This window comes from Staurois parvus, unplaced genomic scaffold (assembly GCF_062004578.1).
Source record: "Staurois parvus isolate SC_StPar_1 unplaced genomic scaffold, SC_StPar_1.0 ptg000154l, whole genome shotgun sequence".
In the NCBI taxonomy this organism is placed as follows: Eukaryota; Metazoa; Chordata; class Amphibia; order Anura; family Ranidae; genus Staurois; species Staurois parvus.
In genome coordinates, this window is record NW_028317950.1 from 10839897 (window position 1) to 10967500 (window position 127604).

Consider the following 127604-nt stretch of genomic DNA (forward strand, 5'->3'; position numbering starts at 1 on the left):
CCACGCAGGCACAAGGAGAACATGCAGACTCCAGGTAGGTGGTGCCGTGGTTGGGATTCAAACCTATGACCCCTAGTACTGCCAGGCAGAAGAGCTATCCATTTAGCCAAATTTCATTTGGTTGCTGTGTTGCATGACAGCGCAATTCTCAGCTAAAATAACGCAGCGCCGTATCGCAAAAAATGGCCTGGTCAGGAAGGGGGATAAATCTTCTGGAGGGCAAGTGGTTAAAGCACAACTCAGGGAAACAATAACATTGCAGTGCGGCTGTGCCCACCACTTGCAAGGGTTATTTGCTAATTTACATCTGGGAACACAGAAAAGCAGATTTACTTACTGTATGCTCTGCTCCTGCATGCTGCTAGGCCAGTCCCCGCACATCTTCTCCTCTATGCTCCACCAGTCTAAGGCTGGCCATACATTATGCAATTTTCTTGAGATTTTTGGTTTAGATTTACCAAAAACCATATAATACGGGGTCAAACCTAACACTTTCAATTGTATCCAATCAGGCGGGCCCTTGCGCTACATAGTTGAAGGTAAATTGAAAGGAAATTGGGCAGAAAACTGTAAGAAAATTGTATAATGTATGGCCAGCCTAAGTTCCTGACATCATCAAGACCAGCGCAGGGTCAATAGTCAAACATAACGTTTGGTTTACCCCAGATGAGTAGAAGTGGTTGAAAAACTGAAATTCTGTTAACGAGCAAAAAAAAAAAAACAAACAAAACCCACAAACAAGGGTTATCTAGATATTGAGATATTGAATATTTTCTTTTACAACAGCAACTATATACTCTGCTCAGGGTTGGATGTACTGCCTGTGCAGCCAGTGTTACTTGAAAGGGGCCCAAAAGAGCAGAGTCCATCAAGGTGGACGCAGCATGATTGGTCATGGGCCTGTCTTTTATCTTTTGCATTATTTCTTCAATGTATACAATTACCAATTGACATGTGTAATGCTACTTAGTTATGTAACGCTGACCATTCATAGGAAGCACAAACAATTGCCTGTATGCCACAGTGGGCACTGTATATACAATGTAAACAAGGATGCACACCTGATTGTGGATACTTTCCAATTCCCTCCCACTCATGATAACTCACTGGCATTTTGCTGGTGGTGGGGAAGGGGGACCAAATATGTTTACAAGCTCCTGATTCTTAATACATATTTTGAATACTTATAGGAACACTGGCAACTCCCATCCGCTGAGGTTTTTACGTTACACTCAGATCTGTCACCATATCCACAACTCTCAGATCCAACACCGTATCCACAACTCTCAGATCTGTCACCATATCCACAACTCTCAGATCCAACACCGTATCCACAACTCTCAGATCCAACACCGTATCCACAACTCTCAGATCCATCACCGTATCCACAACTCTCAGATCCATCACCGTATCCACAACTCTCAGATCCATCACCGTATCCACAACTCTCAGATCCATCACCGTATCCACAACTCTCAGATCCATCACCGTATCCACAACTCTCAGATCCATCACCGTATCCACAACTCTCAGATCCATCACCGTATCCACAACTCTCAGATCCATCACCGTATCCACAACACTCAGATCCATCACCGTATCCACAACACTCAGATCCATCACCGTATCCACAACACTCAGATCCATCACCGTATCCACAACACTCAGATCCATCACCGTATCCACAACACTCAGATCCATCACCGTATCCACAACACTCAGATCCATCACCGTATCCACAACACTCAGATCCATCACCGTATCCACAACACTCAGATCCATCACCGTATCCACAACACTCAGATCCATCACCGTATCCACAACACTCAGATCCATCACCGTATCCACAACTCGCAGATCCATCACCGTATCCACAACTCGCAGATCCATCACCGTATCCACAACACTCAGATCCATCACCGTATCCACAACACTCAGATCCATCACCGTATCCACAACTCGCAGATCCATCACCGTATCCACAACTCGCAGATCCATCACCGTATCCACAACACTCAGATCCATCACCGTATCCACAACACTCAGATCCATCACCGTATCCACAACACTCAGATCCATCACCGTATCCACAACACTCAGATCCATCACCGTATCCACAACACTCAGATCCATCACCGTATCCACAACACTCAGATCCATCACCGTATCCACAACACTCAGATCCATCACCGTATCCACAACACTCAGATCCATCACCGTATCCACAACACTCAGATCCATCACCGTATCCACAACACTCAGATCCATCACCGTATCCACAACACTCAGATCCATCACCGTATCCACAACACTCAGATCCATCACCGTATCCACAACACTCAGATCCATCACCGTATCCACAACACTCAGATCCATCACCGTATCCACAACACTCAGATCCATCACCGTATCCACAACACTCAGATCCATCACCGTATCCACAACACTCAGATCCATCACCGTATCCACAACACTCAGATCCATCACCGTATCCACAACACTCAGATCCATCACCGTATCCACAACACTCAGATCCATCACCGTATCCACAACACTCAGATCCATCACCGTATCCACAACTCGCAGATCCATCACCGTATCCACAACACTCAGATCCATCACCGTATCCACAACACTCAGATCCATCACCATATCCACAACTCGCAGATTCATCACCATATCCACAACTCTCAGATCCATCACCATATCCACAACTCTCAGATCCATCACCATATCCACAACCTCCTTTAATAACTCTTAAGATAATGCTGCTAAATATGTACCACATCCCACATTAAACATCTAACAGAACTGAAAAAAAAAATGAAGAGGTCTTTACTGGTACCAGCGATGACACAAATGTTAAAATTACAATATTTTATTTACAACAGCGCTTAATTACAATAAACAAAAATAAATAATTTATTAAAAATTCCATCTATGCACAAATTGTTCATATAAAATAAACTTACTATAGTTAATTTCATTTTAAAACATTTTAATTTACCAATATATAAATAAGCGACAAGACATTCTCTCTTGACAATATGATTTTATTTAATACATTAGAGCCCATTTGATACAATTTGTTTTATATATTGCTACTTTTTTGTATCAACTGTGTTTTGTTTGATATTCATTAGAGCTGCTATCAGATTAGTCTATCTAGCAGATTTACTCACAAACGTTTTATTCACATTAATATACTGTTTTTTTTAGATATATTGTTTTAATGTCCTAATCGCAAAGATGGACATGTATATACAGTATATATATATATATATATATATATTTATTTTCTATTTTTTTTCTATTACTTTGTGGTGAATTTATCACATATTCTTTTAAAAACAGAAATATTTTTTAATAAATTGATTGAGAATTTATTGCGCTCTAGCTATTGTCTTTTTGCATGTGCCATGGACACCCCAGATCTGAACCTACCAAAAGCTGTGGATCCTATGCTCATGTTCTGTGTCTCTCTGTTTGGTCTCATCAGTGATTTGGCCTCAAGTTCTTGCCTGTGTTATGAGCTGGTTACTGCGGATCTCCTGCCACGCCTTTACTGCTATTTCACTTTAAAGCTATGGACATTTGAACTTTATAATCAGCAGTTTATTGTCAGTGCTTGGATAGTAATTTATTTTGCCACATGATATTCTTTTGTGTCTAACCCTTTCAGGGGTAACTTCTCCATGTATTATCTATGTCTAGGTTTATAAGAAAAATTACAGGCATATTAGCTGACTCAGAATGCAAGGGCCACAAAAATGGGGAGGATTATATCCTATCCATGTTTGAGAAGTTGGTACAGGAGGAATTTCAGTCTGAAGACATAACTCCAAACCTGTTGATACCATAGTGGTTCTTATTGAAGCAGTCTTCCTAGACTTGGATCTTCCTGCTGCAGCTACATCTAAAAGTTACCAGCTTGGGTTCCCTTAACCTCCCTGGCGGTATGATTATTTCAGATTTTTGGTGCTGAAAGCGGTTCCATTATTTTGCATGGCCTGTCATTTTTAGGAATAACTCACTGAAATCTGTCCGAACAAGAGTCTAGTAAACATTCCGGATATGATAAAACTTGAAACACGAAATCATAAATTATAATTTAATAAATAATCATAAAAATAGTAATATAATATTAATACATTCAATTCAATAATATAATTAAACAAAAAACACTGAAATTTGAAATATAGTGCCAAGTTCGCACATTGCTGAGCAAAGTTGCAGAATCGTTTTCAGTGTCTGATGATGAATTTCCCCACGAATCATTATCACTCAATTCTGCAAGTAGTTCTAATTTACTATTGCTGTTCTCTAGCTGGTCTAAAAACGCTTTTGACCTAAAGGGACGCTTTTTGGACGCCATGGACTTTTCTCAGTTTCCAGGCAGAAAGAACAGTCAAAATGCAGACAGGGCACAGGACAAAGCAGTAGGGACAAAATGTATGTAAAATGCTTTGAAACTGCAATGTTTTTCTATGTAATAATCATTTTAGAAAAAATGACATTTTTTAAAACTTTCAAATTTGCCGCCGGTTCCGGTGCCCGTACGTCCCGATGTCACAGAGACCGGAACACGGAAGCCGGTGCTGGCATCGGCCGGAGGAGATGGCCGGGGACGCTGCAGGGGACACATCATGAGAGCGAAGGACAAGGTAAGCACTGCAGGGAATCCCTGAGCAACATCGCATGGTAAGCCCGAGTGTAGCTCGGGGTTACCGCTTGTGGTACTGAAACTTTACCCCGAGCTACACTCAGGAATACCGCCAGGGAGGTTAAAGGTCCGTAGCCTGTTAGGGCTTTTCCAGTACATTCACTTTTGCAACCTGTTTTGGATAGTGATTACTCTAATTCCTATTGAGGAGGAGTTCTTAAAAAGTGAGGCATCCATGTAGTGGACTGTAATGCCTATGAAATATGTTGGCCATGGACCCTTTGTTTCTTGGGTAATTTTTACAATAAAGCATTGTTGCCCAAATGCCAGGAGCATGAGAGGTGACTGATGTGTCATTTCTCTAAGCCAAAGGAACAGAGTCACAAGATATTCTGCTGAGAGCAAGATAAAAACTTGTTTATAGAACAAAACATGTTTTTGACATCTAGTAACCTCACATTAGGAGATAAAAACTTGTTTGAAGACATCTACTTGCTTGAGAAGTTAGATGAGAAGAAATTTGGGGTAGATGAGAAGAATTTTAGGGTAGATAAGAAGCAAAAATGTGACTTTTCAGATAACGATGTGGGATCAATATGGTGGCTAAGCGTGACTCTGTTATCCCCGTGGGACCTTTCTGCTACCTCCTCCTGTGGTGGGTGTGGCACCCGCCAACTATTGGGCAGCTTCCAGAAAAATGGTTTAAAAGCCGGAGGTCTAAACTAGATCAATCGATGGAAGCCATTCCATGCATGAGGGGACACTGGGATTTTTGCAAAGGCTATATGGGCTCATCGATTGGTCACGCTTACGGCTTCCCCATGACCCCCTGGGCAGTATGGTTCCGATGGGATTTGTTCCTCCCAACTTCTAACATAGTTTTGGTAATGTATTAATTCTATGCAGTGATGCTGTCAAATGATGTGTCTAATTTGTGCTGTACTGCTCACACTCTTACTAGTGTGTGTTATTATGCAGATTGTGATAACTATAAGATATATCCTCCTGTGTGTCGTGTGATAATAAAAGTGGAGGTTTTGACAGTGCAAGAATATTGCAGTTGGATTCTGTTGTTTCTTGGAGTGCCAGGTGAATGCTATGATGTGCTAAGGCAGGTGTTCATTTTGTAGATGGTCTTTTACATGCGTAGAATATGTAATCATTTAAATGCTGATTAAAAGGTACCTGCATGACTATATGTTGATTGTGCGCGTGTATATGACTTGCTTTTGGTTATTGCACCCAGCATTTGCCGTTACATGGAGCCACCAATATTCTGTCATAGCAAGTCTCTGATTGTCCCTATACAGAACATCACAGTGTTTAAAGATCATGTGGATAAATTGCTGGAAGTCTATCCTACATCTTGCCATGTTCATCTGCCAGACTTAAGCTGTCTGAACTAATGATATGTCTAGGGATCCTGGATCTATCCTAATGGATCCTTTTGTCTTTCAACATATGAAGCACATGCCTGTTACTCTATTCTACTATAATGATGAGCTGGTGGAGTGGGGAAACATCTGCTGGCCAGTTGGTCCAAGGATATTTCAGATGTTTTGGGTCAAAATGTTATATCCAGATGCTACTTGAATTTCCATCACAGTATCAGGATGACAGAACTCACAGATGATGTTAGCAGGCATGTAGCAGAGCTATGGACAGAAGCAGGCAGCTGCATCAGCAAGGTGTGGCAAGTAGGCATTCGACCATGGCATGGAGTAGAATCGAATGCAGAGGCAAAGTTACAGATCAAGCCTAGATCAGCGAGTACCAGGCAATGAAGTACCAAATCAGGAGCTGAATCAAGGTCAGGAATGGGTAGAACAGAAGTACAGAGAACCAGATATCGTATGTACTCTCCAGCGCCTCAGGATATGCACAGCCAAAAGGGAAGCCAAGGGAACCAGGACAGCGACAACCAAAGGAAATGCATCTGCATCAGAGGCTGGTCAGTAGCTCTGAGGAAAGGGATTCATCCCCGAAATGCGTCAGATATTTGACCGCACTGACAGTTAAAACACCGTGCTTGCCATTGTGGCCATCGTCATTATGCAAATGCTTTTTAGATACATGCTTCATCTGTGAGTATGTTTTTACTTTTCATACCTTTCAATAAACCTTGGATAATGCACTAGGTGTGTGCGCCACCTGTTTTTTCTCTAACTAGAAGTACAGAGAAGGATTCAAATCATGTCAGGAAGAAGCCAGGTTGGTAACAGGATTCACATGCAGAACACAAGTCAGAGAGCAAGGACCAAGCTGGACACCAGTGAGCTCTGACACTAAGTAGAACATCCCTTAAATAGGCTGTCTGATGCCAATGCTGACTCTAGGCGTGTATGCATGTCTGCGCACACGCTGTGGTCCACGTGGACAACCACATGCATTTTTGCACATGCACGCCAGCTTGGCTGGCTAATAACAATTTAATGATAGCTTCCCTTCATCTGTGGAACGTTTTGGCCTCTGTGGACATTATGGTTGCCTCTTTTTATGTACCTATCTTTCCCGTGCATCAACACTAGCTGCATTCTGCTATGGGAGCACAACGTTACTGGTTTGTTGCCTTTGGTCTGTCCACTGCACCTCAGGTCTTTACCAGGCTAGCTCAGTCCTTGCTCTGCTTTGCTCTTGGGGAAACATCATAGTGACATCTCTGGACAAGCTTCTTCTGAGGGATCATTCAGCACAGAATCTATCATCTAATGTCCAATTGACTGGCTGGACCCTACAGAGGTTCAGGTGGATCCTAAATCTGCAGAAGTCAATGCTGGAACTGTCTCATCGCTTAGGGTATATGGACCTGGTCTTGTATGTGGCCCTTTTCAAGGACTCATGCTGGACTCTACAGCCCAGGAGTCAACCCACTCTTCTTTGCATGGTGGTTCTGGGCGTAAAGGGTTAGTTTGCCTTTACCAAAAACCTGCCTGTGCAGGTAAGGGGTGCCTGTATATAAGCACAAACCGGTCAGCCTTGACCAAAGTTGAATAATGCCCTTGCTCTAGTTGTATGCAATTTCCGTACTTCCAAAAAAGTCAGAAAGGTCTGACTGAAAAACTCCCAGAGGTGCGGTCCCCCTGCCCTACCTGTTGCTAGGAAGTTGCTAAGACACTCCCAGCCAATTCAAACCTCTTTGCATGTGCTCCCCCCTGTTCTGATAGCTCTGCACTCAGTGATGCAGCAACAGAAGAGATTGTGGCCAACACATGTGCAGGGGTTTGAGAGCTCGCTCCTGTGATGGTGGGGGAAAGCAGTAACAACTTAGCAACATGTCTTAGCAACGTCCCAACAAGGCAGGACAGGGGGTGCCATCTCTGGGAGTTTTTGACCAGGTTTCAGGAGGTATGTAAAAGGCCTACACCTATAGCAGGGACATAATTTTAGTTTGGTCAAACCTGCACAGTTTGTTCTCATCTATAGGCACCAATTACCACCATAGGCAGTTTTTTTTTGGCAAAGATGAACTAAGAGGGGTTCACACTGGTGCGATTTCCTGCAATTTTAGGTGCACTCCCATTGGCTTCCATTAGATTGTGTGTTTTTATGAAAGTGCACCAAAGTCCTGCATGCTGCATCTTTAATGCACTTTCAGAAAATGCACAGTCTAATAGAAGTCTATAGGAGTGCACCTAAAACGGGGTAAACCACACATACAGTCGAGCTATGGCCAAACCGCAGCACATCGTTTAAAGTGGAACTAAAGAGATGGTATCCTTACCTTTCTTCCAAGGGTCTCCGTCCCCCACCTGTGCCAGCATCTTCTTCTGTTTGCCAGTTTTCAGCCATCTTCATTGGCGGTCACGGGATGACGTCACTCCTGTGCATGTGCAGAGCAAATCATCAAACACAGGGATTCAAATAAAAAATCGTAAAGCGAGCGCTTACTCAAATATGTATAGTGTAAAGCCGCTAGCATAAAGGAAAACCTCTAAAATCCTTCAACATAAATCATAATCAAAAATGCAGCGCTAAAATATTAAATATTCAAGTGAAATGATAGTGACATATGCGCAAAGGTATGCACTAATAAATGATAAAATAGTGATGTCTTGATGAAGACGATAGATATTCATAAAGTGACAACAGCATCAAATCAACATATTTTATCCTATGTAATGATTTATAATAACATGAAAGTCCATAGATTATTTCAAAGGTGCGTCAATTTTCCCAAATAAGGAAGATATCGAACATTCACTTTAAACCTCCATTGCATAATCATAAGGTGCACGTGACTTCCGTGAGGAGAAAAAAGGGGTGTGCTTGCACTCACCAGACGTAAAATGATTTTACGCATGTAGTATAAGGGACACTAGTGGTCATCTGGAACCTGCTATGGAAGTGGCACTCCGATGGCGCTTGGTATACCCAGGGGAAGTATCCAGACCTGTCAGTGGACCCTCTTCGATGGTAGGGACTGTTCGCAGGCTATACTTACAACCGGCAACAGGTGAGTTCAGCAGTAATGGAAAATCCACCTTAAGTAGCTCAAAATAAGCCACCAGGACAAGAAGCAATCCGCATCTTCCTCTCAGCTCCGCCCAGAGCCGACTGACCGCTGTCCTGTCTGCACTGCTTTACACTTGCCACAGCTGGTGTGTGGGCGTGGCTTATGTGTTGACTCCTCCCACTCACCAGTCTGCGTCCTCCTTTCAGCTCCGCCCAGAGCCGACTCATTAAATTACGTATCATCATTACATACAATAAAATATGTTGATTTGATGCTGTTGTCAATTTATGAATATCTATTGTCTTCTTCATCAAGACATCACTATTTTATCACTTATTTGCGCATTTGTCACTATCATTTCACTTGAATCTGTAATATTTTAGCGCTGTATTTTTTATTATGAGACACAGGGATTGTCCTGGCACTGGAAGCTGAGCTGCTCAGTTTACATGCTGGAGATCGTTTGAGGAGGCAGGTAGGTGCACATTATTGCAGAAAGGACACCGCATGTCTCTCCGGCAATAATAGCCCACCTGCTCATAGTCTGTCTTTAACCACTAGCCTACAGGGCACTTATACCCCCTTCCTGTCCAGGCCAATTTCCAGCTCTCAGCACTGTCACACTTTGAATGACAATTGCGCGGTCATGCAACACTGTACCCATATGAAATTTTTATCATTTTTTTGAGACAGATAGAGCTTTCTTTTGGTGGTATTTAATCACCTCTGGGATTTTTATTTTTTCTTAAACAAACCAAAAACCACTGAAAATTTTGAAAAAAAAATTTTTTCTTAGTTTTTGTTATACAGTTTTGTAAATAAGTGATTTTTCTCCTTCACTGATGTGCGCTAATGAGGCTGCACTGATGGACACTGATAGGTGGCACTGATGGGCACTGATGAGGAGGCACTGGTTGGTTGCACTGATGGGCATTGACAGGCATCACTGATGGGCACTGAAAGGCAGCACTGATACATGACACTGATAGGCGGTACTGATAGGCAGCACTTATAGGCGGCACTGACTGGCACTGATAGGCGACACTGACTGGCACTGATAGGCGACACTGACTGGCAGCACTGACTGGCACTGATGTGCACTGATAGGCGACACTGACTGGCAATGATAGGTGGACCTGATTGGCAGCACTGATAGGTGGCACTGATTGGCATTGATAGGTGGCACTGACTGGCACTGATGGGTGACATTGAAAGGCAGCTCAGATGGGCACTGATATGTGGCATTGATGTGCACTGGTATGCACTGATATGTGGCATTGATGTGGCACTGATGAGCACTGACAGGTGGCACATCTGGGGCCACACTGATCATCAGTGCCCTGATAATCAGTGTACATGTCCCCTCTGCGGAAAGCCGATTACCGGCTCTCCTCTCGAGCTGTCAGTGTGACAGCTCGAGAGGAGAGAAATGCCGGTTTACATGTGATCAGCTGTGATTGGACACAGCTGATCACTTGACCGAGCTGACATCTTCGGCTCTTTCCATGATCCGCTGGGTCCGAGGGACACAGCACACCGGCGATCGCCACGCTGCGCGCTCCCTGAGCCGTGCATGCGCAGTGAGAATAGTAGGACATCATATGACATCCTATCAGAACGAGAGAACCACCTTGCGCCCGTCATTGTACTATAGGGCGGGTGGATGGTGGTTAACCGCTTAACCTCCAGAGGATTTATACCCTTTCCTGACCAAGCCATTTTTTGCATTACGACGCTGCACGGTTATGCAACGCTGCACCCAAATGAAGTTTACGTCCTTTTTTTCTCACAAATAGAGCTTTCTTTCAGTGGTATTTGATCACCTGTGCAGTTTTTATTTTTTGCACTATTAAAAAAGACCAACAATTTTGAGTAAAAAACATTTTTGACTTGTTGCTATTAAACATGTTCAGTAAAAAAATATAATTTTGTCATAAATTTAAGCCAAAATGTATTCTGCGACATGTCTTTGATGAAAAAAAATCTCAATACGTGTAAATTAATTGGTTTACGTGAAAGTTATAGTTTACAAATGGCAGTGTATATACTGGGATTTTTTTTCTTTTCCTAGTAATGGTGGCGATCAGCGAACTTGGTTAAACTGACTTCCCCAGTGACACCAATTACAGTTTTCCACTGTAAGCACATTGCTTTGTATGGCTCTGCATAGCAGAGCCATACAAAGCAGTGTGCAGCAGCCGACAGGAGAGATCTGTATTGTTTACATACTGTTTTCTCCCCCCCCCCCTAAGTAATGCTCGGCAGTCACCAGGTGCCGGTGAGTAATCACCGTCTGGGACCCGGTGATTGACAGCCAAGGCCGCGAATAATGGCGCGGGTAGGACGCACCCCTGCCGCCCTGTAGCAGTTTATCTGCTATAGGGTGGTGGGAAAGCGATTAAGAAGACTTCAGTTCCATTTTAATGGTGGCCTCTTTTGAAGCAGTCCCATGTGCCCAATTTTAGACCATTGTAAACCAAAATTCTGTAGCGTGAGACAAGCAGTACATATCTGACTTGTGAAAAAACAGGCTTACCCTGGCCTGGTGGATCAGGAGAGTCTATTGCTGGAAACAGGGATAAACGTTCCCCCATTGGTCTGGAAGTTTTTCATAATGGATGGTGGTGCACCGAGCTGAGGAGAAGTCTGACACTTCCTGGTGTGTCGAATGGTGTCTCCCCTCTTTGCAGAGAAGGTGCACCTGTTCCTGGCAGTGTAGGATACAGAGTGACGGGAAGCAGCAAAGTTGAGGCATTACAAGGCCTTGGCCCTTTGGCAGGAAGTATCCATCACATGGTCTTTGTCAGCGTCGGATTAGTTTTGAAGTGCACAGTCTATGATTTCACAGCATGGAGATCAAGCCCCAAACATGAGCCCACTCAGTGGGGGTTCATTACACCCCGGCCGGCCCATTGGGAGCTAGGACATACTGAGGTTGGAAACACAACGCATCCTCACCTCCGGGGCACCTGAACATGCAGGATTCTACCCAGGAGGCACGAACCTCGCGGCACAACTGCGCAGGTGCACTGCACACATCTGGCTTCGCTTTCTTTGGAGCACTGACCTAGTGGGCTTCTGTAGGAGCTGCAGTGACTCCGCCCCGCCGATGCTCCGGAGAGGAGGAAGAAAGATGGCGGAGCGGTGGTTTGGGCTGGCGGAGGAAAGCACAGAGTAAGAGAGGCGCTCGGGAGAGAAGGATGAGGGGGTGGCGGGTTGAGGTGGAATGGACACTTTGTCCGGGTGTAAGATGGAGACAGTGAGAGGGGGGAGAACTGAGAGGACAACCATCACTGCCAGCATCACCAGCTGTACCACGTGACCACCCAGCTGTCACATTCCACAATATAGGTGCCCCCCTCCCCCCCCCCCATGTACATCTCACCCTACATACCTACCAGACCTGATCCCCTGTGTGTATGTCCTCCCTCATCCCCTGTATATAACCCCCCCCCCCTTTCTCCCCTCCATTCCTGATCCCCTGTATATAACCCCCTTCTCCATTCCTGATCCCCTGTATGTAACCCCCTTCTCCCCTCCATTCCTGATCCCCTGTATGTAACCCCCTTCTCCCCTCCATTCCTGATCCCCTGTATGTAACCCCCTTCTCCCCTCCATTCCTGATCCCCTGTATATAACCCCCTTCTCCATTCCTGATCCCCTGTATGTAACCCCCTTCTCCCCTCCATTCCTGATCCCCTGTATGTAACCCCCTTCTCCCCTCCATTCCTGATCCCCTGTATGTAACCCCCTTCTCCCCTCCATTCCTGATCCCCTGTATATAACCCCCTTCTCCATTCTTGATCCCCTGTATGTAACCCCCTCCCCTCCATTCCTCATTCCCTGTATATAACCCCCCTTCTCCCCTCCATTCCTCATTCCCTGTATATAACCCCCCTTCTCCCCTCCATTTCTGATCCCCTGTACATAACCCCCTCCATTCCTAATCCCCTGTATATAACCCCCCTTCTCCCCTCCATTCCTCATCCCCTGTATATAACCTCCTCCCCTCCATTCCTAATCCCTTCTATATAATCCCCCCCCTTTCCCCCCATTCCTGACCCCCTGTATATACCCCCCCTTTTCTCCCCCATTCCTGATCCCCTGTATATAACCTCCTCCATTCCTGATCCCCTGTATATAACCTCCTCCTCCATTCCTGATCCCCTGTATATAACCTCCTCCATTCCTGATCCCCTGTATATAACCTCCTCCCCCATTCCTGATCCCCTGTATATAACCTCCTCCTCCTCCTCCATTCCTGATCCCCTGTATATAACCTCCTCCTCCTCCATTCCTGATCCCCTGTATATAACCTCCCCCCCTCCATATAACCCCCCTTCTCCGCTCCATTCCTCATCCCCTGTATATAACCCCCTCCCCTCCATTCCTAATCCCCTGTATATACCCCCCTTTTTCTCCCCCATTCCTGATCCCCTGTATATAACGCCCCTTCTCCCCTCCATTCCTGATCCCCTGTATATAACTTCCTCCTCCATTCCTGATCCCCTGTATATAACTTCCTCCTCCATTCCTGATCCCCTGTATATAACCTCCTCCTCCATTCCGGATCCCCTGTATATAACCTCCTCCTCCATTCCGGATCCCCTGTATATAACCTCCTCCATTCCGGATCCCCTGTATATAGCCTCCTCCTCCCCTCCTCCATTCCTGATCTCCTGTATATAACCTCCTCCATTCCTGATCCCCTGTATATAACCTCCTCCTCCATTCCTGATCCCCTGTATATAACCTCCTCCTCCCCCCCTCCATTCCTCATCCCCTGTATATAACCTCCTCCTCCCCCCCTCCATTCCTCATCCCCTGTATATAACCTCCTCCCCCCCCCTCCATTCCTCATCCCCTGTATATAACCTCCCCCCCCCCCTCCATTCCTCATCCCCTGTATATAACCTCCTCCTCCCCCCCTCCATTCCTCATCCCCTATATATAACCTCCTCCTCCCCCCCTCCATTCATGATCCCCTGTATATAACCCCCTCCCCTCCATTCATGATCCCCTGTATATAACCCCCTCCTCCCCTCCATTCCTGATCCCCTGTATATAACCTCTCCCCTCCATTCCTGATCCCCTGTATATAACCCCCTCCTCCCCTCCATTCCTGATCCCCTGTATATAACCCCCTCCTCCCCTCCATTCCTGATCCCCTGTATATAACCCCCTCCTCCCTCCATTCCTGATCCCCTGTATATAACCTCCTCCTCCCCTCCATTCCTGATCCCCTGTATATAACCTCCTCCTCCCCTCCATTCCTGATCCCCTGTATATAACCTCCTCCTCCCCTCCATTCCTGATCCCCTGTATATAACCTCCTCCTCCCCTCCATTCCTGATCCCCTGTATATAACCTCCTCCTCCCCTCCATTCCTGATCCCCTGTATATAACCCCCCCTCCATTCTTGATCCCCTGTATATAACCCCTCCTCCCCTCCATTCCTGATCCCCTGTATATAACCCCCCCCCTCCATTCCTGATCCCCTGTATATAACCCCCCCTCCATTCTTGATCCCCTGTATATAACCCCTCCTCCCCTCCATTCCTGATCCCCTATATATAACCCCCTCCATTCCTCATCACTTGTATATAACCCCCCCCTTCTCCCCTCCATTCTTGATTCCCTGTATATAACCCCCCCCCCTCAATTCCTCATCCCCTGTATATAACGCCTCCGCTCTACTCCATTCCTCATCCCCTATATATAACCCCCTCCTCCCCTGCATTCCTGATTCCCTGTTTATAACCCTCCCCTCCATTCCTGATCCCCTGTATATAACCTCCACCTCCCCTCCATACCTGATCCCCTGTATACAGTTGTGTTCAAAAGTTTACATACCCTGGCAGAAATTGTGAAATTTTGGCATTGATATTGAAAATATGACTGATCATGCCAGAAAAATGCACTTTTATTGAAGGATGATGATCATATGAAGCCATTTATTATTAAATAGTTGTTTGGCTCCTTTTTAAATCATAATAACAGAAATCACCCAAATGGCCCGGATCAAAAGTTTACATACTCTGGAATGTTTGGCCTTGGTACAGATACACAAGGTGACACACACGGGTTAAAATGCCAATTAGAGGTTATTGTCCCACATCTGTGGATTTTTAAATTACAATTAGTGTCAGTGTATAAATAGTCAATGAGTTTGTTAGCTCTTACGTGGAAGCACTGACTAGGCTAGATACTGAGCCATGGGGATCAGAAAAGAACTGTCAAAAGTCCTGCGTAACAAGGCAATGGAACTTTATAAAGATGAAAAAGGACATAAATAGATGTCCAAAGTCTTGAATATTTCAATCAGTACTGTTAAATCACCTATTAAGAAGTGGAAAGTTCGGGGATCTCTTCATACCAAACCAAGGTCAGGTAGACCAAGAAAGATTGCAGCCATAACTGACAGAAGAATTGTCTAGGACTCAAAGAAAAACCCACAGGCAACCTCAAAAGAAAAACAGGCTGCTCTGGAAAAAGATGGTGTGGTTGTTTTTAAGGAGTACAATACGGTGATACTTGAACAAAAATTAGCTGTTTGGTCGAGGTGGCAGAAAGAAGCTTTTACTGCACCAATGCCACAAAAAAGCCCGGCTACAATATTCCTGACAACACCTTGACATGCCTAACCGGGCCTTTTTGGGTCATTGCTTCCCAGTGAATTACCCCCTTCACCCATGTCTGATCTCTTGTGTGTCACCTCCACTCATACCATATCTTCTGTGTGTCCCTCACTCCTCTCCCATGCCTAATCCCCCGTGTTTACCCTTTCCCATACCTGGTCATCTGTGTTTCACATCCCCCTCCCATCTCTGGTCCTCATCACATAATGGAGCCTTGTACACACGCACTACTACACACAGTGTAAGAATCGTGAATAAAACCTTAAAGTGTATGTAAAGCCAACACATTTTGCTTCTAGTCTTGGATACAGTGTTGAAGGGTTAGAACATGTCAGGCTTTACATTTCTGTGTGTGTCTCCTCTAGGTTTAGTAAAAACAGCCATCTAAAAGAGGACATGCAGCCGCTCAGGGCTGTACAAATTGTCCTTACAAGTCAGTGAGGTCGGACTGCAGCAACAAACCAAACACTCGGCTCACAGCTATGGCATGGTATTTATATAAAATTCCCATTTAGCTGTAAAAAAAAAAAAAGGCATTCAGGAGGCAGCAGTATTGCCTTCTGAATGCATGGCAGCTGCATTCCCGCCTCCACCATGGATCGCTTTTCAGAGGGACAGCAAGAGCTACCGCCTGTGTGAATGAGCCCTAATGGTCACTTCTCGCTCCTCCTTATCATCTGTAACATTCACTAATTTTTACTTTCTATTCAAATTTTTAGGAGCTGTGGGTCAAGTTTGAGCGATGACCTGGGAATCCTCCTACCATCATCTCCTTCCTGCTGACTGTTACACATTTCAACTGCTTGGAAATTTGAACATATTTAAGCCGTGAGCAAAGGAAAAATATAAAGCATGGCTACCGACATCTTGTAATATCTGGTATCTGCTGTTAGGTTTACGTCTGCTATCCCCTTCCAGCAGATATTTTAGTATTTGACATTTGGAGTGAGATCTCTTCAGACGTTTCGCAGTAATCCAACAAAAGTTTGTGTTGATTTAGCGGGCTTGCCCCATCGACAAAGGAGAAGATGTTTTCGGCTTTAAAGAAACTGGTTGGGTCAGATGTATCGACCATTAAAGATAAGAATATCCCTGCTGGACTTCAGTCCATGAACCAGGTGCTACAGAGGCGCTTCGCCAAAGGAGTACAGTATAATAGTAAGAGGCATATACTATTTGCTGAACCACATTTCTTTTGTTTTTAAAGTTGAACTCCAAGCAGATAGTGAAAATATCATATTCAACTAGTGCAAGTGCCTGATGTGTCTCAGTATCAGCCTCATATAGCTCCCATTCACATTTATGAATTGGGACATTTAGCTATTACATGATGGAGATCAGGCTGGGGTTCCAGTTGATCAGCTGCGGGTGAAAGCTCCACCGAAAGCAGTGGAAGGCTGATAGCTCCCACAGCTAATGGTGGCCACTCGATTGGCCCTGGACACAAACTTCATGTTCAGGGCTGATCAGTCACAGGTAATATCTTCTTGAGCTGTCAGACTCCCACTGCTTTCAGCCGGGCTTCCACCCACCAATAATAGCCAGGAACCCTTGTTGCGTCTCCAGCATGTAATCACTTAAGACCCCATTTGTAAGTGAATGGAGCCATAATCTCTTGCACAGCAGAACTCAGACTGAGAAAGGAAGGGGCAGCACTTGGAGCTCTGCTATAGTGCACATGCTGAGAGTGAACACATTGACAAAAGTAGTGAGCAGAGGGTGACCACCTTGGTTTAATTCTGCTTTTTCAGTGCCCAATTAGAAGGCAGGGTGTCTGATTTTGATAAATCTGCATTGCAGTGATTCAGCTGCATTTTCTCCAGGGGTGCCTGGATCACTGATTCATCTAAATCAGGGGTCTCCAAATTGCGGCCCGAGGTCCAGATGTGGCCCTTTGCTACCCTTTATCCAACCCTTGGGGCACTATTCCTCCCACTGAGACCAACAGTGGGGCAGTACTTCTTCCCATGAAACCAATGATGGTGTACTATTCTTCCCACTAATACCAATGGTGGTACACTACTCTTCCTACTGACTAACAACCCTGAGGCCGCGTTTATTCTCACTAATGCTGGGCCCAGGACATTTTCTATCCTCACTGGCCCTAATCCAGCCCTCCTAAAGTCTGAAGGACAGTATACTGGTCCTTTGTTTGAAAGGTTTGGAGACCCCTGATCTAAATCATTGGTTTTCCAAATAAAGGGATAAGTTAACTGTCCTTTTGTGTTTGGGGGGGCTGGCATGTGGCCAGTGGGAGTAGAAAATGTTTTAGCATCAACATCCCAGCTTTGGTGTCAGTGAGGGGAATAGTGCCCTATCGTCGGTGTTAGTTGGAGGAATAGTGCCCCATTGTTGATGTCAGTGGGAGGCATAGTGCCCCATCGTTGGAGTCATTGAGAGGAATATTGCCTCATCATTGGAGTCAGTGGTAGCAAGTGCTCCATTGTTGGTGTCAGTGGGAGGAACAGTGCCCCATCATTGGTATCAATGGGAGTAATAGTGCCCCAGTGTTGGTGCCTGTGGGAGGAATAGTGCCCCATCGTTGGAGTCAGTGGGAGAAATAGTATCTGTTCGTTGGTGTCAGTGGGAGGAATAGTGACCCTTTGTTGGTGTCAGTGGGAGGAATAGTGCCCCCTCGGTGTCAGTGGAAGGAATAGTGCCCCCTCGTTGCTGTCAGTGGAAGGAATAGTGCCCCCTCGTTGGTGTCAGTGGGAGGAATAGTGCCCCCTCGTTGGTGTCAGTGGGAGGAATAGTGCCCCCTCGGTGTCAGTGGGAGGAATAGTGCCCCCTCGTTGGTGTCAGTGGGAGGAATAGTGCCCCTTCGTTGGTGTCAGTGGGAGGAATAGTGCCCCTTCGTTGGTGTCAGTGGGAGGAATAGTGCCCCTTCATTGGTGTCAGTGGGAGGAACAGTGCTCAAGGACCAGATAAAGGCAAGGAAATGGCCACAGTTTGGAGACTACTGATATAAATGATAGCTTTTTTGGAAGGTAGTTGCTTTCCTGGAGTTCAATCTTATTTATTTATTATTTATTTCAGGTACTTATATAGCGCCCGCAATTTACATATATATTATACATTCACATCAGTCCCTAACCCTCAAGGGGTGTACAATCTAAGGTCCGTAACTTACATTCATACATACACACACTACGGCCAATTTAGACAGGATTCAGTTAACCTACCAGCATGTCTTTGGAGTGTGGGAGGAAACTGGAGTACCCGGAGGAAACCCACGCAGGCACAGGGAGAACATGCAAACTCCAGGCAGGTGGTGCCGTGGCTGGGATTCGAACCAACGACCCTAGTACTGCCAGGCGGAAGTGCTAGCCATTTAGCCACTGGTTTATCTTAGTTTTTAGTCTTAGTTTTATCTTTACCAGTTACCCCCTCTATTCAGTTTAATCCATTCACAAATGCTAATTTCCTGGTTGCTGTGTTGAACCTTTGGTTTCAATGCTTTGTGTCACTGACCCAGAATAATTATACAGAGAGGTACGTTGGCCTTTCATGATATGCATGCTTGTTCTGAATTATTGACTCTGAAAGTCATACCAGAAGGTGTCTGTGATAGGTATAATAACAAATGGAGTGTTATGGTGATTTAATGAGCTTAGGACAAAAAATACCATAACTATTTCTGAAAGGAAGCATTAGCTATGGATGTCTTATGAGTTGCATGTGACCTTGCAGCAATGGAATTCTTTTAACAACGCACAAAGTCTATCCTGATTACGAATCTTCCCTGCAGCCATTATAACAGGCTTAAACAGCGGGCAATATAGGGGTGTTGTCAATAAGCAGAAAGATATGTCGTTTTTTTTCCTGCACTTGAAAAGTGATAATGGCATGAACACAGGTTCTATAGTTCATTTTTGCTGACCTTTCAAATTGCAAATACAAGTCCCTGCCTTTCATACTGATGCCTTCCTGAGAATATGAGTCACTGGTCCAGTAAAAGTGTGTAGATCAGGATTCTGACTTTTCCTCATCTGCTTGCTTGTTCCAGCCCAGTACTGAAGCCGTTGGACAAACATGACAGTGAAGCAACTGGTGTTTTTAAGAGTCAGCAATTGTTATCTCTGTATTGCAGGATTCCTTTAAAGCACAGTAAAACTTGTTTTCTGCCAGGGCTCTTATATTTTCCTATTCAGTTTAGCCAGCTAAAGTCTCAAGTTCGTGCTTTGTATGCAGCTAATCACAAAGTGTCACCCCCCCCATATTAAAGTGGAACATAACTCAAAAAATGAAGAACTGATATGTTACAGGGAACATCTGGAAATATAAATTGTCCCTAAGCAGTAATCTAAAAGATTTACCTTTTTTTGTCTTGAATTCCTCCTGCAAAATAGCAAACGTCTGTGCCTACAGTCTTTTAGTTGTGTATCTGCAGTGTGAGATAATCTAAAGCACTGCTGCCTCTAACTGCTAGTCTTGTCAGGTTTGGAGTGGGATTTGGTGATGTTACTACTGTATTGCTCATTGTTCTCCTTCTGGAGAGTAAACTGTACCCGAGGAGCTACAGTGCAAGGATCTCCCTGTTTTTTTTTTTCCTTCATTTATATTTTACCCTATCAGTCATTGGATAGCAGCTCTGACATGAAAAAGTAAAGCCCTACCTCTACCAAGATGGTAGCCGCCATAGAGAGAGACAGTGCAGAACAAGGAATGCATACATGAGAGACACTAAGATCTCCTTTTGTTGATGTCCAATATCGTGCATGAATTAATTGAGCTGAATCACTCAATTAGTGTGACATTATTACTTCTATCTACAGTGCCGAATAGAGCATGGTAAGCCAGTGAGGGGGGTAACCGCATATTGAGGACTAGTCCTTTTGCTAAACTTTTTTTTTCCTTTGATAAAGTGGGGAAGGATTAGCATCTGTCAGATTTATATTGCTGTTTATATCTCTATTGGTGAGGTGTCCCCTCTTTCTTGACAGGGCAGGAATTGATGTGAATAATCAGCAAACAAAAAATGCAACCCTCTGTTATATTAACCACTAGCCTACAGGGCACTTATACCCCCTTCCTGCTCAGGCCAATTTTCAGCTTTCAGCGCTGTTGCACTTTGAATGACAATTGCGCGGTCATGCAACACTGTACCCATATGACATTTTTATCATTTTTTTGTGACAGAGCTTTCTTTTGGTGGTATTTAATCACCTCTGGGTTTTTCATTTTTTCTTAAACCAAAAACCACTGAAGATTTTGAAAAAAAAAAAAAAGTTTTTTCTTAGTTTTTGTTATAAAATTTTGTAAATAAGTGATTTTTCTCCTTCACTGATGTGCGCTAATGAGGCTGCAGTGATGGGCACTGATAGGCTGCACTGATGGACACTGATAGGTGGCACTGATGGGCACTGATGAGGAGGCACTGGTAGGTGGCACTGATGGGCATTGACAGGCATCACTGATGGGCACTGAAAGGCAAAACTCATATATGGCACTGTTAGGTGGCACTGACTGGCACTGTTAGGCGACACTGACTGGCACTGTTAGGCGGCACTGATGCGCACTAATAGGCAGCACTGATGCATACTGATAGGCGGCATTGACTGGCACTGATAGGTGGCACTGATAGGTGGCACTGACTGGCATTGATAAGTGGCACTGACTGGCACTGATGGGTGACACTGAAAGGCAGCTCAGATGGGCACTGATATGTGGCATTGATGTGGCACTGATGGGCACTGAAATGTGACACTGATGTGGCACTGATGGGCACTGGCAGGTGGCATGGATGAGCACTGAGAGCTGGCACTGATGGACACTGACAGGTGGCGCTGCTGGGGCTACACAGATCATCAGGGCACACTGATCATCAGAGTACTGATGATCTGTGTACATGTCCCCTCCGAGGAATGCCGATTACCGGCTCTCCTCTGTCAGCGTGACAGCTCATGAGGCGAGAAATGCCGATAACTGGCATTTCCCTATTTACATGCGATCAGCTGTGATTGGACACAGCTGATCACATGACCGAGCCGACCTCTTCAGCTCTTTCTGTGGATCGGTGATCCGCTGTGTCCGTGCTCCGGGAGCCACGCATGCGCGGTTAGAATGGGAGGACGTCATATGACATCCTCCCAGAACGAGAGAACCGCCTTGTGTCCGCCATATTACTATATGGCGGGCGGGAGGTGGTTAAAGCTATTTCCTCTTGCTCTGAGGCCAACCATTCCTCCCATTTCTTGTATAGGTCAGGATGTGAAGGAAAATTTCTCCATTTGGGTCAAACACCAAATAAAAATCTATCAGGAGTTTTCACTCATTCCCATTCTGCAAAAGAGAATAGCTGGAGTTAGGCTCTGGCTTTAATGCTTTGAGTCAGTGATCCAAGATAAGCATTCAGGTTTGAAGCCCAGACTGAAGTAATAACTCCCCTATCTGCATACCTATTGGTCAGTATGTCAGAACTCAAGCTGTTGCATCAGCATGATGGCCAGGCCTCTAGCATTTTCAGAAGGAGAAATTAGCCACACTTTCTTGCTACATGTTTTTTTAAACTGATTTTAGAGTCAGAGAAAGCTCTTCGCCCTTGGAAGTAAATAAAGATAGCATGAGATTAGAGATGGAAAACCCTGACCTGTCTGTGTAAGGATGAAATGAACCACGTCTGGTTCCAGATACTCCACCTTAAAGAACAAACACCTACATTGTGTCTTAAAGAGAACTTGTGTTAAGAGAAATATGGAGCATTCCATTGCTGACCTGTTTCCTAAAATTCTAGTTGCCTGCCCAGTTTTGACCTTGTTATAGGCCACTAAGGGCTTGTGTTGATTGCTTCTTGCTTTCGGTGAATTCTTTATTTGATACCACTTTGAGATTCCTCTCAGATCATTGTCCGGTCCATTGGATTTGCAGTTGACCCCCTTCTCAGCTGCATCTTTCAGCTTCAAACTGTTTTGCATTCCCATTGACTTGTATTGGGAGAGAAGCAGTTCTGATAAGATTCTGTTAGTACAGGCTGTTAGCCAGAATGTAAGACAGGGATGTGAGATTTTCAGTAGGGCGTCAATGGTAGTTTATGTGCTTCTCTTTAAATGTGTAGTCATTGCTGAAAGCCTGTAAGAACTATTTGTAAACTGTGCCCTAGCACGCTGAATAACCTGTGTGAGCGATGATGGGTGCTTCTGAAGTTGAAAAACTTTCTTCGTCCATCTCTAAAGAAACCCTGCATGGTTGTGGAATTGGGTATCCCAGTATGGTTGTGGAATCAGGTAGTGTACGACCTTTTGTTTGATACCTTACGGTAACGCTCATGTAAGTGGACTGTTGCCCCTTCATTGCTAAATCACAGTCTTGGATGAATCTAAGACCAGGATGTATTGGCAGTCTACAGTGAGGTCCACAACCTAACGTTTTTTTTTTCTGGTAAAGGAATACCTTGAGTGTGAGACTTGCCGAATGGAATTACAAAATTTTTGTCAGGTAAAACCTTTCTTATATGTCTGTTTGGCTGGAGATTAACTTTAACATCAAGTCCGTAGAGAAAGAATAAAGGGTTGCTAAATTTGTAAACATATTAACCATTGCTGCCCCCCACTCCCCATTCTAATAATGGCCTCCACTAGGAAAAGTATAAAGTGAGCATGTTGGATAGTGGAATACCACTTTAAAAGGTAAAAAAAGATAAAATTGCACTTATGTTGAATCATTCAAGGGAACGCTAGGCCATTCCTACAGATGTGGAACTCTCTGGGTAACTGGCAATAGTAGAGGATATTAGCCAAGATGGATTCTCTGTGGTGAACACTGGAAGGAAGGAAAGTACAAAGACATCCCAAGCTAGTGCTGAGAGGAGACCAACGTATGCTTGGTCGTAATAATAATACCACCACTAAAGACTGACTTGTTTTGCCATGATGTTCTTCTTCAGAGTCTTTCATGCCCCTTTTAAGAACTCTTTTAAGCTTTCTAGCGGTAAAGGCTTGTAAACACGGGCTGAAAATCGGGTGGCATCAGCCGGTTCCATAGAAACAGCTGACATTCAATCTATGTGTAGGGCAGCTGGTCTGACAAAAGCGGGCCGGTCTGCCAATTGGCTCCCGATCAACTCTTTCAGCCAATGGCTGAGAGCGCTGACTGGAGTGTTCTGGTGGTAGGGCTGCCACAATAGCACAGTGGGGAAGAATGCTGTACTAACATTGGATGGTTAATACAGCGGCTCCTCTTGAGCTGTCAGGTTTTTTTTCGTTCTGAATTGAACAAAAAAAAAAATCTAGACGTGTATACAAGGCTTTAGACTTATCCTGCCCATGATGTTAGTCTTCCAGACACTAGCTGATTGGGCTAAGGTATTTAGAAGACACCTGATTACTGTGACAGTGGAATGTCTGGAGCTCAAACCCACAGCTTTGAATTGGTGTGTAGGGTTCAAGTTTCCAGTCTCATCTCCAGGATGGGCTTCCTCTCAGTGAACATGAGGACAAATCTCTGGCAGATGTGTTGGGCTGCAAGACCCTTCCAAACAAAGCATCTGTTTTGCATGTTCTTCTGGGCACAATGTCTCTTCGGAGCCACCCTGTATACCCCCATCAAGGATGTCACTGTGGGTAAGAGTACCTGTCTTCTTTAAAAAAAAAAAAAGCATAGGGCTTAGCTTGAGAATACGCACTCCTTACCAGAGACCAAGAGGAGTCCCTTACTTATAGGCCTCAGTCTTCTAAGACAAATCAAAGTCTGGCTCTCAATCTGCCAGCGAACAGTCGACTTCAAGTCCCCCAAACCCTTAGGTAAGGCTTCCTCGGCATGAGGGGGTGACTCTTCTTTCCAAAATGGAAGGAAGTTTGTTTGCTTTTGTGGACATTTAGGAAGCCAGCCACTCAGATGCTTGGGTGTTGGAGTTGGTTTTCAGGGGCTAAAAGCTAGAATTTCTCCCTCAGCTCCTTCCCCTACACATTACTTCTAACCTACCTGTGTCAATACAGATTAGCAAATCTCTAGGCAGTCCTTGCAATTCTGGAGTAACTGTTGCCCTATTTTCTGTGGCGGAATGATTCCAGGGGTTTTTACTCCAACCTGTCCTCAAACCAAAAGAGTGTATTTACTCCATCTTGAATATTTAGGCCATAAATGTTTTGTTTTTTTTAGGCCTAGGAATTCTGCATGGAACCACTAGGCCTGTCACAACTCACTTCATTAAGGAGCTTTTCTGGCTCTGTAGATATTAAGAATGTATAATTTCATGTCCTTATTTTTCCTGCACCTCCGTGCTTCCATTCCTTTGCTGTGGGTTATCTTTACCTCCAATTTATGGTCCTGACATTTGGCCTCTGTTCTGCAAGTTGGATGTTTACGAAGATGCTGGCCTCTGTGTTATGCTTAGTTTCTCGGGTAGTAGTCATTCTTGGAGACCAGTAGCCATAGCAGTAGCAGGAGAAGTATGCCAGTAGGTTCCCCGGCATGTGATGTAGGCTCACCTAAGGTGCAGAATCTAAGCACCAACTTGTCTTCACCATAGCTTCTGATGATGAAGATGGGTTTTGCAGCATGGTATTACCAGGTCACAGTCCTTAGGATCCCCACACCATGAGGTGAGCAAGCCAGAGTCTTGTAACAGATGTTGCAGGTTGGGATCAAGCAGAAGCTTAGACAAAGAACAAGCCAAAGACTGGTAACAAGTGGTTTCAGGATGGGGTCAAGTGGAAATGTAGTTGATGAACAAGCCAAAGGTCAGTAACAAGTGGTAGTGAACAATACGGATGGTAGCAAGAGCACAAGGAGCAAGATATTTTCTGCAACAGAGCACAATAATCTGACAAGCAATAGGTGCAGAGACATGGCTTAAATAGGATGTTCATGGGAGGAGCAAGGAATTCATGGTTCACTAGAAACAAAATAAAGTTTTCCAAGGGATCAGGCATGGAGCTGTCCACCATTTCAAGTGGCAGAGTAAGAAGAACTACACAGCTTTAATCTGAAGTAATTTGAAGGGACAAGCACAAAACATTTTCTCGTACGATACCAGATTGTACAATTTTCATTTAATCAGTACAGCTTTCGTCCAAAAATACAATACAGTACATTTACATCACTTCTGAATTTTTATTCTGTCATACAAGAATTTTCACAATTTTAGAAACATCTTCATTTTTCATATGAGACTGGTATGTAAAAGAAAGGACGATCATTCATCCAAAATTCTTATACGGGGCTTTAGACTGAAGATGAAAATCGGAGGATACAGTATCTCACAGAAGTGAGTACACCCCTCACATTTTTGTAAATATTTTATTATATCTTTTCATGTGACAACACTGAAGAAATGACACTTTGCTACAATGTAAAGTAGTGAGTGTACAGCTTGTATAACAGTGTAAATTTGCTGTCCCCTCAAAATAACTCAACACACAGCCATTAATGTCTAAATCACTGGCAACAAAAGTGAGTACACCCTTAAGTGAAAATGTCTAAATTGGGCCCAAAGTGTCAATATTTTGTGTGGCCACCATTATTTTCCAGCACTGCCTTAACCCTCTTGGGCATGGAGTTCACCAGAGCTTCACAGGTTGCCACTGGAGTCCTCTTCCACTCCTCCATGACGACATCACAGAGCTGGTGGATGTTTGAGACCTTGCGCTCCTCCACCTTCCGTATGAGAATGTCCCACAGATGCTCAATAGGTTTAGGTCTGGAGACATGCTTGGCTAGTTCATCACTTTTACCCTCAGCTTCTTTATCAACGCAGTAGTCGTCTTGGAGGTGTGTTTTGGATCATTATCATGTTGGAATACTACCCTGCTTCTCAGTCTCTGAAGGGAGGGGATCATGCTCTGTTTCAGTATGTCACAGTACATATTGGCTTTCATGGTTCCCTCAATGTACTGTAGCTCCCCAATGCCGGCAGCACTCATGCAGCCTCAGACCATGGCACTCCCACCACCATGCTTGACTGTAGGCAAGACACACTTGTCTTTGTACTCCTCACCTGGTTGCCGCCACACATTCATGACACCATCTGAACCAAATAAGTTTATCTTGGTCTCATCAAACCACAGGATATGGTTTCAGTAATTCATGTCCTTAGTCTGCTTGTCTTCAGCAAACTGTTTGTGGGCTTTCTTGTGTATCATCTTTAGAAGAGACTTCCTTCTGGGACGACAGCCATGCAGACTAATTTGATGCAGTGTGTGGTGTATGGTCTGAGCACTGACAAGCTGACCCCCCACTGGACTTTTTGCAAATACACCTGGACCAGCAGTTTGACCCTTAGCACCATCAAGGGTCAGGTCACAGTGTTTGAGATCTTGTTCCACAGACCTGGCTTTTCTTGATTAACACCTTTGTACCGGGTGTTTCCCATGTTGGCTCCCCCCTATTCACTCCCCTGCGACTCAATGGGATTTGAATCTGGTTCTCTTGGCACTTCAAAAACTGTCTTTGAACCTGTTTCTCTCTCACTCCACTGGTTATGTTTCTTGTTGCCATCATCTTTCCAAAGCAGGTGTCTGAGCTGGTGGCCTTCTAGTAAAGAACCCTTTCTGGGCTTACACAAGGGCCTGGTGGTGTTGAGGCCCAGAACATCCTTCTTACCTAAAGAAGTTTGTGCCTTTCACCTCAACCAGCACATCGTTCTTCTTTTTGTCCAGCCCCAGTTTAGATGCAGATCTCCCTTAACTGCCTGGTTGTAGTTTGTACTTTGTGAGGTTACCTCACAGCTACCATTGACATTCCTGATGGTCTCCGCAAGGTGGACTCTCGTTCCATTATTTCTTGGTGGCTCGTTCAAGCTTTGGGGTCTGTTTACTAAAGCTGGAGTGTGTGAAATCGGGCTCACTGTTCACTTCTGTTCACATAGAAACCATCATTCACGAAAATCAGCCTCCAGGTTTTATTGCCAAAGCTCAATTGAACAAGCTGAGGTTAGAAGCTGATTGGTTTCTATGCAGAAGTGAGCCTAATTTTGCACTCTGCAGTGTTTAGTCTTAAAGAGAAGACTGTGGAACCTAAGGGGTTACTCCTCTGCATTGTGTAAAAAGGATGTATTTTAATGATTTTTATTAACTTTTTATTAAACTATTTAACAAAGGAAAACTAGAGCAAAAGACACGCCCGTGCAGGGGCTATCAATGGCACATAAAAAATAAAGAGAACAGTACATTAACACCAACAATGTAAAAGGCGTGCCCACATAGGTGCCATTAAAGGTACCTAAAATACAAAACAGTGATATAACACCAACAAGATACCAGTCAAAGGCAAATATCTACCGCCTCACAGATTCAAACAGAAAAGAAAGAGAAAAAAGGAGTAAATAAGGAAAAAGAAAACAAGACCTGAAGTAGGAATCCGGGAACGCCAATACCGTACAGCATCATGAACCCAGACTAGTCAGGGGGGAGCATGGGAAAAGTATATGCCAACCACGGCTCCCATCTTTTCAAGAATTTCCGTTGGGAGTAATTATTGATACTCGACAACTGTTCATTAAGCATTAGAGTGGTCATACGGTCCCGCACCCCCTGAAGAGGGACAGACGGGCTTTTCCAAGCCTAAGCATTTGTTCTAGTGGCCAACAAAAACAAATAGGAAACCAACTTCTGCTGATGGGCCCACAAGTCCGGTATGGGACAATGAAGCAAATCATACCAAGCCTCTTGGTGTATGGAGAGATGGAACAATGTGTAAAGAAGGCCAAATACACAAGACCAAAAACCAATCAGTCTTGGGCATGACTACCATATATGCAACACATCTCAACGATGGTCACAACCCCGAAAGCAGTGATCACTATAAGCAGGGTTCGCCTGGGCTATTCGGGCCAAGACCCAATACCAACAAAACAGTACTTTGCCGCCTCCAGCGTGGCTGTATTGAACGAACATTTAGTTATAAACAACCAGGCCCTGTTCCAGTCCTCCAAGTCACGCTCCCACTGGGCAATATGATAGGGAGGTACGTATTCAGTGCCTATTCAGGGATGCATAAAGTAGGGAAACAAGGGCCGGAGTTCCCCGACGCTGTTGGCAAAGGCAGATTTCTGATACGGGAAAGTGAAATTGCCCTGCAGTGAGGTCAGCCACTGCCCCAATTGAAGATAAAATAAAAAAATATTCCACCTGAGGAACTTCCTGTGACTCCCAAAGAGAGCTCCAAGTGGGGAAGGTCCGAGAAGGTAAAAGTGTCGCACTTGGTAAAAAGGATGTTTGATCCTGTCTGCTCTGATTCTCCCCTTCTACTACTGTCCCCAATCCATCTGCTGATAGAACAGAGCCTTGGGGGCAAGCGGCATATACTCAGTTTGGTGTATATTGCTAGAGAGTTTTCTTTCTTGGGAGAGTGCATGTGATCAGCACAGGGCCAATCAGCACTGTCCAGACAAAGAGTCAGGGGTTATGCAGCCTCATAGGACAATCATGGGAGGATGAAAACTCCTCCTACAAGCTTTAACCAGTGCTCTGCTGGGAAGTCACAAGACTGCTCTAACTGCTGATGAGAGAAGGTATTTAGCAGGTTATATTTATTAAAATAATTGCATTTCCTTCTGTATACTGTGTTAGACCAGATATAGTGAATACAGGGTCCTGGGTTTAGTAACACTTTAAAGTGATATTAAAGGCTTAGTTTTTCCTTTTTTAAAAAAAAAAATAACACATCATACTTACCTGCTGTGTGCAGTGGTTTTGCACAGAACATCCCAGATCCTCCTCTTTTTAGGTCCCCTGCCGGCACCCCTGGCCCTTCCCTCCTGTCAGGTGCCCCCACAGCAAGCAGCTTGCTAATGGGGCACCTGTTGCTCGGTGTGTCCATGCGACCTAACCTGTGTCCCCCACTGTGCTTTGGAAAAATGGCGCCCGTGCACTGCGCATGCGCAGATGCCCTGATCCTATAAATAGACTGTGTTAAGATGTCCAACGATAGGCACACCCCTTTTGATAACGTGCTATTGCACGAAACACGTTGAGGAGCCCTAACGTCGTGATGCCACGCTGCCGGAGCCAAACAGAGGTCCTTTGGCCATTTTGGAAAGTGGCTTGTACAGCCACCTGGAGGAATTTCTATGTTATGATTATTTATTGATGTGCACTTTATTTCCTCAATGTTTAAGGATATTTTGGAGGACTTTTAATTGTTTTTTAAAGAAGTTTTATCCACAATAAATTTAATTACTTTTAAATACTACACTATAAGCCTTTTTTATATATGGCTTGCCTCTGAGCCAATTTGCTTGTGGAGACCCCAAAGGAAGAGTGGCTACACAAGAGGCTGGTGTCCGGATGTAGGATCCTTTACTCCTGGCTGGCTGACTGATTCATTTAAAGGGGGAACCCGCACAGATTTCATGTTTAATGCACAAATTCCATGTGCATCTGGAGAGTGCGCATTTTATAACATTGGTGCACGGAGTCACAGAACGAGGACTTATTGATGAAGTTGGATTTCACTATCTGCTTATGCCGACCCTTTCGAGTCAAGAATTCACGCTTTTGCACGCACAATTAGACTGTATTTCTATATCTTCAATTGGTGTAACATCACCGTATACTTATTTATGTGGAGTAACTTTGTTTTATCTGATTGATTTTTAGTGCTGCACCTGTTTATCTATATTTGCTTACACTGGGTTTTTAGGATATCCTATGTCGGTGCACATTGCTGCTGGATACTGATTTATTTATTTATAATCGTATTTATAATTTTTTAATCTTATCTATGTAAATATTTGGAGCACTCCGTATGCATACGTTTAATTTTTAGGTTTTATACCTTCATGCATAAAATGCATGAAGGTAAAAAACCTTGAGCCTTTACAACCACTTTAATGGATCAGGTGCAACCCTATCCTGTCAAGACTTCACTAGATTTATCAGAGCCTCTCTACTGTTTCTCAGATTGGCATGGCTACCACCTATTCAACTGTTCATATGTTCTCCAAGTTCTACAGGTCAGTGTTTAGGCTTCATCTGATGCCAGCTTCGGCTACTGTGTCATTCAAGCGGCTCATTGAGCTGCAGGCAGTCCCCAGTCCTGTTATATGTGTGTGTGTTTTGATTTTGTTTTTTTCCTGGTCCTGTTGACATTTTCTTTACTTTTGTCCACCCCTTAATTAGACTGCTATTGGACATGCTGACAATAAATTACTTCCTTTGTCCCAAAATAAATTGAAAAAAAAAAGGAAGATTTTATGACGAGTACAATAATGCCATTTTTTTCTAAGGACACAGTTCATGGAATGCTGGAAGTAGTGGGATTTATCTTGGACCAGAATTTTTTGTTTGCCATTGTCCATTCCTCCTGTAGGCAGAGACTTCCTGTGTCACTAAATCGACTTCATGAAAAATGATTTTACAGTGAGGGTTAGGGTTAGCTACTTGCTTTGCTTAACGTGGGGCATTTTAAATATGTGACGGGTTCCATTTACCTTTTTAAAAAGATTATATTTTATTATGTAACACAATAAATATAGAAGTGTGTGTGATTACACCTAAATGTCCCACAACCTAACCTCCTAGTAAACACCAGTGACTGGTTTGAGAATGCATATGTTTGTGTATATGTATGTATCTGAAATAGAAATAATAATAATAATAAACAACAATAAAAAATAAATGATATAGATATATATATTTATATCTATATATATATATATATCTATATATATATATCTATATATATATATATATATATACATACACACACACACACACAATAAATATATATATATATATATATATATGTGTGTGTGTGTCTGTGAACTGAACTCTGCTTTCCTTGGAATGTTGGGTGTGCAATCATTGTTTCTCTTGTTTTGTAGTGAAAATAGTTATTCGGGGGGACAGGAACACCGGAAAGACCACTCTATGGCATCGGCTGCAGGGAAAGAAGTTTGTAGAGGAATATATTCCCACTCAGGAGATCCAGGTCACCAGCATACATTGGAATTATAAGAGTAAGTGCTGTGTCCTGCCTGTCTTGTGATGTCTCGTGATGTGACTTGTCATGTGTTCCTTTAGTGGACTCTAGTATGAGTTACATTAATTTGGTAACTGTTTCATCACCTCTCTTCATCTGTCTGGCTCAATTAATTTGGATCTTTTTCCAGTTTTAGTTTTTCTTTTGCCTCTCTCTCGCCTTGTATTTCTACCGCCCTCCAGCGCACACACTTCTTTTTCACACACTTTGTTCTTTTATTTTTTTTCTCTCTCTTTTTCTTTTATGCCACTCTTTTTTTTGTTTTTCACTGTCTTGCCTCTTTTCTTTTTCCTTTTCCTTTGATTTTTGCCATCTTTTGTCCTCCCACAGTTTTTTTTTGTCTCTAGTTTATCTCCCCTGGCCACAGGCAAGGACTTGTCTTTCCCGTTCTGTGTCCTCATTGTCTTCATATAATTTACAGTTGGATTACATACCCTGGTATTGTTTTACGCCCCCTCCCTCTATGCATTTTTCCTGTGTCCTGTCTGCAATCACCATTACACTGAGCCCCTATGGCTCATCCTCCCACGCACTGACTGAATGATGTGACAGGGCTTATTCAAGCATGTCTGATCACAGAGCTACAGATCCACATAGTCTGCAGTGACTAGAGATGGCACAGGGTGGTCATTTGTTCTATAATGAATGTATTTGTTAAGCTACCATGTCCATGGATAATTATCAGTTTTATAAAGAGCACTGTTACAGTATAAGCATTCATAATCGCCACTGACTTCATGTAAAACCATTGTTTCTACTGTGTTTTTTTTTTTTTCTTTTTTTTGCTGTTAATGTCTGAAACAGATGAAGCCAACAAGCAACTTTAATTTTTGCATGGATTGATGCATCCCTTTTTAAGGAGATGAAAACTCATATCTGAATGATATTCAGTTTGCTGAAACACTCTGTATCATAAAATTACTATTTTTTTTTCTCTCCACAAAATTTTTTCCTTATTTTTATCATCCTTTCTTGCATTTTGGTGCTCCCAATCTCTTGCAACCATGTCCGGTCTACATGCACTCAGTTCATTGATGGCTCTATGGCAACTCTCAGGCCTGGTTTCCTGATAGTGACATTAGTTGACCGTGCTTGCACAGCCTGCATCAACACAGCTGCTTGTAGTCTTCACCAGAACCACAATTGGGAGACAGGAACAGAATGCTTTCACCCTATAACAGAAAGTGCCTGAATAAGGACCTTCTTTACAGAATCACCAGATATTATTTTATTGGAAGCTGCACATAGATTGTATTGACTGCACCTTTGAAAACTACATTTTACATGTTAAAACTTGTAAAAGGTTTTAGCCCTGGTTCACATATGAGCGGGTGGTGCCACTGCGGATCTGCACAAAAAATCCGTGCAGCCACCCACACAGAAGAATGCAGATCCGCGGGCAGGTGCCATTAATTCTAATGGCACGCCACCCGCACTGGAAATTGCAACCACACTGGGAACCGAGGTTCCCGTGCAGGCTGCGGTTTCCAAAGAAGTGCAGGGACTTCCTTTCTGCGTGTCCCCGGGCACGGGAGTCAATTCAAATGAATGGGCTCTTGTTCCCGCACAAAACGCGGCCCGCAGGAACGTGGATATGTGAACCAGGGGTAAGTGATTTGGTTTACTTAGTTTGTTTTCTTATACTCTCTGCCTTTATTTTTTCAGCCACTGATGACATAGTGAAAGTAGAGGTTTGGGATGTGGTCGATAAAGGTGAGTTCATCTGTCACCAGGTAACATGCTTATTTTTGGGTAATAAGGTTTATCTAAAGTGCCCATACTAGGGAAAGTAACAGGTTGACTTTATAGCAGAACAGGCAGATTAAAGGGTAAGTTCACCTTTGGGCACATGTTACATGTTCAGCTCGTTTTCATGGTGGAACGTGTAACATGCTCCCATTGCTGCAGCCTCTCCCTGTTCTGCCACCTTTAGTGACAGCGAGCCAGGGATCTTCTCCCCGAACTTGCTGTCATAATTTAAAAAAAACACGTCTTGGCTCTTCCTGGCCTTGTCATTCATTCACAGAGGTCTGTGAATGTGAAAACTACAACTACCATCAGCCTTCACGGCTGACAGTTTGTAGTTTCCAGTGGACTACCAGAGCGCTGGTGAGCACTCTAGGTAGTTCATTTATGGTTCCTATCATTGTGTAACTGCCTGCCCGTACGAGGTATGAGCAGACAGCTTGCACTGTCAGTCTGCAGGAGTCTTGGATTGCACTCATGATCTGCTGATCGTGGGTGCAATGCTTTACAGACTCTTAATAATAATAACAATAACAAAAAAAAATAATCATGATGAATAGCAATAGATATAACATGAGCGGTCTACACTTTTAAGGCTCCATGTACACTGCAGCTGATAAACTCACGTTTAGGAGCTTTTCTGCATTTTTTTTCAGCAGCCCCTGACCTCTCCCTAATGTTTTCCTATGTGTCCATGTACACTATGTCATTTACAGTCATTTTTTGAACGCACCAAACTGGCATTCAAGAGTAGATTTTATCAGCGTTTCAAACGCCAAATGCTTGTAAACGTGGCTAACCGTGTTTATAAGTGTGTGCATTTAGATTTTTTTTTTAACTCTTCCATTTCCAGATGCTGTCCAGAGCCTTTTTTCATCATGAAAAATGCATGCAAAGTATTTTCCCGGTACTCAAATGGACCTGGTACACCATACTTTGATATATGTAATATGTAATGCAGGCCATAGACGGGTTGAAAACCGGCTGTTTAAAAAGAAAAAAAAAACGAAAAATCGGTCGTTCAATAGGCCGACGTTACCACCAACGGTAGAAAAAATTGGCCGATTTTCAACCCGTCTACGGCCAGCATTTAATTACTTCTGTGCCCTGCAGAGAGCTCCGCTATTATATTTGACATGAAAAAGTATTGCGGTTGCAACATTGTATCTATTTGTATCCATTTCAGATTCAGATGTTTTTATTGGGATACAAATAGATACATTGTTGCAACCGCAATATTTTTTCATGTCAAATATAATAGCGGACTGGAATTCTTCTTTTTCTTCTTCTTTTCTTCTTTTCTTTCTTCTTCTTGCAGGTCACTGCTCATGCATAGATTTTTTTATCGGTAAAACGATCGGCCGATTTGCCCATCATTGCCGGGAAAATCGGCCGTTTTTTTCCCAACTTTACTGATAAAAAAAAAATGTGCCAAAACCCCGAAAAACGGCCGACCAATTAACCCACTAACGGTGTGAAGATCGGCCAATTTTTTATTTTTCTCGGCCCGAAAAATTGGCCAATTTTCGACTCGTCTATGGCCTGCATTAGACACTGCTGCAATAATCTCTACACAGAAATGAGCTGGAACACATCCAAACACCACAAAAAAAAAGCTAATCTCAACAAATACTGCTCTCTCTGCTTCTGCTCTCTCTATTTCTCTCAAAATGTCTGAAATAGTTAATTTTTTACTGTTTTTCAGTGCATTCTGGGCATTTTGGAAGGTCTCCTGAGGTTATCTTTAAAAAATTCTTCTAAACGCAAACGCGCATAAACGCGGCAAAACAAACGTTTTTTAACCTACGTTTCCAGCAGTCAGTTCAGAAGTGTCCAGTGTACTTGGAGCCTAAAAGTTCGTAGTTTTCCACCAACTGGTGATGAAAAGTGCAACAAATCCTAAACAGTCAGTGAGATGTTTTCCTCTGGGTCAAATAGCTCACAGCTTCACTCCTCCACCTTTAATCAGAGTAGCAGATCAATCAGCCTTTGTGCTCCGTGAAGAACATCTGCTCAGGATACAACACTCACTGCAAGCAAATGCCTGTCATATTACTAATAGGCAAATAGCACTTTTATTCGACCATCCATTTAGGTGGATCCATCCAATGTCTTCCTTCTCCACAGCGGAACCTTAAAACCCTAAAAGTTCAAGATAAGGGAACAAGCAACACAGATAGCGTAATCCCATTTAACAAATTTATTGCTTTTTCTTTCCCATTAAAAACTCACAAACATAAAAAGAATGATCGCTTATCACAATCCCATTTCGTGAGACGTCAGACCTCCGCCATCACAGTAATGCATGCAGTATCTCACCACCATGTCAATCCACGCACTGATGTTACTTCCTTCACGCCATATAGCCACGTCCCTAACGTTTCGTCCTTACGACTTCTGCTGAACGGTGGTGGTCCATTATTTAGAATTGACCTCCTTTTGGTATTTAACACTTTATACTCCCATGCCCTTTTTTTTTATACCTGAAAAAAAAGATGTGCATTTATTTCGTTTTTTAAAAAAAAGGTGAATTCCTTGCTCATGTTCTTTTGATGACACAGTCTGGCACTGCAGCCAAGCAAAAGCCTAATATTTTTGTTTATGGGGAAATACAAGCCATTACAACAGTAATCAATGACGACAGTGGAGGGGGGTCAAGCATAGCCTTTGGGCTCTGCCAGGGTATGCTTGAAGGAGACTTATTCTGCCTGCTGTAATGGGAACCTAATATGCTGCCTACTATGAAAAGATATTTTTAGAGTAAGGTGACAGTAATTTCTGTCTTAAAATAAAAAAAAATGTCATCTTACCTGCTCTATGCAATGATATTGCACAGAGCTGTCCCTTGCCTCCTTTTTGGTAGTCTCCCACTGGTACTGTCACTCCTCCTTACTCTTGGTGCCTCCTTAGCAAGCCGGGTGCTAAAGGGGCACCTGTGCACGGGTGCTTATAAGCCAGACTGTGTACGTCCATAGACAAAGCACTGGTAGGCCAAGCCCTGCTTCCTCCTCACAGGAGTTTGACTGACAGCTGCAGGAGCCTATGGCTCCCACTGCTCTTAGTGTCTCCTGTGAGATCAGGAAGTGAGGTTAGCGGTGCTGCAGACAGGACAACACTGGAGCAGTGGGAGGAGTCAGGTAAGGAGGTAGGGGGGATGTAGAACATGTAGCGAGGCTTTTCTTACCTTTATGCAGAGAATGCATTAAGGTAGAAAACGTTTTAAGCTTAGAACCACTTATTAAATTTCTACAGGGAGCTCTCGGTGACTTTTGTTCTGTCAGAATCCTCACTTCCAGGTTCGCGCATGCATGCCACCATCTCTATTCAATCTTTTGAAAGTACAAGACTGGCGAGGGAACAGTAAAACAAGGAATCCATTTTTCAAAACATATTTCTCATTATTAACCGCTTCCAGTCCCCCCATAGGAGAAATACTGCTACAGGGCGTCACGGGTGTGCAAAATCATATATATATATATATATATATATATATATATATATATATATATATATATATTTGATTTAGCATTCCCGGGTAGGGGGCGCTAGCCCTACCCGCACCGCCATTCACGGCCATCAGTCACTGGGTCCCGGCCGGTAACTACTCACCGGCGCCTGGTGATTTTCAAAGATCTCCGATGGGGAGGAAGACTGTTTTGTTTATGAACAGTCCTCCTCCCTGTCAGCTCTGCAACACTGCTCTGGATGGCTGTTAACCCTTTGATTGCTCATGTTAACCCCTTCCTGCCCAGTGCTATTAGTACAGTGCTGATCGCTGCCATTACTAGTAAAAAAAAAAAAAAATTCCAGTATATATACCACCATTTGTAAACGCTATAACTTTCACATAAACCAATTAATTTACATGTATTGGGATTTTTTTAGCAAAGACATGTAGCAGAATACATTTTGGTGTAAATTTATGACGAAATTTGATTATTTTTAAATTTTTTTACTGGACATGTTTAAAGCGAAGCTCCACCCAAAAGGGGAAGTTCCACTTTAAGAACTGCTCTCCCGCTCCCCATTAAGGATTGGCACCTTTCGAGGGCGGGGGGGGAGCGGGTACCCAAATTTGACAGGTGCCCGCTCCCACTTCCGGTCCGATTGCCTAGGCAATTGGAAGCAGAAGGTGCCCTCCCTGTGGTCTTTTTGGGACACGTGACAGGTCCCAAAAGACTACAGGACCATTCATGAAGCGCAGCACTTCTCGTGCATGCTAAGTGGGTACCCGACTCTGAAGCCACAAGCTGTCACAGCCGGATGCCCACCCTTAAGATGCCGGCCTCCTACAATACAGGACGGCTGGTGAAACGGGCTGTGGGGGACACAGGGGACCGAGGGACAGGTAAGTATTTTTTAAAAGTCAGCAGCTACAGTTTTTGTAGCTGCTGACTTTTATTTTTTGACAGGGTGAGTGGAACTCCACTTTAATAGCAAAAAGTCAAAAATACTGTTTTTTTTTTTTTTTTTTTTCAATTTTTTTTTTATAGCGCAAAAAATAAAAAAACGCACAGGCAATCAAATACCACCGAAAGAAAGCTCAATTTGTGGGAAAAAAGAGGACGTAAATTCCATTTGGGAGCAGCGTTGCATGACCGCGCAATTGTCAGTTAAAGTAACGCAGCACTGTAATGCAAAAAATGGCCTGGTTAGGAAGGGGGGTAAATCCTCAGGAGGGCAAGTGGTTAATAAGGTGGAGCTGTATAGAAAATTAGTATGATATAGATGTCTTCTGTAATTGTCAAAGGGTTTATTTATTTTGTTTTTATTGTCCAGGAAAAGGCAAGAAGCGAGGAGAAGGTGGACTGAAGTTGGAAAATGAGCCTCAAGAGGTGAGTTCAAGGTATCAGTTTTCAGTTTATATCCACTGGAGACAAAAAAAATAAATACTTTGCAAAAGAGCAGCTGATAATTTTTACAGATCTGACCATCAAGGTACCTGCCTGTGCAGAGCATGTGATATCCAGGGCTTGTGTAACTGTGTCTTGCAGCCTGCTGTCCTGCAGCTATTATCAGTTTCTGATATATGAAAGGGAACAGGACCTTTAACAATGATTGGTAGAATAAAAGTAACTTGACTTGGACTACTGTCACGTATCCTACAGTTGAAAAAGGCAAGTGTATGTAAAGGTCAATGGTTTGTTCTTTTCTCTATCTAGGGGGACGGTGACCTGGCACTGGATGCAGAGTTTTTGGATGTTTACAAGAACTGCAATGGGGTGATCATGATGTTTGACATTACCAAGCAGTGGTATGTATATCAATAAGTAATTCTCTGTCTTTATCCTTCACCCCTCTCTCTTTTGCAAATACTTTACTAAAGGCGAATATACTGTGCAGTTGCTCTGATCTGCTGACTTCCATCATCCAATCATGTGCAAGCTAAAATGCTTTTTTTTTTTTAAGTTTCCCTGCATACGAGTGGGTATTTTTTGCAAAGTGAAGCCTAAGCTTATTTACTAAGCTCTGGGACAACTGCACTTGCAAAGTGCACAGTCTATTTGTCTTTAGTAAATCCACTCCACTGGGTCATTATAGTTTGTTACTTTCTACATTTATTAGATGTCAACTTATTGCGTAGCACTGTACAGAGAATGTGGATCTGATAATGCTTGTCCGCTCTAGAAAAGCGTACTGTTCAACACAGCCATCAAGTTACACACTTAAATGCTAAGAACCTTTCAGTTTGTTTTTAGATCATAGGACTATCTGGAGGACATTCACAAATATAGGGAGAATGTACAAGCCCCATGCACGTCACATCCTGATAAGTTGCAAGGCAACCATGCTGACTCCTGCAATTGCCATGCTGTCTTTCATTGGGGGACCCAGCTGACCAAATCCATGAGAAAGCAAGATCACTAATTTAGACTCCATTGTATTCTAAAGTGGATCTACATTCAGATGCTAACCTATGGCTTAAACCATTTTTAACAATGCGGGTAAGCATGTGAAGAGTTTTAAGTCTTATGGAGTTTTTCATGCTGTCTGACCACTTCACCTGTCTAGTCACCAAGACAGGAGGTGAGGAAAAGTGTCTCCATCTGGAACACAAACAGCAATAAAAGTACTTTAAATACACTCTACAAGCATTGTGCTGCAGGCCCAGTCCACTTCTGGTATGGTGACCATAAACCTAGGCTAAATGATTAGCACTTCTGCCTGTCAGTACTTGGGTTGTTGATTTGAATCCCAACCACGACACCACCTTCCTGGAGTTTACATGTTCTCCCTGTGCATGTATGGGTGTCTTCCGGGTACTCCGGTTTCCTCCCACACTCTAAAGACATTCTGGTAGGTTAACTGGATCCTGTCTAAATTGACCCTGGCATATATGAATGTAAGTTAGGGATCTTAGATTGTACACTCCTTGAGGGATAGGGACTGATATGAATGTATAATATATATGTGAAGTGCTGTGAAAATTGACGGCGCCATATAAGTACCTGAAATAAATAAATAGGCCTTAGACATACCATCTCTGCTCCGGGGGAAGATCAGCTTCTCTGCTTTAACAGACATCACATAACTAAGTGCCTGGTAAGTGACCAGCAGTGGCAGGAGCTTGAAGCAGCCTTTCACCAGAAATTACTGTCAGAGGATTTACCCCCACCCCACCGACCAGGCCATTTTTTGCATTATGGCGCTGCGTTCCTTTAACTGACAATTGTGTGGTCATGCAGGCCTGCACCCAAATGAAATATACATCCTTTTTTTTTTCCCCACGAATAGAGCTTTCTTTTGGTGGTATTTGATCACCTCTGCATTTTTTATTTTTTGTGCTATATAAAAAAAAAAAAGACCAACAATTTTGAGAAAAAAAACAATATTTTTTTACTTTTTGCTATTAAACATGTCCAGTAAAAAAAATTAATTAAAATTTCATTAATAAATTTAGGCTAAAATGTATTCTGCTACATGTCTTTGCTAAAAAAAAAATCCCAATACGTGTAAATTAATTGGTTTACATGAAAGTTATAGCATTTACAAATGGTGGTGTATATATATACTGGATTTTTTTTTTTTTTACTAGTATCAGCGACTTATAGCGGGACTGCGGCGGCATTCTGACACTAGAGAGAACTGACTTAGTGTCACTGACATCCCCAGTGACACCAATACAGTTATCAGTGCTAATAAAAAGCACTGACACTGTACTAATGGCAGTGGGCATGAAGGGGTTAACATCTAGGGCAGAGCCATACAAAGCAGTGTGCAGGAGCTGACAGGGGAGAGATCTGTATTGTTTACATACAGGTCTCTCTCCCGTCAGAGATACTCGGCGATCCGGGACCCGGTGATTGGCAGCCGAGGCCGCTAATGGCGACGCGGGTAGGGCGCGTGTGCGCCCCCTACCTGGAACTGCAAAATCACGTGTACATATACGTGATTGTGCGCACTTATGCTGCCCTGTAGCAGTATTTCTGCTATTGGGTGGGGCGGAACTGGTTAAAGTGTTAGTAAAATCAGTCTGCATATGCAGTAAAGCATGCTTGTTATACTCACTGTGGAACCTAAGGGGTTAATCCTCTGCATTGTGTAAACAGGCTGTTTGATCTTCCCCTTCTTTTACTGTCCCCGATCCATCTGCTATAGTACAGGGCATCAGTGGCAAGTCTGCACATGTTCAGTTCGATGTGTATAGTACCGGAGAGGTTTTTTTTTCTTTTTTTCCTGGGGGGGGGGGGGGTTGTATGAGATCTGCCCAGCGCTGTCCAGACAGAGGGCCAGGGGTCATGCAGCCTCATAGGACAGTCAGAGAGGAGTGCAAACTCCTACAAGATTAATCAGTGCTCGTACGGAATCTAATAGAAGTCACAAGACTGCTATATATTGCTGATGAGTAAAGGTATTTAGCAGTTTATATTTACTAAAATATTTGCATTTCCATGTTTTTTGTACTGTGGAAGACCAGATATAGTGAATGCAGGGCCATTCACTTTAAATTCATAGGTTTAGTTCTTCAGCTGAAAATAACCGTCACTAAGTATAGATACTGATCCTGATGTGTTCTGTTTGAAAATTGAGCTTGTAGTCTCATGCAGTGTGCTAAATTATCATCAGACTTGGAATGTAGGCACCAGGGACGGACTGACCATTTGAGCACTCGGGCACTGCCCGGGGTCAGTAGGGGGCCCCATGAGATGCCCCGGTACCTTTTTCATAGGCTTTTTTGAGTTTGGGCAAGGACACGGGCCCCATGATACCCTATTGCCCGGGGGCCCCATGAATTGTCAGTCCGCCCCTGGTAGGCACATAGGGGTACCTCAATGCAGCAAGATGCTTAAAGGGTTATCTCACCTTTACCAAAAAACCGCCTATGCAGATAAGGAATGTCTGTAGATAAAAACAAACTGCAGCTTTGACTAAAATTGACTATTGCCCATTCTATAGATGTAGGCCCATCACATACCTTGTGAAGCCTGACCTGAAAAGTTCCTGGATGTTACTAAGCGAGGCCCAGCTATTAATGTTCATCTTCACCATCACAGACTCTGATCTCGAAGCTACTGCATCAGGGGATAGAAAACATGTGAAGGGGTCTGAATCAGCAAAAGAGTTCGCTCTTCCTGTGAAGGTGAAGATGAACAGTGATCACTAGTCCTCGCTTAGCAATGTCCTGGGAGTTTTCAGGTCAGACTTCATGGGGTACTTAAATGGCCAGCACCTATAGCAAGGGAATTATTCAATTTTGGTCAAAGCTGCACAGCCTGTGTTCATCTTCAGACATCCTTTGTTTGCATAGGCACTTTTTGGTAAACTTATGTCTTTAATATAGCTTTATATTAACCTTTTGAGTATAGATTGTGTAAGATAATACTGCTTTTCAAGGACCCAGCACCTGTAATAGTCCCATATGGTCCAAACTATGTGAGTGAAAATGATGCTAAGGCTAGTTTAACCCCTGAAAGTCTAAGGGTAGCACAAATCTTAATGCCTAAGCACAATTTTGTAACGTTGACGTGTTAGTAAAACCGTACATATAATCTCAACTACTTTGTACATCCAGGTGGATTATACCTGGTTTTTTTTCACGACAAATTGGGCTTTCATTTGGTGGTAAATGGTAATGGATATCTCCTGATCTTTTTTTATTATCAAAGTAAAACTGTCCCAAAATAGTAAAAAAAAAAAAAAATTTTTAATATAGCTGTGTGTTTCTTGTTACTACCATAACCTACCACCCAAAAACAACCCAAAATAAATTTTTCAGCTCTTCACGATTGCAGCGATACTATATATGTGTATGTTATTTGTTGTTTGTACCCGTAGTACAGCCCAGAAACAATACTGCACATTTTGTTTACCTAAAACACACTGACACACGAAAATTGGACCTAAGAATAATCGGCCGAGTTTCGCTTTGTTAGTAGGTCAATGGCACTGGCCGATTTTCGTGGTTTCCTCCCCTTTTTGGTGATCAAGCATGTTGGAAAATTTGTGAAAAACTTCCGATTTTCGACTCAATGATGGTCAAATCGTACAATCGCTTTTCCGAAAAGAATATGCGCATGAGTCGTGACCTGGAAGAAACAGAAGTTTTGCATGTTATATGGGGTGAACTTTATGAATTGGTCGGCTGATTTTCGAAATCAGTGATGGCACCATTGGATTACCGAGCAAACGATGTTTCCGATTTTCAGACGAAAAATCGTTCGGAATTCGAACCATGTATGGCCTGCATAACTGACACTAATACCAATTTATTTTTTTACCATTGCCTTTTGACCTTCACCTTTGACCCTGGCCTTGACACAAATACTTACCCTAGCAATGAACTAGATCAAACCTTGATCTAGGTATTTTTTTCTTTATTTTTTTTTTTTTTTTTAATATTTTTCTTTTTTTTGTTTTTAACAAACATTTTTTTTTCCTCTCTATGCCAGGAGTTAGAGAGATACAATGGATCTCTCTCCTCTGTTCATAGAGAGAAAAAAAAACAAGGGGGCCGGGGCTGTACAGTGACTGATCACTGTGATAGCCAATCGGAGGCTGTCACAGCGATCATGTGACCCAGAATCGGGAGTCCTGGGTCCCGATCATTAGAACATTAGTGACACCCTGGTCTTTGTGCTGGGAGCGCGGTGTGCAGCACGCTCCCAGCACAAACACAGGTTCGCAAATAGGCGGCCCCACGGTAAAAAGCCCAGTTCTGTGAGGCCGCATATTTGTGTGACGTCGGCAACAAGGGGTTGATACAGCAATAATCCAGAAGAAGAGAAAGCACAAGACACAGCTTAATTATTCAGCTTCCATTTGCCCAGTTGACTTTATTATTCGTGGGGTCCCCACTGACCTGTGATTAGAATCCCATCTGTGGTTGGTTGCTGTATATATGCTCCATGTCATTGGGTTTCTACTTTCGAAGAACATTGTGGATAACACTTATTCTTTCTCAGACCTGATTATCTGCACTGCTCGGTTTTCAGGACATTTAACTACATTATGAGAGAGCTCCCCAAGGTACCAAGCCATGTGCCAGTGTGTGTTCTTGGCAACTATCGTGACATGGGGGAACACCGCGTCATTTTGCCCGATGATGTGCGAGATTGTATCGAGGGCCTTAACAGGTGAGAGGAGTCGTGTGATGTTGCAATTTTTTTTGTCGTTTTTAAGAATGTTATTTTTACTCCTAGACGTTTTCTTTGTGTTTTCACTTGAAATGTTTTAGGTAAATGTATAACTAGCATTTATCCACATTTTTTTTCTTTTTAGGTGCTGCTTTGTTTTTGTTACTGCATTAAATACAGATTTTTGTTGATTAACTACTAGAAGCAACTTTGTTGCTTGGTGCATGTACTCTGTCTCTCTATTTATTGGAGTGGGGAAGCATTGAGGATGACATTGTTAACCTCTAAATACTGAATGTGTGTATAACTTGTGAGCCACTAAAATAAAACTCCTCTGGATTGCTAACATATATCATATACTCTAACTGTGTATAAAAAAACTATATCACCAAAATGTTGCGCTCCCAATCTCCAACAAATTATATATTGATAACTCCAAAATAGTAACCACACATAAAACAATATAGCATATCCCAAATTGATAACTGTGATGTAAATGTAATTGTTACAATCTCTTGATGAAGCCACGTGACCTATGGCGTAACGCGTAGGGGTGGGGCTATGACGTCACTCGGCACCAGAGAGCAAACGGCGAGTATACATGCTGTGCGGCACACACAGGCAGAGGATTTTAATACAAAAGCGCTTTATAGTTACACATAATGTGAGAGCATTTTAATAAAGGAAAGTTTTATAAGGATAAAGCACTATGTCCACATTTCTTTTTGCTCCATGACACTGAGGAACATCTAAGAGGAGTGAGCAGGGGATCCTGAGCACCTGAAGGAGGGAGAGATCCCTGCAAGGATAACGAGTGTTTAAGGAGAGAAGCATTGTGGAGTACATAGGAGGTATCCAACATCCATTCCATGCTGCAGCAAATTATAGCAGGTTCCATCTATGTGAACAAAAAGTGTATTAAACCTATCTGTTAGGCTTGCAAGGAGGTGAGCGCACATCTTTAATGGTATAAGGATTCACGAAAAGTCACAATTGGTGTTTTTGGATCACATCATCACAATTTCTTTGGACTATTATTTGAATAATGGGACTGTTTTTTGTTTGATTTACATCACAGTTATCAATTTGGGATATGATATATTGTTTTATGTGTGGTTATTATATTTGAAGTTATCAATATATAGTTTGTTGGAGATTGGGAGCGCAACATTTTGGTGATATGGTTTTTTTAACCTCTAAATACTGCTTCCCTGCCTGTCATTGGTACATGTTAAAAAGTATAACATTAATAAAGATTTAGGAAAATAGGTAGCACACACACAAAGGATAAGTTCACCTTTGGAACATGTTACATGTTCCACCCATTTTTAAGGTGGAACATGTAACATGTTCCAGCATGCTTAGCCTCGCACCACCCGCTCATGCCTCCATGTGACAGCGGGCAGGGAGTCCTCTACCTTCACCCACTGTCACAATTTGAAAACAGCGCAGCTGTGCAGGGCTCCACCCACAACTGCGTCACTTATCCACAGTTTCCTGTGAATGAATGCCTACAAGTACCATCTGCAATTGTAGCTGACAGCTTGTAGTTCTCAATGAACTATGAGGGCGCTGATGCGCGCTCTCATAGTTCATTGATCTCCCTGGTCTCAAGTACCGGCCTGTACGAGATACAGACACACAGCTATACTGAGAATCTGCAGGAGTCTGAGATTGCACCTGTAATCTGCAGTGCTCTGCAGACGCCTTAGAAAAAAAATAATAAATGCACATTTTTTTTTACCTGCTCAAAATGTTTTTTTTTTGAAAAGGCGAACTTATTCTTTAAAACTATATAAAATTTAGAGATATACGTGGTTAAAGTATTTTCTAAGTTGCTGCCTAAGGCTGGCCGTTTATCGGCCGTTAAATGAAAAATCGGTCGTTGCCGATGCTGCCACCAAAAACGGCCGACGGCATTGCCCCACTAACGGTGTGAATATCGCCCAATTTTTTGTGCGGACGAAAATTCAGCCGATAACCCCTCTATGGCCGGCATTAGCATGAGTATGAGTGCTATAGGTCAGTGTTTCCAAGTACTGAAGCCAACAATCAGAGTATTTTCAAATAAAGGCCAACAATGGCATCCCATGCATTTATCTCACTACAAGTTCACTGTAACAGTTCAGCTACGATGTCAGACACACGGGGTGGGGGGGAGTGCATTGTTTTCAGTGAGTCAGCTGACTGCCCAGACTTAAATTGTGATAAAGTGCAGTAAAGCGCAACCTTTGTGTAGCACTGCAAATCTGGAAGCTGAGCCATTTTTTAAAGTAACAGGCCAATAGGAACATAGGGGGGAGGGTTACGCAAACTTTAACACTACTAGGAAAGAAAACCCAAAATTTCAATAGAGTATAGGCACTGAAAGCTGCAGTCAGTAGGTGCCCATGTAGTTGCCTCACCTTGCAGTTTTGCAGTTGCCTTTTTCTCTGTTTGACATTAGCCATTCAGATTAACCAATTCAATACCGGGCACTTTTACCCCCTTCCCTCCCAGGCTAATTTTCAGGTTTCAGCGCTCTCACACTTTGAAAGACAATTGTGCGGTCATGCAAGATTGTTCCCAAACTAAATTTTATAATTTTGTTCATACAACTAGAGCTTTCTTTTGGTGGTATTTAATCCCCACTGGGGTTTTTATTTTTTGCTAAATTAACAAAAAAAGACCGAAAATATTGAAAAAAAAAACATGGTTCTTTGTTTCTGTTATAAAAGTTTGCAAATAAATAATTGTTCCTCATAAATTTAGGCCAAGATGTGTTCTGCCACATTTATTTGGTGAAAATAACCCAAATCAGTATTTATTATTTAGTCTGTAGGAAAGTTATAGAGTTCACAAACTATGGAATATATCTGAATATTGACCAAACTTGAAGTACTGATGGCTGATCTAATTTCTTGAGGCCCAAAAATCTCAGAACAGTACAGATTTCCCCCAAATGACCCCTTTTTGCAAAGTAGACAGTCCGACGTATTTCATAAGAGGCATGGCGACTTTTTTGAAGTTGTAATTTTTTTTTAAGTCATTTTTCGGAACATGAAGAAATTAAAAAAATTATTTTCACATTTTTTTTTTAACATACTGTCTCCAGTGCAGTACAGCGTCAGCATATATATGGTATAGCGGTGATCAGGGACACTGGTGACAGTACAAAAAAAAATATTTTTTTTTTTCATTACATTTTTTTCTCTTTTTTTAAGATTTTTTTTTTTTCCTTATTACACTACGACCAAAGTAGTATAATGTTACCATAGTAACATTGTACTACTTTGGGGATGTGATCAGTAATTTTTTTTTTCTACACAATTTGATTGCTTATAGCAAAGAATTTCTTTGCTATAAGCAAGCATTTAACTGGGTGAAATTGATTCATTCAGGTTTTTTTGTTGTGATTAGCTGTGATTGGCCACGGCTAATCACATGACGACACAGATGGGCTGTAATTGGCCCAGCCTGTGCCTGTGATCACTGTGACCATTCACAGCTAGACACACTTGTATACAATGGATGGCATGAAATGAAGCCATCCATTGTATACAACTACCATGTGACCTGCTGTGATTGGTCACAGCAGGTCACATGGTACTGGCAATGGGGCTGGTACACAGATCTGTAATCGGCTGTGTCCGAGGTACATGGCTGGTGACAGATCTCGCCATAGCGCGGCCCTGCGGGCATGAGCAAAGTGCTATCCGGGAAGGACGTCATATGACTCCCTCCCTGAGGGACGAAATGTTCGCCTGGCCGTCATTTGCCCATAGGCCGGGCGGCAAGTGGTTAATTTCACTCTCTTTTTCTATTACAAGCATCAAATATAAGTACAAGACAGGAGCTTAAAAAAACAACCCGTGAAGAAACATGACAATTGGCTTGTTTTTTAATCTGCAAGCTCGAGCTGTCATCTTTATCGTTGGGTAACTTGTGAGTCACAGATGTTGCTACCATGATGTACACAGGCTTGTTCTAGGTCTGTTACTCAGTGGGTAGTGAAACAAGAAATTACAGCAACCCCAGAGATTGAACCTTCCAAAACTGATCAGCACATTCCTATTCCTGTTTGACAGATTACTTTTCAGAATTATTCTAAAGCCATATTGTTGAATAGAAGCATGTACAAGCTTTTCCCCACCCCACCATCATGCGCTTTGAGCTGCAGCATTCCATGTGGGGAATTTTGACATGACTGCCCCATGTAATCCTTTTTTTTTAGGTTGTTCTTTTCCTTTGTCTGATCCTGTTCACTGTCTACTATGTTATCAGGTACTAAGGTTTATTTCTTGATTATCCTGCCCTTGGAGATTGCTGCATTGGATGACCATCTTCTCCCTTGTTCTCTGCTTCTTTGTACAGACGGCCTGGCTCTTCCTACATCCGCTATGCTGAGTCTTCCATGAAGAACAGCTTTGGGCTGAAATATTTGCACAAATTCTTTAACATCCCTTTCCTCCAGCTCCAGGTGAGATCCTACTTAACCTAAATCACTTTTTCCCACTTCAATATCGGGCACATTCACCCCCTTCCTGCACAGGCCAATTTTCAGCTTTCTGTGCTGTCGCACTTTGAATGACAATTGCGCTGTCATGCAAAACTGTATTATTGTCATTTTTATCATTTTTTTTTAGACAGAGCTTTCTTTTGGTGGTATTTAATTACCACTGGGTTTTTTATTTTTTGCTAAACAAATGAAAAAAGACCAAAAAGTAAAAAAAAAACAAAAAACAAACAAGAAACCTTTTCTTTGTTTCTTTTATAAAATTTTGCAAATAAGTAATTTTTCTTTTTCACTTATGGGCACTGATTGGCAGTGATAAGTTACACTGATCAGTACTGCTGAGGCTGCACTGAGAATCAGGTCACTGATGATCAGTTCCCTGATTAGCAGTGTAAACAAAGTGTTGTCAGGATTGCCAGTTATCAGCTTTCTTTTCCTCACATAGTGACAGCGCTGAGGAAAGGAAAGCTGAACCAGCAAGCTTGTTTACATGTGATCAGCTGTGATTGGACACAGCTAATCACATGGTAAAGGACGGTTGTGATTGTCCCTTTACAGTGACCTGTGATAAAGGACACAACGGTCGCCTAGAGAGCCCGATGTGCACCCTAGGTGCTTTCTGGGAAGACGTCTATAGATGCCCTCCCAGAACAAGAGAACAGCCCTGTAGCCATCTTTCTGCTACAGTGCAGTGTTAAAGTGCTTATACTTTAGGCTTCATTCTCTGCTTTTCCTATCACTTAAAGTTTTAAAAAGCAATGTTGTTTTTTTTTGTGTTTTTTTTTCCTATAAAAGCAAAGTTTTACTTAACTGCTCTGTGCAAAGATATTGCACAGAACAGTCTCTTACCTCTTTGTCTGGATTCTCCTGTCGGCACTCTCCTCAGAATACCCCCTCAGTAAGCTGGCTGAAAATTGGAGACCCATGCACACACTTTGAATCCAGGATGTGTACGTCCATAGATGCACACAGTGCTTCTTGACCACGCCCCTGATCCCTCCCACAGGATTTGACTGACAGCATCAGGAGCCTATGGCTCCTGCTACTGCCTGTTTCTCCTGTGAGACCAAGAAGAGAGAGCAGCAGTGCCGCAGCTGGCGACATTGCTGGATCAGTGAGAGGAGACAGGTACGTGTTTAAAGACGGAGGGGGGGGGAGGGGGGGAGCAGTTAATGGAATGTTTTTTTTACTTTAAAGGATAATTTCACCTTTGTTTACCTTTCTGTTTTTTTCCCCTAAATTCCAGCTCCTCTATGTACCAATATAGCATTAATCTACTTCTTTTATGGAAATTCAAAAGATTTCTGATTTTTCTACCCACCTTTATGTCACTGTCCAGAAGGCTGTCCAAAAGGCTTATCCATTACTTTCGCCTTATTTCCTGCAGACTTCAGGTCATGACACAGGAAGGAGTTGACCAGCTGACCTCATTAGCATGCACATCATCTACCCTCATACCTCCCACCCACTTTTAGGTGCACGAATATTTAATGAAAAGCAATAAATCCGTGCTCACTGTTCTCACTAAATACACATATATTGAGTTTTATTTTTCCACCTTTACGTTCACCTTGCATAGATCATTCATTTGGCAGAGTGTGCTTAATGAACAGATAACAGCCTATGTGGATAGAGCTGTAGTATTGAAAACAGGAGAATTGTGTTCTAGGGTCTGTAAAGTTCACATACACTATAGAATCTGATTGTTTGGATTTACCATCAGCTATTTAGTGCAAGGGCTTGCCTGTTGGATACAGAGTGATTGAATAGATAGGTGGGTCCTCCTATTCCCTAATTCTGGAAAATCTGAAGTAAATTGTGCAGAGATTGTACAATCAGATTGCATTGTGTATGGCCACCTTTATATACCTAAAATTAACTAGTTGTGCTTTCGGTGCCATTAATTGTAAACGTCATGCCAAACACAGAAGCAAACACATTTATCCATGTGAAAAAAATGAGTGGCAATCGCAGCAAAATGCATAGTAAAAAATGTGCAACCCACATCACGACAAAATGTTCCATGAGCCACATGTAGCACAGCCCATTGAAATCAACGGGCTGCCCTACGCATGTCACAGGTAAAACAAGCCAAAAAATGTGTTCTCCCACTTTGCTAGATGTGAATGGGGCCTGACAGTGAAATTGGTGTGTTTACACAGAACAACGAGGCTCCATTCACATCTGCGTGCTTCCGAACGCATGGCAAACTGCACAGAAAATGCGTGCTTTGCCTTGAATTTCAGAAATGTGCTGCACCAAAAATCACAGTAAGAAAAGCACCACACTCCTCTCCTAAAAAAGAAAAAAAGTTCTGGAGCTTCTTTGGAGCGATTATCGCACTCATGGCAGCCCGTTCAAGTGGATGAGCTTTTCTGTATGTGACAAGTGAAAATGCTCCAAACCACCAGGAACAAAAAAATAAATAAATACTTGCGGGAATGTGAGTTCTCCCTATGCAGAGATGTGCACGGGGCTTGACAGCTGAGTGTGTCCATCCACTCCCTCCTATCTACTTGTATAAACATGGCCATACAGTATGCAATCCGACTGTACAGTCTCTGTACAATTTTCTTTAGATTTTCCAGAACTAGGGAATAGGAGGACCCACCTATCTACCCAATCATTCTGTATCCAGTCAGGCAGGCCCTTGCATTATATAGTTGATGGTAGAACTAAAGGAGATATTACATTCAGATTGTATAGTGTATGGTGAACTTTACAGAACACAATTCTTTTTTTTTTTTTTTTCAGTACTACAGCTCTATCCACATAGGCTGTTATCTGTTCACTCACCACACTCTGCCAAATGAATGATCTATGCAAGATGAAAGTTAAGGTAGAAAAATAAAAATCAATGTATGTGTATTTATTTATTAAGTACTTATATAGTGCCGTCAATTTATGCAGCACTTTACATATATATTGTACATTCACATCAGTCCCTGACCCTCAAGGGGCGTACAATCTAAGATCCCTAACTTACATTCATACATACACATACTAGGGCCAATTTAGACAGGATTCAATTAACCTACCAGCATGTCTTTGGAGTGTGGGAGGAAACCGGAGTACCTGGAGGAAACCCACGCAGGCACAGGGAGAACAAACTCCAGGCAGGTGGTGCCATGGCTGGGATTCGAACCAACGACCCCTAGTACTGCCAGGCGGAAGTGCTAACCATTTAGCCACTGTGCTGCCCTCAGGCTAGGTTCACATATGTGTGGGTGGTGCCGAAGAATGCAGACCCGTGGGCTGCTGCCATTAGTTCTGATGGCACGCCACCTGCACTGGAAAATGTAACCGTACTGAGAACCGAGGTTCCCGTGCAGGCTGCATTTTCAGAAGTGCAGGGACTTCTTCCCTGCGTGTCACGGGCACAGGAGTACATTCAAATGAATGGACTCTCGTGCCCGCGCAAAACGCAGCCCGCACGGCTGCATATATGTGAACCAGGGAATAGTGAGAACAGTGATCACTGACTGATTGCTGTTTATTCAATATTCGTGCACCTGGAAGTGGCTGGGAGGTATGAGGGTAGATGATGTAGGGTGCGTGCTAATGAGGTCAGCTGGTCAACTCCTTCCTGTGTCATGACCTAAAGTCTGCAGGAAATAAGGCAGAAGTAATGGATAAGCCTTTTGAACAGCCATCTGGACAGTGACATAAAGGTGGGTAGGAAAAAATTGAAAGCTTTCGAATTTCTGCCAAAGAAGTAGATTAATGCTATATTGGTACATAGAGGAGCTGGAATATAGGAAAAAAAAGGGAACAGGTGAACTTAACCTTTAACCGCCTTCCGACTGCCATATAAGGAAATGACAGCCGGGCAGCGGTTCTCTTGTTCTGGGAGGACGTCATATGACATCCTCCCACTCTAACTGCGCATGCGTGCTTCTGGGGGAGCATGGCGATAGGTGGTGCGCTGTGTCACAGTAAAGAGCCGATGACACAGGTTCTGTCATGTGATCAGCTGTGCCCAATCATAGCTGATCATATGTAAACAGGAAATGCCGGTTATTGGCAATCCTTTCCTCACACTGACAGCGCCTGAGGAGAGGAGAGCTGGTAACCGGCATTCCTCAGAGCGGACATCTCAACTGATCACCAGGGCACTGATGATCAGTGTAGCCCTGTCGGTGCCACCTGTCAGTGCGCATCAATGCCACATATCAGTGCCTACCAGTGCACATCAATGCCACCTGTCAGTGCCCATCAATGCCACATATTAGTGCCTACCAGTGCACATCAATGCCGCATATCAGTGCCATATGAGTGCTGCCTTTCAGTGTCCATCAGTGCTGCATTGCGGTGCCTATCAGTGCTTCCTGTCAATGCTCATCACTGCAGCCTCATTAGCGCACATCAGTGAAGGAGAAAAATTATTTACAAAATGTTTAGAACACAGCACAAACTAGATACATATATTGCATATTTAATAGTGGTTCCCTTTTCCTCACTTTAGCTAAGATCTTGTTTTGCCTTCCTCCTTTCTGTTTCCTTATCTTTAACCACTTGCCCTCCTGAGAATTTACCCCCCTTCCTGACCAGGCCATTTTTTGCATTACGGCGCTGCGTTACTTTAGCTAAGAATTGCGCGGTCATGCAATGCTGCACCCAAATATAGTTTATGTCCTTTTTTCCCACAAATAGTGCTTTCTTACGGTGGTATTGGATCACCTCTACGGGTTTTTTTTTGGTTTTTTTTGCGCTATAAACAAAAAAAGACTGACAATTTTCAAAAATAAATAAATGTTTTTGACTTTTTGCTATAAAACCTATTCAATAAAAAAAATAAAATTTCTTCATAAATTTAGCCCATGTATTCTGCTACATGTCTTTACTAAAAAAAAAAATCCCAATACGTGTAAATGAATTGGTTTACGTGAAAGTCATAGCGTTTACAAATGGTGGTATATATACTGGAATTTTTTTTTATATACAGTATTAGTAATGGTGGCGATCTGCATCTGAGAGTGGGACTGCAGCGGGCTTTCTGACACTGGGTAGGGACTGACTGCCACTGACATCTAAAGTGACACTAATACAGTGATCAGGGCTAATAAAAAGCACTGACAGTGAACTAATGGCACTGGGCAGAAAGGGGTTAACATCTGGGGCAAACAAAGGGTTAACAGTGTGCTGTGTGTGTGTTGTGTTCTACTTGGAAAACATGCTGCTTTGGATCCCTCTGCTGTGTAGAGAGATTCAAAGCAGCATGTCCATGTACACACAGATCTCTCCCCTCTCAGCCCTGCCGACGATCACCAAGACCCGGAGATTGACATATCCAGCAGCCAATAGCGTGGCACGGGTAGCACGGGTTTATTTTCCTCCTGTGATTTCCTTACTTTCCATCTATTTTATTTAATTTATTTTTTCCTTTACATCATTTGGTGGCTGTTAGTTTTTCTGCTTTCAGAATTTTTTCCTTTATTTTCACAATCCATCCATTAATACTTTCTATTGCTTACTCACTATACTGCATCTTTGGAGAGACACTGTTTTCACCCTAGGACAGGAGGTGTTAAGACTTCAGAACACTTTCCACTCTTCTTATCGACATAACATTGGAAGAGAGTACTCTTTACTTCACAGAAGTTACAGTTCTTTGAAAAAGTATTTTTTGCATATTTGTCACACTTAAATGATTGAAATCATCAAACAGATTTTTAACCACTTGCCCTCCAGAGGATTTACCCAGCTTCCTGACCAGGCCATTTTTTGCATTATGGCGAGGCATTACTTTAACTGACAATTGCACGGTCATGCAAAGCTGCACCCAAATGAAATTTATTTCCTTTTTTCGGTGGTATTTGATCGCCTGTGTGTTTTTTAGTTTTTGCGCTATATAAAAAAAACAACAATTTTGAGAAGAAAAAAAAACAATATTTTTGACTTTTTCCAATTAAACATGTCCAATAAAAAAAATTTTAAAAATCAAATTTCATCATAAATTTAGGCCAAAATATATTCTGCTACATGTCTGCTAAAAAAAAAAATCCCACTATGTGTAAATTAAATGGCTTACGTGAAAGTTATAGCGTTTACAAATGGTGGGGTGTATATATGTGTGTGTGTGTGTGTATGTATGTGTATATATATATATATATATATATATATATATATATACAGTTGAGACTCAAACAATTTGAATATCGTACAAAAGTGCATTTATTTCAGTAATGCAGCTTAAAAGGTGAAACTAATATATGAGATAGACTCATTACATGCAAAGCAAGATAGTTCAAGCCGTGATGTCATAATTGTGATGATTATGGCTTACAGCTCATAAAAACCCCAAATCCACAATCTCAGAAAATTTGAATATTGTGAAAAGGTGAAATATTCTAGGATCAAAGTGTCCCACTCTAATCCGCTAATTAAGCCATAACACCTGCAAAGGGTTCCTGAGCATTTAAATGGTCTCTCAGTCTGGTTCAATAGGAATCACAATCATGGTAAAGACTGCTGACCTGACAGTTGTGCAGAAAACCATCACTGACACCCTCCATAAGGAGGGAAAGCCTCAAAAGGTAATTGCAAAAGAAGTTGGATGTTCCCAAAGTGCTATATCAAAGCACATTAATAGAAAGTTATGTGGAAGGGAAAAGTGTGGAAGAAAAAGGTGCACAAGCAGCAGGGATGACCGCAGCCTGGAGAGGATTGTCAGGAAAAGGCCATTCAAAAGTGTTGGGGAGTTTCACAAGGACTGGATTGAGGCTGGAGTCAGTGCATCAAGAGCCACCACACACAGTCGGATCCTGGACATAGGCTTCAAATGTCATATTCCTCTTGTCAAGCCGCTCCTGAACAACAAACAACATCAGAAGCATCTTACCTGGGCTAAAGTGGTCCAAAGTCCTCTTTTCTGATGAGAGCAACTTTTGCATCTCATTTGGAAACCAAGGACCCAGAGTATGGAGGAAGAATAGAGAGGCACACACTGCAAGATGCTTGAAGTCCAGTGTGAAGTTTCCACAATCTGTTGATTTGGGGAGTCATGTCATCTGCTGGTGTTGGTCCACTGTGCTTCATTAAGACCAGGGTCAACGCAGCCGTCTACCAGGAGATTTTGGAGCACTTCATGCTTCCTTCCGCAGACGAGCTTTATGGGGATGCTGACTTCATTTTCCAGCAGGACTTGGCACCTGCCCACACTGCCAAAAGCACCAAAACCTGGTTCAATGACCATGGGATTACTGTGCTTGATTGGCCAGCAAACTCGCCTGACCTGAACCCCATAGAGAATCTATGGGGCATTGCCAAGAGAAAGATGAGAGACATGAGACCGAACAATGCAGAAGAGCTGAAGGCCGCTATTGAAGCATCCTGGTCTTCCATAACACCTCAGCAGTGCCACAGGCTGATAGCTTCCATGCCACACCGCATTGAGGCAGTAATTGCTGCAAATGGGGCCCAAACCAAGTACTGAGTACATATACATGCTTATACTTTTCAGAGGTCCGATATTCTATGTACAATCCTTATTTTATTGATTGCATGTAATATTCTAATTTTCTGAGATTGTGGATTTGGGGTTTTCATGAGCTGTAAGCCATAATCATCACAATTATGACAAATCACGGCTTGAACTATCTTGCTTTGCATGTAATGAGTCTATCTCATATATTAGTTTCACCTTTTAAGTTGCATTACTGAAACAAATGAACTTTTGCACGATATTCTAATTTTTCGAGTTTCACATGTATGTATGTATGTGTGTGTGTGTGTGTGTGTGTGTGTGTGTGTGTGTGTATATATATATATGGATATATTTTTTTTTACTAGTAACGGCGGCAATCAGCAACTTATAGCGGGACTGCGCTGGGCATTCTGACACTGGGGGGAACTGACTTGCTGTCATCGACATCCCCAGTGACACCAATACAGTGATCAGTGCTAAAAAAAAAAAAAAGCACTGATACTGTACTAATGGCACTGGGCAGGAAGGGGTTAACATGAGGGGCGATCAAAGGGTTAACTGTGTGCTGTTTTACTCTTGTCTGTGTTAACTGTGTGCTTCACTGTAAGCACACTGCTTTGCATGGCTGTGCTGTGCACAGCCATCCAAAGCAGTGTGCACGAGCTGACGGAGGAGAACTGTTTTGTTTACATACAATCGGATGATGCTCCCCATCGGAGATGCTCAGAAATTACCGGGCACCAGCGAGTAATCACCTGCTGGGAACTGGTGATTGACGGCCGTGAATGGTGGCGCGGGTAGGGTGCACGTGCGCCCCTGACCCGGAAATGTAAAATCACATATATATATGTGATTTTGCACACCTGTGCTGCCTTGTAGCAGTTTATCTGCTATAGGGTGGTCAGCAAGTGGTTAATATTACACAAAGATGACCTTTATTAAAAAAAAAATTAACCTTTAGAACCTTTTTGGGTTTTTTTTTTTTTTTTTTTTTTTTTTTTTTGAGCCATTCAGATGTGGACTTGCTGGTGTGTTTTGGATCCTTGTCCTGCTGCTAACCCAAGTGCGCTTGACATTCAATGTTCCATCAATTATGGCAAGTCGTCCAGGTCCTGAAGCTGCAATGCAGCCCCAGACCATCACACTACCACCACCATGTTTGACTGTTGGTATGATGTTCTGTTTATGAAATGCTGTTTTAGTTGTACGCCAGATCTAATGGAACACACATCTTTCAGAAAGTTCAACTTTTGTCTGATTAGTCTACAGAATATCTGTCCAAAAATCTTGGGGGTAATCAAGATGTTTTTTGGCAAATTTGAGATAAGCCTTTGTGTTCTTTTTTGGTCAGCAGTGTTTTTCACATTGGAACTCTCCCATAGATGCCATTTTGGCCAAGTCTCCTTATTGTTGAATCATGAACACTGTCCTTAACTGAGGCAAGTGAGGCCTGCAGTTCTTTAGAGGTTCTGGCCTCTTTTGTGACCTCCCGGATGAGTCGTTGTTGTGCTCTTGGAGTAATTTCAGTAGGCTGGCCACTTTTGGAAAAGTTCACCACTGTTCCAAATGCCCTTTCCAGACTGATACATGTCAGTTACTTTGTTTCTCATCAATTCTTAAATTTCTTTAGATCGCGGCATGATGTGTTGCTTTTTGAGATCTTTTAGCATTCTTCACTTTGGCAGACAGCTTCTTGATTCAACAGGTCTGACAGTCATCGGGCCTGGGTGTGGCAAGTGAAATTTAATTCAGCTTTCCAAAAAATGTCGTTAATCACAGTTCATTCATGATTTAGCAAGGGGAGCAATTACTTTTTAACATAGGATCAGGCAGATTTGGGCAGCTTTTCTCCTTCAATAAATTAAATCATCATTTAAAAACTGCATTTTGTATTTGGTCTGGTTATCTTTGTGTAATGTTAAAATTTGATGATCTGAAACATTTAAGTGTGACAAATGTTCAAAAAAAAAAAAAAAATATCAGGAAGGGAGCAAATACTTTTTCACAGCACTGTATCTGAACAGGAATGGTACAGCTGCTTGAAGTAGCACAAAGCCAAAAAGTCACTAGTTCTTTGAGTTTCTGTGAGGATAAGCAATTTTTATTTTTTTTTGCTTTTTCCAACAGATATAACAAAACACTTTCAATGGTGTTGCTAATGGCCCAAAAAGAAGGAAATAAAACATGTCACACAATAAGAATAAAATCTAAACTCAAGCCCATAAGAGCAGACACTATTGAACACTTCCAAATAACATTATTGCTCAGCAGTTTTTTCTGTGCAGTCTTTCATTGTGGCTGCAAGTCAGAGCTTTGGCTCACACCCACTGGCATTCCACAAGCCAGTAGGGCATTGCGAACCAACATTGCATTTCTGGATACCAGAGTTTCAGATTAGAGTTGAGTTAAGGAGGGCAGGCAGCATTTGGACCCAACTGTGTGCAAAAGAAGCTTTGCCTCAAGGCCAGTTCACACTACATGCTTTTCAGTTGCTTTTTTTCTGCATCCAAAACACGCAGAAAGTAGGTTATATGGTTGTCAATGTCAGTGCCTGCAGTTCAGTTGCAGAAAAAAAAAAGTAGAACATATGCTGCATTTTTTCTGCACAGAACTGTACTGGAATGCGGTAAAATGCACTGGAATGCACATGTCTTTATGTAAATTGAAGTAAAAGAGAAGGAAAAAATGAACTGAAATGCATAAAAAAAATGCACTGGAACGCGTCAAAAACGTGCATGCAGAAACGTATCCGGAGTGCATCTGGACTGCGTTTCTATAGTGTGAACCGGTCCTAAGAGGGCTTGCCCACACCTGCTGATGTGCATTATGTCCTTGCACTGTTCTGCATTCTACCAATGCACTTGCGCTGTGCAACATTGTAGTGTTTAGATTTTTAACTGTATTTTTTTTTTAGATTTTTACCTGTATTGACCTTTAACCACTTCCAGTCTGGACACTTTTACCCACTTCCTGTCCAGGCCAATTTTCAGCTTTCAGCGCTGTCACACTTTGAATGATAATTGCGCGGTTATGCAACACTGTACCCATATGAAGTTTTTAGCACTTTTTTTAGACAGATAAAACTTTATTTTGATGGTATTTATTTACCACTGGGTTTTTCTTTTTTTTGTTTTTTGCTATATCAATAGCCCAAAAGTCCAAACATTTTGAAAAAGTGTTTTTCTTATAAAATTTTGCAAATAAATAATCTTTATTCATAAATCTTGGCCAAAATTTATTCAGTAATCTTTTTAGTAAAAAAAAAAAAAAAATAACCCAAATTAGTTTATAACCAAAGATTGTAATTTTTAAAAAAATGTTTTTACGTTTGTATTTTATTTTTTATATTTTTATTTAGTTATTTTTTTAACTGGTGATTGACGGCCGTCACCATAATGACACTGTACTACTTGTGGGGGGGGTGTTGAAGATTTTTTTTACACTGATTGCTTTTACACCCATAAAGGCTGTAAAAGCAATCATTTCTTGCATTCTTGCAGCCATTGAGAAATACTGTGCGAGCTGTGATTGGTCACAGCATATGAGTGACAGGTCCTCTTTGTAGGGGGTTGGGAGCAGTGTGTGCAAGGAGGGGGCAGGAGGGGAGCAGTGTATACAGTGAGGGAGCAGTGTATACAGAGAGGCTCCCTCACTGGCTGTCACTATATGTCAGTGCCGGTTTTTAAATGCAATTGCCTGCTTTCTTTTTTCTTCACTATATCTCAGATAGTGAGCTGTCACTTTACCCGGAGCTAAAGAAAACTTTGTTTCTTTTATTTTGGGAAATAAACTAAAAGGAAACATTTCTTTTAACTTGGGGAAAGAAACTAAAAGGAAACTTTTGTTTCTTTTAGCTGAGGGGAAAAGTGACTGCCAATTCTGTGAGCTATAGTGAAGAAGAAAAAAAAAAAAGCCGATAATTACATTTAAAAATCGGCACTGACATCTTGTGACAAGCCAGTCACTGTATACACTGCTCCGCTCCTGCCTTTCTCAGCTGCCCCCTCACATCAGCAGTACACAGTCTCCTGTATCGGCTAGATTTTTCTTATCGGCAAAATGCTGATAGGGCTGTTTTCGGGCCGGTATGTTTCGGTGGCCAGAATTTCTGTGCATCCCTGGCTTACCACCCCTGGTATGAAGGATTTGTAAGAATTAAAGGTGCATACAGGTACCATGAGATACCTGCTTCGATGAGAAAGTGTTAAATATTTATTGTGTGATAGGTTGACTTGAAGGTTAGTTAACTGCACGCATGTTTTCTCTTTCTCTTCTTCATCATTCCTTTGCTCTTTCCTTTCTCATTTCTCCATATCCTTTCCTTCCTTCTTTTACGTTCTCTTCCCCTTCACTCCTCCACCTTTTATTCCCATTTGATGACATTGCATTTGCATTTGTTTCATTCGAACAGCGGGAGACATTTGGCGCAGCATAGACGTTTCTCTATGCTGGGTTGAAGAATTAAGACTGCCTGTGGTAGACTTTGCAGGTAGACAGGTGACTTGTGACTGTGTACACCTGAGATCTGCTCCCTGTATGGAGTTACAAAGCTGGTTACTTGTGCAGTACCTGTAAGTGGCTTTGTAAAACGATCGTCCTCTAAAGAAGTGATACATGCTTCTAGCTTACTTATTAATATGTAGTTGGAAAACGACACTCGTAACCCTTGTGTTGCTGGAATTCTGTAAAAACTTGTTACAGAATTCCACTTCTTGTCCTTCTGGAAAGGAAGGGGTCAAAGTTGTCCTTATTCATAATATTAATGTAGGGAGGGGGTCTAATTCCAGTTATATGACAAAACAAGTGCGGTATACCATTGTGCACTTGTATTATGCAGGCAGGGTTACTGGCGGTAAGCTCTGCAGGCAGGACATCCTGCATCTTGATTCTGAACATTTGTCTTGCGTCTTGCAGAGAGAAACCTTATTACGACAATTAGAGACAAACCAGCTGGACATTGATGCTACCTTGGAAGAGCTGAACGTGCAACAAGAGACGGAGGATCAGAATTACGAAATGTAGGTTAACTATCACATTCCATTTCAAGGTTTTTTTGCTGTAGGTTGTAGCTGAATAACATTTAACACTAGGGGTAGGAGGGAGCACTTACCTCCCACGATGCATTGGGGGCATTCACTGTTTGCTTCCTTGGACACTTTACTTCCGAAATGATGGATACTGGGTTGTAGATCAGCTGCTTTCTTATTCAATGCAAAGAATCGCCTTGACTTTTTTAGCTGAGCCTGCCAAGAGAATATCGAACAAATGTCGCTAGCACATATATCCAATATTTTCAGAAATTTATTGTAACTTTTTAAATGTTGTCAAAAATCAACCAGAGTTTTGGAGATGTTTGTGGTCCCTGTGCTGAGGTTCACACAACGTCAAGACAGGTCCTTGATGGGGTGTTGCAAAAGAGATGAGTTTGGTTCCCCCATGCGGCAGATTGAGTTGTTTGCATTTAGACCATGATAAAGATTTTAAGACACTGGATAATGTGCTGACGTCATTTGTAAACATAAAATCTGTTCATTCACTTTCATTCTCATTTTCAATTCATAAGTGTATGACATGTAATGTGAAACAAAACAGTATGGCTCCATGATGAGGTGAAGCGGATGGAAACATTTTTTTAAAAAAAGGCATGCCTGCAAAGAAAGCAGTCATTCTCGTCTGTCCTGCTGACCATGCTAGTAAACTCCATTGTGTTGAAGATCTAAGCTTTGAAGAATGTTCAGCATTCAACACTACAGATTCTGGTTTTCCATGCTATGTTATGTGTTTCTTTCTGTCAGCACTTTTGTCACTGCAGAAGCAGTAGTGATATGGGGCCAGCAAAAGAAAAAGTGGAGCATAGATGCAGAGTTTGGTATCCGGAAGTATGCAGGAGGCTGAAGAACCTTCTGCAAGCTTAGATCTTCAATGCAGCAGAGTTCAACAGTGTGGGTAGCAGGACAAGTATTAGTTGCTTTCTTTCCTGTGGAGCCATCTCGCTATTTTAAAATAGTGACATAGTCTCCTTTTTTTTTCTTTTCTTTTCCTTCTTTTTGTATAAAGCAAGGTTGCCAGATGCTGAGTTTGCTTACTATATACTCTAACAATTCCAAAATTGTATATATATACATATATATATATATATATATATATATATATATATATATATAAAGAAATATATATATATATATATATATATATATAAAGAAATATATATATAATAATTTTTTTTTTTGCATGTGTACATTTTCTGTTTTCAATTTATTGTACTTAAATCTTTATTCTTTTCAGTAAACTGAATATACAATAATGCATGTGAGCAGTTCATGTTTACCACTTGCATTCAGCAGGTAGTGGACTCCTGACAGCAACTTTGGAAGGCTGATATCTCCACCTGCATTGTGAAATAGATTGGATAGAGATCAGGTTAAAAAGACTAAATTAAGTCACAGAAGAGGGACACGCCCTCTCTAACAGAGATGGGATCTCTGATCCCATTTCCTCTGGTTTATGATGAATTGGTTGGAATTTTAGCAGTGGGTGGCCTTGAAGTTTCCCTAATGCCCAACATCCATCAATTTGCAAATCAAAGGAGCCTGCTAGATGAATTGTGGTTGAACACTGCAGATAATCAGTAGCATTCACTGTTTGACAGCTCCCACTGTATTCTATCAGGATATAATAACCTCAGTGGGAGATTTGTCCATCTACCATGTTTGCCGTGGATGGAAGAATATGTTAGATTTTTTTAAAAATAGGGCTGGATTTAGTTGTAAACATGCTGCCAGCAACCACACAGGCACCCCTTCTTCCCCCTCCTACCTTTCCTGTGCTCCCCTCTGTACCTGCTGGATCCCTAAATATAGTCACTGTTGTAAGCTCTGTGTCGGTCTATGTCTGAATTAACATGAGATGGTTGGCCTTTTTCCCCCTTTCTTAAGCCCCATTGTTGCTTAGTGGGAGAAAGGAAAGAAGGCCATAGGTTCCTCCATAACTGGAAGCAGCAGGAGATAAGAGCACCTTCTCGCAGGACAGGTCTGTGAGCTGCTAACTTGTTGAAAACAATTCACCACCCATGTGGTTAATGGAGAAGTAAGGCCACAGCTTTTTCGGCCCTACTTCTCTGGATCACAGGAATGCACTTCGTTGTGCACTCCTGTGACCCGTAGTCCAGGCTGTACAAGAATCCTGACTTTAAAGTTGCGATCCACTTGGGTTCCTTGACCAGCAGCTGGTTCAGCCTCTCAGCATGGTGCCAAGAGCCCAAGCTGGTCTCTCTGCCTCCTGCACAGCCCAGCGCCCCAGTAAGTACTCGAGGGGCAGAGCAAATTGCTGGTGACTGACAGTCACCGGCTGTCTGCTCACGGAAAACCGAGAACTGAGCAATCAGTGGTCTTTGATCACTCAGTTCTCAGTGCAGAGGTGGTGCACTGGACATATGCTTTATTGGATTAAAGGTGCATACACCTAGGTGAGTGTAATTGTTTTTTTTTTTTTTCAGATCATGAACTTCTCTTTTAATATTTAAGCTGTTATTAAGCAGAGAGTAGTAGCTAATCTGTGGGTAATCTACAAATTCTTTCATTTATTATATTAACAGTAATTGTAAAATGTATGTCAACATTAGAAAATCATATTGAAAATGAATAATTATAAGATTAAAACTGCAATAATAACTTAAAATATATGTTTTTCCTTTAATAGATAAAAGTAAGGTTTGCATAAAGTTAGTCATTCAGCTCTATGTCCTCTTCCAATCATAAGCATTTGGTAGCATGTGGTAACCTATTGACGCCTGTGTGTATGGGGCTTAATTATTATAGACATGTGTAAATGTTCTGCATTTGTTCTACTTTTCTGCATGTTTTTAGCCAATCTGGCATCTTCAGGCATGCACCACGTCCTCCCACTCACATCGGCCTCATTAGCGAGATGATCTTCTCTCTCCATCCGTTCAGTTTGGTTATTGAGAGTCTGATGACGTCTTTGAAATTAGCACAATCTGTCAGATAAATGTTTAATATTTTCTGTATGTTCCCCTCAGATTTCTAGAGATGTTAGAAAATAATAAGCGTCTAGCATCTCCAGTAGCAACCAATGGGCAGAGTCCGTCTTCCGGCTCACAGTCTCCTGTGGTCCCTATCACCTCTGGGTCTCCTGACAGCTCCTGCGCTGGCACTCCGCTTCAGGTGCCCACTCCTACCCTGGCTGCTTCTCCACCACCACCAGCAGCTGAAGTTCTTGACATCTCTGGCCCATCTCCCTCTACAGTGTCCTCTCCACCACTGTCCCAGCAGTCTCAGCAGAAGCGTGGCTTCATGTCAAGGCTCTTTGGATCTTCCGCAACAGAGAGTCCACCAGCCAAACCAGGTGGGTACCTAGACCTAGCCAGAATCCCAGTGTTTCTGTTAAACGGAAAACTCTCATGGAGGAAATATGTAGACAGCCATTTCTGACCGCTTTATTTTTTTTTTTCCAAATCCTAGTTGCCTGTTATGCTGGTGCAATGACTTGCTGATCTGGAACAAGTATAATAAGATATTCTGAGTTCTGGGTCTGTGACTGCCATATTGAGACAGGACACAGAGGGGAAAATGAACATTTCCAGTAATTTCAGCCATTGTATTTCTCTCAGGACAAGTATGCATAAAAGCTGAACTCCAGAAAAATAGCTAAATGCACAATTGAAAGTCATACATTAAAATGGTTTAACCTGCCAAAGGATTTGTAATTTGGTCCCCCCAGTCCTATGATGTACACAACCCTGTCAATCTGCACAGCCAGGTTTGTGACCTGATTTTTTAGATTCTGTTTAGGCATTAAAGCCTGATCACTTTCCAATTCATCCTGTTACCATATTTCTTGTCAGCAGATGTGTATGTAACAGTCTGGCTCTTAGTGCTGCTTTTTAGAGAATTATAAAAGGCTCATACCAAGTACATTAGATAAATTTAAATATGTTTAATATATATTTTTTATAAATACATAATTGTATTAATAGGTGTTTTTCATATCTGTTTGGAGTTCAGCTTTAACTTTGTATGTTTTTTTTTTGCATATGACTTTTGGCTGGCAAGGAATGTTATTTTGTAATCATATAGTACAGAACACAGGCAACTTATTCATACACTATAGATTTTAGGCCCATGCCTTCAGGTGATAGCACACTGGCAAGTCTTTAAAGGCCACTCCCCACAGGGCGCCTCCCTTTTACCCCACCCCACTTTGTTAATCCTTTTTTGCTAGTGTCTGAAGGTGGTGAACCCCTTCTCCTCCTCTTCTCTTTCCTATTCACTATTTTATTATTTTTCTATATTTTCTTAGAATGCTTCGATCAACACCTCACTGTCTTCTATTGCTTATACAGAAGCAGTGTATCTGAATCTGTACAATCTCAGTAAAACTTTAGGAGCCGTACCCAAACACCAGGCTTTGGGAAGGGCCAGTAATGTTTCTTCGGGCACAGGATCCTGCACAAGGTGCTCACCTTGGCACTTGGTGCATTGTGTTGTTAGCTACTGGTTGCTGTACAGGTCCATGGCCGAGGACAGTCACTATTCCTCTGGAGGTATGCCCGCTGTTACAGGCGTAGCTTGGAATTTATGTACAGTATAAGGTGCTCAGGTGCTTCCTCCCTTTTGCTACAAGGATTAGACGCAGGATGGTCTACACCTGGGTCATCACATACTCCTTCCGAATGTGCTTATCCTATCTCCCACATGCTACTTAGTGAATACCCCACTGGGAAATACCCTCACTTGTAGCTATGGTGGAGACCAGGTGAAAGGGGGCCAATTCAAAACAGCCGGCGAACATTCGCCCTGCGCAACACTCAACCTCAGAGTAATGATGTGTCTCTTGCACTGGAACAAATACTGGCGCTAACACCATCCTCAGTATCCAATACTATTTTTATTTCAGGCACGCAACAAGCGACCTACTTAACAGATGGAGAATTTTCTGCATCTGTGTCACAATTTCTTGGACAAATTACGGCCTTCATACAGACATCTTTGTCCAGGGCTCAATAACTCCCCCGCTCTTCTACTCTCGTTTCCCAAACCATGTTGGACCCTGATATCTTAGAGGACACAGAATCAATAGGATGTTGAGGCAGTGTTGGAGGAAGCTGTGGAAGGTTTCTCCCCCCCAGATTGTCACTTTATTGAAAAGGGAGCATCATGCAACATGCTTGATAACGTTGATAAGTTCATTGCCTCTGTCCGCAAAAGCCATGGCATTCAGATTGACTCTTCCATTTCGACTGGCCCCTTGGGCACAAAGAGACCTACAAAGACTTTCAAAACATTCCATTTATATTAATAGATGGAATGAGCAGTCTATGATGATTGGGTCACTCCTGAAAGGTTTTTCACTCCCTCAGAAAACTTTGCTAAACTCTATCCAGTGGAAAAGGAGTTTGCAAAAACATGGGCTGATTCTGTCGTCTCTGTCCTAAACACTGTACCTATTGAAGATTTCTTTTTTTAAAGATTCTGCTGAATTTGAGAGGCTCTTTAAAGCTGTCTTTAACATGGCAGGCCCAGCCATGCAACCAGCAATAACTGCAGTTTCAGTATGTGACACTGCAGCTAATTGGACAACGAATAACACACCATGACCCTGTTTTTCAGGATCGTGCTGTTACAGCGCAATTACGACAGTTGCCTTCTGCTCTGCTTTTTTGTATAGATGCCCAGGGTCATGTCATGAGATAAATATCCAGAATGGCTCTAATTTCCATTCATATGCACAGAATCGTATGGCTAAAGACTAAGACAGTGGAAGCTGCCTGTAAAAGGAGTCTCACATGTATGCCCTTCCAAGGAGGGCTTCTATATGGTGAGGCACTTGACCAATTCATCAAAGAGGTCAGAGGTGGGAATATATTACTTCCTCAAAAACCACCCTCCTGAGGAACTCACACTCTAATCAGGCTTCAACTTCAAAACCTAGGTTCAGCTTTTTATTTCGGCACACAGCTTGGCCCACATAGGCCACCATGCACTCTCCAAAACTCTCTTCACTCCTAAGAGTGCTGGGACGTCTGTTGCAGTTTGCATCTCTTTGGATGATAGACATCCCAGACCTATGGGTTCAAATGGTGGTTTCAAAAGGGTACAAAGAAGAGTTCAAAACTCTACTGCCTCACTGTTTACTTCTTTCAAATCAACCAGAAACTGTCCGAGGACAGTTAGATTTTCAGAATGCCAAGAACCACCTGTTGTCCCAGTTGTTGTACCAGTACCACTACTGCACAGGTTCAAGATATTCAGTGAGGACACAGTCCTTATGCTCTGCTTCAAAGCATCCCAAGGAAGTCTCTGGTAATTGCCTGAATGTAGATGGGGTCATTGGAGTCTACCTCAAAGCTACAGCTTCGATCAGACAGATGGATTCCCTATTTGTCCTGTCCTCAGAACCTCGCAAGGGACACTCTGCTTCCAAGTCCACCATCGTGAAATGGATAAGAAATCTGATTGCTAGAGCTTACATTCTCAAGGGCAAATCTCCTCCTGCTTTTTTATATGCCCAAATCGAAAGGCATTTCAGCACCAGGCCTCTAGCCCAGGTGTGTAAGGCTGCCTTCTGAACCTCTATTCTTATTTTTTCTCAAAGTTCTACCAGGTAGATGTCCAGTCTTCTGCAGATGCAGCTTTTGCCGGCAGAGTTGTTGAAAAGGCACTCCGAAGTTGGGTCTTTTTGACCCTTGTTGTTGGGTTTGTCCAGTTGTTGCACTCCCTGCTCATTCATTTCTTGAGGATGTCCCAGGGTCTATGAATACTTTGCCTGTGTGCTGTACTGTACGATTCATGTAAGAAATTTTGATTTTCCTGTTCTATATTGTGGAGTAATTACAATACAGGCCACAGGCTACCTTCCCTTCTATTCCTTAGTTACTCTGCATTGCTTGCTACAAAACTGAGGACTCACAGGATGGGATAGGGTTGTAGGGAAGGTGCCCAGGGGGTGTGTCCTCGAAATCTTTGCTTGTGTTCATTCACTTGTAGGCACGAGCCTATAACCCAGGGTCTATGAATACTTTTCCCTTGTCCTGTACTGTACTTCAAGATATGGAATTTAGAGGCAAGACAAAACTGCTATTTTTTTCCTAGGTTTGCAGTTCACCTGCTGAAATCATGCTTCCTCTTTATGCCTGCAGCCAAAAAAATGAAGGTATTTAGCTGTATGTGTGGTGAGTCTAAAAGGATTTATCGCTGTTAGCTTTTAATGACATCCTTCAGACAGCTATTTTGTGAAGGAGAAGGAAGGGTCTGAAGTTATTGGAACATTTTTGTGATCGCAGTTTTGTGGGGAGAGACCAGCCTGTAACTTTGTGTGGAACTAGTATTGTTGTCAAGCAGTTATTTAACAAGGCGATAAAGAGGTCTTTTGATTCATTATGAGCTGGTGAGATTCTTGAGTTAGCATTTCACAGAGGGAAAAAATGTCACCAGCACACTGAGGATCACCAATATGGGTCCAAAGGTTTTAATGAAAGATCACATAGTTACAACAAGGCAATGTTTCGGAGTCTCGCAGGACCCCTTCATCAGGCATGTGACACATGCCTGATGAAGGGGTCCTGCAAGACTCCAAAACGTTGCCTTGCTGTAACTATGTGATCGTTCATTAAAACTTTGGACCCATATTGGTGATCCTCGGTGTGCTGGTGACATTTTTTCCTTGCTGATTCTGTTTGGTTCCAGCCGACGGTCGCTGCAGCACCCACTTATACACACAGCCATTTTTAATGCAGGAACGTGTGCATTTGGATTGTACACTAGCATTTCACAGAGGTCACCACTCATGGAAATATTGCCTATGAAGTGCTTAGAAATCCTAGTACTAAAACGAGGTATTTTGAAGATTTGTTTTGTGCTTTGTTTCATTATCCATAATCTTTTGCTCTTCTACGCCAGCAGAAACTCCAACACATGCTGAGCATCCAATGAGGGTCCACAGTGTGGAGGATTTCGTTCCTGATGAGAGCTTAGATCGCAGCTTCCTAGAGGACAGCACAACTCAGAAAGAACCAGAAAGACTCCCTCCCCGTGACAGGAGGGACAGCGATAGGTAGGTGGCTATGACATTCTGCTTGTATCCAAAAATTTGCATTTTTAAAGCCCAACGCCAGCCAAATATTTATAGAATGTCTTTAGGTAAAGATTAGAGCCTCTGTTAGGTTTTTATTCCTGTTTGTGTGTCTGTTGATGAGACTGGATATAAGGGAAATTTTCTCTAGCAAGGTCACAGACCAAAATACATTTGTAATTGTGTACAGAAGGATTAGAACATCTGACAGTTTTCATTGCTGTCTGTGAATTCCTGTCCTGGTGACAGTCACTACCCCCAGTTCTTTTATGGATGTTACAGAGACAGAAAGTAAGGGAGATCTCTCTTAGGATCTTTGCAGGGGTCTGGAGGAGTAGTTCTGGATATGGAAAAGCTTGGTCCAGATGATGCACATACTGAAGCATTTCCCTGGTGAATGTCCAGTTCATTAAGGGTCATTTCACACAGGTGTTCCGTTTTTTTTTTCATCAGTTCAGTCATGTTTTTTCCAAGAAAATATGGATCAGTTCACGTCAGTTTTTCATCAGTTCACGTCAGTTTTTCATCAGTTCACGTCAGTTTTTCATCAGTTCACGTCAGTTATTCATCGATTCACATCAGTTATTCATCAGTTCACGTCCATTTTTCATCAGTTCACGTCCGTTTTTCATCAGTTCACATCTGTTTTGTTTACATTCTTTGCCAATGCAAAAACTGACCGTATGTCCATTTACATACATTTTTTGTCTGCTTACATCTTTTTTACATCCATTTCTTGTCCGTTTACATCCATTTAACATCCGTTTTTCACCCGTTCAGTTTTTTTTTTACAGAAAAAAAAAGGGTTTTCTTCCATTCAATAAAACGGAGGTTAACAGATGCGGACATTAACAGATCAGATGATCATCCGTTTACATCTGCTAGTCCAGTGTTTTTCAACCTTTTTTGTGCAAAGGCACACTTTTTTCATGAAAAAAATCACGAGGCACACCACCATTAGAAAATGTTAAAAAAATTTACCTCTGTGCCTATATTGACTATATATAAAGTAATTCTCTTGAATAGGAATCAAACACAAAGAAATTATTTTATAATTACTTTATTATGAAATAATAAAGTATTTTATAATTGGACCCGGGGGTCGGACCAAGAGTAGATGAATGATGTGTATGTGTCATCCATAGTAAGTATAGTAATATTCCCCCATAGTAAGCATAGTAATTAATCCCCCATATAGTAATTCATCCCCCATAATAATTCATCCCCCATATAGTAATTCATCCCCCATAGTAATTAATCCCCCATATAGTAATTCATCCCCCACATAGTAATTCATCCCCCATAGTAATTCATCCCCCATATAGTAATTCATCCCCCATAGTAATTCATCCCCCATAGTAATTAATCCCCCATATAGTAATTCATCCCCCATATAGTAATTCATCCCCCCATAGTAATTCATCCCCCATAGTAATTAATCCCCCATATAGTAATTCATCCCCCATAGTAATTCATCCCCCATATAGTAATTCATCCCCCATATAGTAATTAATCCCCCATAGTAATTCATCCCCCATATAGTAATTCATCCCCCATAGTAATTCATCCCCCATAGTAATTCTCCCCCCTATAGTAATTCATCCCCCATATAGTAATTCATCCCCCATATAGTAATTCATCCCCCCTATAGTAATTAATTCCCCATATAGTAATTCATCCCCCATAGTAATTCATCCCCCATAGTAATTCATCCCCCATATAGTAATTCATCCCCCATAGTAATTCATCCCCCATATAGTAATTCATCCCCCATAGTAATTCATCCCCCATATTAATTCATCCCCCATATTAAGTCCCCAAGCCCCCCCTGTGTCAATTCACTTACCTTTGCTCCGCGCGTTCCTCTCGCCGTTCCGGTGTAGCATGAAAATCTGTCTCCTATGAGGATCTGTCCCCCTCGACGTATCTGCACATGTGCCAGTTTCAGGCATTAGCAGCCGATCGGCGATCTCCGGCACATGCGCAGATACGTCGAGGGGGACAGATCATCCTGACAGTATCACGCTCCGCGGGCCGGATTAAAAGGTCTATGTTACGGATGAAATTACAATTTTTCCCACGGCACACCAGACAATATCTCACGGCACACTAGTGTGCCGCGGCACAGTGGTTGAAAAACGCTGTGCTAGTCCATAGAAAAACATGGGTGTCCGTTTTTCATCCGTAAATGGACAGATGAGAAACGGACATATGGAATGCCCGTGTGAAAAGGGCCTTAATCTTTTGAAACAGTAGTGGATGTATCGAGGAACAAATCTGTCTATTCTGTAAAGGACCAGATTACAGTGGAACGGTACTTAAAAATTGGTTTCTGTGCAGTGTACCCATGGTTTTTGTGCAGGTACCCACACTTTCCCATAGACTTCTAATAAATCGAGCGTTTTTGGTGCGTTTTCTGAAAGCCTAGCAAAAGTCCTGAATGCTGCATCTTTGGTGCGCTTTCAGAAAACGCACCAAAAACTTCTGATCTAATAGAAGTCTATGGGAAATGCAGGTAAGCCGCATGTAAACTGCGGGTGCACTGCACCTGTGCCACAGGGCATTGGAAAAGGGGCCTAAAGTAAAGAGATAAGGCTGGGGTTATGAGGTTCCTCTAGCCATCCGGTTGGATTTTTGTATGTGACTGACTGGGTTATTTATATATGTAGCAGAAGCATTTAATTGTGATCTGTCTTGTTGTGGTTGGTAAATATCATAGATTACCATACATCGAAATGTTTATGTACTTGTTTTTTTTATTTTTGCAAATATGCATCAAGAAATATTATTTAAAGGGTTAGTCATCTTTTTCAGAAAAAATGAAAAGGTGACCTAACACCATACATCCTCCCCACCAAACCCACCCCTAATGCAGCCAGTGCAGCAGTCCTGGGGGTTGAAATCCCTGCTCCTCTATCTGCAGTGTTTCCTGAACAGATTGGAGCGATGCTCTGTGCCAGCGCTGACCAATAAGATTTCACTCTCATCTGTCCTGGATGTGCTGCAGAAAGAAGAGCGTGGATTTCAGATCCCCAGGCTGCTGCATCAGGTACGTGGGCACGAACAACCCATTGTCCCCGGAGGTATGTGCGGCGTGGACTAGAGAAGTAGGAAGGATGTACGGTATTTACCTTTTTTAATTTTTTCTGAAAAGGTGAACTAACCCTTTCAACAGTGGCAGTCAGAAAGGTACCAGACAGTGCAAACAAAATGTCACAGAAGCACCGTGTATTTAATGTTTTTGACCTATTATTTTCACACAGATTACAAGTGACAAGACCACAGATCAGCCGTCCAACCACTTTTCTCAGGGGGTTTGTTAGCTGCCCATCTTTAGCTCCCCTCGCGAATCTGAATTTATCATTACAAGAGTAGTGATAAATTTTCACCCCCTTGATTCGTGTCCCTAGAAATAGATCTTTCCTTTAGCAACAGTGGTAGATGTAAACATGTGATTTATGTGTTTTGTGTGTTGGACATTGCACAGAGAAAATGAAATCCCCAAGGATGCAACCATTTAATTGGTCTTGAAGTTCAAACCCAGGGATTCGGTAACATTTCAGAAACGTAAGTGGTAACACACAGATTGGTATGGATAGACATCAGTTGATGGTTTTGTGAGTCATCACTGAATTCCAGAATGGTTTGGAGTATGATATGAGGCTTCTGTTCAACACTGACAGGCAAATGAATGTTATCTGCATCAATAACAGAAGAATACTTTGTTAATGCTGCAGAGTAAAATATGCAAAGGTGTAGACTAGGTTGGATGTGCTCTTAGATTGTAAGCTCCAAGGAGCAGGGCCCTCCTAACCCTCTTGTATTGAACTGTATTGTTGCTGTATTGTCTCCCGTTATATTGTAAAGCGCTGAGTAAACTGTTGGCGCTATATAAATCCTGTATAATAATAATAATAATGTACTGTGCCAACTTGCTGGCATTTGCAAAGTGTTAAAGTGATACTAAAGCTAAAAACGTTTTTTACCTTAATCCATTCCTTGCATTAAGGTAAAAAAAACTTTTATATATCTCTGTCCTTTCCCTTCCCTGTGTGAAGGGGAAGAGAGAGGAGAAGAGATCCAGTGCTGTGAATGTCTGCATCTCTTCTCCCCTCTCTTCCTCTTCACACACGGACTCGAACACCAGCAAGAGCCATTGACCGTGAGAAGCCAAATGCAGTGCAGAGGAAGGTGGGGGCAGGGCTAATTCCTGCTGTGTGTGTCTATGGAGTGCTGCTTTGGAGAGAGCAGACACCGTGTGCCCCTATAGCAAGTGGCTTGTTATGGAAACACACGAAGAGGAGGAGCCAAAATCACTAGTGGGGCCCTTTGAGAAGAGCAGGATCAGGGCCTCTCTGTGCAATACCTTTGCGCAGAGCACGTGAGTATAACATGTTTGTTATTTTAATTTAAAAAAAAAATAGACTTTAGTAACACTTTAATGGTTTGTCAGTAATGTTTTAATACTTTAAAATATTCTAATAATAATATTCCCTTACCTTCCTAGAGTTTAATTCTCCTTCATTTGTGTCTCATACGCTCCCACTCTCGGACACTGCTGCTCAAAGTGTGAGGGTTTTATCAGCAGGGGCAGTGCTATCAGTCCTGAAAACAGTGGGCAAGACTGGGTGTGGCCAGCTGCTGATTGCCAAGCCACAAGTTTGAGAATCAGCTGTGACAGTGATGATAACCACACCCCTTGCAACATTCATTTCTCTGTAGTGCATTTGGAAACAATGCAGCAACATTGTTACCCCATCACATGAAGCTGCAGGAGGTGTACTTCACTGGCAGGATCAACAGCTAGATTTTGCAGGTGCATATAGATCCACTTTAAGACCACTTACCACACATCCTGCAGCATCTCCACTTCTGTAGACTCTCCCATGTGCCCCCATTTTGATAGCCGAGGTCGAAGTCTGTATTTTGTCAATAATAACCATAATGCTATGATATAGTAATTATTGATTGCTATAGTAATTGATACAATGTAGCTCTTTTGTTATAGTGTAGACACTGTAGTTGCAAGCTCTTAAATCATTGACATGTTGTGACATGCTAAAAAATTAAAAAGGATTTTTTTTGTGTGTGCTTTTTGTGTGTATATATATATATATATATATATATATATATATATATATATATATATATATACACACACACACACACCTATCTATATCTCTATCTATATATATTTCTTCTATCTATATATATTTATATATAGCTATATATAGTTTCTCTCTTTTTCTCTCTCTCTCTCTATATATAGAGAGAGAGAGAGAGAGAGAGAGATAGGTGTGTGTGTATATGTGTGTGTGTATACTCCTTTAATAACCCCTGGTTAACTGTAACCCTTACTGGCTCCTTTCTCCTCTATTCCTTTTTTTTTTTTTCCTTGATTTTCATTAGTTGAAACCGTTTTTATTTCAATCATATGTAACTTCTCTTTGCTTTGTACTATGAGAAATTGTCGTGTCGCAATAAATATAGTGTAAAAGTTATGCATTTTTCACTTCAATTATATAGATTATGTCAAAGCTGTTACTGAATGATTAGATTGATTACAGAAATGTGCAAACGGTTTTCCATAGCAAGTATTTATTCTTTTATGTGATGTTTATCCCATATCATGTGATGATTTTCCCTTGTCATGTGACCCTTTTACCCCATCATGGTGTGTGACTTTCCCTGTTCCCAACCTTCTTTATCTCTCTTCAGTGATGTGGATGTACCTGGCTCAAATCCCATGGTGGCTGGCTTTCAGGATGATTTGGATCCCGATGATAGAGTAGCTCTGAAATCTACTGTCCCAGTCATCCCCAGCAAGAACATCACTCTGTCCAGTGATGAGGAAGGACCCATTCCCTCTGTGCAAATAGCTGGAAATGAAGATGTGGACTCTGAGCTATATTCTTGGTTAGTTGTTTTGTGTGTGATCTCATTGCATCGTGGCTATGTGGAAATGTTAAAATACAACACTGAGGACTAGCTACTTTCTGGAGTTAAAGCGGAGCTCCACCCAAAGGGGGAAGTTCCACTTTAAGGACTGCTTCCCCGCTCCCCATTAAGGATTGGCACCTTTGGGGGGGCGGGGGGAAGCAGGTACCCGAATTTGACAGGTACCCACTCCCATTCCCGGTCCGATCGCCTAGGCGATTGGAAATGGGAGGTGTCCTCCCTCCCTTTCTGTAGTCTTTTGGGACACGTGACAGGTCCCAGAAGACTACAGGACCATTCATGAACTGCAGCGCTACTCGCGCATGCGCAGTGGGTACCCGGCTGTGAAGCCGCAAGCTATCACAGCCGGGTGCCCACACTGAAGATGCCGGCCTCCTGGAATCCAGGACGGCCGGTGAAACGGGCTGTGGGGGACACACCACGGGACCGAGGGACAAGTAAGAGGCTGTTTTTTAAAAGTCAGCAGCTACAGTTCAGTTCGCCAGAACACACCATCCATTGACTGAGAGCGTTGATAGGATGCCAATCAACTGCTGAGCAAGCTCATTCGACAAAAGCCAGCCAAGAGATCGGCTTCTGTCAAACAAGGACCCATACACACGGGCTGAAAGTTGGCTGGTATCTACTGTACTGGCTGATTTTGGACGATATTTGGCCTGTATGTATGGGACTTTATGCTCATCAAAGTCCAGGTATATGGCCAGCGCCATTTCCAGGAGCAAAGATCCAGTAATGTAGCGCTGCAGATGCATGTTCATTGGTTGTCTTCTACTGTGTCACCACTAAGTCAGTCTTCTCATTTGGTACCTGAGAAAATCATATCGCTGGAAAAAGCAACCCTGAGAAACCTAGGCTTGCAGGTCTGCTGCACGTTCTATACTGGAGTAAGGACTACCCACTGCAGATGAGAAGAAGGACCGGCGAGATAACATGACCAGTCAGAAGGTTTCTGGGTGTAAGTTGAGCATAGATTGAATGTTTTAAAAGTAGGTGAGCAAAGGTGGAGTTGGGCTTTACAGCAAGAATTATCTGCTTTCCTCTAGCACTGGTAAGTTAACGTTCCCTCTCTGCCATTTTCTCTGAAACTTCTGAGTCCAGAGACTTCTCTCTTGGTCTTTGGGTGGCTTCTAATGATGTTGACTCCACTGCATGCACCCATGAATTGTCAACCTGGTAACCAGCTTCATTTTCTGCAACTTGCACATTGCAATAGCATATGTTGAACTGTGCATGTTCTGCAGGCAGTGTAAATAAAATCTAAAAATGCTAGAAGAAAGAAGAAAGCCTTTGTTTTCTGTTTTTAAGAGACTGCTTGCTCATGCTTCAAGAAACAACTTATTTGTATACAGTGAAAATTTGCAGCAATGGGGGGACATTCCTTTAAAATATTGTACAATGTATTCTTGATGCTTCATTCATGATCTGTTGTAGCATTATCATTCTGTAAAATGGCTTTTCCTTCTCTTCTGCAGTGAATGGCATCTGCACATCCATTCTAATCCACAGCCACTACCGAGGAGTAATAACTGTGGATACTCAGAGAGCATAACCTACTGCATTGACTGCAGGTCTCTTTAGGACAACCTCTGAGCTGCTTTCTTTAATGTAGTACAGTATTGATCATAGTAATTCACTAACAGAATTTATTGCTGCGTATGTCCTGCCAGCTGGTAATATCTTGTACTACTGCACCAACATCTTGTCAGCTCTTAAATCTTCACTGGACACAGGAAATGGCAGTAATGATCTGTTAGAGCAACCCGGAATTCTACATTTATTACCTTTGCACATTAGCTGGACAACAATTTATATTAAAGGGAAACTGGAATGGTTTGGGATAAAATAAATAATAATTTTAAAAAAATTATATATATGTGTGTGTATTTTATATTTATATATATATATATATATATATATATATATATATAAAATGTGTGTGTATATATATATATATATATATATATATATATATATATATATATATATGTGTATGTATATGTGTATGTATATGTCTACATACAGTTGCAAGAAAAAGTATGTGAACCCCTTGGGATTACGTGGAGTTTTGCATGAATTGGGCATAAAATGTGCTCCGAACGTCATCTAGGTCACAACAATAGAAGAACACAGTCTGCTGAACATAATACTACACAAACATTAGATGTTGCCATGGTTTAATTGCACATAACATGTAAACATTCACAGTGCAGGGAGGAAAAAGTATGTGAACCTTTGGACTTAATAACTGGTTGACCCTCCTTTGGCAGCAATAACCTCAACCAAACGTTTCCTGTAGTTGCAGATCAGACCTGCACAACGATCTGGAGTCATTTTGGACCACTCCTCTTCACAAAACTTTTTCAGTGTAGCAATATTCTTGGGATGTCTGGTGTGAATCGCTCTCTTAAGGTCATGCCACAGCATTTCAATCGGGTTGAGGTCAGGACTCTGACTGGGCCACTCCAGAAGGCGTATTCTGTGCTGTTGCAGCCATTGTTTTGTTGAATTACTTGTATGCTTTGGGTCATTGTCCTGTTGCATCACCCATCCTCTGCGGAGCTTCAGTTGGCGGACAGATGGTCGTACGTTTTCTTGCAAAATGTCTTGATAAACTCTGGAATTCATTTTCCCATCAATGACAACAATCCGTCCAGGCCCTGAGGCTGCAAAGAAGCACCAAACCATGACGCTCCCTTCCCCATGTTTTACAGTGGGGATGAGGTTTTGATGTTGGTGTGCTGTGCCTTTTTTTCTCCACACATAGTGTTGTGTGTTCTTCCCAAACAACTCAATCTTGGTTTCATCTGTCCACAGTATATTTTGCCAGTAGTGCTGTGGAACATCCAGGTGCTCTTTTGCAAACTTCAAACGTGCTGCAATATTCTTGTTGGACAGCAATGGCTTCCTCCGTGGTGTCCTCCCATGTACTCCATTCTTGTTTAATGTTTTCCTTATTGTAGATGTGTCAACAAAAATGTTAGCATGTGCCAGAGATTTCTGTAGGTCTTTAGCTGACACTCTGGGATTCTTCTTTACCTCATGCAGCATTCTGCGCTGTGCTCTTGCAGTCATTTTTACAGGACAACCACGCCTAGGGAGAGTAGCAACAGTGCTAAACTTTCTCCATTTGTAGACAGTCTGTCTTACCGTGGACACATGAACATCAAGGCTTTGGGAGATACTTTTGTAACCCTTTCCAGCTTCATGCAAGTCAACAATTCTTGATCGTAGGTCTTCTGAGAGCTCTTTTCTGCGAGGCATGGTTCACATCAGACAGTGCTTCTTGAAACCAGTAAACCCAAAACAGGTGTGTGTTTTTTAAGGGCAGGACAGCTGTCAGCAACACATCCAATATCATCACACTGATTGGAGTCAAGGTTGGCTCACTCCTGGCTCCAATTAGCTCTGGGAGAAGTCATTAAGCTAGGGCCTCACATACTTTTTCCTCCCTGCACTGTGAATGTTTACATGTTATGTGCAATTAAACCATGGCAACATTTAATGTTTGTGTAGTATTATGTACAGCAGACTGTGTTCTTCTATTGTGACTTAGATGACTTTCAGAGCACATTTTATGCCCAATTCATGCAAAACTCCACGTAATTCCAAGGGGTTCACATACTTTTTCTTGCAACTGTACACACACACACACACACACACACACACACACACACACTATATATTGATATAATTTATTAAAAAAGATACATGAAAGAGAATTCTTCTCAGAGAACTAAGCATAAGGGGGGGGGTGTATCTTCTGATTTGCTTGTATGTGAGTAAAGCTCTATAAATTAGATTTTTTTTTTTTAATTTGTTAAATAGATGGTAAGCAGATAGAAGAGGATAGTGTTGCACTTGCTGCCTAGATGACAAATTACATAATACTTATACAATATTTCATATTTCCCTGACTTATATTTTAATTTAAAATGTTTATTTTTTTGTCCAGATGACAGGGTACCGTGATCCGATTAATCACTTTGCTACTGGGCAGCAATTTTAGTCCATCTCTCAACGTTTTTTCTTTTTGTCAAAAACGAATTACCGTATTTTTCGGACCATAAGACGCACTTTTTCTTCACCAAAAAGTGGGAAGAAAAGTACCTGCGTCTTATGGTCCGAATAGAAGAAGTTGCAGAGCGGCAGCGGGTCCCCCGGGACCTTCTGTGTCCAGGCTTCTCAGGCGACTGCATCATCCCTCCCCCGCCCCGTGTCCAGGCTTCTCAGGCAGAGCGGCAGCGGATCCCCCCTCACCTTACCTTGTCCTCGGGAAGCCGATCTGTGAAGGAGGCGCGATGCTGCTGCTGTGTCACCGCCGTATGCTATTGGAGGATAGCATGTAGTAGGCGGTGTTACAGTACACAGCAGTGCGCATGCCCCTCTCACCTTACCTTGTCCTCGGGAAGCCGATCTGTGCAGGCGGCGCGATGCTGCTGCTGTGTCACCGCCGTATGCTATTGGAGGATAGCATGTAGTAGGCGGTGTTACAGTACACAGCAGTGCGCATGCCCCTCACTCCAGTCATCGGCTTCTGAGGTAAAATGTCGCTACACACTACACTACACTACACTACACTACACTACATTTTCCCAATAAACTGTTCCCAATAAAAAAAACTGTTTTCCCTCTGTCCCTTTTTTCCTTTCAATTGTCACTCTTTTTCTTTTAATTGTCACTCTTTTTCTTTTAATTGTCACTCTTTTTCTTTCAATTGTCACTCTTTTTCTTTCAATTGTCACTCTTTTTATTTCAGTTGTCCCTCTTTTCCTTTCAATTGTCACTTTTGTGATCTGAAGTACCGTACCATATACGGTACTTCAGATATACGGTACCATAAACCATACTCCCATATACGGTACCATAAACCATACTCCCATATACGGTACCATAAACCATACTCCCATATATGGTACCATAAACCATACTCCCATATATGGTACCATAAACCATACTCCCATATACGGTACCATAAACCATACTCCCATATACGGTACCATAAACCATACTCCCATATATGGTACCATAAACCATACTCCCATATATGGTACCATAAACCTGTATGAAAAATATACAGTATGCAGTGACAAAGCAAATGGTCAGCGCTCAGTGAAAACGCAAATGGTTAGTGCTCAATAGTACCGTAATCATTGAAGAAATTATGGTATACTGAAAGTTCCTTCATTTTGTTGCAGAAAAATATTGTACCGTACTACTGTACCTCATTCTACAAAGATGCTGAAGCAGAAAAGAATAGCCTATAAAATTCCATACAAACTGGAAGTTATCAAATATGCTAAAGAGCATGGAAACAGAGCAGCGGAGAGGCATTTTGGGCCGCCTCCAACTGAAAAACTGATTAGAGATTGGAGGAAACAGGAGGATCGGCTGCAAAAAGAAGACAAAAGCAAGCACACTTTCCGTGGGCATGCTGCAAAGTGGCCAGAGTTGGAGGTGGACGTGAAAGAATGGATCATGCTTCATCGCAATAATGGCTTTTCCGTCTCAACAAAAATGATCATTTTTGAAGCGAAACGCATTGCTAAAGAGAGGGGCATTCAAGACTTTACAGGATCACCATCATGGTGCTACAGATTCATGAGAAGATGTGGTCTTGCTATGCGTACCAAAACCAGAATTGCCCAAAAAATGCCCAAAGAATATGAGGCTAAAATTCTGTCCTTTCACAATTTTGTTATCAAAGCCAGAAAGAAAAACAGCTTTGAAATTGGCCAGATTGGGAACATGGATGAAGTTCCGCTAACATTTGATGTGCCTTCTAATAGGACTGTCGACCTGAAGGGTGCCAAAACCATCACAGTGAAAACTTCAGGGCACGAGAAGACGCATTATACAGCTGTGTTGTCCTGCTGTGCCGATGGCACCAAATTGCCACCCATGCTGATTTTTAAAAGGAAAACATTTCCAAAAGATGCCATTCCAAGAGGTGTTGTGGTACACGTCCATGAAAAAGGATGGATGAATGACAATGGCATGAAAATATGGGTTGAAAAGGTGTGGTCCAAACGTTCTGGAGGACTTCTGAAAAAACCTGCCCTATTAGTGCTTGACCAATTTAGAGCACATATTAGTGAACCAACCAAAAAGTGCTTCAAGGAAGTAAAGACCCATCTAGCTGTCATTCCCGGAGGTCTTACCAGCCAGTTGCAACCTCTTGATGTCTCCATAAACAAGCCATTTAAGGTCTTTATGAGAGAAGAGTGGAACAAGTGGATGGCTGATGGTAACCATGATTTGACACCCACTGGACGAATGAAGAGGCCCACCATCACTCAAGTTTGCGAATGGGTGAAAAGATCATGGGACTCAGTGAAGAAAGAGATTGTTGTACAGTCGTTCAAAAAATGTGGCATTAGCAATGCCTTAGATGGAAGTGAAGACTGTATTTTATACGAAGACAGCGAAGAAAGTGATGTCAGTGATTGTGACCAAATGAGCTTCATGAATTCTGACTCTAGCGAAGAAGAGTTCTTGGGGTTTTCAGAAGACTAGAGTACTCAAACCTTTGTCTTTATGTGTTAATGACAGTGATAATGGTTCTTAATGCCACTGTTGACTGCTGTTCAGTTTATATGGTTCAAATATTATTCTGTTATACTTTATTAAATATTTTATTACACTATTTGGTTCAGAATATTTTTTTTCCTATTTTTCTCCTCTAAAAACCAGGTGCGTCTTATGGTCAGGTGCGTCTTATGGTCCGAAAAATACGGTAGGCTTTGCTGTTCTTCCACTTAGTCATTTTGTAATTCTTCTATATTTCAGGAAGCCTTCCAAAGTCTCAGCCCCTCAGACTCACCCCGAGAAACCCAACTCAGCCCCCACCCTTGCTCCGGCATCTAGCAAATCCAAGAAAGCGAAAGTGAAGGTCCAAATGGATTCAGACAGTGACCAGGAGGGACCGATTGCCACACAAATGCTTTCCTTTGTTATGGATGACCCAGATTTTGATAGTGAAGATTCAAACCATGTTTCCAAGTCTCAGGTGAGATGAAGCCAGAATGGCTAAACCACTACTTCCAAGGGTCAATCTCTGCAGCATTCTGGCAGGGGACAGACTTTTCTACTCAGCTTTTGTGCTGCTTTCTAAAGAAAATTGAAGTGGTTGTAAACCCTCACATACTTGTATACGCAGTAAGTGAATGGCCTTTGATACACAAAGATGAAATTAATCCTACATATGTTGTACCTGTCTGTCTGCAGTCTTCTTTTCTCTACATCCATTCAAAGTGCTGAATTTTAAAACTTGCCTGAGAGTTCAGAAAAAAAGGGGGCGGAGAGCTGAAGTTACACTCTGCAGAGCTCAGTGAAGAGAGTTCTGAGAGCTGATTGGAGGGAAGAGACACACCCCCCCTCCACACAGCTCACAGGAACAGAGCTGAGGTTGTCTGGAGATCCCTCCCCTGTCACCATTTTTCTCTTGCTGTTATGAAATCTCATCAGAAGTGACCCATACTGATAGCAGAGGAACTAGGCAGCAGACAGAAATGACAGTGCTCCTAATTGAGCCAAGTATACACTATAGAGGGATATGCTTTGTTCATATTTCATGTCTGAGGTTTACAACCACTTTAACTGTAATAATTTAAACACCTTTTTTGTTTTGAAGCCCCTGCAGTATATTTTGGGGATGAGTTTTGGTAATTTGGTATGGAAATTATTGGTTGTCACAGCGATTCAGTAGCATTAGTACTTACTGAGTCACCGTTCAAAACAAGTATGCAGACCAGGTGTTTAGACTACAGGTTTCATACTTGTCCTAGCTGAGTGACTTTTGAAGTCAGAGGATCACTAACATGTTCAGGAGGGGCTAGCAGTGACAAATTTGGAACGTTAAAGTGGCTGTAAACCCTTACGTTTACCCAGTGAAGTGACTGGCCTCAGGTGATACACAGAGATTAAACAAATCCTCCTATATAAGTTGTACTTGTTTATCTGCAGTGTTCTCTACATCCAAAGTGCTGAATTTTAAAGTGTGTCTGAGAGTTCAGAAAAAGTGGGGTGCAGAGCTGAAGTTAAACTCTGCAGAGCTCAGTGAGGAAAGTTCTTATTGCTGATTGGAGAGAAGAGTCACACCCCCTTCCACACAGCTTACAGGAACAGAGCTGAGGTTGTCTGGAGGCCCCTCTTCTCTCACTATTTTTCTCTTGGTGTCTGGAAACTTGTCAGACGTGACTCATGCTGACAGCAGAGGAACAAAGCAGCAGACAGAAATTACACTTAGTGCTTTTGATTGAGACAACTACACACTATAGAGGGATATGCCTTGTTCATATTTCATGTCTGAGGATTATAACCACTTTAAGGCTTCTTGCATAATTTTTCACCAGTATGGTAGGCAGCATTATTATTTCCGTTGGTTTAGGTTTCAGCTTTAAAGATCTGTCACCGCATATTATAAGTTTACTTGAAAAATCTCCTTTCATTTTCTGAGCTCTTCCTGTTTCCTGGCCATCAATTTAATAAATGTCCTGGTTTCCCTGCATGCTTTGCAGCATCTTCTTTGCTAATTCCTTTGGTTTACTTTCTAAGGACTACATATCCCATGGTACCTCGCTGCCTGCAAGCAGTGATTCCTGTACTGACTCTGCCTCCTGAAACTCCTCTCAGCACACCTGTCTTTCAGAAGGCAGGCTCTGAGAAATGTGTGCCACAGCAGTGCCTACTCGCAGAAAACAGTGAATATGTGTCACAGAAAGTTTACAAATGTCAAGCTTGTTCAGATTAATAGAAGTAATTGAAATGCAATGTGGAAATTAATATATGATTTAACATTTTTGCAATAGATACACTTTAAGCTTAACTGAAGGCAAAATACATACTCTGATCAGCCATAACTTTATGACCACCCACCTAATATTGAGTAGGGCCTTTTTTTGCTGCCAAAACAGCCCTGACACATCAAGGCATGGAATCCACTAGACCTCTGAAGGTATGCTGTGGTATTTGGCCCCAAACCATCAGTAGCAGATACTGTAAAGTGGAGCTCCACCTAAAAGGTGAAGTTCCACTTTAATCCTTTGTCCCCTGCTCCCCATTAAGGATTGGCACCTTTGTGGAGCGGGTACACGAATTTGACAGGGTACCCGCTCCTACTTCCACTGCGATCGCCTAGGCGATCGGAAGCGGAAGTCGTCCTCCCTCCCCGTAGTCTTCTCACAGCCAGGTGCCCACACTGAAGATGCCGGCACCAGGGAGAGAAGATGGCCGGTGAAACTAGCGGTGGTGAGGACACCGCTGGATTGAAGGCCAGGTAAATGTCTGTATTTTAAAAGTCAGCGCACATTGTCTTTTTTCACACTACAGTTTTTGTGAATAAGTAGCGGTACCATGTACCCCATACTCATTCACATGGGGGGGGGGCGGGATCTTGTTAAAGGGGGCTTCCAGATTCTGATAAGCCCCTTCCCTGCAGACCCCCACAACCACCAGCCAGGGTTGTGGAGAAGAGGCCCTTGATAAGGGTCTGGTATGGATATTGGGGGGACCCCTGTGCGATTTTGTTTTTTAAATTTAGACGTGTGAGTTTCCCACAAGATCCAAACCAGACCCTGAAGGGCTTGGTATGGATGGGAGGGGGGACCCCACGCTGTTGTTTTATTTATTATGGTGTCGGTTTATTAAATGTAATTACCGCTTTTTTTTTTTTTCATACTATAGCTCAGAGATTTGGCTGTCACTTTCCCCCCAGCTAAAAGAGAGAGTTTTCTTTTAGTTTATTTCCTCAAGTTAAAAGAAACAATGTTTCCTTTTAGTTTCTTAAAAGAAACAAAGTTTCCTGTAACTCCAGGAAAAGTGACAGCTAATCTTGTGAGCTATAGTGAAGAAGAAAAAAAAAAAGCCGGTAATTGCATTTAAAAATCGGCACCGACATAAACTTCGTATTGTGATAAAAATGAGTAAATATATCTGTAAACCGAGGCATTATTTTCAATGGATTTTCATTCGGAAACCGAAAATTACGTTAACCGAGACATTTGTAAACCAAGGTACCACTGTATATACATTGTTAACATAACACACATAAATGCACATCAGTGCAACACAAGACTATTGAAAAAAAAATAATCTTTTTTTATTATTGTCCCTTACTACCTCAATCTGTCTGGCTGTCTCCTAATCTATCCACCTTTAGACTATCCCTGAAAACCTTTCTAATTAAAGAAACGATCCTGCTTCTGCCTAGTAAACTGCCATTTATTTTCTCCATCAGCTCATCCCCCAGCTATTCCTCTTCTACCAAATTGTATTGTAACTGTAATGTCTATCTTCACTTTGTAAAGCGCTGCACAAACTGTTGGTGCTATATAAATCCTGTATAATAATAATAAATAATACTAAAACCCTTATGGCAGTCATCTTAAAGTGAGTAGTCCCAATGGCATGCTTAATAGATATTGATGAGTGACCTAAATCCTGGTATAAGGTCCAAAACTGCCCTTTACTCTTCATCCGCCGCCTCCTCCTCAATATAGCTAGAACAATCACAATGATTAGGGCTGTTATGCTAGACATCCTGCTTGCCAATTCCACAAACAAAATTGTCTTAATCTCTTTTTATTTTTTCCCTCACGCCTTCTCTCAACCCAAAAACAGGAAAAGGATGTTGTATCAAAGGAAATAACATGCAAAATAAATAGCAATTTAACACTCATAAAAATGCATGTCAGTGAGCACCAGTGGAAGACAAAGCACATCCATTTTTTGAGCATTTTTATACATTTGAATGCACATTTATGTGTGAACAGGCCAATATAAAGGGAAAAACAGTTTCAATACAATCTTGTCAATACATTTGTATGCAACACATCTGATTGGCTTCCAATCCTGCCTCTCCCAGTCTATCTATGTTGCTATACAGAGAATTGCAAGACGCTGATATCAAGTCAAATTCAAAAACTACTTTTAGTTAAAAAAAAAAAAAAAAAGCATATGCAGTAATGGTGAATAAATAAAGTTCTGTTAATTTGCATGTTTTATACATGCCTGTTCAGCTTTATTATTGAAAAGATGTTTCATTTTTCATTTGTGTATTTCTGCAGGATGCATTCCCAGTGCTGAATAACATGTCAGACAGCTCCAGTGAAGAGACGATAACCTCTCGGCCTGCCGAGCCAGTAAAGCCTCCAACATCCTCGTTTAAAGTCAGAGAAGATGATCTTTTTGGTTTAGGGTTTGAGGAGAAAGTGCCTAAAGACAATGAGGAAGGTGAGATGCAATCTGCATGCTGTTTACATAAATGTGACTATAAAGTCTACAGTGTGCCATTCTCTTTTTCTTAACCACTTGCCCTCCAGAGGATTTGCCCCCCTCCTGACCAGGCCATTTTTTGCAATGCAGCGCTGTTACTTTAGCTGACTATTGTGCGGTCATGCAACGCTGTACCCAAATTAAATTTACATCCTTTTTCCCCACAAATAGAGATTCCTTTTGTGGTATTTGATCGCCTCTGCGGTTTTCAATTTTTTGCGCTATAAACAAAAAAAGACTGACAATTTTGAAAAAATCAAATTTAGGCCAAAATGTATTCTGCTAAAAAAAATCCCAATACATGTAAATTAATTGGTTTACATGAAAGTTATATTGTTTACAAATGGCAGTATATATACTGGAATTTGTTTTTTTTTTTACTAGTAATGGTGGCGATCAGCAGCTTATAGCGGGACTGCGGCGGGCAGTCTGACACTGAGGGGAACTGACTTGATGTCACTGACATCCCCAGTGACACCAATACAGTGATCAGTGCTAATAAAAAGCACTGACACTGTATTAATGACACTGGGCAGGAAGGGGTTAACATCTGGGGCGATCAAAGGGTTAACGGTGTGCTGTTTTATATGATGTGCTGTGTGTGTTTTACACTGTAAGCAAGCACATTTTACTGGCGTTGGGGTGCGGAGGCTGCAATTTTGTATTTTTTTTTTTTTTGTACTTTCGTGTGTGTGTGTGTCTATATGTGTGTGCGTGCGTGTATATATTCATATATTTTTTTTTAACTTATGATTTTATTGCTATCACATAGAGGACCAATAGTCCCCTATGTGATAGCATATAAGTGACAGTTCCTCTTTGTAGGGGGGAGGGGGGGGGCAGTGTGTGCAAGGAGGGGGCAGGAGAAGGAGCAGTGTATACAGAGAGGCTCCCTCACTGGCTGTCACTATATGTCAGTGCTGGTTTTTAAATGCAATTGCCAGCTTTTATTTTTTTTTTTTCTTCAATATAGCTCACAGAATTAGCTGTCACTTTCCCCAGCTAAAAGAAACAAAAGTTTCCTTTTAGTTTCTTTCCCCAAGTTAAAAGAAACAATGTTTCCTTTTAGTTTCTTTCCCGAGATAAAAGAAACAAACGTTGTTTCTTTTAACTCTGGGAAAGAAACTAAAAGGAAACTTTTGTTTCTTTTAGCTGGGGAAAGTGACAGCTAATTCTGTGAGCTATAGTGCAGAAAAAAAAAAAAAAGCTGGTAATTAAATTTTAAAACCAGCACTGACATATACTGACAGCCAGAGACTGTATACACTGCTCCTCTGCCTTTCTCAGCCATTCCCCCCAAATCTGCAGTACACACAGTTCCCTGTATCTGCACCTGTATCGGCTAAATTTTTCCTATTGAAAAAATGTAGATAAGGCTATTTTTGACCGATAAGTTTCGGTGGCCGAAATTTCAGTGCATCCCTATAATCTAATTTTCTGAGATACAGAATTTTGGGTTTTTGTAACTCTAAGCCATAATCATCAAAATTAAAAGAAAGAAATACTTGAAATGTATCACTCTGTGTGTAATGAATCTATATATGAGTTTCACTTTTTGAATTAAATTACTGAAACAAATTAACTTTTTGATGATATTCTAATTTATTGAGATGCACCAGTATATAAATATACATTGGAGCTGATCCATCTCTGAATATTCTCTTCTAGACAAAGAGAGTAAGACGAGTAAAGAGAAGAAGAAAAAGAAGAAGAAGAGCAAAGAGGTGACATAACCTGTTAATGAAATAAAGCATTCATTCTGATTAAATCATCAGGTCTCTGGAGCAGCTTGCTGCCTTCACTTTGTAGGATTCTTATCAGTGTTATGTAAGAACGTAGACCGTTAACAAGCTGCCATCACTGAGACCTGTCATCAGCTTCTACTGACCTGCCACTTCGATTTAGACTTGGCAGATTTCATTCTATAAAGGATTACACCCAAATGTAACCCTTCATTTACAGACCTAAATATAGTGGCAGTATGAAAGTCTCCCCATGTGCTTGTTTAGCTTAACATCATTCAGCCTTGTGCCCCACCATCCCTGCCAGAGAGCAGGGCCAACCTCTGCATTTTTCTTCAGTCTGGAATTGGACAACAAAGTTGTAATATCTTTTCTCCATTTTAAGAATCCATTAAAAAACATCTGAAAAAGGACTCATATTGCTCTTGATATTAGGTTTTTGTAGTCAACTACATAAAAGATCTCTAGGGAGAGGCAATCAGGACTGGACAGCATTATACAGTGCTGTCTACTGGAAGAGAGAGCAGAGTGGTAATCTCATCACTGTGCTGCTTTTAATAAACTGTCCAATCAAAGGCTAGGGTGGGTCCTAGACCAGGCTATATTGTCCAACTCCAGTGTAGTCTGCAGAGGACTTGGCTGAGGTGTCTGGTAGGGGTTTTCTGGACTACAACCAGGGGTGTGTTTACCATAAGGCAAACAAGGCACTTGCCTAGGGCGGCATTTTTCAAGGGGGCAGCACCTCGCCCTAGAAGAAGGAATGAAAGAAGGGACATGTGCACCATGGGAACCAAGTGGGATCCAAGAGAGGGTGCAGCCTGTTTCATGGTGTATGTAGAGCCTGGCTCTCGGTCCCGGGGATGTCCAGAGCTGTGAAGATGAGTGTCTCTCTATCGCTGGGGGGCTAGTGGAAGGCTCGTTGTTGATCAATGCCATTCTCTCTGCGGGAGGGGGAAGGGGGGGTTGTGTTGGTCGGTGTCCATGTGGGCATACGGTTTTCGCGTTGCCTAGGGCAGCATAAAACCTAAATACACCATTGACTACAACTACTTGGGACAGAATTTCAACAGACCTCATGTATGTGTTTCAACTGTATAAGTAGCTTTGAAACTAATTTGGCTACATATTCTTTTTTTTTTTTTTCCTAATTTAATGTTCTTGTTCCAAATAGCCCTTTCATTTTCTTTTTTTACCATTGGGTGTAAGTCTTTTGTCAATAAAGAATCTTCTCTTTACTACCAGATTCCAGAAGAGGAAAAATCAAGCAAGAAAAAGACAAAAAACAAGAAAGGCAAAGACAAAGAAGAGGGGAAAGAAGACAAAAAGAAAAAATCTAAGAAGACAAAGGAAAAAAATGAGTTTGATGAACTGGAGGCCTTTCTTGGTGGAGGAGCTCCAAGCCGGCCACGCTCAGGTGGGGAATATGAGGAGCTCTAGGTGGTCTATCAAGATGTGTGCTCATGTTCCTTCATGGATCCTGATCCTCTGCCTCCCTCACCACATACTTATTCTAGAACAAGCACAACCTTGTTCTTTTGTATGATGGCACCTCCAGTGGGGAGTATGAGAGTTAATAAGTGGAGAAGAACCATTTACCAACCAGACTGCTTCATCTTCTCCTCATCCTCCTCTTCCATGGATCATATCACCTCACCCAGAGCTCAGCTAATGAGAAGAACATATACGCTTGAGTGGCAGTCACACTCAGGAGGAACCTATTTTTATTGCCCACTCAAAACGACCTTCATGTCTTTCTTCTCGTGAACCAATGAGAACGTTGCCTGGATTTGTAACAGTTATCACCAATGCGAGCAGAGATAATTAACGGGAGTTGGATGGTTGTCCGTGATCATATAGTTTTACAAACCAAAAACACAAAATTGGCCGTTCTGCACTATACCACATGCTGCTTGAAAACTCTTTGCACTTCCATGTAACACTGCGGTCTCACCAATGAACTTGCCTGGTTTTGAACAGTTCTAACTTTTGGTGGTCCTCAGAAGGGCCAAAGTCACTTTTACCAGCATGTGTCTGACCGCAGCATATCCACAAGAGACATTAGTCATGTGGAGTAATCGTTTTTATTGCAACATGTTTGCTTCTATAGGTCACTCCTTTCTTTTTAAGACCATAATTCTCCTACATTCCCTAATTTAAGCGTTTTTTTTTTGTTCTTTACATCAGGGAAGTGCATTTAAATCAGGAGACTGTAACATTCTGCAGGCGGTACTTGTTAACTCTTTTTGACATCAGGGCGGACATTTTAATCTGCCACCAATATATCCAGGCTCTTCCCAGTTGGATGAAGATTTCAAGTCAAGGGGGGGAGGCAGAGAGTTATTGGTTTTTTAAATTCACAATGGAGTGGGATAGCCTTTGAGTTATAAGGTTTTGGTTTTTTTATGTTTTTTTTTTTTTTTCTCTCCATTTTGTTTTTTGTGGTGCGGTCCTGTGGTTGTTTGTCCCTAGTTACATTTAACTGTTTTCACCTCATGTGCGTTTGAAGTGATAAAATACTTTTACTGGTGACCAAATTTAAATTTTGTTTAGAACCACAGCATTTGCTGAGATTTTAATTTCATTCCGGTTTTCTGATATTGTAAGTTCATTCTAGTTTCCTTGGCCTTCTAGTATTGACTTCCTTCAATCTAAAATCACTACCATCGCCTGTTCTTAACCCATGTCCTAGTAGATGGTAGCCACTGATTGGCCCACTGGCAGGGCATCCACTGGCCTTAATTGGATCAGTCTATTTAAAGGCATAATCCACTCAACCTTAATCCATGCTCTTCAGTTTGAGTCTATGGAGTATAGCCAACATTCCCAAACGGCTGAAGTCTGGTATTTCTAAGTTAACTGAATTTTCCAGATTTTTCTTTGTTGTTATTCCCTTTGTTAAGGAACTCCAGAAATTAAAAAAAAAGTTATAAAAGTATTTTCAGCTGGTTATTGTAGCCACTGCTTATCTGTAAAAGCTGCAGCAACCAGTCTTTGCTATTCAGCTGTGAACACTAAACTACGTGATTATATTTTCTAAGAGTTACAGTTCTCTCTCTATTTGGGTGGTCTCTGCTCCACCTCTTGACAAAAACTTCACCCCATTAATAGAGCTTTGATATTGTGTACTTTAGTTACAGAAATGTGTAAGGAATGACCAAATTGGATATCAGAATTGGGGGATGGAGTTCTGCTTTTTTTTTTTTTTTTTTTATATAGCAGATTTTGCACTCCTTTAGGAGCTAAAGCCATCAGAGAGGTATAAGACACAGATTACTTATCTTTGCTTTGACTTCAGCTCCTAGAAGTTGTTTGAGCTTCTAGAGCACTTGTGTGCACGGCAGCACCTTCATTTTGTTTTGCTGTAACTAATGCAGGTCTTTATCAAGTCCCTGCTCTTACTCTGGGATTATATAACGATTAGGCCCCTTTCACACGGGGCAGACTCCATTTTGTTCAGCAAGGCATCTGTCTGCTGATCCCCTGCTGACCTGAGCGGGCGGATGACAGGTATGCAGGGGCGGACTGACCATTTGGAAACTCGGGCACTGCCCGAGGGCCAGGGGTCCCATTTGATACCCCTGGTACCTTTTTCATAGGCTTTTTTGAGTTTGGGCAAGGACACGGGCCCCATGATCCCCTATTGCCCGGGGGCCCCATGAGTTGTCAGTCTGCCCCTGCCGGTACATGTCAGTTTCTGCAGAGTGGACACACACAGAACTGGCTCTGCTGTATGGGTGGTCGGAAGTAAACGGACTCTGTTTGTTTACACCCAACTGCCCTCCGATCCGATTAGCCTAGACTGAGGAAGACGGATCCCCTTCGTTTTTTAAGCGGACCAGAAGTAGGTAGGTGTAAACGGACACAAGTCCGTTTACGCCTGCTGGTCCATAGGGGTGAATGGACCGGCCGATCTGGTCCACCTGAAAAACTGATAGGCGGAGCTGATCAAAATAGTTTGGGTAGAGGGAGATTGGGTGCGCTAGAACTTAAACCCAAAATGAGATGGGGATTAGGGATGGACCATTATTATTATTATACAGGATTTATATAGCGCCAACAGTTTGCTCAGCACTTTACAATATAACAGGAGACAATACAGCAACAATACAGTTCAATACAAGAGGAATAGGAGGGCCATAAGTGGATATATATGTAAAATATCCATTTATGTAGATAGGGCAGGGACGGACTGACCATTTGGGAACTCGGGCACTGCCCAAGGGCCGGGGTCAGTAGGGGGCCCCATGAGATGCCCCTGGTACCTTTCATAGGCTTTTTTGGGTGTGGTTTGAGTGTGGGCGAGGACACAGAGGCCCCATGATCCCCTATTGCCCGGGGGGCCCATGAGTTGTCAGTCCGCCCCTGAGATAGGGGCTTGCAGGTATGTGATCCAGTACTGTCCTGAGTGGAAGGTTCAAAGATGGATAAGTCTGTAGGTAAATATATATGTGTCTTGAAGATGGAGGCAGCCAGCTGTCAGTGCTTGAAGTTACTCTAGTGCACAGACAGGAGAGAAGAGAAAACAGCGGCACCACTCTACGTGTTAAGACGCAGGTTGATTTAGCCTTCGTTCACACTGATGCGGTGCGAATTCCGTACCGCATCACAATCGCACCTCGTTCACACGGACCGATGCAGGTGTGTATGTTAAGTTAACGACACCCCCACATCGGTCCACAAAACACTGTGCGATGTGCAGAATCGGATCGCATAGGTGTGAATACCTATGCGATCCGATTCTGGTGCAGATGCGGTGGGAATAGAGCCGTACAAAATGTATGGCTGTAATTGCACCGCATACAAATCGAATGTGATTTGTACAGGAATGCAGTGCGGTTCCTGTGCAGATCACATGGAATTTTTGCAACCGCTGTAGTGTGAATCTAAGCTAAATGATAAAAACACACTCACAAGTGTAGGATAAAAGCAGGCTTGTCAGTATGTGGTAGGTCTGGTGATGCTGATAGTCCTGTGTGGTGCTCCTGTTCGTTCCCACCGTTCCGGTGGTTTCCAGGACTCGGGGTGGCAGAGAGGCGCAGGGAGATTAGAGTGGTGCCGCTGTTTTCTCTTCTCTTATCTGTGGACCTCATCAAAATCTTTGCGTGAAAGGGGCCTTAGTCTGAACTGTTGCTCACCAACTGAAAGTTAAAATCCGTCTTGCAGTGGGAGTGGCCACTTTGTAAAGGCTTGGGCAAATGCAGCAGGCTTTCAGGTGCATTCTGCTGAAACTGGGATTATTTTAGGTTTAGGTAGAGTTCCTTCATAGGTGCTTCTGCCCTGCATTTGACCTCCTTCTAAGCTACTTTTGCATTCCTGTTGACTTGTATGAAGAGAAAAGCAGCTCTGGTGTGATCAAAGGCCTATGTGCAATGGCTGTTAAAGCAGTAGTAAACTGCTAACATTACTTCTTTTTAGGGGCCCCCAGGTGGGTTATGCCATAATATACTAGTATGCACATCATATTAACACATTCTGGCACACTTACCTGTCAAACCGTGATCGATCCGGCAGGTCCCAGGCATTTCAGTCTTCGCCTGATCTTCCTTCCGGGTTCTGTGCCTTCGGCCACTTGAATGGCTGGGCCATAATGACATCACTCCCGCGCATGCACACGGGAGTCGCATGGAGTGCCACAGATCGGGGCCATAAATGTTTGCTGAGATGCACATGTGAGGCTCGGTGTACATGATGGCTGACAGGAGGAAGAATTTATGACCGATAGGGTCTCTTCTGTCGTAAATATCCTGTCTGTCAGCCATTTAAAAAAAAAATTAAACTTTACTACAACATTAAGCTGATGGGCAGGAACAAAAAAGGCATTTAAATGGACATAAAGGAAAGAGAGATGGGCATTCAGTTTTGCAAAAAGCAAGCAGGAGGTGGGGCAGTGGCAAGGAGTCGGCACAATTGCTGGCTTTGAGCCTGGGTTCACACTGATGCAGTGCGAAATTTGCACCGGTTTCTGTATGATTTCTGCACCGCATCATAATCACACCCCGTTCACATGAACCATTGCGGGGGTGTATTTTAAGTTAATGACACCCCGAAATCAGTTTGCAAAACGCGGTGTGATGTGCATAATCGGATCACATAGGTGTGAACACCCATGCGATCCCATTCTACTGCGGACCAAAAAAAGGGTCCTGCACCTCTTTGGTGCGATTTGAGGCATACAAAATGTGTGGCTCAATTCGCACCGCACAGAATTCGCACAGGAATACGGTGCGGTTCCTGTGCGAATCACATGCGTTATGTTGCACCGCACAAGTGTGAACCCAGGCGGAAAAGTGTTGACACCCTGTATATGTTCTACAGTGGGTGAGTAGGGAACAAGTGTACTTGTATTACAAATCTTCAAACAACTCCTGAATATATATGTTTTTGCTTTCATTGTAGCTGGTGAGAATTGTCCTATATCCTCTCTGGAAGGCTTCCCTTTCACGATATGTTCATTTTGGATGGGTGTTCCCCTATCCTATTTCTCTGTTTACAGACTTTATATCGATTGAAGTTGATGCTGTCTTATTGACCCAGCTTTGAGAACAAAACCTATTAGCAAAGCATTGCACAGTAGGCAGCCTTAGCATCTAGATCCTTCCTGCCAGTCATGTAAAGTGATTGGTCACTTTTTGACATCACAAACTGTTCTCTTTCAGACATGATTCAGGCCCTTGTGATGGTGGCAGATGACTGTACCAGTGTGCATTCCATTCAACAATGTTCTTGAAAAGAAATTCTGAACACAGAATTGATCTCAGTGGAAAAGGAGAGTTCTATTTTCATAAAAAGTTGAGTTTATTTGGTCCCAGGGGTTGACCCATGGTTGTGGTTTGGCATGGTGCAATCATGGGTTGAGTCAAGGCAGCCATTTTGTTCATCTTTTAATAGCTACGGCATCCACAGGGCTGTTCTGGGTGTCAAAGCAACTGTATGTATTTGAGCAATGGGCAAAATAAATGAAAATAAATTGTGTGTAATGTCTGGTGACTTACTTGTTATTCTATGATGCTTACAGTTTTTACTTGAAAGATATGGAAGCAGATTTGAAGGTACAAGGCAAACACGTACTCAAGGACCTCTACTCCAAAAAGGCTTGCTAAGAAGGATGCATAGTTCTAGAAGGACTTCAGTACCGTCCCGGGGAAAATGCTGCTACTGGTTCCATTTAGTATGAAACACTTGTGAAGGCCAAAGCATTTAGCCGTGTGGTCTCTGCTGAATGGGAGGAATAGCCAATCTCTACAAAGGATGCTCCCCTTCAGCAAAGATCGTGTGACCAACAGCCTGGGCCTTCACTCCTGTGCCTACACTGGAAGGAGCCTTGAGCAGCATTTTCATCAAGACAGGTAGGTATCTCTGCCTTTGTACACACAAAGCTTTCTCTGCATAGTATTTTAAATATGAAATACAATAATCTAAATGTGGAACAACAAGAAAAGAAAAGTGTGACTGTCATGTCAACAGGTAAATGTCACAACAAATTACTGAAATTATATTCCTAAAAGCGCCTCTTTAAAAAGTTCTGTATGCCGGTATGGGGAAGGGGTGTAATTGGTCGATTACATAATCCCTCTGATTTGCTGTCACAGTGATCACATGATCAGGAGCTGGTCCTGCCAGCTACCAATCATTAGGGAGGAACCAAAAGCCGTATTTCACAAGTTGGTCACTGTTCTGAGAGTATGTAGTAAGTACGCTCTCAGCACAGAAACATTAAAGCGAAGCTCCACCCAAAAGGGAAAGTTCCGCTTTAAGCCTTTGTCCCCCGCTCCCCATTAAGGATTGGCACCTTTGGGGAGTGGGTACCCAAATTTGACAGGTACCCACTTCCGCTGCGATCGCCTAGGAGATCGGAAGCGGAAGTTGTCCTCCCTCCCCATAGTCTTCTGGGACATGTGACAGGTCCCAGAAGACTACGGAGCCATTCACAAAGCGCAGCGCTTCTCACGCATGCGCAGTGGGCACCTGGCTGTCAAGTCGCAAGCTGTCACAGCTGGGTGCCCACACTAAAGATGCCTGGGAGAGAAGACGGCCGGTGAATGCAGCAGTGGTGAGGATAATACTGCTGGAGGGACAGGTAAGTGGCTGTATTTTAAAAGTCAGCAGCTACAATTTTGGTAGCTGCTGACTTTTATTTATTTTTAGCTGGAACTCTACTCTAAGCAGGGGTGGACTGACCATTTGGAAACTTGGGCACTGCCCGAGGGCCCGGGGTCAGTAGGGGGCCCCATGAGATGTCCCTGGTACCTTTTTCATAGGCTTTTTTGAGTTTGGGCAAGGACACAGGAGCTCCATGATCCCCTATTGCCCGGGGCCCCATGAGTTGTCAGTCCGCCCCTGACTTTAAGCCCATCCTTTTTCTGCGACACATATGCCATAGGTGGCTGTAAAGGAGTTAAAGTGGTAGTAAACATTCATATATACCCAGTGAAGTGACTGGCCTTAGGTGACACACAGAATTGAGGCAAATCCCCCTACATGTTGAATTTAGAAAGGTTGTTTGACTGTTCAGAAAACAGGGCAGAGAGATGAAATTACACACTGCAGAGCTCAGTGAGGAGAGCTCCGAGAGCTGATTGGAGGGAAGGAATACACCCCTCCACACAGCTCACAGGTTCAGAGCTGAGGCTGTCAATCTGCTGGAGGTCCCGCCTCTGCCACCATCTTTCTCTTGGTGTCAGAAAACTTGTCAGAAGTGATTCATGTTGATAGCAAAGAAACAAAGTAGCAGACAGAAATGACACTTAGTGCTCCTGAGACAAGTACACACTATAGAGCAGGATTAGATTTAAACCTCTAATGTCCATCCTACTGTGTCACAATCACTTGCATTACAGCAATCATGGGTTTAAAGCAGGTGATGAGGAAGCAACACATCACCTCACCACCTGTCAAACACTCAGATTGCTTTTCATAGGAGCTGCAGTGCCTGCTACACTTGTGCATGAGCCCTTAGGCACCCTTAGGGCTTGTTCATAGGTAAAGTTGGGGGCGTGGTAAAACCCTTTGGTTGAGTTGCGGTTTTTTCACCCCCAATTCATTCCTTCTTTTAGCTGCTAAGGCAGCAGACAAAGGTGTACACGTTGCAGCAGGAATTAAACCCCCCTCTTGCTTTTAGTGGGTGCTACTGCCTGCTAATCGCCACCTATTCAAGAAAAATAGTGCCACTCTGCAAGCGCCCCACAACTGCATGTTTCTGCGGGGTCCAAGGGGTTAAAGCAGATGTTGAGAAGGCAACACAATGCTGCCTGCTTTAACCCCTTGTTTGCTGTTCTGCAAAAGGTCGCAGGGCACTTGCACAGTGGCCTCATTCACATGAATGCGTTATGCTTGGCAGATGCTACACCCACCAGCCATGACAGGGAGTATGACTCCTGTGCGGCTGCGACATTTGTACACTCCTGGCCACTGCAGGTAAAGGGGGTGCGGCTGGGACCCTTACTATTCTGAGCCCCCTACAAGGCTGCTTTCATACTGATGTGCTGCAGTTTACCTGCACCACAGTGCATCTGCGACTTTCCCAGGTTAGCTGCACTCTCCTATAGAAGGATATTGCTAAGCACATCAAACCCACAGGAAAGCTACAGGCACACTGCTCTGCACCCACGGTGGGGGTAAATTACAGCATATCAGTGTGAATGCTGCCCTGTACTACCATGCCCAGTTTATTGCTTCACACTGACCTGAAGATCTCTTCTTCCCTGCTGCTGGCACCACTCTGGAGCCCTCTAGCCGGGATAAGAGGTGGAGTGCAGATGGTATCACTCCCTACTACAGCTCCAACTTTGCAAGTAGCCCCTCTGCATTGCACTCTGATGCTCTGGGATGGCAGGACAGCAAGCCCAGACCGCGATCTACCAGTCACCTGGCTGTGATTTACTGGTTGTTGACCCCCACTATAGAGGAATATGCTTTCATATTTTGTGTCTGAGGTTTACAACCACTTTAACCACTTCCATGCCACCCTATAGCAGAAATACTGCTACTGGGCAGCATGGCTGTGCAAAACCACGTATGTATATACGTGATTTTGCATTTCCATGTAGGGGGCACGCATCGCCGGGTGCCAGCGAGGAATCACCGGCCGCAACCCGTTGATCGACAGTTGAAGCTGCCAATGGCGGTGCGGGTAGGGAATGCACACCCCCTACCTGGAAATGCAAAATCACGTATACATACGTGATTTTGCGTAGCCCTGCCACCCTGTAGCAGTATTTCTGCTATAAGGCAGCGGGCAGGCGGTTAAAACTAGAAAAGAAAAAAAAAAAAAGTCAACAAACCATTAACTAGCTTTGTGAGCCGCAGAACCCAGGCTCTTCTGAATTGCTGAAACTGTTACTGACCTTCCAGCTGATTGCCATTATCAGGTCTTCTGTTTCATGGCATTGGAAGTTTGGGTTACGGTAATGTTATGATTTTCACTTCATCCAATTAAAAATGCCTTATATTCATAAGTCTTGGAAGACCAAGCTAATCACTGTAGTAGCACCAAACTACTACTGGGCTTCCATGGTGGGTCCTAGAGTATGGAATACATAGGTCCAAGTTCTATAATAAAAACCATACCTGGAGTTCGGCCTTAAAGCTCCACCTAAAATATATATATATATATATATATACACATACACACACACACAGTGGTGTATTTAGGTTTTGTGCTGCCCTAGGCAACACAAAAATCGGCTCCCCCCACCCACCCATGGAGAGACCCTGACACTGACAAACGCGCCCCTCCCCCATGATAAGAGCCTGACATTGACCAACAACGCCCCACCCGAGAGAGCCTTCCACTATTACCGCCCCATACACACTGGCAGCCTCCCCCCACCCCGACGATTGACGATGGTGTATTCAGAGTCAGGCTCTGAATACACCATCAAGCAGCCTGCAGCCTCTCCCAGATCCCACCTGGTCCCCATGCTGCGTGTGTCTTTTCTTCCATCCCTTCTGAAAAAATGCCGCCCTAGGCAAATGCCTTGTGGTAAATACGCCCCTGTATATGTGTGTATATATGTATATATATATATATACTGTAGCTGCTGACTTTTAAAATACAGCCACTTACTTGTCCCTCAGTCCAGCGGTGTCCTCACCACTGCTGGTTTCGCTGGCCGTCTTCTCTCCTCAGTGCAGGCATCTTCAGTGTGGGCACCTGCGTGTGACAGCTTGTGGCTTCACAGCCGGGTGCCCACTGCGCATGCGCAAATAGCACTGCACTTTGTGAATGGTCCCGTAGTCTTCTGGGACCTGTCACAGAAGACTAGGGGAGAGGAGGACAAGTTCTGCTTCTGGCTTAAAGCAGAACTTCCTCTTTTGGATGGAGCTCCGCTTTAAGTCCTCATGCACACTGGATGTTTTTACCGCGGCTGTTTTTGGCTTTTGACATTTTTTTCTACAGCCAGCAAACCCCCCCAGCATGTTATGCTATGTGTCCATGCACACACAGACTGTAATCAGCATTTTTTGGCTGGGAAAAAAAACCCAAAACTAGTGGGTTTCTAGAGGAGTTTTTTAGCTGTAAAAACGCACTAATGCTGAAAAACACGGCGGTTTTGGACTTTTTTGAGAAAAAAAAATATTTTTTGGTAAAAAAAAAAATAAAAAAAAGCTAAAAAAAATGCGGTTAGATGCTAATTCAAAAATACTGAAAAACCTCACTTTTTAACATGACTTTACACAGCTAACATTACCAGCATTATTAAACGCCCCGTGTGCATGGAGCCTGACTGTAATGAGTGCAGCTGTGACTTAAAAAGTTAAAGAATGCTGCAGGGTGACCGTACTCTTTAGGCCCTGGGACAAGAATGCTGCAGGGTGACAGTACTCTTTAGGCCCTGGGACAAGAATGCTGCAGGGTGACAGTACTCTTTAGGCCCTGGGACATGAGTCTGTGGCATTTTGGCGCAGGTGGAAGGTACAGGCGCACCATCCAGCCCTGTTGTATGCAAACTGTCAAACTTTAAGTAGCTGACAGGGCTGGATGGTGTATTGAGCGGTACATGCGTTTAGTGTAGTGCGTGCCCAGGGACAAAAGTCCATCATGCAGACTGCTTCCCTTTTGAGTATTTGCTGTTTGGCACATAATGCACTAAGTGTAAGTACCACTTGGTGCAATGTCCAGCGCAGCAGCTGTCAGCTTCCCATAGAACTGGACGAGCCTGCATGAGTACCCCCATAGCAAGCAGTTTGCTATGGGGGCACTTGGTGGGGGAGCCAGGAGAACTGGCCGGGGGGGGGGGGTACCAGAAAAGAGGGTAAATGGGGCTGCTCTGTGCAATAACTAAAAACACACAGGGGGTGCAAATGCCTAGCGCAAAGTATACAGCTTATTATTCTACCCCTAGACAATGGTGGGATCACTACAAGGGTCCTTTTATGTAATTCCCAGAGTTCAATATTAGTGGTAGCTTCACATGCTCATTTTTTTTTGCTCCTCTGTTGGGTTGATGAGAATAAGCCCCAATTGTCTATCAGGTCAGACCTAAGCTGGCTATACATTACCCAAGATATATTGAAAAAGATCAACAAAAGCCAACTCGCAAACATCCAAAGTAAAAAGCATAACATGAATGACTGATGGTCAACCAACGTGGGTTCCCAAATGCTGGTAGTGTTGGCAAGCTCATACGTTTCAGGACATGTCCCCTTCTTCAGAGCTCTCTTCACCGATGTAACGTCATCTCCCTGCTTTTCAAAGCTGAGAGATCCTGTGTAAATTCTGCACCTTAAATGGATGTAGGGGAACGAAAGCTATAGATAAACAGGTACAACTTATGTAAAGAGGGTTTGTTTTATCAGTCACTTCACTGGGTAAGGGTTTACAACCACTTTATGTTTACAATCACTATAATGTGCCTTTAATCCTTGCAGGATGGGTGCTTTTTATGTGTCATTTCGGAGTTCAGCTTTATTGGATACCTACATGGGCAAAGCACGGGATCACTCAAACATCAAACCATATCCACCTAATGCAGAACATGGCAGAAAAGGAACTCTTTTTATGGATTGTTCTGCTTGTTATTATTGAGTCATCTTAAGATATTTTTTTTTGTCACGCAGCATTACTCTTAATTAACTACGTTACAGAACGAAGGTGTGAAGGACACATCCCAGCATCCTTTGCTCCCCAGCACTGCCCTGAACTAAAATGGAGTCTCTCCTGCCTGGTGACACCTTGGCCCGGGACCCCATGCACCAGGATTCTCCTCATAAATAGACATGGTTTGCTTTATGTATTTGTGCGGCAGCCTGGAGGAACCTGTTGCTATGGAAACATCGGATTCTCTCTCGGTCTGGGAACACCCCTCCTTCCACTGGCTCTAAATTTAGTTTCACTGGAAAATACTAGTTTTTATACAATATCGGCAATTCCACCGAGCCCCCCGACAAGGGCTGATTCAATAGCTCTGAGCGGCTTCACTCTAGGGCCAGGAACCAGCCAAGAGTTTCTGGAAGTGTCTGATTAGCCGGGGGCTGTTCACGGTGTAATTAGACACATCGGTTTCTATTGAAATAATCATGTAACCCATCTAACTGCTGCTATGATTGCCATATATGAAAACCTTGCACTGACCCTACCTGGAGACAGGAAGCATGTGCATAGCACACGGTAGGAGGACACCCCATGAGAACACGCTTGTGTGGGGCAGTAACTAGGTACTGAAAAAGAGAATGAATGACCGTTCTGGTGCCTGCATCTCTAACCCTTCCCAGGGGTCCCCTTTACCAGGGTCTTTATGCCCAGGGGGGACTACGATTGGCTGTCACAGAGGACACATGATTGGGAGCTGGTCTGACCAACTCAATCATTCTAAAAAAACAGGAGCTATGACAGCTCGATCACTGTGCTGGGAGTATGCAGTGAGGGGTGTTCTCAGTACAAAAACCTTGCCTGTCCATGGACACATACGTATGGTTTGTGGGTGTTAAATGGATAGACTCTTAGGAGGAGGGGAAAGGAGCAATTTTTCCTGGGCTTTAGAGGAGAGACTGGAGTGGTGCCCACATCTGTGCCTTCACCAGTGACAGCCTGAGAACCAGTGTGTTGGGGACTGGAGCCACACTGAGGGCAGAGCCAGAAGGATTGCTGACAGCAAGGTGTCCAGATTGGAGTTCGCTGTGTTCCTGGGACTGGTGAGCAGCTGCTTGCAGTGTTTGATTTTACCTCTGCTAGCAGACTGAGTAAGAAAAGGACTGACCATCCACCTAGTAGTCTTAAATCACTGCATGCAGAGCTTCACAAGAATGGTACAGATGTGCACCACCTTAAGGACTGGGCCCCATGATTTCTTGGTTGAAGATTGCAATTCAGGAGCCATATACTTACCAACTGCTTCACAAGGACCTTGACCTGGGATACCAATAGTCAGAGGTACCTCTCATGGGAGCTTGTGTGTATATATATATATATATATATATATATATATATATATATATATATTTATTACAGGTACTTATATAGCGCCATCAATTTATGCAGTGCTTTACATATATATATTGTACATTCCCATCAGTCCCTAACCCTCAAGGGGCATACAATCTAAGGTCCCTAACTCACATTCATACATACACATATTAGGGCCAATCTAAACAGGAGCCAATTAACCTATCAGCATATCTTTGGAGTGTGGGAGGAAACTGGAGTACCTGGAGGAAACCCACACAGGCATGGGCAGAACATGCAAACTTCAGGCAGGTGGTGCCATGGCTGGAATTTGAACCAATGACCCTAGTACTGCTAATATACTGTATATATCTGTATATACTGTATATATATATATATATATATATATATATATATATATATATATAAACACAGTTGTGTTCAAAATAATAGCAGTGTGTTGAAAAAAGTGAATAAAGCTCAAAATCCTTCTAATAGCTTTTATTTTCATACACACAAATGCATTGGGAACACTACACATTCTATTCCAAATCAAAACATGAAGAAAAATAGATCAAATTTGTGTTGTTCCTCTAAAAACAAATTGAAGAAAAGTGAATATATTGACTGTTCAAAAAAATAGCAGTGTTTGTATTCTTCTTTACAAACTCAAACATTCACTATATAAACTGAAAAATGTTTGAAGATTTTGCTTTCCTTTGAATCACTTAATGAATATTTAGTTGTATAAGCACTGTTTCTGAGAACTGCTGTACATCTGTGTTGCATGGAGTCAACCAACTTCTGGCACCTGTGAACAGGTATTCCAGCCCAGGATGATTGGACTACATCCCACAGTTCTTCTCTATTTCTTGGTTTTGCCTCAGAAACTGCATTTTTGATGTCACCCCACAAGTTTTCTATTGGATTAAGATCCGGGGATTGGACTGGCCACTCCATAACGTCAATCTTGTTGGTCTGGAACCAAGATGTTGCACATTTACTGGTGTGTTTGGGGTCGTTGTCTTGTTGGAACACCCATTTCAAGGGCATTTCCTCTTCATCATAAGGCAGCATGACCTCTTCAAGTATTCTGATGTATTCAAACTGATCCATGATCCCTGGTATGCGATAAATAGGCCCAACACCGTAGTATGAGAAACATCCCCATATCATGATTCTTGCGCAACCATGCTTCACTGTCTTCACAGTGTACTGTGGCTTGAATTCAGTGTTTGGGGGTCGTCTGACAAACTGTCTCCGGCCACTAGACCCAAAAAGAACAATCTTACTTCCATCAGTCCACAAAATGTTGCGCCATTTCTCTTTAGGCCAGTCAATGTGCTCTTTGGCAAATTGTAACCTCTTCAGCACAAATTGTAACTTCTTCAGCACGTCTTTTTTTCAACAGTGGGACTTTGCGGGGGCTTCTTGCAGATAGCTTGGCTTCACATCGGCGTCTTCTAATTGTAACAGTACTCACAGGGAACTTTACACCTTCTTTCATCTTCCTGGAGCTGATTGTTGGCTGAGTCCTTGCCATTTTGGCTATTCTTCTATCCATTCAAATGGTAGTTTTTCGCTTTCTTCCACGTCTTTCAGGTTTTGGGTGCCATTTTAAAGCATTTGCGATCGTTTTAGCTGAGCAGCCTATCATTTTCTGCACTTCTTTATATGCTTTCCTCTCTCCAATCAACTTTTTAATCAAGGTACGCTGTTCTTCTGAACAATGTCTGGAACGACCCATTTTCCTCAGAATTTCAGAGGGAATGCACTGTAACCAGCATGTACAACATTTGCTGCCTTCCTTCCTTAAATAAGGGCAATAATTGCCACCTGTTTTTCAAAGAATGAATGACCTCACTAATAGAACTCCACACTGCTATTATTTTGAACACGCCCCTTTCAATGAGTGATTCAATTACACAGAATCAGCAGCATGCATGTCATGACTGTTGGGTCTGTAGGATTTCTATTACTCTACTACACCTGCTAGTAAATTATTTGCCGTGTAGAAATATCATTTCTACCAAAAACAGTGATTGATCAGGTTAGTGATGTCTGACTGCTATTATTTTGAATACAACTGTATATATATATAATTATTTCAGGTACTTATATAGCGCCATCAATTTTACGCAGTGCTTTACATATATACTGTACATTCCCATCAGTCCCTAATCCTCAAGGGGTGTGCAATCTAAGGTCCCTAACTCACATTCATACATACACATATTAGGGCCAATTTAGACAGGAGCCAATTAACCTACCAGCATGTCTTTGGAGAGTGGGAGGCAACTGGAGTACCTGGAGGAAACCCACACAGGCACAGGGAGAACATGCAAACTTCAGGCAGGTGGTGCCATGGCTGGGATTCGAACCAATGACCCTAGTACTGCTAATATACTGTATATATATATATCTACAGGTATATCTATATATACTTTGTGTGTATATATATATATATTTATATATATATATATATCACAGTGGCTAAATGGTCAGCACTTCCACCTGGCAGTACTAGGGTCATTGGTATATATATGCAGAGTGCACTCAGATGTTTACTGGTATGGTGATATAGATTACACTGATATAACCTAGTAATTATGTAATTTAGCTAACTGTGAGCATACGGTGTCTTTTACCTGCTTATCATGTGTTGCTATTTACTCTCACACTCCAGTCACACTTGCGTGACTCCAAAGTTACATGATTTTGATGCGACTTTGAGTGAGACTTTGATCTGCCTTTACACGTTCTGGCACATCAAAAGTCATGCAGGCACTATGGGTGCCATTGAAAACAAAAGGCTGCAACTCGACAAGCGACTTTATTTGTGCAAAGTTGCATGACAAGTCGCACAAGTGGGAATGAAGCCTTAATCTGTGACAATATACACATTTCACTTCCAGGTAATAGTCTTGTGCTCATTTCCTGACACTCTCATATAGTTGTGTGCAGGGGCGGACTGACCATTCGAGCACTCGGGCACTGCCCAAAGGCCCGGGGTCAGTAGGGGGCCCCATGAAATGCCCCTTTTACCTTTTTCATAGGCTTTCTTGGGTGTGCTTTGAGTGTGGGCAAGGACACAGGGGCCCCATGATCCCTATTGCCCGGGGGCCCCATGAGTTGTCAGTCCACCCCTGGTTGTGTGTAGGACACTAATACATGCGCTCACATAGCTGTCTGCAGCTTCCCGTTTTCTATCCAGGTGTGTCAGAGAGGGTCAGAGTCCTGGCAAAGAACAGAGAACCCGTTCTTCCAGACGGCTCCCTGGAGGGTAGGTGCTGCATAAGATACAAGTAAAGCTGTCACAGCTCATTGCCCGTACTAAAACATAGTAAAAGAAGGCACTGTAAGTACATTGTATGAAACGTGAGAGCAGCCAAGTGACCATGTCACTTCTCCAAAAGCTACAGTAGCCACCAGGAGGACCCCCGGAACACAGCAGGGGACGCACCCAGAAGAACTTCTCATTGGACAGGTATTTGCGTTTTTTTCATTCTCAGATTCTTGTGAATAAATGACACAGCTGTGCTGGCGTAGCCATACACAACCGTGCCAAGTTCGATGAAGTACCTCTGACTTCTGTAAGGGTTTGTTCATACAAACCGCTATTACTGCCCCCCCCCCCCCCAAAAAAAAACAATCCGTAATCATCTCATCGCCTGTTTTAACTCTCAAAATGCCAATGTACTGCAACCAGATATGTTGCAGAGCTGTTGTGGCCCTGTTCACTTCATTTGAATGGGTTGCCTTTGGCAGCAGTGTGTCGCAGCTTGTGTGAAGCCCTGAGCACTTGTGTGCCCTAGTATAGGTGGGAGGTAAAACCTTGGCTGAACCTCTTGCCTTTGTTACCCCCTTTAGCCACTCATGTGGACAAGCCCTAAGCAGTGGTGTAGTTAGGTTTTGTGCTTCCCTAGGCAACACAAAAATTGTCTGCCCCCATGGACAGCGACCAACACAACCCCCCCTTACCCCTCCCACGGAGAGAGAATGGCATTGACCAACAACACCCCTGCGTCCCACCCGGGAGAGCCTTCCACTACCCCCACTCTCCAGCGATAGAGACACACTTATCTTCACAGTTCCGGACATCCCCAGGAATGAGAGCCAGGCTCTACCTACACCATCAAGCAGCCCGCAGCCTCTCTTGGGTCCCACCTGGTTCCCATGGTGCGCATGTCCTTTCTTTCCTCCCTTCTTCTGCCACCCTAGGCAAGTGCCTTGTTTGCCTTGTGGTAAATACACCCCTGGCCCTAAGAGGAAGTGGCGATTTGAGGGTGTTGGGGCTGCAGACTCTGGCCATGCTTCCTTGTAAACTCTAAATATGGATGCAATATTAAACCTGTTCATAAAAGTGGAATTGATCAATGGAAAAGAAGAACAGCGGGAAGAATGTTAAAGGGTAACTCTACTTTCATGGGAAAAAATAGCAAAAAAGAATAAGATAGCATATACAATTACTACACAAGTCATATTGTAATTTTATGTTTAAATATATACATCATTAATAAATATTTATATCATCATCAATGTACACAGAGCTTTACATATATATTGTACATTCACATCAGTCCCTAACCCTGAAGGGGCGTACAATCTAAGGTCCCTAACTCACATTCATACATACACATACTAGGGACAATTTAGACAGGAGCCAATTAACCTACCAGCGTGTCTTTGGAGTGTGGGAGGAAACTGGAGTACCTGGAGGAAACCCACACAGGCACAGGGAGAACATGCAAACTCCAGGCAGGTGGTGCCATGGTTGAGATTCGAACCAATGACCCTAGTAATGCCAGGCGGACGCGCTAACCATTTAGCCACTGTGCTGCCTATTGAATGGTATTAAAAATTACCTTTTCATATCAATCTGCAGTTCTATAATTTTCTGTTATATGGCTACCTGAAGGCATTCTGTATACAGTTGGTGTACAGAACGCCCCATAGATATGCCATTTCCTGCTTGTGTGATTGGCTTACTGATTTCCCAGAAGTCTACACTCAGATTTTGGGCATCCTCTGCAATAAAAATGTAAATTTTAGTGAGATACTCCCAAAGATAAGTGAGGTCTAAATGGATGCAGACCCTGCCCCTTTCCTCATTAGAACCCTAAACGTGCAGCAGCTGATTGATAGTTTTAACCACTTGCCCTCCAGAGGATTTTGCCCCCCTTCCTGACCAGGCCATTTATTGCGTTATGGCACTGTGTTACTTTAACTGACAACTGCGCTGTCATGCAACGCTGCACCCAAATGAAATTTAAGTCCTTTTTTTCCCATGAATAGAGCTTTCTTTTGGTGGTATTTGAGCACCTGTGCGGTTTTTATTTTTTGTGCTATAAACCGACAATTTTGAGAGAAAAATGTTTTTTACTTTTTTACTATTTTTAAAAAATTGAATTTCGTCATAATTTTAGGCCAAAATGTATTCTGCTACATGTCTTTGCTAAAAAAAAAATCCCAATGCATGTACATTTTGTATGTGGAAGTTATAGTGTTTACAAATGTTGGTACAGATACTGGAATTTTTAAAAAATTATTTTTAGTAGTAATGGCGAGCAACTTATAGCGAGACTGCAGCGGGCATTCTGACACTGGGAGGGAACTGACTTGGTGTCACTGACATCCCCAGTGACACCAATACAGTGATCAGTGCTAATAAAAATCACTGACATGGATCGCAGGAAGGGGTTAACATGTGGGGCAATCAAAGGGTTAACTGTGTGCTGGGAGTGTTTTACTGTGTGCTGTGTGTGTGCTTTACACTGTAAGCACACTGCTTTGTATGGCTCTGCTATGCAGAGCCATGCAAAGCAGTGTTCAGGAGCTGACAGGGGAGAGAACTGTATTGTTTACATACAGTTCTCTCCCTCCATCGGTAACACTCCTCGATCACAGGGTGCTGGAGAGTAATCACCGGCCGGGACCTGGTGATTGACAGCCGAGGCTGCGAATAGCAGAAATGCAAAATATACGTGATTTTGCACACCCGTTGCGCCCTGTGGCAGTATTACTGCTATAGGGCAGATGGGAAGCGGTTAAAATCACTCCTATTCACATTCTTTTTGCACATTACAAAAACAGCTATTTCTTCAGAATAACAAAAGGTAGGAAATTGCTACAAAGTTTGTTAAAATCCTTGCAATGTACATAGATCACCCAGAGGGGAATGTTTTTCTTCTTCAAGAAAGTGGAGTTACTCTTTAAAGATAAATGGAGAGAGAGAGGGGGTCAAGTCCAGGGGAGCTATACACTATCTTTGTCCCAAACAGATTGACTTGAATGGAAGCAATGCAGGGGAAGATTCCTGAATCTCAGCAATTACTACTTTGTACCAATCTCAAGGATCCTGGGAATGTATCATTTGCATGTTCCGGAGTTTTGGCCCTCAGATCCAAGTCTGGCAGACAGAAGCGTCAGTACTTAATAATCCTGGCATAGATGAGAGCAGTACATCAGCTCCTCAGGATAGTTTAATATTTCACAGCCGTAATACTCCCCAAGCTCTGCAGCATCATTTTTTTTCTTTAATGCTATCTACAGTACTTATTTGATACTTTACAGGGAATGTGTGCTCAGAGAAATGCAGAGGCTGTCATATTTAACTTTCTGAAAATACTAGTTACTAGGCTGTCATAGTGATCCGTTGCCTTCAGTACTCAATGACACTCCATTACCATGAAGATAAGAAATACTGACTTTATGCAGACTTCACTTGCCACATGCTTGTTCTCAGACACTGAATGAGGCGTATATCGAGCATTTTCAGAAGGAGATCAGCTATGGCAGGTGCCTAGACTGCTAGAATAAGTAGACGAATATTCGCTGCAGGTAAAGAAGGAACAATAGGGCAGGTAAAGACGGAAGGTGAAGAGGACTTTAGTGGCACCATATGTTACAGACAACCCAATGAACAAATAAACAGAGCTTTATTATTCTCAGATGTATGGCCAGTTCACACCAGATGCAGTCCTGTGTGTTTTTTTTCTGCATGGACAGTAGGTTATGTAGGTTTCAATGGCATAGCTCACACCAGTACAGTAAAAAAAATAAGAACATGCTGCATTTTTTCTGCATGGAACTGCACTGGAACATTGGAAAAACGCATCAAAAATGCACTGCAATGCATTTTTGCCTGCAATTTCTCTTGGTTGTTAGGAGCCAACACCCGCTGGCATCCTAGCAACCAGTGACTCAATCCTGGTGTTAGCAGCAGGGATGAGTCATTGGTTGTTAAGGATTTGGCGCCTGCTGGCTTCCTAACAATGATGAGTCATCCCCACTGACAGCAGAATGCAAACAAAAGAGCAGGCATCAACCACTTAAGAGCCACCCCATAGCAGATATACTGCTACAGGGCAACTCTGCTGTGCAAAATCAAGTAAATATACGCGATTTTTCATTTCCATGTAGGGGGCACGCAAGCTGAGCTACCCATGCCGCTATTGGCTGCTGGATATGTCAATCACCGGGTCCCAGACGGCGATTCCCGGCCAGGACTCAGTGATCGTCAGCAAGGCTGAGAGGGGAGAGATCTGAGAGATCCTGTCAGCATGGACACGCTGCTTTTTATCTGCAGAGCAGAGATACAAAGCAGCATGTCTCCCACGTAAAACACAACACAGCACACAGTTAACCCTTTGATTGCCCCAGATGTTAACCCTTTCCTGCCCAGTGCCATTAGTACAGTATCAGTGCTTTTTATTAGCACTGATCTCTGTGTTAGTGCCACTGGCAGGGGCGGACTGACCATTTGGAAACTCGGGCACTGCCCGAGGGCCCGGGGTCATTAGGGGTCCCATGAGATGCCCCTGGTACTTTTTTCATAGGCTTTTTTGAGTTTGGGGAAGGACACAGGGGCCCCATGATCCCCTATTGCCCGGGGGCCCCATGAGTTGTCAGTCCGCCCCTGGTCACTGGGGATGTCAGTTGCAGTTAGTTCCCCCCAGTGTCAGAATGCCCACTGCAGTCCCGCAATAAGTCACTGATCGCCGCCATTACTAGTAAAAATAAATTCCAGTATATATACCGCCATTTGTAAATGCTATAACTTTCACGTAAACCTATTAATTTACACATATTGGGATTTTTTTTTAAGCAAAGACATGTAGCAGAATACGTTTTGGCCTAAATTTATTTTTGTAATTTTTTTTATTGGATATGTTTTATAGCAAAAAGTCAAAAATATTGTTTTATTTTTCAAAATTGCCGATATGTTTTTAAAATAAAATACGTACAGGTGATTTGTGGGGAGAAAAAGGACATACATTTAATTTGGGTGCAGCATTGCATGACCGCGCAATTGTCAGTTAAAGTAGCATAACGCAGACCGGATTGCAAAAAAAAGGCCTGGTCAGGAAGTGGGTAAATCTTCTGGAGGGCAAGTGGTTAAGAAAAAAAAATGTGGAGCTCCTCCCACACCCATTGCCACGGCCAGCCACAAGACCCCACACCATAAAAAAATGGCATGAGTTCCCCCCCCCCCAAAAAAAAATCCATACTGGACCCTTATCCAAGCATACAGCTCGGCAGGCCAGGAAAGGAGGGTGACAATTAATTCCCCCATCCCAACCATACTAAGGTTGGCCATACATTATACAATTTTCTTTGCTTTAGATTTACCAAAAACCATATAATATGAGGTCAAACCTATACAACAATTTCAGTTGTATCCAAGTAGGCAGGCCCTTGCACTACATAGTTGAAGGTAAATCTAAAGGAAATTGGGCAGAAATTGGACAGAAAATTGTATATTGTATGGCCAGCCTAAGCCACATGCTGGTGCCAGCTCCTAACAACCAAGCCTTAGAAAACTTTGGTAAAAAAAAAAACAAGATGGAAAAAACGCACCAGAATGCAAGTATCTGGAATGCATCCGGAGTGCTTGTTTGTGATGTGATCGTGCCCTAAAAACAACAAAAAAAAAAAGGTCATACACAGTAATAAACATCCTATGTTGCTCTCAGCAACATCGTTGTGTGTACAAGTGACGCCACCCATTCTGTAATGGAATACATCATATGGAAAGACATAAGCAGTGACACGCTTGTGCAATTAAAGCATAACAAGATTATATCGGATAAATCACACCAAAAAAGGGGAAAGAAACTGTATCTCTACCGGGACCATAGAACATAAAAAAGCAGTAAAACAAATGGAAAACCACAACTGATTCCAAGGGAATTCTAACTACTACTTTGGCAATTTTCTGTCCCCCCCCCAAATGCATTGACCTAATACTGAATGTATACCTTTTCTGATGCCTGCTGGCATCCCTTTAGGTGAGCTTAAGGCTCAGCTCACACCTATGCAGTTTGCTATTTGTCCATTTTGCAGTGCTTTTCGTAGTTCATTTTGCGTTTTTCTACATGTGTTTTTGCAGTGATTTTGCCGTGCTTTGTAAAGCCCCCTTTTTTTTATAAATTGGAATTTTTTTTTGCTGGGCAGAATAAAAATGCAAAACGCAAAACGTGGCAAAATCGCAACAAAAACGCCCTACCATGCATTTCAGCAGATTGTCCACTGAATTCTATTTTAGCAAAAATGCTTCTTTTTGCATTTAAAAAAGTCCCTGACCCTTTTCAAAAAGCAGCAGCTCCAAAAAAGCATAGATGCGAACATGTTCCATAGGAAACCATGTTAAATGGACTGTAAAAAGCACTAAAAACTGCATTGGTGTGAACGGAGCCTTAGAGCAATATTGCTTACCACCCTCTGAAAAGCACGGTAAAGCATGGCTGGCAGGCTTTCAGGAGGCGCCACTGTTTCTTCTCGATGCCTTTTTTTTACTTCCTTTTGTATTCAATGACCAAACAGCGATTTTACATTGCAGACTGTGCACAGTTGAAATGTGTCCCCATTGATCTCAATGGACGAGTTTGACAGCCAGTGCCCTCTGTTAACTCTGCAGCCCAAGTCGCATTGCTGTAGTGTTAGAATTCCAATGGGCAGTCAAACCGCGGCTCAGGCACTGCCCCCCCCCCCCAGCCACCATTGAGCCCTCAATGCCGGGAGGCAGAGTAGCTTCTTGATAACGTAAGCACTGTGATTGGTTCTCAGAGTGCAAGTATATGATCCAAACGCACACGTTCCTGCGTTAAAAAATGGCTGTGTGTATGAGTGGGTGCTGCAGTGACCGTCGGCTGGAACCGAACAAAATCAGCAAGGAAAAAATGTCACCAGCACACCGAGGATCACCAATATGGGTCCAAAGGTTTTAATAAACCATCACATAGTTACAGCAAGGCAACGTTTCAGAGTCTCGCAGGACCCCTTCATCAGGCATGTGACGACACATGCCTGATGAAGGGGTCCTGCGAGACTCCGAAACGTTGCCTTGCTGTAACTATGTGATGGTTTATTAAAACCTTTGGACCCATATTGGTGATCCTCGGTGTGCTGGTGACATTTTTTCCTTGGTTCTCAGAGTGGTCACATAATCAGGAGCCAAGGAGCTTTGTCACCCTAGGTTCACACCTAACCATTTTCTGCAGTGTTTTGCAGAAACACAGTACAGTCCATTCAACATGATTTCCTAGGGACATGTTCACACCTGTGCATTTTCACCAGTGCATTTTTTGGAAAGTGTCAGGGACTTTTTTGAACGCAAAAATTTGCATTTTTTTTTCTATAGACTTCAATGGAAACACTGCAGAAAAGCTTGTATTGCGTTTTTGCCACATTTTTTATGCATTTTGCATTTTAAATCTGCCTATCAGTAAGAGAAAAAAAAGGGAAAATGCATCAAAAACATGATGCAGAAACAGCTCAAACGCAACCTGCATAGGTGTGAACCTAGCCTTAGAGACAGCTATGTCAGTGTGCTGGGATAGCACAGTGGGCGCACTCTCTTCACACAACCTAATGCAGGCCATAGACGGGTCAAAATTGGCCGTTTTTTTTAAAAAAAAAGAAAAATCGGTCGTTCGATCGGCCTACGTTACCACCAATGGTAAAAAAATCGGCCGATTTTCGTCCCGTCTGTGGTCGGCATTTAACCCCATAATTACTTCTGTCCCTTGCAGAGACAGGGGAGCACACAGGGGAGCAATACATAAAAATAAGAAGAAGAAGAAAAGAAGAAGAAGAAGAATTCCAGTCCGCTGTTATAGTTTTTATGAAAAAGTCTTGCGGTTGCAACAAATGTATCCATTTGTATCTATTTCGGATACATATGTTTTTATTCGGATACAAATGGATACATTTGTTGCAACCGCAAGACTTTTTCATAAAAACTATAACAGCGGACTGGAATTCTTCTTCTTCTTATTATTATTATTATTATGCTTATTATTATTATTATTCTTCTTATTATTCTTATTATTCCTCTTCTTATTATTCTTATTATTCCTCTTATTATTCTTCTTCTTATTCTTCTTCTTCTTATTATTATTATTATTCTTCTTATTCTTCTTTTTCTTCTTCTTGCAGGTCACGGCTCATGCGCAGATTTCTTATCGGTAAAACGATCTGCCCATCATTGCTGGGAAAATCGGCCGATCGTCAAAATCGGTCGTGAATTTTCCAACGTGCCCGATAAAAAAAATGTGCGAAAAACGGCCGACCAATTAACCCATTAACTGTGCAAAAATCGGACGATTTTCGACCCGTCTATGGCTGGCATTAGGCTAGGTTCACACTAATTCAGGTTGCGTTTGAGCCATTTCTGCATTGCATTTTGCGTTGCATTTTGCATTTTGAATGCGTTTTCCTTTGTGTATGTGTGTGTTTTTGCACTTGCATTTTTCACACGTTTTTTTTTTTTCTTGTTACTGGGCAGATGTATAACACAAAATGCATCATAAAAATGCGGCAAAAACACAATACATGCTTTTCTGCAATGTTTCCATTGAAGTCTATAAAAACAAAAACGTGACTTTTTGCATTCACAAAAGTACCTGACCCTTTCCAAAAAAATGCACTGGGTGAAACAGCACAGGTGTGAACATGTCCTATAGGAAATCATGTTGAATGGACTGTACTGCGTTTCTGCAAAACGCTGCGTTAAAATGTTTAGGTGTGAACCTAAGGTTAGACTGCCATGACGTATATGTGCGATGGCTGGGCATTAAAGACCACTTTTTCTGCTGCCACATATACTGTATATTACAGTAGAATTCAAATATCTGTAAAGTTTTCATTTCTCCTGTAAGCCCATCTTTTGGAGATTTTCTCTCTTCCTGTTACTGTAATGCACATACGAGAAATGGGGGTAGTGGTTGTCCCTGGGGCAAGAGGCATGGAAATCAATTCAAACATTCATGTCAGTGCCCACATTGGAGAAGTTTCCCTTCATTTTCCTTTCAGTTCTGATAGGAAGTGAAAGGAAATCTCAATATGTAGTGTTCACCCCCAAAAGGGCCGTCAGGAAATGGCCCAGGGCTCCTTTACCCATTGCCAGCAGGGCCGTGGATAAGGGGGTACCACCAGTCCTCCTGTACAAGGGGCCAGGCCGGTAGGGAGGGCCAGGCAACTAGGTGAATTGGATGTGGGCAGGGAGGGTGATCAGCACAGCATGGGGGGGCAGTTACTGGAACCGATCCCCTGTATAGCTCTCTCCCTCCCGGTGGTTTTCAGCTGCTGTAGACAGCCATACAGGGGTTTGGTTCCAGCAATTGCCCCTTACCTCAGCCATAACCTCCCTGTACACAATATGTTTCCCCCTGCTGCCCAGGCCCCCCTGTGTGCCCCCACCCTGCAGTGCTGTATTCCTCTCCTTCCCACCCCCAGCTGCAAGCACAGAATAGGATCTTCCAGGATGGAGAGTGAGAGAAGGGTCCAGTAAATATGTCACATTTACCAGCAGTTTCCTTTCCTAAATGAACACAATGAGTGATTGGTACCGATCTCTCACTGTGTTCATTCATAACTGAAGCATAGTGAACGGTTTTCAGCTGCTGTAAAGAGCCCTACACAGGTTTAGTTCCAGTAATCGCCCCTCGTCACACCCATAAACTTCCCTGTACACCATACGTTTTCTCCTGCTGCCCATGCCCCCTTGTGTGCCCCCACCCTGCAGTGCTGCCAGTTTCCCTCCTCTTCTTCCTACCGCCAGCTGCAAGGACACAATAGAATCCTCCAGGATGGGTCCAGTAAATATGTCACTTTTACCAGCATCTTCCTTTCCTGAATAAACACAATGAGTGATTGGTACCGATCACTCGCTCTGTTCATTCACAAATGAAGCAGAGTAAGCTATTTTTTTTTGGGGGGGGGGGTTCCCTGTAAGGTTGGATGTATGGGGCCCCATGGTTTCTAACAGCAGCCCTGATTCCCAGGCCCAGACATCAGTTCCAAGCCCACCGACAAACACTGGCTCAGTCTAGGGGATCTTTTTGTAGATTTATTGTAGTACTTGAACAGAAGAGAGGGATGAGAGTGTAGGATACTCCAAAAATGCCAGCAGGTACAGGAAGGCAAAAATCCTTTAGTAGAAGCCTTACGCTAGCTTCACACCTAAGCGTTTTCCGCAGCGTTTTGGAGAAACACACTACAGTCCATTTAACATGATTTCCTGTGGGACATGTTCATATCTCTGTGTTTTCACCCGGTGCGTTTTTTGGAAAGGGTCAGGGACTTTTTTAAACGCAAAAAGTTGCATTTTTGGTTCTATAGACTTCAATGGAAACGCTGTAGAAAAGCATGTAGCGCATTTTTGCTGCGTTTTGTGTTTTAAATCTGCCTAGCGAAACGCATCAAAAATTCGTCAGAAACGTATGTGCAAAAATGCAAAATGCACCGCAACACGTACTGCATAAACGGATCAAACACAAACTGCATAGGTGTGAACCTAGCCTTAAACATTTCTGGAGGTGGAGGGGACAGCCGGCCCATCTGAGACTCTGTAAAAGCGGTCACAGTCCCTGTAGCTATTTCTGGCATCTAACGCTCAAAGCACAGGCACGCCTGGAGTCCTAGGCAACAAGGTGCTACTCATAATGTCCAGAGACAGTTTCCCAACCAGCTTCCCTGCAACACTCTTCGGTGAAAAAGGGGTCCTTCTCCAGTCCAGCTTCTTAAAGTAGTGTCCTCCAGCAAATGTCTTTAAATCCAGGTTCCTCCAGGCCCTCATCCAAACATATGCTGAGCCTTAATAGCTTCAGATTCTCAGTAACAAAGGCTGCCTCCCAGGCCAGAGGCCCCAGGAGAGAGACACCCTCCCGAAGTTTTATCTTCTCCCCAGCCACGCTTTCCGGGTGCCTGCTCCCAGAGATTGGCTGAGGTCAGATAAATATTCATAGCCAGAAATTGATCTTACTATTCTATTTCTGGAACCTTCTTTTAATGGCAGGCAGGAGCAATCATAGACCTGACCAGACCTGAAAAATAAATTGCTGCTCCACTGAGTACAGCAGAGCCAAAAACGAAATATATCCAGCCTAGGGCAGGGCGCTACAGATAGAAACAGCAATAACAAATTGACAGAGGTGCTAATGGAGTTTTGTCAGAAATTGAGCTTTAAAGGTGAAGTTCCTGCTTAATGTTTGCCCTCTCTGCTTCATCAGCATGCTAATTCATTTTTTAAATAAATCCTTTGTGTTTTCATTACAGATCTTATTTTAGTCACTGTGAGATCATCACTGGGTCAATGTGCTTCTCTATGCAATGCAGGCAGGGTGCTGTATATAGTTTCTTGGAAACACCACCGCACAGTTTTAATACTTGTCTCCAAAGTCCTTAGCCCCAATGTAAGCAGTGGGCAGGCTCCTCAGAGGAGTTATGCAAATACTTCACTTGGTATTAGCCTCCTGCAGTTCCTGTAAATGTACAGCTCAGACTGGGAGATGGAGTTGAAGGAGCCAATCAGGTGTGCCTCAGTGCAAGGAACAAGTGCAAGAGAAAGCAGAGTGACAGAGAGATGAGCCCATCAGTCTGCTACTTCTCCTTTAGGCTTCATTCACACTAATCAGTAGACCTTGCAGAGGGCTGTCTGTGTTCTGAGCCATGATTCATGCATGAGGCCCAGTTCACATCTGTGTGGGTGGTGCTGCTGCAGGACCCTCACAAATACTGGCACTCACACAGAGAAATGTGGGACCCAAAGGTGGGTGCCATTAATCCTAATGGCATGTCGCCCGCACTGGAAATTGAAATCATACTAGGAATCACAGTTCCCGTGCGGACTGCAGTTTTAAAAAAAAGTGCAGGGACTTCTTTGCTGTGTGTCCCAGGGCACGGCAGCCCATTCAAATGAATGGGCTCTCGTACCCACACAATTCGCAGCCCACATGACCACACGTAGGTTCACATCTATGCATTTTCCGCTGCATTTTGTATTTTGCAGAAAGTCCATTTAACATGATTTCCTATGGGACAGGTTCACATCTCCACGTTTTCACCCGGTGCGATTTTTGGAGAGGGTCAGGGACTTTTTTAAACGCAAAACTTAGTGTTTTTGGTTCTATAGATTTCAATAGAAACGCTGCAGAATTTTTATGTGTTTTGCGGTTTATTCTGCCCAGTAACAAGTTTAAAAAAAACACAAAATGCATCAGAAATGCGTCAAAAATGCATGTGCAAAAACCCACGCAAAAAGCACAGGTGTGAACCTAGCCTAATGTACAGCTAGAGGTATGTGAACATCTGCAAAGATCCATGCATCTGCCTGTTAGTCATTTGAGCAGGCTGACTGCGGGCGGCTGCATGGGTCACCTGTGCTTCTGTAAACACAGCCCTCTGCATGGGTGTACTGATCAGTGCGCCTGTGTGAATGAGGCCTTATTGTCTGATCACAGGCTAAGCAGGAACAAGTGGTGCCTAATTACAGGAGAGAAAAATCAGGTCTCCTCCCCCTGCCAGGCAGGGTTCTGCTGTGCGACAGAGCTGTGTAAATTTCAGGACTGGATGGACAGAAATATATATCCTTTGGCAGGTTAATCAGCCCCTTGTTTGTATTTCATCTGCACTGTTTGCCTGGAGTCAAGCTATAGCTATAAATCTGCAGCAGATGAAGGGAAACTGTCAGGACTGTCACATGTATTAAATATTTGTGCTGGACTGAGAAGTGCCCGCAGTGTCCATGTTTAGAGTATCCCATACAGCTCCAGCTCACAAGCCCGGACCTGCCGTTGCCTGGACTCCCGGTAAACACAATACAGTGCCAGCAAGTCATTACCCAATCCTGATCCGTCACCCATTACAGAGACCGGATCCCCCACAGTCTGGCCGTGAAAGTGTCAGAGGGGAGCTCCGGCTCTTTGGGGGTATCTGCACAGCTAGATGTCACTTACAGATCACATGTCAATCTATTGATCCAGAAACACAATAGCATGCAAATCGTAGCCGAATAAAACATTCAGGGCAATGCACCCACTCTCATAATACCAAAGGCACAAGCAGGGTCAAAGCAACACAAACGCATAAAATCTACTAAAACACCATCCGATCGCCAATCTGCACTTTAGTGACAATAAACTCTGAATTTACAAAAATCAATTCAAGTGTGTATTGTTATCTCCGAAAAGACCCTTCAATTGTTCTCAGCCTCCTCCATGTCTCCTTTTTTCTGCTGCTGTAATCCGACTTCCTGTTAGAGGGTGGCTACGTTTGCTCTCCATTGTCCCACATTATGTAGGAACGTAGCCACCCTCCCTTGCTCACTCCTGAGATAGACTATTGGAGTGTCGTATGCATAGAGCAGTGCACGTGACCACAAGTGAGTGGGTAAAGGAGATGTTCGGGAGCTCAAAGAGGATGTTACAAGAAAGCAGAAAAACAAAGTATGAAACAATTTTATAAAAAATATATTACAAGGTATTCGCGTGGGTTTCCTCCGGTTACTCTGGTTTCCTCCCACACTCCAAAGACATGCTGGTAGGTTAATTGGCTTCTGTCTAAATTGTCCTAGTTTCATCCCTGGCCATGCGGGATCTCCTGCATGGTAGGGGTTTGGGAAAGACCTGGCAACCTACCCTGTAAAATAATTCCTAAGTGAATTCATGGAAAAAGTCGCTTACGAGTGACGGTCCATGCAATCGCCAAGGGTTGGATACGACTGAATGGATAGGATAGGATATTACAAGGCAATTAGGTACTGGATGTGTACGGATTATTTTTGGAGAATAAAGATATCTTTGAAGGCCAGTTCACACTGCATGCGTTTCAGTTGCTTTTTTATGCATCCAAAACGCACAGAAAGTAGGTTATATGTTTGTCAATGTCATAGTTCACATCAGTGCTTGCAGCTCCAGTGCATTTCAGTTGCAGAAAAAAAAGTAGAACATGCTGCATTTTTCCTGCACAGAACTGTACTGGAACATGGTAAAATGCATCAAAAACACACCAGAACGCACTGGAACTCACCAAAAATGCACTGGAATACGAGTGTCCCTATTTAAATTGAAGAAAAAGAGAAGGGAAAAAAATTAACCAGAAAGCATAAAAAATGCACCAGAACATGTCGAAAACGCATCACAAAGACACCGGAACATGCCAAAAACATGTAAAAAACGTGCATGTGAAAACGCATCTGGAACGCATCTGCCCCTAGGGCCAGTTCACACCATAGAAACGCAGTCCTGATGCATTCCAAACGTATTTCTGTATGTGGGTTTTCGATGCATTGCAGAGCGTTTTTGATGCATTTTCATGGTTTTATGCATTTCAGTTCATTTTTCCCCTCTCTTTTTCTTCACACCACATGCAGTCCAGTATGTTTTTCTTCTGCATAAAAAACGCATTGATGGTAGGGTACATTGTTTACAATGCCATAGTTCACATCAGTGCTTGCAGTTCCAGTGTGTTCCAGTTCTAGAAAAAAAAGTTAGAACATGCTGCATTTTTTCTGCACTGAACTGTACTGGAATGCAGTAAAATGCATAAAAAACGCACCAAAAATGCACTGGAATATGAGTGCCCCTATTTAAATTGAAGAAAAAGAGAGGAGAAGAAAAAAACGCACCGAAACTTGTCAAAAACGCATCAAAACCATACTGGAACATGCCAAAAACACGTTAAAAACGTGCATGTGATAATACATCCGGAATGCATCTGCCCTTAGGGCCAGTCCACACCATAGAAACGCAGTCCAGATGCATTCAAAATATATTTATGTGCATTTTTTATATGTTCCAGAGCGTTTTTGATGCGTCTCGGTTCATTTTTCCCCTCTCTTTTTCTTCAACTTAAGGGCTAGTTCACACCACATGCAGTCCAGTATGTTTTTCCTCTGCATAAAAAACGCATTGATGGTAGGGTACATTGTTTCCAATGCCATAGTTCACACCAGTGCTTGCAGTTCCAGTGCATTCCAGTTCTAGAAAAAAAAGGTAGAACATGCTGCATTTTCTCTGCATTGAACTGTACTGGAACGCAGTAAAACGCATCAAAAATGCACTGGAATGCACCTAAACGCAGAAGATTGCACCAAAAACACTCTGGACCGCACATGGCCTTATTTATGTTGAAGAAAAATAAAGGAGAAAAAATGTACCAGAACGTACCAAAAACGCATCAAAAACACACCGGAACGCGTCAAAAATGCACATACAGAAATGCATCCAGAACTCATCCGGACTGTGTTTCTATGGTGTGAACCGGCCCTTAATAAGGACATGTGTGCTCCAGTGCATTTTTGCTGCGTTTCTGATGGATCTTACTGCGTTCCAGTACAGTTCAGAGCAGAAAAAACGCAGCCTGTTTTCCCAGGACTGGAATGCACTGGAACTGACCACACTGGTGTGAGCTATGCCATTGGAAACCATGTAACCTACTATCAATTTGTTTTTGATGCAGAGAAAAAAAACGCACTGCACTGCATATGGTGTGAACTGGTCCTCAGTGTCACATTAACAACTTAAACAATTGTAGGTAAAAGCAGAGAAACATCAAGTATTTCAAAGGCTTTTTCCATAAATGAGGTTTCTGAAATTACTAGAAAATGTGACTACTCCAGGGGGAGTCCATTCCTTTGTACGGCCCCCTTCCATGTAGCTCTCTCTGCTTCTGGGGGTGTCTAATGACTGCCAGTGCTGGCCCAGCTCCTCTGCCTCTCTTCAGTTTTTTATGTACCTGCTGAGGAGGGAAGGGGAATACATTAGTGAAAAATCTGAGTCTTCTGGGGCTGCTGACATCACATCCAAGTTGGCGGTGGCAGGGGCAGGGGCAGGGGCAGGGCCCAGGGTCAGTAGGGGGCCCCATGAGATGCCCCTGGTACCTTTTTCATAGGCTTTTTTGAGTTTGGGCAAGGACACAGGGGCCCCATGATCCCCTATTGCCCGGGGGCCCCATGAGTTGTCAGTCCGCCCCTGTGGGGGGAGTTACAGGTAAATTGCAGCATAAAATATATTCAATGTTCCTAATATTATGGGAAGATTGTTGTTGAATTGAAAGGTCTGGTGGAAGAAAAAAAAAAGCATAATCATTTACCTGGAATATTGATTACCCCATTGCCAGCTGGCTGATTACTGTACAAGCAGGGGCGGACTGACAACTCATGGGGCCCCTGGGCAATAGGGGATCATGGGGCCCCTGTGTCATTGGCCAAACTCAGAAAAGCCTATGAAAAAGTTACCAGGGGCATCTCATGGGGCCCCCTACTGACCCCGGGCCCTCGGGCAGTGCCCAAGTTTCCAAATGGTCCAAGTCTTCATTTCTTACAGGCCAGATACTACAGGCAGTGTTTATCTTCTGTCGCTGCAACTGCCAGTTCCTGCGCTCATACAGGGAAGCATCACACTGTTCACTCTCCCCCTTCCTCTCCCCTCATCCAATCATAAAAAGCCTTGTGTTCTTTTCATAGAATACCAGGCATTCTGTGAATAGACAAGGATGAGCGGATGAGTGGTAGGATTGTGGAGAGTATATGACAAATTAGGAATTTAGTCTAAAATCCTTATTCACAGGATATCAAATGCGCAGCAGAAGCTGGCCATAGACGCCTCAAGCTGTGGGTGGCTCTGCAAGCAGGGCTGTGGATAAGGGGGTACCACCAGTTCTCTTGTACAGGGCCCAGGCCAGAAGGGGGGCCCAAGCAACTAGGTGATCAGATGTGGGCAGGGAGGGTGATCAACACAGCATGAGGGGCAATTACTGGAACCAAACCCCTGTATGGCTCTTTCTGCAGCAGCTTAAAGATGGCTTCTCCTCTCCCTCCCGCTGGCTTTCAGCTGCTGTAGAGAGAGCCATACAGGGGTTCCAGTAATTGCTCCTCCGCCGCACCCATCTCCCACCCTGCACACCATACGTTTCCCCCTGCTGCTCAGGCCACCCTGTGTGCCCCAACCCTCGCCGTGCCGGCTTTCCTCCTCTCCTTTTCACAGCCAGCTGCAAGCACACAATAGGATCCTTCAGGATGGAGATTGGGAGAAAGGTCCAGTAAATAAATCACATTTAATAGCAGTTTCCTTTCCTGAATGAACACAATGAGTGATCGGTACCCATCACCCACTGTGTTCATAACTGAAGCATAGTAAACAAAGTTTTTTTGGCGGTGGAGGTGGGGGGCCCTGTCATATTGGCAGCATGGTGCCCCCTGGTTTCTAACAGCAGATCTGCCAGCAAGCACCACCCACCCCAACAAAAGTCTATTCAAAAGTTGACTGAGCAGGATGAAAAATTACCGGCCAGGCAGAGACTGCATCCTATCAGATGTGTTCACTTTTCCAGTATTCAGGCAGACATGGGTGCCACAGCTGCTGGATACAATAGCCTGCAATGGAGATTCTTCCATCCATGCATGAAAGGAGGAATTCATTGACTTCTCTTATTCAGTGCATAGAGCCATTGTTTTTAAGAGTCATTTGATAGGTGTTGAGGAGGTGATATGACACCCCCTCAGCACCTGTTTTAACCCCATAATTGCAGCACCAATGCACTGCATGCACTCGGTTTCGGTGCAGTTCCAGGTAGCAATGACATCATTATGCAGAATAGAGCAACATGGATATCCGATAAATACAGTAGAATCCCTTTCCGATGTGTACATTGCTCTATGATGCATAAGGCAGGATACCAATATTGAGGTACAAATAACCAACTGCCCCCCAAAAAAGCCTGCCCCTCAAACATCTACATACATTTATATTGTCAGTTAAATGACTGTACAAAGTCTGGTCAACAATCACATATAGCCATAGTTGCTTACCAAGGCGAGATTTTGTCCACTTCTTCAGGGGATAGATAGATGCTGGCAGTGTTCTACAATAACACAACATATCATATCATATCATATATCATATCGTATCGTATCCTATCATATCATATCATATATCATATCGTATCCTATCATATATCATATTGTATCCTATCATATCATATCATATATCATATCGTATCCTATCATATCATATATCATATTGTATCCTATCATATCATATATCATATCGTATCCTATCATATCATATATCATATCGTATCCTATCATATCATATATCATATCCTATCATATCATATATCATATCATATATCATATCGTATCATATCATATATCATATCGTATATCATATCGTATCATATATCATATTGTATCTTATATCATATCATATTGTATCATATCATATCATATATCATTTTGTATTGTATATCATATCGTATCATATATCATATCATATTGTATCATATATCATGTCATATATCATATAATATCATATCGTAACATATATTGTATCATATCGTATCGTACCATATATCATATATCATGTCATATACTGTATCATGTCATATATCATATCGTATTGTATCATATATCATATATCGTATCATATCGTATATCATATTGTATATTGTATCATATATCATATTGTATAATATCATATTGTATCATATCATATATCATATCGTATCATATATCATATCGTATCGTATATCGTATCGTATCATATATCATATTGTATCTTATATCATATCATATATCATTTCGTATTGTATATCGTATCATATATCATATCATATTGTATCATATATCATGTCATATATTATATAATATCGTATCGTAACATATATAGTATATCGTATCGTACCATATATCATATCATGTATCATATATCATGTCATATATCATATCATATATCATATCGTATTGTATCATATATCATATATTGTATCATATCGTATATCATATTGTATCATATTGTATATTGTATCATACTGTGAATCATATTGTATAGTATCATATATCATATTGTATATCATATCATATATCATATCGTATCATATCATATCGCATATCATATTGTATATCATATTGAATATCATATCATATATCATATCGTATCATATCATACCATATCATATCGTATATCATATCGTCTCATATATCATATCATATTTGATAGTAACTGCTGACTTTTAATAAAAGGACACCTACTTATCCAGGGATCCAGTGCTGTCCTCACCTGGGCCGATTCTTCACTGGTCTTTGGGTCCCTGGTGCTGTCATGATACCTGCGACTCCATGCAGCTTCAAAGCCAGCTTCTAACTGTGCATGTGCAAGCCACACTGTGCTTTTGACTTGTCCGGTAGCCTTCTAGGACCTGCGACATATCCCAGAAAGTTTCAGGCGGGGAAGGGGAGAGAACCTCCAAGTTTCCGATCACCTAGGGATAGGCTATTACATCAGAAGTGGGAGCAAGTATCTGCTGAAACCAGGTAACCCCCCCCCAAAAAAAAAAAAAAGTTCCAAAAGAAGAAGAGGAGGCGAAAGAGGGCATAAAGCAGATTGTCCCCTTTTAGAGTGATTTTACACTTTAAGAAGGCAGCAGTATTGTCTCCTGAACACCTGCAAATTGCATTCTGCAGATTGCTTTTCAGAGCGGTGGTAAACTCAGCCACCAGTGTGAACGAGGCCTAAGTGCTCAGTCACATTAGAAGTGCTGTCTGAAGAGCAATCCACACTCAGATCGCTCCTCAGGGATCATTTGACAGGCGGTGATCAATGTTGTACCACCTCCTCACCACCTGCTTTACCCCTTGATTGCCGCTTGAATGGGTTGCATTGGGCTGCATTTGGCAGGGTATAATTCCTGCCATCATGGTGAAGTAAAACATTGTGGTCACAGCATGCGTACACCCCCGGCCGCTGCCACTGCAGCTAAGGGTGTGTGTGTGTAACAACTGAGGGGTGGTAAAAGTGCAGCTCAACAGCGGGGTTTTACCATCCCTCAAAGGCCTAAGGATATAAGCATTCTATAGGAGATTAACTTGAGCCACCAAAATTCTTTTAAAACAGATTCAATGTACGAAGAAAAATTGTGAAAGATGATTGCAGGCAAAAGGCAAAAGGATACATTTTAACAAAAGAAACCCATTTTTTATTTATTGTGTTTTTTGAGGGAGCTGCTGACTAGTGCAGGGCCCCGGGTTATTGTCTGTTTTATCCTCTTATAAATCTGGTACTGAATACTGGCCAGATTTTCTCAGCCAGTGATTGGATGTGGGCCCCCCCAAGACATGAGATCAAAAACAAGCAGATCAATCAGCTGTCATCTAGCTGTCATTGTATTGTCAATCAAATTACAGACTGGGAGAAAAATATGAAGATTATTCCATGTGCTATGTGCCTAATACTAAACTCCAGGTCTGGATTTTATTGCCTAGTTACACTGTACATTGTACGTATCAGGGGCGGACTGACAACTCATGGGGCCCCCGGGCAATAGGGGATCATGGGGCCCCTGTGTCTTTGCCCAAACTCAAAAAAGCCTATGAAAAAGGTACCAGGGGCCTCTCATGGGGCCCCCTACTGACCCCCGGCCCTCAGGCAGTGCCCGAGTTTCCAAATGGCCAGTCCGCCCCTAGCACGTGATATGTGGGATCTCGATAGAAGCTGTCAATCTCTGTAGTAGCCACTATTACAGTGATTGCCACTGTCTTCTGGGTCCCATGCCGAGCGGCTACCCTGCTACAAAGTAACCAAAGGGGGTCACCTGCTCAGCAAAGCTGCCACTCACCAAACGCTTTGTATTTTTCCCACTGCCCTGCCCCTCCATCTCATCCAATCAGAGAATGTGTTGCATTCATTGAGAAAAATCTGTAATGATCTGTAAATGGTGCGTGTTCATGAGCCGGCGACCCCCTGGGGTCACTAAGCAGCAGGGCTGCCATTTGGACAAAACCCATACCTAGGACAACTATGACCACTGTAGTAGTGCCGACTACTACTGTGATTCTCTGCTTACACATTGGTCCCACAGATATGGAATATGTATACTTACATTGATCCAAGCTGGACCAGAGTGACTATAAAATCCATACCTGGAGTTCAGCTTTAATGATCATATTGATTTTTCTAGGATTGGATTTTCCATCCAAACCAATCAGAATTCCCATCAAATTGATCGCTTTTATTTAGGCTACTTTCACACTGATCTGTGACAAAAATGTCTATTTGCTGCTCTTTTACTGTGTTTTTGTGCCGTTTTTACCACATTTGCGGTGTGTTTTTGACATGACGTGTGACAAAACCACACCAAAAATGCACTGCAAGTGTGTTTTTGCTGCGTTTTTGCTGCCTTTTCCATTGATTTCAATGGGGAGGTGCGTTTTTCGTGTGTTTTTTTTACCGCAGCAAAAATGCAGCAAACAGGATTTTCAAAAACACACTGGACCCACAACGGATCAGTGTGAAGAGTTCCATAGGAATACACAGTTACACATTTTTCTTCCGCTTTTTTTTTTACACAAAAGAGAGGGAAAAAAGCAAATAAGTGTGAAAGCAACCTTAAGTTTTCTTATGACACAGTTTGGGAGATTTACTAAAACTGGAGCGCTCAGAATCTGGTGCAGCTGTACATGGCAGCCAATCAGCTTTTGTCTTCAGCTTGTTCCATTAAAGTGGCTGTAAAGGCTCAAGGTTCTTACCTTCATGCATTCTATGCATGAAGGTATAAAACCTTCTGTGTGCAGCATCCCCCAGCCCCCCCCCCCCAATATTCACCTAAGCCCCCTCTCGAGTCATTGATGTGTACTGGAGTCTGACTATCCCGGGACTCCCACTTCTCATTGGCTAAGACAGAAGTGGGAGCCATTGGCTCCCAATACTGTCAATCACAGCCAGTGAGCCAATGAGAAGAGAGAGGGGCCTGAGCTGAGCTGCTGCTCTGTGTGTGAATAGACACACAGAGCAGCAGGTGCCCCCATAGCAATCTGCTTGCTGTGGGGGCACCTGACAAGAGGGAAGGGTCAGGAGCACTGGTGGGGGACCTGAGAAGAGGAGGATCCAGGCTGCTCTGTGCAAAACCACTTCACACAGCAGGTAAGTATAGACATGTTTGTTATTTTTTATTAAAAAACAAAACCTTTAA

General features: G+C 42.8%; 1 protein-coding gene across 2 annotated transcripts; it reads left to right on the plus strand.

The window, feature by feature from the left end:
- The first annotated feature begins 12202 nt into the window (after positions 1–12202).
- Positions 12203–94945, plus strand: RABL6 (RAB, member RAS oncogene family like 6). 2 transcript variants are annotated; one of them, XM_089675044.1, is made up of 16 exons: positions 12203–12290; positions 16474–16912; positions 31515–31649; positions 33338–33385; positions 38198–38253; positions 38581–38672; positions 43852–43992; positions 48346–48451; positions 60828–60931; positions 63952–64277; positions 68831–68984; positions 74721–74918; positions 81747–81966; positions 86024–86189; positions 87900–87955; positions 89216–94945. In XM_089675044.1, the coding sequence occupies exons 2-16, from the start codon at positions 16783–16785 to the stop codon at positions 89408–89410; spliced, it is 2127 nt and encodes a 708-aa protein (XP_089531170.1). In that variant the 5' UTR covers positions 12203–12290; positions 16474–16782; the 3' UTR covers positions 89411–94945. The 2 variants fall into 2 exon arrangements, with proteins under 2 accessions (XP_089531170.1, XP_089531171.1); XM_089675045.1 differs by having other exon boundaries at positions 68834–68984.
- Positions 94946–127604: the final 32659 nt, after the last annotated feature.

Bases quoted from the DNA above. Each gene is read 5' to 3' on its own strand.
- RABL6 (XM_089675044.1), top strand. From the start codon at position 16,783: ATGTTTTCGGCTTTAAAGAAACTGGTTGGGTCAGATGTATCGACCATT. The intron at 31,650-33,337 runs GTAAGTGCTGTG...TTATTTTTTCAG, and splicing joins CATACATTGGAATTATAAGA to CCACTGATGACATAGTGAAA. The intron at 38,673-43,851 runs GTATGTATATCA...CTCGGTTTTCAG, and splicing joins TTTGACATTACCAAGCAGTG to GACATTTAACTACATTATGA.